General features: G+C 40.4%; 1 protein-coding gene and 1 long non-coding RNA gene across 5 annotated transcripts; one reads left to right on the plus strand and one right to left on the minus strand.

Moving 5' to 3' along the window:
* The first annotated feature begins 15,208 nt into the window (after positions 1-15,208).
* On the plus strand, positions 15,209-80,892 carry arhgef37 (Rho guanine nucleotide exchange factor (GEF) 37). Of its 4 annotated transcripts, none has more exons than XM_039773845.1 (15): positions 15,209-15,403; positions 17,014-17,130; positions 27,924-28,016; positions 46,776-46,972; positions 52,652-52,775; positions 53,654-53,801; positions 56,213-56,412; positions 56,590-56,720; positions 60,161-60,265; positions 65,013-65,126; positions 65,229-65,558; positions 65,681-65,809; positions 69,600-69,795; positions 73,199-73,374; positions 80,433-80,892. In XM_039773845.1, the coding sequence occupies exons 4-15, from the start codon at positions 46,787-46,789 to the stop codon at positions 80,640-80,642; spliced, it is 2,049 nt and encodes a 682-aa protein (XP_039629779.1). In that variant the 5' UTR covers positions 15,209-15,403; positions 17,014-17,130; positions 27,924-28,016; positions 46,776-46,786; the 3' UTR covers positions 80,643-80,892. The 4 variants fall into 4 exon arrangements, with proteins under 4 accessions (XP_039629779.1, XP_039629782.1, XP_039629780.1 ...); XM_039773848.1 differs by having other exon boundaries at positions 15,210-15,403; positions 73,199-73,356; XM_039773846.1 differs by lacking the exon at positions 15,209-15,403 and adding an exon at positions 15,962-15,978.
* LOC120541895 lies at positions 59,113-89,359 on the minus strand. The gene is made up of 3 exons (XR_005636110.1): positions 89,307-89,359; positions 78,345-78,521; positions 59,113-59,213 (listed from the first exon to the last, which is right to left on the minus strand). It is a non-coding gene; the product is annotated as an uncharacterized LOC120541895 (long non-coding RNA).
* Between the last annotated feature and the right edge of the window lie 54,820 nt (positions 89,360-144,179).

Here is a 144,179-nt window from a genome sequence, read left to right on the forward strand (position 1 = left end):
TAGACATTCCCATTGTAGTCTCTAGAATCCGCGCCATGATTTTGATGGTTTTGTGTTGTGATGGGCTTGCTTTGCTTTGTTAGTCACTCACTGTAGCTTGATTGCGTCTTTTGGCTGCTGGCCGGGTGATGTGTCTGGATCTGCTTCACTGAGTCCTATCATTCAGAGATAATATGGAAATGCACTGTGCCTCTTAAATTACCACCTCAGTGATGAGGTGCTATCCCTCGGTTAGGAGAGATGGGCGGTGTGAAATGGCAGTTAGGAAAGAGCATCCAAGCAAAACACAAAGAACCAAAAGGGAAATAAATGGCTTATTAATGGCCAGTCGTTATGATAATCAAAAGAGGCAGAAGACATGACAATGATGCAACACTAATAGGAGCATCAGCAGCGGCTCTGATTAAAGTGCGCTGTGTTAAAGTGAAGGCTGTTCAGCTTTAATTTAAATTCCGAGACTAAGGCGGGGAGCTTTCACACTGGCAAGAACATCATTTCAGAGTGTTATGATACTTTCTACCATGTCTGCCAGTTTCATTCAAACATGCTACTGTATTGTACTGAGTGTGTAAGCACTTTGAGCTACTTTTTGTATGAAAATGTGCTATATAAATAAATGTTGTTGTTGTTGTTTTCTATGACATTTGGGAGCTTATCTGATTTGTCTTACAGAGTGCAGCTTGTAATGGGCAGCATACTGGTGCAGTGATTAGACAGCGCTACACAGCCCATGAAAGAGGAAAGCAGGGGTGTCAAAATTATATTTCACAAAACTGTTAAAACACTAGGGCATCATTTATAAATGATTCAGCAAATCCCCAACATAACCAGAAGGAACGTGTTAGTGTTGTGCAGCATGATGTGATATTTCACTTTTATTTCCTTGTTTTATAATGCCTAATACCTGTCACATTGGAAAGGCACAATGGCACAGTGGTGAGTACTGCCGCTTCGTATCTCTAGAGTCCTGTGTTGAAATCAGTGCCCAGGCTGCAAGGTTTGATTTGACCCTGCTTCTATTGCCACCTGTGTTCCTTTTTCTGGCTTTGATTATTTTCAGTTTTCTTAGTTGTTAACCCTTAAACTGCCACATACTTGGGGGTTAATGCACCCCTGGACGCCAAATACTTTTTTGCTGCACATTTTAAGTAAACATCACAATTCACAAAGAAAATGTGAAATTTTAATGAAACACATTTTTTTTTTCATGCAAAGAGCATCACAATCACTGCAACACTGATCATCTTACGCACTGCCAATAAACTGTAAAAATTATTAAAAAAAGTACTGGAACAATCTATTATTATATGTACCTGTACAAGGTGCAACTGACTCCATTGATGAAATTCAGTTATTCACCGAGCCAACTGCGCTTGAACTGGCTGCATGCAAGCACACACAGGTAAACGCTGATGCTTGCAGGCCGGCCTAGTGCAGTAGCTGAATCCTAGGGACAGTGATGCTGCAGTTCTGCCGGGGCCAGCAGTGGTCATGAGCTGGCTGCTCAATGAATATACGGCACTGACTGATCAGCTCAGGCGGGCTGGAAAATTGCACTGGGAAGCGACTATAGCCGGTTCCGGCAGTTTAAGGGTTAATTTTTATCTCTGTTTCCATTTTTAGTTTAATCACTAAGGGGATGAGGTCTTTTGTTGGAAAAACATCGTAAAACATCAGGTGCTGTGGTATTCAGTCGCGCAGTCACTTGAGGGATATTCATGAGTTGCCTAGTTACACAGTTTTGTTTGGATATTCTGTATGGCTGAAGTTATAGGTTTATAGGCTGTGGCCACCAGGGGGCGAACTAGCTGCCCAAACCCGACACAAACAGATGCCAGGCACAAGTCCAGCACGCACAAATGCTTTATTCAGTCGAAAACGCTTCCAAAATCTTTTTCCCACTAATGCATAGTTCAAAAGCACCAATCAGCACAGATAATAAAGCACACAGCTCTTTTCTTCTTTCTCCTTCTGTTTCCACTCCTCCTCCAGCTGCCTTCGTCCTTCTTCCTCTTGACTCTGGCTTCCGGAGCAGTGGCAGCGGGTTCCTTTTATCCTGCGCCCAGGAATACTTCCAGTGACACGTTAGCATGGTCCGGAAGAACTTCTGGGTGAGGTAAAAGCCCAACAAAGTAGGTATCCGCAGTCCCTACAGCAGCACCTGGCAGTAGCAGGGACTGTGCTAAACTCCAACACCCATGGAGCCCTGTGGGTATCCAAGTCACTGCTGCAACTTAGGGAAGCTGCCATCTTGTGCTCCAGGGGAGGTAATGTTCCGTGCAAGTTCTTTCCCCAAGTCCTTCCAGCATATAGATGTCTCGGGCAAGTAAGAGTTCTGGTCATCCGCCACAAAGGTTACTAGATGTGCCTCCCATCTAAGGTGGGTTGAAATCTATGTAATCAATGTAGACCTCGGCATTAATGTTTGCAGTGCACCATATTTTGGAATGTATTTGGCAAAGCATGTAGCAATAAAATCGATCGCATTAGTTATTCTAACAGATGGTACATCACAAAAACTTGTAGTAATAAAATGCATTAATGCCACCAAAATAGATTTGAAATAAAGTAATCATTATGTGATCGAAGTGTAGACATTCAGCTTTAATTTAAGGGGTTTACCAAAAATATCGTATAAGACATTTAGGAATGATAGCAGTATGTTTTGGCTCATTGTCCATCTGTATTGTAAAGTGTTGTCCTACCTGTTTTGCTGCATTTGTCTGAATCTGAGCAGGTAGTGTAGCCCAGAACAGTTCAGAATTTAAACTGCTACCTCCACTAGCATTCAGATCATCAATAAACACCAGTGGCTGACTTCCATTCACAGCCACGTATGATCATGCCATAACACTGCAATCACCATGTTTCACAGATGATGTGGTATTCATCAGATCATGAGCTGTTTCCCCTCTTCTCCATACTCTTCTCTTTCCAACATTCTGGTATATATCAGTCTTAGTTTCCTTTTTCCAAAGAAAATTGTTCTAGAACTGGACAGGTTTGCAAAAAATGTTTTCTGGCATAGTCTAATCTGTCCTTCCTATGCTCGAGGTTACCAGTGGTTTGCACCTTGTGATAACTCCTCTGCCTTTACTTTCATGATGTCTTCTCTTGATTGCAGACTTTGGCAATAAAAGGTCTACCTCCTGGAGACTTTTCTTGGTTAGGCTAAATGTTGTGAAGATGTTCTTCTTCATCAAGGGCAGAATTCTGCAATCATCTAGCACAGTTGTCTTCTGTGGTTGTCCAGACCTTCTGCTGTTGCTGAGTTCACCAGTGTGTTCCTTCTCTTTAAGAATGTACCAAATGGTTGATTTGACCACTCCTGGTGTTTCTGCTCTTTCTCTGAAGGGTTTGTTTCTTTGCCTAATGATGGCCTGTTTTTATTTGAATGGACAGCTCTTTGGACCTTATTTTGAGAGTTCACAGCAACAGCTTCCAAATCCAAATTCCACTCTTGAAATCAACTCCATGTCTTAGATCTGGTTATTGGCACTGCTCTCTTTCTCTTGGGTGGGGGTTGAATTTTAATTTGTTAAGATTGACTTGATTGTATGGAATGTTATTTACTTCTAATTAAAATCAATACAAAGAGAAATCAGTTCCAGACCATCTACCTTCTTAATAGTTTACGAAACAATGAAGGATCTGCTCCCATCTGGCTATGGAAGAGCTTGTCAGTCAAATGTTCACATACTTTTGAGCCGCTGAAAATGGGGGGACCACATATAAAAATGGATGTCATTCCTAAATGGCTCAGACAATATTTCTGGATATTTTGAATTAATGCTGAAAAGTCTACACTTCCATCATGTGATTATTTCTTAATTTCAAATCCATTGTGGTGACGTAAAGAAAAAAATTTTGAAAATTGTGTCTCAGTCCAAATACTTAAAGACAGAATTGGAGATTTGGAGAAGACTATAAAATAATTTCTGCAGTACTGAAGGTTCTCAAGAGCACAGTAGGCCCCATAATTATTAGGTGGAAGAAGTGTGGAACAAACACAAGTCTTCGTAGACCTGGCCACCCAGCCAAACTGAGAAATCAAGGGAGAAGGGTCTTGGTGAGAGACATGTCCAAGAACCTGATGGTCACTCTGGCTCAGCTCCAGACAGCATGTGTGGAGATGAGAGAAACTGAGGGACAACCATCAGTGCAACACTACATCAATCTGGGCTTAATGACACAGTGGCCAAACTAAAAAAGGACTCTCAGACTATGAGAAACGAGATTCTCTGGTCTCGTTTCCGTTTCTTTTTGAGCCCCTTTCTTACTGCTCATGTTTATATATGCTTGCATATACTGTGATAGTTCCTCCTTGAGTTTTATAAATACAGGATACCTCGGGATAATAAAAATAAGAGAAAAATTAACGCCGCTGCTAACGGAGTTCTGCTTCAGACGTCCATCTCCCGCAACGGATGAGACCAAGTCTCTTGTCTGATGAAACCAAGGTTAGTGTCCTGTCTGATTCTCCAGTTTCAATCTCATATCCCAAAGACTTGCAGTTTAAGTTCATTTGGCCCGGTGTAGGTGTGCATGTTTATGCCCCAAGTGTATTGGCTGGCACCCTGTCCTGGTTTGGTTCTGACCTGGCACACAATGCTGCTGAGATGGGCATAATGACCTTGCAGCTTGAACTGAATTAAACTGGCTTCCTCTTTTTTTAAGTGAACTAAAGTAGATTTCTGGAGAGGACATTAATTTAGAATTAAAATTACAACTTTAGAGCATTTTGGATGAGAAAGGGCCATTCAGTCTAACAAAGCTCATCAACTTTAGTCCCCTAATTTCTCCAAAATGACGCCAAGTTGAGTTTTGAAGGTTCATAAATTCCTTCTTTATACACATAAGTTTGTCCTCTGTATTTATCAGAAGGGAATTACGTGTTGGTTTAAAGCCGTCCCCTTGAGCAGCGTAACTGCTGTTTCTGACACTATGCCAGAAAGCCCTGTCGGTTTAATCCCATGTTGTTGTTAATAAATGTTTAACAGTTCACAGACATGACACCTGACTCCCGTGCGGCAAGAGTAAAATTAGCTGACATCTGTTTTCACCTCACACTGACATCATGGCAGCACTTCAGCAGGGTGGTACTCTGTTGATATCCCATTGTTGTAAGACTGGCATGCAGCTATTGTAAATGAGAGTCAGCTCTCTACCTGCCACTGACCATGATATGTTTATCTAGCTTGGTGTACTGTGCTGCAGTGGGTGTCCACATTGCCATCTGTACTACCTTTAGATGATGTCACAATTGGCAACTTCTAGTTGGAGAGGATGTCAGACCTAATGACTGAGGTTGCTGATCTCACCCGTATATGACAATTTACACAACTAGTAAAATGCTTTCAAAGTACCCAACTGTGTGATGACTTTCCAGCACAGTTTAACACAGTTTCACACTTCCAAAGAATGGTGAGCTTGTTTTGCCCCTTTTTCATAATGGCTGACAGAAAGCTGCCTGATGGAGCTGTTGCTCTACGAAAGGTTTACAGATATTGTGAGTACAGCTGCAATCTCTACCCTTTTATTTGTTTTTCCATTCTGTTGTAATGTGTGAACTGCGGTGGGCTGGCGCCCTGCCCAGGGTTTGTTTCCTGTCTTGCGCCCTGTGTTGGCTGGGATTGGCTCCAGCAGACCCCCGTGACCCTGTAGTTAGGATATAGTGGGTTGGATAATGGATGGATGGATGTAATATTTGAAACACAAAATATCAGTCAGATGAGCCCCTCTTCTGTTTGTGAGGTCCAAAACACCCATGTTCCTTATTCTTCATCACAGCAGGTGAGCGCTCATTGGTTGTCAGCGCTCATGCACATAAGCCCATCACTATGACATAAGGCAAAATCAGACCTGATTAGTTGGTCAGGACAAGTCGCCAACTATAGTAAATAGCCTGAGTCTCTGGGGGTGTCAGACTACACGAATGGGGTCACAGGAGGACTTCCCCTGACTGGCTAAGATTATGCCAATGAAATGTAACAAGACTTTTAGCAGTATGGACAAAAATATGTATGTACACCTTTTAGAGAAAGAAAACATAGTTTTGGTAAATTTTGTCATGATTGCTCATTGGCTATTCTGCTTTTATTAATAATTAACATTTGGTTTTGTTTATGTCATTGCAGTGCCATTTTGCCTGTGGGAAAAGTCACTTTGTTATTGTTCTGTAATGGCTGTGGAAATTTTTTTGTTAGCAACAACATCAGGTTGCTACCACATAGTCTTTATATATACTCTAATATATATACAGTATATTCTGAGGGACAAATCTTTTGAGGGTTATTCATCCGCCCATGAGGCAGTGCCAGGTACTCCATGCCACCAAAGCAACTACAAGTTCACAGCCTTGCTATGTAACATGTCCGTTGGCCAATGGTTGATGCAGGAAGCACTTTAATCTGGCCACTGATCTTGGCCCTTTTTTTTCCCTTTCTTTCTCCTCCCCTTGAGGATGACCTGATCCCACAGCCTCGGGACTAACAGGACAAGGAGAACTATCTGTTCCTGAACTGAGGAAGGGAGCCATGACAGGACAACTGACAACAGCACTGCTTGTTTTGCTGTGTCTGTGTCTATTGAAGTGGTAGCTCCTGTTTCAATAAATACCCTGCGTGTTCCTGTTTAGAAAATAATAAAGCTGGTTTTCCCGAAACCCTTGGACTCAGGACTCTTTTTATTCCAGTTCATACAAAATACCACCTCTTCCTGTTCCCATCTTATAAATCTGCCACCATTTTGTCTTATCTCAATCCCGCACTGAACTCCTGTCTGTAAAGACTGTTTTCTTATTTTGCCTTAATTACAAGTATATTGGGCTGCTAATTCCCCAAACCTTTATGTTCATGACTTATTATGCTTGAGTCTTGTTACTATATATATATACTGCTTAATAAAATTAAAGGATTAAGAGAATAGCATATTGATCTGGTCTGTTAAGTAGCAGAGAGGCTTGTTAATCAGTTTCAGCTGCTGTGGTGTTAATGAATTTAACAACAGGTGCAATGGAGGGGCAACAATGAGATGACCCCTAAAACAGGAATGGTTTAACGGGTGGAGGCCACTGACATTTTTCCCTCCTCATTTGTTTTTTCACTAGTTTTGTATTTGGCGATGGTCAGTGTCACTACTGGTAGCATGAGGCGATACCTGGACCCTACAGATATTGCACAGGTAGTCCAACGTCTCCAGGATGGCACATCAATATTTGCCATTGCCAGAAGGTTTGCTGTTTCTTCCAGCACAGTCTCAAGGGCATGGACGAGATTCCAGGAGACAGGCAGTTACTCTAGAAGAGCTGGACAGGGCCCCTTGTAGAAGGTCCTTAACCCATCAGCAGGACCGGTATCTGCACCTTTGGGCAAGGACGAACAGGATGAGCACTGCCAGAGCCTTACAAAATGACCTCCAGCAGGCCACTGGTATGAATATCTCTGACCAAACAATCAGAAACAGACTTCATGAGGGTGGCCTGAGGGCTCGACATCCTCTAGTCGGCCCTGTGCTCACTGCCCGGCACCGATTGGCATTTGCCATAGAGAACCAGAATTGGCAGGTCCAGCACTGGCGCCCTGTGCTTTTCACAGATGAGAGCAGGTTCACCCTGAGCACATGTGACAGATGTGAAAGGGTCTGGAGAACCCGTGAAGAACGTTATGCTGCCTGTAACATCGTTCAACATGACCGGTTTGGTGGTGGGTCAGTGATGGTCTGGGGAAGCATATCCATGGAGGGACGCATGGACCTCTACAGGCTAGACAATGGCACCTTGACTGCCATTAGGTATAAGGATGAAATCCTTGGACTCATTGTCAGACCATATGCTGGTGCAGTGGGGCTTGGGTTCCTCCTGCAGCACGACAATGCCCGGCCTCATGTGGCAAGAGTATGCAGGCAGTTCCTGGAGGATGAAGGAATTTATACCATTGACTGGCCGCCCCCCATGCTCACCTGACCTAAGTCTAATAGAACACCTCTGGGACATTATGTTTCAGTCCATCTGACACATTTCAGACTGTCCAGGAGCTCAGTGATGGTCCAGATCAGGGAGGAGATCCCCCAGGGCACCATCCATTGTCTCATGAGGAGCCTGCCCCCCCCCCTCCGTGGGGGAGGGGCATACAAACTACTGAGTCCGATTTTGAGTTGCTGCAATGAAAGTTTGTTTAATTTTTTTGAGTAGTTTATATACAGTAAATATATATATATATATATATATATATATATAGTAATCCCTCCTTGATCCTCCTTGATCGCCGTGGTTGTGTTCCAGAACCCCCCGCGATAGATGAAAATCCGCGAAGTAGAAACCATATATTTGTATAGTTATTTTTATATATTTTAAGCCCTTATAAACTCTCCCACACTGTTAACATTATTAGAGCCCTCTAGAAATGAAATAACACCCTTTAGTCAAAAGTTTAAACTGTGCTCCATGACAAGACAGAGATGACAGTTCTTTCTCAAAATTAAAAGAATGCAAATATATTTTCTCTTCAAAGGAGTGTCTGCATCAGGAAAAGAGAATTTAAGAGAGAGAGAGAGAGAGCGCTCGCTAAGAAAAGCAAACAATCAAAAAATCAATACATGCTTTTGTGCTTTTAAGTATGCCGAAGCTCCGCAATAAAGCGGCATTTTGTAGAGGAGCGTTCGTATCCTCTAGGCAAACAGCCTCTGTGCAAACAGCCCCTCTGCTCACACCCCCTCTGTCAGGCAGAGAGAGTGAGAGAGACATAGAAAAGCAAACAATCAAGCACCGCGCGGGAAGCATATCGTATATCATTGAGGAGTTTTAGTTAATATGTAATACATGCTCTGATTGGGTAGCTTCTAAGCCATCCGCCAATAGCGTCCCTTGTATGAAATCAACTGGGCAAACAAACTGAGGAAGCATGTAGCATAAATTAAAAGACCCACTGTCTGCAGAAATCCGCGAACCAGCGAAAAATCCGTGATATATATTTAGATATGCTTACATTTAAAATCTGCGATGGAGTGAAGCCCCGAAAGTCGAAGCTCAATATAGCGAGGGATCACTATATATATATATATATATATATATATATATATATATATATATATATATATATATACTGTATATATATATGTATATATATATATATTTTTTTTTTTCATGGACAGGTGGAAGAATTGCTGAGTGAGTCCACAGAGGTATTGGAGTGCCACCCACTTTTCCCCTTTTATTTTTTTTAGGCAGGTTTAAACAAAACAAGGGTGTTTTTAGTTCTATTTATGGTGGGGCTCATACAACTATGGAGAAGGGTGGGTATTAAGGCCCACTCAGACCAGGATTAGTGGTCTTCTTCTCAGTCAGTGACATTGGAGCTGTGGAGACTGTAGACGGACACTTTTACAATGTCATGCTTACATTCTCAAACCTGCTTAATCCTATTCATGGTTGTGCGGAGGGATAAGCCTTATATAAATAATGTATGAATACAAATAAGATGGAACAATAATACCATGTAGAACAAAAATGAATATTTCAGAATCTACTGGGCTATATTTTTACATTAAATATTTTTTTTTCTTTTCACACAGGTAACATTTGCATCACAGAAATGGTATTTCCAGTTTATTTGTCCATCCTGGTTAACTGTGTTTAGGTATGTCGAGTTCTTGGCACACTGGTCAGTATCACTGAGGGGACACCAGAAGGCATGTGGATTCAGTCCTGTTACTTAGACTTTGAATCTGGTAGTCAGAGGTGATTTTAGCTCACATACTGTAAACTATAAAATGTCTACATATTGCTCTGATATACAGTATATCTATTTCAGTCACGGTTGCTGCAGGACCTTGAACTTAGAACTCAAGCCCACCAAATCATGAGACTCACTTTATATTCTTAGATACTAATATTTTAACACATACAGTGGATTCAGAAAGTATTCAGACCCCTTCATTTCCTGCGCACTTCATTACGTTGCTTTGATTTCATTTTAAATGTGTAGGTGTGTACAGGAGTGCACACTGCAATGGAAATATGTATGTGCCTCAAACGTCCCAAAAAGGCTTCACTTGGATTACGCAGGTTTATATATCTATCACCAAAATGATGCCTCCTGAGCAGCCAGGGTTCTTATGCTCAGGGATGTCTCTTGGTGCTGCATGGAGAGAAGGAGAAGACAGTGTTAGCAACTCTCTCATCCTGGCAGGTTATTAGATACTGCAGCAAAGCCTATAAGGATATATATATATATATATATATATATATAGTGTGTGTGTGGCTAGAGATCTACAAAGGGAGAAATTGATTCACGTATCTTAGAATAGTTTTTTTACTCCTAAGCGTTCAACAGGTGTCATAATCAGATGGAAATGATTAGACTTACAGGAATCAAAGGCAATATATAGCTGGTGAAGGGTGCCTTGGTCCCTCACCACACTTATCACACCTTCCCTTATCATTGTGGTGTGTCAGAAGGTACAGCATGCGTCCTGTCCAGATCTGGGATCGAGATAGCACACAAACTGGCAAACACTTTACTGACTGTCCTTTTCAATGCCAAAAGTAAAAGGTTGACCACAGAGACAAGAAAAGCAGTTTACAGCATTCAATGTCCACGCAGTGCATGCCCAGCGGTATTTGTGGGACAAACATCGAAAAGACTCGCAACATCGCAATGCTGTCAGAAGGAAAGACCCATGGTCTCTAATTTGCACACATACAAGTTCCACTGGACACATGTTTTATGTATATATATATATATATATATATATATACAGTATATATATATATATACTGTACACATATATATACACAAATATATGATACAGCACTTGCCAAATAGCACTGTATCACATATGTATGATCTGCTTCTTGCAACTGAGAAGACCAGGTGGATGTTTGCCGACTGGCTGACCAACAACAAGTGCTACCTGCTAGGTAACCTTCTAAATAATCAGATTGTGATTCAAAACTATGAATATATTTATCTATATACAGTATCTATATATATAGATATCCAGCATGATTTTTTCCCATTAAGATCTGATGTGTTTTCAAAGTGTGCCTTTAACTTTTTTGAACAGTTTATATATAGTAGCATGGCTGCCTCACAAACCCATGATTCTGAACTTGAATCCTGTACCTGCTGTCTGAACAGGTTTATCGCTACTTCTGGATGTGTGTGCGTGTGTGTGGACTTTGTGATAGCACTCCATCCATGGTTGGCTCCTGCCTTGCGCCCCGTGCTACTGGGATACGTTCCACTTTACGTTACTACAACCTTGAATTGGATTACAAGGGAGACAGTTAAACATTCACCTGGGCTTTTTTCCCAAACCCAGTTTTTCTTTTATCATATTGCACTGTAGCATATTCTGTGTTTTTATTTGAAGAAATATTTTAGCAAACTCATTGTTTCCTAAATGCTGCATTTGTAACTAGTAAATCAGTAAGCCATAAGATATAATAACATGAGATAACTCTAACACCCACTTTTAGAGAGCAAATAAAAAGAAAGACTTAATATGAAGTAATCATAAAAACAATGAATGTCTGAGAGGTTAGCAGTGGTTCAGCACATACAGTTAATTGAGGACATTAATAAATGGCATTGAGATCCTAAGAAAACCCTTGAAGTATTCCTTGTGAAGTGAAATTTTTTCCAGTTTTAAATAAAACAAGACACCCATTTCTCCACCGTTAATTGTAGGTGGATTTGGGTTCTCCATTTCAGCAAAACTAAACGGCGTCACCACAGAATGTTGACCATGCGACATGTTGTCCCATTTGGTGTTGTCCCAACAGCAGATTAAGGCTTATTGTAAACTCAAGGCTGTCTAATAAGCGAGCAAAGATTTTATTCCAATAATGTTTGAGTAGGAGACGTTACCAGAATGTGTATCCCAGAGATGTAGGCGCCTAATGACAAATGAGGTCTTGATTCAGGTACACCTTAGCAAGTGGAATTCTTGGCCTAACGTTTGCATCAATTGTGTTCTTTTGAAAACACTGGCATATTTTCTGGATAATAACCTCTATTTCCTCATCAGAGCAAATAAGTATAATTTAAGTATAAGGGGCAAGTCTGGGAAAGCTGTCCAAGTTTCTTATGACAAGGTTTGTATCTTGGTTGTTCTAAAAGCAATGTCTTGATAAAACGTTAGGTCTGAGGCATCTTTCTTAAAACATGCAAGCTTATTGTCTCTCAACATCAAAATACCAAGCATATTCTGCATATTGTAGTGCTAAACCAGTTCTCCATCTCTGGGTCGTTAGTTGGTTTTTTCCCACTGCTGACACCAATGTAATGACCTGGAGGAATAGATTCAGCCATCTTATGCCAGACTGCTGATGTGGCCCTAAGAAGAACCTTTGGCTTCTTCAGCGACGTCTCCATCACATCACTCAGGTCTACTGTAGAGTTATGCATTCTCAGCTGCCATGTTTGAGGCTTGCCGGTAGCCACGCTCACAGGCCGATGGGACTTAGCAGCAGGGAGATGCTGAATAAAGTGCTTATTCACAGCATCATGTCTGCCCCCCATTCATGCTGTTCATGGAGCTGCTTATATGGCCTGCCTCTCCAGGTATCCCCACCTCCTAAGACAGTCTGTGGCATCTGGAAGAGCATGTCCCTCTCAGGTCCTGACCCAAGGACACTACACTGCCCTTCCATCAGAATCCTAACCCTCCAGGGTAATCGCTAGGACACTTAAGGGGTATGTGGACCCTTAGCATGACCTGCAACTGTGGACTCCTAGTAGTTCATAAACTGAATGAAAACCAGTAGTGGGTGAGAGATGCCCACAGACACTTGAAAAAGAAGCAAACAATACTGTCATTATTACAATAAAGGTGCAAACAAAAAATCTAAAATGGGTGTCATGTGAGTTAATATTGCACAGTCCAGCAATGACGCACACAGCAAGTGAGAAAAAAACAATAATTAAATGTAAAAACAGGAGATGGAAAAACTAAGTACTATTTACAGGTACTGTATATACAAAATTCTGTACTGTCAAAAGGCTGCAGGTAAAATACTCCAAAAAAAAAAAAGAAAGAAGAAGCGGTTTGTTTTTAGAGCAAACAGTCATTCCAAGAAATTCCTTACATTGCAAAAGGAAAAAAAACACAAAAAAGAGAAAAATGACAAACTCACACATTTCCAGAACAAAATGATGTCTGAGAGTCCATCAGCTCACCACCATCCCTCCTCTCAGCAATTGCCTCCACTCTTTAATAAATCAGAGGTTCTCTGCAGCCAGCGCCTTCTCTCAATCTGTTGTGTACCTCAAATGCTCTACAGTTGGATCGGCCCTGAGAAGATGGCCCCTCGTGTCTATGTAGTCGTTTTATACCACTGCAGATTTTATCGAGTCAAATCCCCACTGGATACTTCAAAGGGTCCTCCAATCCCTATTCACGCAGTGGCGCTAGCCATGCTGTGCCCTGTTGCCCCAATAGGAACTTACTATGTATGACTCTCCGATTCAGAGTTAGGCCTACACATGCAAGGCTCCTGCAGCCCTGACCTGTGCCCTTGCAGCTGCAGTGGCTCTTTCTCTCTGGTGGGCTCTTTCCCGCTGTGTGTGTATAACAACCCCCATGCCGCAAGAAAAAAGTAAGTGCACCCTTTAACTACTTACACTGGAAAACGCTATAGACAGTTAACTACTACTAAACTGTGTGCAAAATTATCAATATAGCAACACGCCTCATTGTAGGGTGTGAGATGACCCGGTTTGCCTAGTCTGAAGAAAATCATTGTAAGTGAGGGGTCCTCCAGTGTTAGTGCTAAACCAGTTCTCAATCTTGACGTCATTAGTTGGTTCTATTCCACTTCTAACACCAAAGTACCCAAGGGTGAGAGAGACAGAGGAATAGATTCAGCCACCTTTCGCCAGACCACTGGTGTGTTCCTAAAAAGGACCTGTAGCTTTTTTAGTGACCACCTCCACCACAAGTCTTCTGTAGTGCCATTCTGTAGTGCTTCCCAGCTGCTTCATCCCCTCAGCATACACACACATGCCAGACACCTCTGCCTCACTCCATTCACCCTGGGAAACTCGACTGCCACACAACAACAACAACATTTACTTATATAGCACATTTTCATACAAATGGTGTAGCTCAAAGTGCTTTAAAGGATGAAGAAAGAGAAAAAAGACAAAATGTATTCAAAAACAAAATTAGGCAATATTAATTAACATAGAATAAAAGTAAGGCATAATGGCCAGGGAGGACAGAAAAAAACAAAAAACAAAATACAGACAGTAGGACAAAAAAATTAAAATCTGCAGGATTTCTGAGCCCACGAGACCACCCAGCCCCCTCTCGTCAGTCTACCTAACATAAATGACCTCAATCAGTCCTCATGGTATTCAGGGTTCACATGGAAGAACTTGATGATGATGGTCATGTGGCCTTCTGGCCAATTCCCAAGGCCGGGGTCCACATCCAAGGCTCACGGATGGACTTACTCACAGGCCAATGGGCCTCGGCAGAAGAGCGACTCGGGAAAGAATGCTTACTTACAGTGCCATGTCTGCACCTCCACTCACGCTTTTCAAGGCACTGCTTGTCTGTGGAGTTCTGCGACTCAATATGAGGTGCAATATGAGAGTACACATACACACACCAGCACCCACTCATAGCAGGACCATAAATGGAGGTGTAGCCAGGGTTTAATGAACATGAATCAGTACCATGTCTATGTTGGAACTGTCATAAAATATACAAAGGGACTGAAACCCAAAATCCCACCCAAAAACTTGCCGGTAAACTAACTCAATGCAGATCTGCAGCATGGTAGTGTATGAGCACATGGAAAAGACAGGACACACACAGAAGCTTCACACAGACAGTGTGAATCTAACAGGGGGTCCCGTAATGATGAAGCAGCACAGTGTAGTCCTGTCTCATAAGTGACACTTTTAAATCTGTACCGAGATTTGAGTGAATTAAAAATAAATAAATAAATATAATGATTTAAAAGATAACCAAGTGCGGTTAAGAGTAATGTGTATTGATATATTAATTTAGTAGATTACTGCATTCATAAAAAATGAATGGCGCTTATTATTTACTTAATTTTTTTCTTGAGTGGACTGCAAGGTATGTGGAAAATGCGGCCAATCCCGTCTCAAACTGGCGCAACAAGTGCATCAGCAGAAAGGCACGCGCACGGACAACGGGATCGCGCACGCGACAGGTAAGCTTATAGGATACGAAAGACTGGGCGGTCTCCTTCGTTTTATTTCTTTCGGTCTATATGGAGGACACATATCGAATTCACCACATAATGTCGCAGGCGACAACCAATAGAAGGAAGGCCTTCTAAACTTTGCTTTGCTGCGTGAAAGCAATCGGCGAAACCGGGTAGGGAGACGTAGGCAGATACCGAAGACGGCCAGCCCTAGTCGAGGTAAGCGTTTGTACCGTGTAGTAGTTCTGTATGTGGCTGTTACCGACGTCGCTGCCAGTCTCGCTCGACAACCCTGAAATGTAGGCTAGTCTACAAGGTTAAATACAAGCGCGTTATGAATGACAACAGAATGACATTTTCACGTGTTTAATACCCAGCAACACGCCCATATACAGTACGACCCCGAGAAGGCAGTGCAGCTGTTTTCTTGAAGCTCGGCTGCAATGGTTGACATGCGACTTGGCGTTTCAGATTTGGCTGCTGAGAATGGAGATGAGCAAAAGGTGTCTGCGGTTTTCATAATCCTTTAGAGTAGACAGTGGCGCCCCCGAGTTGTTTACAGACCAGAAGATCGTTGCAGAGCGTGGCGACCGTGGCCAACCGCAAAGAAAACAACGCCGATACGTCACCAGCAAACCCGCAAGCACCGCTTTTGCAAAAACTGTGAGAGGCAGATCAATACAGAAGCACGCGATCTCCCGAGGCAGCGACACATTTATCATCAGTCTGAGGAAGATATTAAGTAACCGTTAAGAACGTGAGGATTACGGCTACAATCGGAGTAGGTGCATCCCGTGAGTATACGACCTCGGTGGTACCTTTAGAATGCATCTGCTTGCTTCTCTCGACTTTGTAGATACAACGCAGTTCTTAAAAAAGCCAAAGGTTATGCTTGTTCAGGACAATAGATTGGCAAGTTTAAGGCACCCTAAATAGATCGACACTTTAAAGAACGCGCCAGTTAAAGCTGAGTTATTGTAATAGGATTTCTGCTTTGTGGTCCTAGTTGATCTTTCGTATATTCAGAAATAAAGGGCGCTGGGCTGACGTGGAAATGTGTTGGTCATAAAGTCAGCCGTGAACTTAGGCTCAGGCACACCGTGTGTAATGTTGATGTTTACTAATTCCTTCAAAAATTAATAAACATATCTTAACAGGTGCCACGTCAGAAAGAGAACAGGGCTAGCGAAACAGTTTCATTGCTTATTGGATGCTTGGTAGTTATAACTGAAAGCAGGTTTGGGAACTTATATTTGAGAATGAATATTTATTGTAAGGATTATTTATTTAATACTTTGTTCTTAGGATAGGTGTGTTTTAGCAAAAAAATAAGTGCTTAACACAAAGAAGTTACCCTGTCTTTAAAGGAGATACACTTGAATTGGGATGCTTCTGGCTGTTTCTTTGACCCCCAGTCTGCTATTGCTTTGGCTCTCTTGTACGTTTTTTGACATCAGTGTGGCATGGTGGTATTTTCGTTAGTTCCCAGGTTTGAATCTAATGCCCATTTGTTATCAGTGTGGGGGTCTGCATGTTATCCCCACATTCATGTGTTAATTTTTTTCCACAAGTTGTTCTGGTTTTCCTTACACATCACTAAAGATGTTCATGTTGGGCTAACTGGAGACTCTTAACTGGCCCACGGTGTGAGTGAGTGTGGGTGTGTGGGTATCTGGAGTTGCACCAGAACCGTTTCTTGCCATGCTCCTGATGTTACTGCAATAGACTCCAGTTCCCTGCCTGCCACTCTGAATTGGAGTAACCATGTGGAGAATATGTGTGTGAAGCTATTTAATGAAGACTGTATATTTATTTCTCTTTTACTGCAGATTATTTCCTAAGCTGTCAATCTCCTTGAGGGATGTTGCATGTTTGCAAAAGAAAGTATGCATTACAACTCCAAAATGTGTGCTCTGTGGAAAGCAATCTGGGAATGCGCTTTGCAGGTAATACCAGTTTCTCTTTTTTCAAACATGTTCTTGAGTTTCGACATGGCATGGATTTCTAGCATGATAACGCAAGGGCTGTTTTGTACCTCAAGCATATATTGTATGGCCTGAGTTATGCTAGCTCAGATCTTACATTGTAGATGAGGGTCAAAAACATAGCAATATCCACTCAATTTGCAGAAGTGACTGTTAGGGTTTGGATTTTGATTGTGTCTTCGCAGAAGGCTCCCAGCACTTGAAATAAAATTCTTCAGAGGACCCTGAGAGACTGAAACAAAATCCTGTAATTGTAGAACTGCTCACACTCCTTGAGCAGGCATAAACAGGTCATGGCACATTGGCAGCGTTGGCACATAGTATGACCACCACTGCACAGTGAAACTGGGAGATTCTGTGACTTGTCAGCCACCACCAAGTCATTGCGTTTCATTAGGTGAGACGTAAGTGGAAGGTATCTGATTCATTTACTGTAATACATTTTCAAAAGCAATTAAAATAAAATTTAAGAAGAGACAGGGCATGTACAGATTTAGATGGGAATAATATGGTTTGTCAGTCTTATAATGTAAAGCTGAAGTAAATACAAACGTCTATTGCATTTATGTCTCCATATATGTCCTGGTTATATATATATATATACATACAGTGCATCCGGAAAGTATTCACAGTGCATCACTTTTTCCACATTTTGTTATGTTACAGCCTTATTCCAAAATGGATTAAATTCATTTTTTTCCTCAGAATTCTACACACAACACCCCATAATGACAATGTGAAAAAGTTTACTTGAGGTTTTTGCAAATTTATTAAAAATAAAAAAACTGAGAAATCACATGTACATAAGTATTCACAGCCTTTGCCATGAAGCTCAAATTGAGCTCAGGTGCATCCTGTTTCCCCTGATCATCCTTGAGATGTTTCTGCAGCTTAATTGGAGTCCACCTGTGGTAAATTCAGTTGATTGGACATGATTTGGAAAGGCACACACCTGTCTATATAAGGTCCCACAGTTGACAGTTCATGTCAGAGCCAAGCATGAAGTCAAAGGAATTGTCTGTAGACCTCCGAGACAGGATTGTCTCGAGGCACAAATCTGGGGAAGGTTACAGAAAAATTTCTGCTGCTTTGAAGGTCCCAATGAGCACAGTGGCCTCCATCATCCATAAGTGGAAGAAGTTCGAAACCACCAGGACTCTTCCTAGAGCTGGCCGGCCATCTAAACTGAGCGATCAGGGAGAAGGGCCTTAGTCAGGAGGTGACCAAGAACCCGATGGTCACTCTGTCAGAGCTCCAGAGGTCCTCTGTGGAGAGAGGAGAACCTTCCAGAAGGACAACCATCTCTGCAGCAATCCACCAATCAGGCCTGTATGGTAGAGTGGCCAGACGGAAGCCACTCCTTAGTAAAAGGCACATGGCAGCCCGCCTGGAGTTTGCCAAAAGGCACCTGAAGGACTCTCAGACCATGAGAAACAAAATTCTCTGGTCTGATGAGACAAAGATTGAACTCTTTGGTGTGAATGCCAGGCGTCACGTTTGGAGGAAACCAGGCACCGCTCATCACCAGGCCAATACCATCCCTACAGTGAAGCATAGTGGTGGCAGCATCATGCTGTGAGGATGTTTTCAGCGGCAGGAACTGGGAGACTAGTCAGGATAAAGGGAAAGATGACTGCAGCAATGTACAGAGACATCCTGGATGAAAACCTGCTCCAGAGCGCTCTTGACCTCAGACTGGGGCGATGGTTCATCTTTCAGCAGGACAACGACCCTAAGCACACAGCCAAGATATCAAAGGAGTGGCTTCAGGACAACTCTGTGAATGTCCTTGAGTGGCCCAGCCAGAGCCCAGACTTGAATCTGATTGAACATCTCTGGAGAGATCTTAAAATGGCTGTGCACCGTCGCTTCCCATCCAACCTGATGGAGCTTGAGAGGTGCTGCAAAGAGGAATGGGCAAACCTGGCCAAGGATAAGTGTGCCAAGCTTGTGGCATCATATTCAAAAAGACTTGAGACTGTAATTGCTGCCAAAGGTGCATCGATAAAGTATTGAGCAAAGGCTGTGAATACTTATGTACATGTGATTTCTCAGTTTTTTTATTTTTAATAAATTTGCAAAAACCTCAAGTAAACTTTTTTCATGTTGTCATTAATGGGTGTTGTGTGTAGAATTCTGAGGAGAAAAATGAATTTAATCCATTTTGGAATAAGGCTGTAGCAAAACAAAATGTGGAAAAAGTGATGCGCTGTGAATACTTTCCGGATGCACTGTATATATGGTACATATGCATGATTTGGATTCCTAAATGATTTTTGCTCTGTAAAATAGTATGATTTGGTATGTTGCTTACTGTCTATCCAAGGGTGCACCAAAACACTTCTCATACAACAATTTTCTTCCCTGTAACTCCATATATCATAAAGAAACTAAATTGATATGTCTTAAAGCAACCTGGAAAATGCAGATGTTCTAAGTGGGAGATCATTCAACGCTACCCTCCACTGTGTGGGCCATGACCTTCACCACACAGCGTACAACATGCCGGTTTAGATACAGTTCTGAAGGCCGCAGAGCAGATCGAAAGTTGCACGGTTGACCTCAACAACTACAACTTATTTCATGTGTAGCCCAAAATCACACAAGGAGTGACTCAGTGGGCTTTTACCACAGCCTGTTTTTTTACAGCCCCCCAGCCTTGACTCCCCAAGTAGCCAAAAACAACAACAACAACATTTATTTATATAGCACATTTTCATACAAACAGTAGCTCAAAGTGCTTTACATATTAAAGAATAGAAAAATGAAAGACACAATTATAAAACAAAATAAATCAACATTAATTAACATCGAAAAAAAACTAACCCCCAAAAAAAAGACTTTGCAGAGAAAGAGAAATTGAAGAATTCTTGGAAAAGGCAAGAAGGACTGTTTCTGGGTAGATGTAATGGGTGCCAAAAAATGTGGTAAATACAACACAGAAAACAGAACACAAGTAATCCTCTTCACAGAGTTGGGTGGCCAGTCTATTATGGCCATCTCAGAAATACAATACAATGGTATAAAATACTATTCTTGCTTGGCGCTCCTCATCAAGTGCAGGCGCAGACTGCTGTGAGAACTTTCGTGGCAAAATGTAGGAATAGATTATACTGCTTACTAAATGCAGAACAATCACATTTGAGGATACAGATTTGTTCAAATACATTAAAAAGGAAGTAGAAACTAAATAACATAAATGAAAAACAACAGGCGGCGCAGTGGTAGCTGCTGCCTCGCGGTTAGGAGACATGGTTTTGCCTCCCGGGTCCTCCCTGCATGGAGTTTGCATGTTCTCCCCGTGTCTGCGTGGGTTTCCTCTGGGTGCTCCCGTTTCCACCTACAGTCCAAAGACATGCAGGTTAGGTGCATTGGCGATTCTAAATTGTCCCTAGTGTGTGCTTGGTGTGTGTGCCCTGCAGTGGGCTGGCGCCCAGCCCGGGGTTTTTTTCCTGCCTTGCATCCTGTGCTGGCTGGGATTGGCTCCAGCAGACCCAATGACCCTGTGTTAGGATATAGCAGGTTGGAAAATGACTGAATGACTGACTGAAAAACAACGTCAGCCAATCAGCTAATTGTAGAAAAGCAATCGGACACAGTCAGAGTCCTGCAGACCACCACCGACAAGCTGCCTACCCCATTGGCCATTCTACAGCTTAGTCAATGCTGGGCTGGCCAATCTGATGAAAGGACCCTTCTACTCGATGCTTCCAGGGCCCCATAGTCTGAGATGACTTTTTCACAGGCAGGCAAACAACACCTTTAACTTCTCCCCTTATGAATTTCATCAATCTGACAAGTCAGGTAGTGACTCCGATGGAATTGTACAGCTCTGCTTGCCATTTCACGTATCTCTGCTTTGTGTTTCTTCCTGTTTGGTATTACAACTGGGTTCTTCTTCTCCCCAGGAAGACTGGGAACCAAACTGTGATTTGTTTAATGTTTGATTTATGTTTTACATAATCTGCTATATGTTTAAGGAAACATCCCTTACCTCTGGCTTTGAATTGCCTTGTAATGCAAAACACAGTTTTTAACATTTAAAATGTAGGTCACACTAGCCATACCCTGCTTCATCTCTAGAGTAGGCTGATTTTTGTCTGGAGTTTGTGTATTCTGCCTGTGAGAAAGACTACGTCTTTGATTTAAATACCTTCTGTTTGATTGTCTCATGGTAGATTGTGAGAGACTGATTGTCTTTTTTGAGCCGGTGCCTACTTTACTCCCATTGTTCCCAGGTTTGGCTAATCCTTTCAGGACTCCTTGGATAGGCTTGATCAAATTCCATGTGTAACAGGATTTTGGGGGTAATGTAGTCTATCCCTGCAGCATCATGCACAAGGCAGGATCCAGCCATTGAAGAAGTGCCAAGCTGTAATGGGCACAGACACCAAAATGAAACCTTCATCTCTGTGATATCTGAGAAGAAGCCAAAGTACCCAGAGAAATTCCACATGGGCAACAGGAGACTGCAAAAACTTTCCACAGACACTTAGCAGTCAAATGGTCCCAGCAGTTAAAAGGCAGTCACCCTTATTACTGTCCCACTGCACTCTCCTTACCTGGTATAAGATAAAGTTATCACTTTGATTTAACACATAGAGCACATCTGACAAATTTCTCTCACTCATGTTTTCTTTTTTTAAATGCTCAGCTATAATATCCAGTGTTTGTAGTGTCCACACCAGTGCCATGATATCAAGGTTTCTTCTGTTTGTACAGTTACTTAATTGTACTGCACAGTATTCAGGGGTTGGCTAGTGGCGAAGCTGAAATGGGAACAAACATACATCAATGTCCCTGCAATGTAAACACGTGTTCAGTGAGAATCCCAGCATATCTCATTAGTAACCAAGAAGAAGAAACGGGGCTTGTAAAGAAGATTATGGTGAAAACTGTATAAAGTTCAGTATATTAGATAAAGATGTTAAACCTTTTATTTTTATTATTTCTTCTTGATTAGGTGTTTTTTAATTAAAATAAAATCTTATGACGGTGTAACACGACAGCAGGTGGTGAAATGTTTAGTGTTGCTCTCTCTTGGGCTCAGTGACTGTCTGTGTGGAAGTTTCCCATTTTCCCTGTGTGTGCGCACAAGGGTTTTTTTTTTAATCTTTAGGCTGGCAGCGGGCCGGTGGTTAAGGCTTTGGACTTCAAACCCTAAAATTATGGATTTGAATCCCACCACGGACATTGTGTGACCCTGAGCAAGTCACTTCACCTGCCTGTGCTCCTATTGGAAAAAAAAAAGAAAGAAATGTAACCAGTTGTATCTGAAATGCTGTAAGTCGCTTTAGATAAAATAAATGTAAATCTTTATACTCTAGTGTCCTCCCTCATTCAAAAGACACATTTCATGCTAATTGTTGACTGTAAATGAACCCTGATTCAGTAAATGTGGCTGTGTGTGTGTGTAAGTGTGTTTGTGGTTTACTAGCATCCCAGCCAGGATTGGTTCCTTCCTTACACTCGTTGCTGCATGAGGAGTCTTGTGTTGTTTTGTCATGGAATCGTGCGATGATCTGTCTTTATTTGGTAACTGCTGGTGGTCAGCTGCAAACCTGCAATGTCTGGATTACAAACGTCCCTCAGAAGCAGCCCTCTTGTCTACACCATGAGCAATAAGTGAAGTGTTATCCTCAGAAGCACAGCAACTGCCACTAAGCACTGCAAGCAGAGTGGCTCCTGGTGATGTCAGCTGAGCTCTCTCACTCGGACTCCATGTTTTTGTGCAGCATTGCCATTACACCCACTGTCCACAAGCCGGTATCGGTGTGAGCACATTCAAGACGTAGATGGATGTTGCTGTAACACCATTAGTGGTGCACTTTTGATTTTAATTTGGAATATCTGGAGGTATAGGGAATGTGAAGGAGCTAAGATGGAATTGGGTTGAAGCTGAGCCTTTGTTTGCCTCTGGGATCCTGAGACTGTCAATGCTTGGGATTTGAGTATTCTTTTTTATTATTTGACCAAGGCCCTGCACCACTATTATGACAAATTAGGCATTCACTTAGGTCATAGATCATTAGGAGGGGGGGCATCCAACAATTTAGGGTTAGCTACCGAACAGTTGGTTGGCACACTAATAAGTTCAGCCTAGGGCACAAAGTGACCTAGCACTGGCACTGTATTTGACATATCTGTATATATGGGTGGCATGGTGATTTAGCACTGTTCCCTCACAGATTCCATCTCCTGGTCTGTGGTCAGTGTCTTTGTGGAGCTGTACACTTTCTACCGATGTCTAAGTGAGTTCTCATCCAACATGAAAAAAGACATACCAGTACATTGTCAGATTGATGGGTGAATACAAATTGTCAGCCTAGGTTTGTGGGTGTATGCATGATTGCAACTTGCCAAAACGGTGCCCCATCCAGGTTTAGTTCCTGATTTGCTTGTTGTAACGCTGCACTAAACTACCATCTGCGGCTTTATCTTTAAGCAAAGCACATATTTATTTTTATAATTTGATAAATTGTTTCCTCTTTTTCATAAACAAGTCCACTTGGCTAGATCTGATTTTAATGGTATTTATTCCCAGGGATTCTATTTGCAAGAACACTTCTAGCCTTGAGGATACAGCCTTTCTCTTGAATGTCAATTATTTGTTTTAAATTTACTCTTAATTAGCTATCATTCTGTCTGCTATGTCACACTTGTAAAGCTTAACTCAAATGTAAAATCTAATACCAATTCAGATTACTCCTGGACCAATATGAAATCTTTCTTCCCATCACTTGCCGTCTGTTTGTTTAGTCTGAAATGAGTCTGTTCCTTCATAAGTTGTATTCCATACTTATGGCAGATGTTTAGTGTAATGTAAAGCAAATATATTAATAAATAAAGTGGTATTTACTCAAAATATGAAGAAGCAAACTGAGGACCTGTAAGGTCTTTGTTTCTCAATCACACTACACACTCTAATGTCCTTATTCTTTCACGCAGTTGTGCATCTGGGCCTTCCCCTTCTTTTTCAATCCTGGTTAGATCCATTTTGACTGGTTTTCTTGAGACAGTACTGGACACCTTTGAATGAAATCTTCAGTTTCTTGGCAATCTGTCACATGGAAAACACTTGTTAAGCAAAACAACAATAGACTGTCATGTTTCTTGAGAAAGCTGTTTCACTTTGGCTATTTTTGAACTCAAAACTGAACTTTAGGAATGCCAGTAATTTGAAACCCTAGTGAACAGAATACGGCCAGGTTTATGCTCCAGCGAATGCTCCTGATACGCAAGCATTTTACTGTTTACACTTGTGTGCGTACTTTACGTAAATTTGGAGGAATCCACCAGGTGGCAGAGCGAGATATCATCACGGTGAGAAAAGGTTCGGCTTCAATGTGTTGTGAATTGCCTGGAACATCCATTTAATTCCGAGGACGCCTTACCGCAGTATCTCTGAAAAGGATGTTTAATGGTTACATCCATCAATCCAGGAATGTGTCCATTCCGGCAAGCATTGGGCACGAGGCAGAAACAATCCCTAGACGGGGATTCAGCTCATCGCAAGGTGGATACAAGCACTCGCATACACTGACGTCATTTTAGTTTCACCAAATCTTCATATCTTTGGAAGGAAACCGGAGCACACTGTGGAAACCCAGCAGGAAAACATGCAAACTCCAGGCAGGGAACACCAGCGATGTGACTCTCTGTGAGACAGCAGCGCTACCGCTTCGCCACCGTGTCACCCCCATGTGTGTAATTATTAACAGTATTCATTATTTAAATAAAATTAATGATTTATCTGTAAAATGTAACATACATATTTTAATTCATTTCGTGATGAAAGTGATATCAAGTACAGTAATAAATCTAAGAGTTCTAAATGTGCAGAGAGTTAGATATCATACTGTAAATGTAATGTGCTCTGTGTTGTGATCTATTGCCGCTGCTGTCAGGTCAGGAGGAAGCCCCAGAAAAAAAAAGACAGCATAAAAGATGTGAGACTTTTAAAATGTATCGTGTCATTACGATCAGGAATATGCAATGCTTGAATATAAAAGCACCACGAATGTACTTGTATGTCGGCTTTTTCCTTCATCACATCGAACCATTCATCAAACATCAAAGCACGCACATCGATCCCGTAGGATCCGCAGAGAGACTTTCTGTCACATGTAGATAGTAAACAGAGACTCTGACGTCACATTCCAACTTTTATCACCTGGCCCCGACTTTTTGCTGGTACTGCAACTCGCGCACGCGTCGCATTCATTTCTGATGACCTGCTCAGAGGACGCGTCAAATGAACGCTGGGAACGCATGACAGCCATGACGCGGACGAGTTCTGAATGTGAATTATAAACAAGCCCAAACAGGTTTCAGTGGTGCTAATGCAAAGGTTTCTCTAATAACCTATTAGCATTTAAAATGACTATGGATAAGATAAGGGAGTTTATTATTAGGACACTAAAGGAATCGCTACTGAAAAAGGGGCTTTGCAGTCACATGTGAATAAAAAAATAAAATTCAGTTATTTCAAGCAGGAATAACCATTAGAAACACTAGGAATGTCTTGGCTGTATTTTTAAACTAATTTAATAGAATTTTGATTTAAGAATTTCTATCAAAAATATGAACATTTCTGGGTGTGTCCAGGCTTTGGACTGGTAAAAATAAGTGCAAGTCGAAGAGAATGCTGTCTTTAAACATGGCCTGCAGCAGTTTCTAATGAACTGAGGGATTATGGGCTTGTACTGGTCTAGTGTTATGAATCTGGGATGCAGGAATCCTTAAAGTAACTGATTAAAAGCAAGAACATTTTTTATGTGTAAGCCAATCTTTAACCTTTCTACACATTTATCATGAAGCACATTGCAAAATTTTTTTTTTTTGTAAAGTCAAAGTAGATAAAACCATTGCTATGATATTTTTTGCTTCCTGCTACAGTTACAGTTGATTAATCCAAGGCATCAATCTTACATGAAATGCAAAATAATTGAAATAATGAAACACCTGCTGTGATAACTGAACTACAGTTCACTGTCTTGTCAAGTCATACTCTAGATTGTAGACATGTCCAAAGACATTCACGTTTTGGAATAGCTTAGTTTTTCTCTTTGTATTCTTTTTTCACCCCACATCCCCAAAAATAGACTGGCACTCCAGGGTGCTTATAAGGATAGGCTGTTCCCTCCAGTGACCTAGATGGGATGCTGTTCTTTTCAGGGGTCTTAAGTGTTGTTTAATCCCAGATAGAAAAGAACCACGTCATTGATCTTCATTGCACGCCATTATCATGCTGTTATTTAGATAATATATCTTTGACACAGCTGGAGTAAAGTGGTGAAACGTTGCATGGTGGATAGAATTAATTAATAGAAAATAAAAAAATGTATTAAATTGTTAACTATGTAACTCAGTGAGTGATTTATAAGAAGCACTGCCAGATATACTGTATTTTCTTGAAATAAGAGGAGGAAGTGCATTTCAGTTATTATGAATTTGCATGCAAGACTGGGAATTGGAATGTCAGTTACTGCATCAGGTATTTCAGTTTTTCAAAGGGGTGCAAGATGGCATTTTTGGGGGTGTGACAAAGAGGAAGACTGCTTCATGATTTGCCAGAATTGAGTGAGGCGTGTCATTCGACTTTATGGTGGTCCAATCGGTGTTTTGCAATGTGCTGTCATTTGTAGTTCATTTATTAATTAGTGCTCCTGTTCTACGATACAAAAAGAGTCAAAACTCTTACAAAAATTAAGAGTGTAATTATCACCCGTGAATGAGACGCTGAAATGCACGTTCTCATGGGCTGCTTGCAGGTGGAGCCTTCATAATGGAGATGAACTTTTTTAAGAGAGTGGAATTTGGGCTTCACAATGATCTGCAGAGAGGGACGAGGTCTAGTTTTATTTTCTGTGCAAGCCCTGATTGTGAAAGGTCACTAATTTTAAGGTTTGTTTGACATTCTTTGCAAGGGAGGGACTGAATTGGATGCAACACCTGCTGCTTACACTCAGTCCATCTCCCCTGCTGGTGGTCCTCACAGTAGTGCAGCAATTTTAAGCGTGCGGTGCATCTCTTTTTGAACTGCGGTGCTGGTGTTACTGGGGGACAAAGCTCGTTGACTGTGTTTCATTGCTGGGCACTGTGCCAGCATCCATTGCTTCAGGGGGGCTTCCAAACTCCTCTAATGTTGATCATGGAGCTTGATGTTTTCCAGGACACCTCAATTCCCAAACCGTTAATCGATTGTATAAGCTTCTCGGGGGACACATTTACAAGACTATTAAGATTTATAAAGCTAAACTGCTAAATTTATATATAAGTTTATGCAGTGAGTTAAAAGCTTATTATTCTGAGTTCAATTTGCTCACCCACAGTAGTTTATGTTGTTCGTAATTTGTGGTTCAAAAATTAGAAATTTGACTTCTTCATGTGATATTGTTTTTAAAGGGGGTACAAGCATAACTCATACATTCACTAGGGGTGCGGTTGGGAACCGCTGCTGTAAGATTTAAAAGCAGACTGCCAGTACCAGAATAATGGGTCTGATTCATCTGCTGTAAGTGTAGCAGGATTTGTGTGTAAGGTGAACACCGTCTCTGTTCATCAATTTTTATTGCGTCTCATGACTTCATGATTTCTGTCACACAAAATGGGAAGGAAGAAGGAAGTACTGTGTATTTGGCAGGATTTAAGGTATCCTATCTTCATTTTTAGTGTTTGTGGGACATGTGTTGTAAATCCTTCTACGATTTTTATTATCTTGTAATTTAATTTATTTCTGTTTGGTTTTACAGGTTTGTTGCTGAAAAGAGTTCAACTTGTGCTGAACAGAATTTAACAAAACCAAGAATTCATATGAAGCGAGGATTGCTGTCTGTCAGTCGAAGGTAGGGGCTGATATTTACTGACACTGTTACGCTTTGCATAATGAGTAGAAATGTACATATATAAGGAGAAATGGAATATTTAGTAAAAATCCAACAGTACATTTATTATAATGTAGAAAATTAGATTGTAGGCAAATATTTTAAAGAATCTGCATGTATTAGACAGTAACTAGAGTAATAATGTTTATAGGCGACTGATAAGGATCATATTTTCATTTATAGTGCCATGTATACATTTTCAAATACTGGATTTCAAGTGATACAATCCATTCGAATTTCCTTTTTTAATGCAGACTCACACACTCCATAAAAAAGATTTACAACAATAATTTTCCAGTAAATATCTTAAGATCTTCATACCTGCTCATTAATATTTGGCCGAGTGTGGTGTTATGATCCTTACCTCAGACACTTCAGTAATATTTAGTGTTTTTAGTTATTTATTTTTTTTGTGGCTTGGTGGATAGCATCATTACTTTCCTGCTTCACAATAATGGGTTCTGATCAAAAGACTGGTCTCCACACAGACAGTACAGTAGAACCTCTGGTCACAAATGTTTCCAAACACGTACAAATCGGGTTACGATAAAAAAGTTTTCCAAAATTTTGCATCTGTTCATGACCACACACTCTGGTGGCGAACAAAAACACTGGCGGCCAGTTTCCCTACGCGCGTTTGTGTGTGCCAATGATCTCCCATTCTCCATTTTCTTTTGTTTGCGTATACAGGGCCTAACAAAGCAGCTGATGCTGCAAAACGAGTTACAATGTTAACCAAGCAAGGCCTCAAGTGCTGGAAGAGGTGGGAAAACTGTTGCTAATGTGGTTGAACGAGAAGCAACTTGCAGGGGATAGCGTAAGCGAGGCGATCGTATGCGTGAAAGCCAGGAAAATTCGTGGTGATTTGCTTTAAAAAAATCCTTCTTTGAGTGGTGAAGGTGAGACATTTAAAGCCAGTAGAGGATCGTTTCAAAAGTTTCACAAGAGAAGTGGCATTTAATTTTTTTTCCCTGTGCTTAAAACTCATAAAGTTTTTACAGCAAGCAGTTCGTACGCGTCTAGTGCAAACTCTTACAATGTTAGTTTTCTCTGTTGTTCAAGGGTTTCTCAGTGTTGTTCAATGTTTTTACATTTAGTTTACTATTACATTGTGCATTGTATGGTATAATTAACTATTTGTGCTTAAAAAACATATTTATATACAGTTTGTATTTACACACAGTCTTATGGGGAAAGTACGTTCGGGTCGTGTCCAGAGTTTTGGAACGAATTACGGTCGTGACCAGAGGGACCACTGTAGTTTGTATTTTTATCTCATGGTTTTCTGTAAATTCTTAAGGCCATAGTGCATGAAAATCCCAGGAAGGCACCTATTTCTGTGAGGCTAGAACCATAATGTCTGGCACCAGCACTCATATCATGGTCAAAGTCGCTTATATCACTGGTCTTGCACATTGTAATATTCCTCATGTTTTACAAGCGTATGGCTCAAAATATAACAATTCACAAAACAGGCGAAAATGCGGCCTCAGCCTGAGTTTCAGAAAAGGTCATCCACCTGAAGGTAAGTATATTCAGGCCTGGCCAGGACTTGGATGGGAGCCCAACTTGGAAAAGCTTGGGTTGCTTCTGGAAGAGGTGTTGGTGATGCCAGCGGGGGACGTTTATCCTGTGGTCTTTGTGTGTATTCCAGTGTCCTAGAGTAGTGATGGGGACACAGTGGTTTAAATATGGCACTGTCCATTAGATGTGACATTAAAATGAGGTCTTGACTCTCCAGAGCCATTAAAAGATCCCTGGGCATCTTTTGAAAAGAGTAGGATTTAACCCAATGTCCTGGCTAAATTGCCCATCCTGACCCCTAATCATCCTCTGTCTCTAATTGGCGATCTCTGCCACCTCTTCCCCATGTGGGGAAGCCCATAGTTCATGTGTGTTGAATGTACTGGTGCAATAATGGCTGCCATCACATCATCCATGTCCATCCATCCATTTTCCAACCTGCTGAATCCAGACACATGGGGATGGGGGTCTGCTGGAGCCAATCCCAGCCAACACAGGGCATAAGGCAGGAACCAATAACCCACCGCAGGACACACACAAACACACCCACACACCAAGCACACACTAGGGCCAATTTAGAATCGCCAATCCACCTAACCGGCATGTCTTTGGACTGTGGGAGGAAACCGGAGCACCCGGAGGAAACCCACACAGACACGGGGAGAACAAGCAAACTCCACGCAGGGAGAACCCAGGAAACGAACCCGGGTCTCCTAACTGCGAGGCAGCAGCGCTACCACTGCGCCACCGTGCCGCCCCAAATTGAGGTGGTTGAAGTGGTTCCCCACTGTCCATGTAAAGTGCTATGAGTTGTGATAAAAGTGCTATGTAAATGTAATTAATCATTATTATTATTATTATTATTATTTTACATCATAGTGATCACCTGCAATTCTATTTTAAGAGGACAGGGCACATAATTACACTAAATCGTAATACTTAAATAATAAACAAAACAATATTCAAAACATTATATACAAAAGGACAAAAAGCTAATCAATGACATAATATGCATAATATTTAAATAAACATAAAAAGATCACAGACAGGTTCAGACTCCAGCTAAAATATGACACTATGTCTGAGTGAATTTTTCTCCAGTTACTTCTGTTTTCCTCACACATCCCAAAGATGGTAAATTAGGAATTCTTAATAAGCCCTGTATGAATAAGTGTGGGCCTATGTACATTATAGCTGCTTGGCCGTGAGAATGGCATCCCATGCTGGCCGGTTCACAGGGATAGACACCGGCAACCCTGATCCTCACTTGGATAAGAGTGTTAGAAAACAGATGAATGGATAGATGGATCTTCTTTAAGTCTTCTGGTGTGAGGGTCTACAAGCCCGATCCTCTCGACACATTTGCTTCAACTCCAAGCACTGAATTGTTGCTTTTATAGAACTGACCAGTGATGTGTATTTCTTGAATGTGCTCCTCTCTGGTGTTCCTGCTGTGCTTGTTAGGTTACCTGATTGCTGTAAACTGACCCCGTGTGACTGTGGGTGTGCATTTGAATGGGACTGGCTCCCCCGTCCTGGACTGTTTCCTGTCTGTGCTAAGTGCTGCTTTCCATAACCCTTAATTGGATTAAGAGTTTCAGAATGATGTTTACAAATTGTTTGTTGGGTCTTTTCATTCCAATAAAGACTTGCGAGTTTAGAGCAGAGCAGAAAAAATTGTATATGGTGACTTTGTGCTGTACATTATTTTAAGAGGTACACAGCCTTTCAAAGGTGCTAAAATGTTTTGAATGACCTAATTTCTGAAAATGATAGCTGCTCTTGGCAAAAGTGTGTGTCACTAATGGTTGGCTTTCTGAATGTCGTCATCAAGAACTGTAAACAGTTGTGAAACTGTGACTATAAATCAATCTAGTTCAAAGGTGCTTTACTGGAAGGACACACTGTACACAACGGTTCTGAACTGATAGAAAGCAGAAAAGCACTGAGCAATAAATAACTACACACTCTATAAAGTTCTATTCTTTTTCTAAAAAAAAAAAATCCATAAAAATCTGCTTAGATATTGATGGTGGATAGAGATTGGTAACCTTTTTCTCATCAAAATTGTTGGTGTTTAAGGTTATTGTTATATATCCAGTCAACATGATGACCAAGTATTACTAGACAGATGTATACCTTAATTTGAAACCTCTGGATTCTTTTCTTTTTTTTTCTAAAGTGATTTGTTAAAGTAATTTGGAATTTTCTAAGATACTGGCAGATTAATATTAATTAATATTGTAATATCACAGGGTCGCCTCAATTACTTGAAATCCAAGACTTACATGTTATATCAGATAATATTCAAAGAGTAGGTTCAAACTTGCGTTTTAAAAAGCAGATATAGAAAATGAATAGATTGCTTTAGCAACCAATGTATTAAAATATTTTACTTAAAATAACTACTAGAACTGGAAGTATTGCACTTTTTAAAAAAAATTAAACCTAGTTTAGAACTGAACAGATGTTAACAATTTTTTTGGGCAAGCCTTAAGGGATTTCTACTGACAGAGAATAACGATCCTTCAGTTTTCATTTTATTTTTTGTGCTCTGCTGTTGTGATCAGTCTTAGACCATCAGTTTATATTTGGAATCAGAGATGCTTATTGTTCACTGGGCATTTTTTTTGCTGACGCTGCTTTAATGCTCAACACATTTTTCCCTTAGAACAGATTTTTTTTTGCTTTGGACATCTGCTCCACGCCTACTGAATATAATAGCACCCTCTTATCAGATATTTCTGCTATTGCAAAAAAAAGCAATTTTTTTGCAAGAACTTGATGCCAACAGTGATGATATCTGTTTTATACACTGTAGTATCTTTGATTGCTATTGGCCCTAACATTTTGTGTTGATTAGGTTTTCACATCTTAAAGGGGCCGAGGGCGCAGGTGCCCTGCAGATCCATAGCCCTGGGTACACATCCTAGTGTGGGTACTGCTTGTGTGGGTCTGGCAATGTCCCCCTAATATCTGTGTGGCATTTTCTCTGAGTACATCTGAAAGACGTGTATGAAAGTGCAAATTTGATCCATTTGTGGCAACGTGGACACGTACCTGGATAGATCGGACAGGTTTACTTCCTGTGTTATGTTCAAAATTGATAACATTGGACTGTATTAAACAGGCTTCATGATGGATGAATGGACGGATGTTTAATAAAATACACATTTTGAAAAAGTAAGGGGAAATGTGTCAAAGTGGTAAAGTACAGGATAAGAAAAACATTGTGTTAAAGTAGTCTTTTCTGGTATTTTTTTCTCCACCATTTTTATTATGAAAAGCAGCCTCAAACATGGCAAAATGGGGGTGAGGCTTCTAAAAGGGGCAACTGTATATAAGCAGGCCAGGACCTATAGTAGCCAGCTGAGAACAGGCTTGCCCAGTCTTGCTTATTCCCAACTACATAAGGAAAGCTCAAATCTTTAAGTTTAAATAGTGAGGTTTACCTTTTCAAACTTGCCTGTGATGACTGATAACCATATAGTTCTTCTAGTTCCAAAGCAAGATTTTTGGGGTCCTGGGAGCATAAAAAATAATAACAAGTATAATTTTATATAGTTGTAATCAGTTCCAGAAAAGCCTGTGTATTTTGCCAGTGGTTCTCAAGATCAGACGTGGGGTTGCCCTCTTGCTGCGAGTTTTTGTTTCAACCAGTTTCACAATCCACGAGTCCCTTTGTCTCAACTTCATCTAGTTGTGTAATTGAGTGGAGTTTCTTTTTCTTCTTCTGTTATTCTGAATTCGGACCAGTGTAGAAGTGTGATATTTTAATTTGTAAGAAATTTAGAAAAATGAGTATTTAAAGCTTAACTCTCTTTTGTCTTTTTCTTACTTAATCAACTTTTCGTCTGGCAAGTTTGCTCTCTTAAGCACATTATAGTAATGACAGTCAACAACATGCAGAGGAGATACCAGGGCAAATGATAATGACAACTGAGACTACTTGAGTGCCAGGCACACTTGTGTGCTTATTGGTAAATTGCAGCTTACATTATGAGAGCACAGGGAGAACTGGAAGGAAAGAAGTAATCAGAACAATCTTAAAAATCAAGATTAAAAACCAGTTAATTATCCCCATGTAACATGCATAAATGGCCTGCTACATTCCAATAAAATTTTTGCAAGCCCACTTTGTCATTTCTGAATGAACCGCAGACATAGTAATAACAACTTACTTAATTAAGATAAGAGTCGAATTAAAAGCAAACATTGGCTTTGATGAAAGCCCACAGCCATAGTGGGCCCCAGGACTGAATTTGTTTTATGCTGTGTGTTGTACTTACTTGGATTCTGAACCTGAAATAATACATTGTTTTTAAATAAAGTGTGAACACACTAGTTGATAATATTCTGGTTCTTTTTATCTATCACCACATTGCACTGTAATAGGTTATTTAGTTAAGTCAAGCTGAGCATGCCTTTTGAATCTGAATCTATCTTTCATTAAATGATTGAACTTTTTCAAACCTGCTTAATCCAGTTCAGGGCTGCAGAGGACCAGAACCTATGCTGGCAGCACAAAACGGCTTTAAGCAGGATACCAGTCCATCAAAGAGCCCACTCACACATGCACCTACACTCCCTCTGGGCCATTTTGGAAACATCTTGAGTAGTGATGAGCGAGCACCAAAGTGTTCGGGTGTTCGGTCCGAACACCTCGCGATGTTCATGTGCTCTACCGAGCACCCGAGTATAATGTAAGTTAATGGGAAACAACCAGGCATCCCCTGCTCTGAAGAGGGGAGGGTGCCTGGTCCATTGGAAAAGGTCAGGAAGTGACAGAAACACCACCCAAATGGACTGGGAACAGCATGGGGACGATGCTGCTGGGAACCAGTTTGTCTGAGTTGTATGCCACTTTTACAGACTGACAAAAACACGTTTAAAACCCCCCAAAAAAATCAATTTTACAGGAAAAATGACGCTCTAAAACATTATATGCCAGTGCCTGCAGGTGAGCTGACGCTCTAAAGCATTATATGCCAGTGCCTGCAGGTGAGCTGAGCATTATATGCCAGTGCCTGCAGGTGAGCTGACGCTCTAAAACATTATATGACAGTGTCTGCATATATAGCACCGGATGACGTGTTCCGGCCAGCCAATCACTGTAATGCCAGCACCTGACATGGCTACTGGCATTACAGTGAGGGCAGTACTTACCTGCCCCTTGATTGGCTGTCTCCAACCCACGAAAAGTGCAGGGCGGAGACTCGAGCATGGCGCATGAGCACATGTGGTGCTCTTTAGAGTAGCGCCATGCTCCAAGCATAGCGATGCTCGAGCCGAACACATGTTCGGCCGAGCATGCTCGCTCATCACTAATCTTTAGTAATGTGGGAGAAAGTGCACAGAAGAAAACTCACAAAGATATGGGGAGAACATGCAAACTTCACTTGAGCAATGGCCGGACATGTGCCACCAAACAATGCTCCATTTTCTGTTATGGTTCATTTCATTGGGAAGTTTGCAAGGTCTCTCCGTGTCATTTTGGGTCTTCCTCCTGTTTTTAATCCCACAGACATTCATGTTTGTTAATCAGTGACTCCAGTATTGGTGAGTTGCAGTGTGTGTACTGTGATGAAGTGATGATGGTTCATCTAAGATTAGTTGCAGTCTAGAGGCAGGGGATGAAAGATTATGATTTGGAAGAACAGAAGAAGAAACCGTGAATGCCTTAATAAAAACAAAAAACAGCAAAGCAGATGGGGCAGATGCGATAACAGCTGAAATCTTAAAATATGAGGGAACAACAGTAGGTAGATGGCTAAGGAAAATCTTCTGGCAGGCATGGAACATAGTGGGGAATAAAATAGGAATGGAAAAGAAACATAACTGTACCAATATATAAAATTGGAGACTCTACAGATTGTGATAATTACAGACTGGGCAGAAGTGGTGCATTATTAAAGGATAATAGAAAGAAGATTAAGAACAGCAATAGAGAATAAATTACATAAAGAACAAGCAGCATACAGGCCTGGAAGACTAACACAGGATCGCATATTCACCATAAAAACAATAATTGACAAAATAATAAATAAAAAAGTATACTTGGTGGTTTAAAAGCAGCATTTGGCACAGTACCATGGGAGACACTGGATGCAGTATAAGTGCCAGGGAAAAAAAAGATTACAAAAAGTGTTAAATCAAAATTGTATAGGAATGGTGAATGGGCAGACATCAGAGCAATGGGACATGCAAAGGGGCATTCAACAGGGAGATGGCGCAAGTCCATGGATTATACAGTGTGGCAGATAGGGGGCGCTATCGCTCCCTTAAACCCCTGTCCAAGACTCCAGACACCAGATAAAAGTCCAAAAATTTACTTTATTTATTATCCACAGTGCACAAAGCACCCTCTCCTCCAGTATATTCATAAACCAATCACAATACTCAATAATACAATCCTCCACTCCCAGACGCGTTGCCACCCTTCCACCCAGCTCAGCTCGTCATCTGGGAGCTGCCACAGTCCTTTTATATTCCCTGATTCTGAAGTGTTCCTAATCCTCAGTCCATGTGATTCTTTATCACTTCCAGGTCAGATACAAAGTCCTTTTCTTTACGCCGGAAACATGCCACTTCTGCAGTCGCTTTACCTGTGATGCAGTTCCGGGTTATAGGGCACATGTGACTCTCTGGGCCTCCCTGCAGCGTCCTCTGTTGGCCCCTGGGGTATCCAGCAGGTTTGTAAAGGAAAAATCCATAATCCATGATTCCCTGCTGGCATCCGGGGCACCTCTATGCTGCAGGAAGAGCTCCATCTGGTGACCTGGGGGTATTGGACGTGATGACAAGCCGGCCATAGACCACAACAGTAAAGTTAACATGGACAAGAAAGAAATTAGAAGTACTGGACTGGGATACTTTACATTAAAAACAGTTATTGACTCGGGATCTGATATGTGTGGATGACATAACATTAATTGCAACAAGAGAGGATCAGTGACAGAAGACATTAATAGCATGGAAGGGCAAACTAGAGGCAAATGAGATGGTAATAGAGGTAGAGACAAGTAAAGTAATGTAATTAACAAAGGAACACCAAGAAGAGAAATGGCAAATCTAGATACAGATTGGTGGAAAACAGCCACAAAATATACCAATATATAAATACCTGGAAGTAAATATTAGAGAAAATGGAAAAGAAACAATTAAGGGTACAGTAAAAGCGAACCTGTATCTTTATAAAACAATATACAGTATGTGCTAACAATAGTATACACCACAGAATCTTGGGCAATACTGGATCAACAAAGATCTACAATAACAGCAGTTGAAATGAAGTATTTAAGATGAGTGCCTGGTAGAACAAAAAGAGACAGGATAAGAAATGCAATAATCCATGAAGAACTGGAAATGCAACCACTCATGGAAATCCTAGAAATAAAACTGCTACAGTAGTATGGACATATAATAAAGACTGAAAGTATCACAAAAATGTGTTCAAAATGCAGTTTGAAGAACAAAAGACCCAGGGAAGCCCTAAAAGATTTTGGAAAGAAAACATCAAAGACGCAGTCAGAAAATGAGAGATGACCGTGGAACATATGAAGATCTTGTCAAAAGACAGAATAAATTATACTCTTTGACTAAAGACCCCAACCCCATTAAGTAAATTGGGAGAAGAGAAAGTAATTATTTGAGTAAAAACTGAGCTCCCTGCACAACTGAAATGCATAAGCCAGTGGAGAGGAGAATTGATTTTCTGAAATGTACCAGGAAGACTCTCCTAATTCATTTGGAAAACACTTGTTCGGTCTGAGAGAAGCTATGTTATGTACTTTGAACGTTCAGATATATTTAGGTGTGCTTGGGACATGTGCTATTGACAAGTGCTTGACAGTGTTCAGATGTTTAGCATTTTGATCCAATAAAACTTTGATTAAATGCAGTTTGTCATGTGCTAGTGAATACTTCAGAACGTTTACATCTGTGGTAGTCATTATTTACCTCTGATGTTGATATGGAATGATTAAACATGTACAAGATTAAATATATTTTAAAACTTTCATATCTAAAGTATTCATTTAAGGAAGTAGTAAAATATAAAAACACAAATGAAAAAATCAAAATACTAAATGACATTAAATACAGCTTTACACAAAAGAGCAAAAATTGAACAAAGATTAATATTTCAAAAGACAAACAAAACAATAACTAAATTAAGACAAAACTCAACTAATTCAAAATCTCTTATTCAAAACATCCAAGTTTTGGGGACAGTAACCCAGCTGTGTTGTCAAGGGGTCCCATACCCTTTGACTCAGTATACACCTTGGATGTTTTTACATTTTATTGTTATATAACATTGAATCATAGTGGATTGAATTTGGCTCCTTTGACCTTGATCAACAGGAAATGCCTATTTAATTTTAAAGTGAAAACCACAAATTAAGAATTAAAATAAATGTTCACCCCTTTAATATGAACAAATTACTTAATCACTGGTGCCACCATTTGGTTTTAGAAGTCACATAATTAGTTAAATGGACATCACCTATCTGGGGTTTCAGGTGATTGCAGTGGAAGATCAATATGGTGACCTAACCTCCATAATGAAGACAAAAGAACACCCGAATCAACTTAATGAAAAGGTGATTGGAAAGCACAAGTCACGGGATGGAGACAAGAAAATATCCAAGTCACTGAATATCCCTTGGAGTTCGATTACATGAATCATTAAGAGATACAAAGAGTATGTCAGAGCCGTGTTTCCCAGAGGGTGATCCGGTTTGTAGAATCCTCATTGTTGGGGACCCGAGTGACTGGACTAGGCCAAGGGGTCGCCCACGTAACACCTGGCTGCGGCAGATAGAGGATCATTTCCGAAGGGTGAGACTGGACTGCGTGTCTGCCTTGGGGGTTGCCAACAGGGATCCCGAGTTGTTTCATTGTCTGGTGGGTACCAGTGTATGCTCCCCAACTTGACTTGACTTGATGTCAGAGCTGTAAATATGCTTAGAGCAGGCCATTCACAACCCTGAATGATCATGCATGAAAAAGATGAGTGGAGAAGGCCACTAAAAGACCTATGGTAACTCTGAAGCAGTGACAAGCTACAGGGGCTGAGATTGGAGAAACTGTGCATAGAAATAAATGCTGTTCTTGTCATGCAGGCAACAACTGCTACCTGGGTGTTTCACCAGTCGCAGCTTTATGGGAGAGTGGCAAAGAGAAAGCCACTGTTGAAAAAACATTTACATCTCAGCTAGAGTTTGCCAGAAGGTACAATGGAGACTCTGATGTCAGCTAGAAGAACTTTCTATGAGACTAAAATTGAGCTTTCTGACCATAAGACTAAATGCCTTATACCAAACACTACACATTATCATAACCTTACCATCCCATTTGTGAAGCACGGTGGTGGCATCATCACGATGAGGCGATGCATCCCTATAGCAAGTCCTGAAACGTTTGAGGGTTGAGGAGAAAATGAATGTAGCAAAATAAAGGGACTTCCTGAAGGAAAACCTGAAGCAGTCTGTAAGCAACCTGCACCTTGGGAGATTTGTTCTCCAGCAAGGTAACGACCTCAAGCATAAAGACAAGCTACACAGGAATATTCAAGAGTGGCCTATTTAAAGTCCAGATCTTAATCTAATTGACAATGTGTGGCCGAACTTGAGAAAAGCTGAGCACTCAGGATCCCCATGCAACCTGATAGAGCTTGAGCAATTTTGAAAAGAAGGATGGAGACAAAGAGAAGTGTCTCCAGATGTGCAAAGCTGGCAGTGAGAGACCTGAGCACACAGACTCAAGGCTGTCATCTACTAAATACTGACTTGATTGGGGTGCATACTTATACAATCAATTAATTTGTGTTTTATATTTTAAATAATTTAGACTCCTTTGCAGGGATCTGTTTTCACTTTGACATTAAAGAGTCTTTTTCTGTTGATCAACATCAAAAATAAATTAAATACAGTGTGATACAATATTTTATATTAAAATGTGAAAACTTCCAAGTGTTAAAAGACTTTTTATAGGCACTGTGTAATTAGCTTATTACAATTAAAGTGAATAGGTCCTGCACCAAATTAACATCATTCTGGACCAAAATTTTTACTTACCTTTCAGACAGCCTTGGACTCACAATCCCTCCTAACCCATTAACAGCTGTGTTTGGGGTTCTTCCAGAGGGGCTTAAAGTGGAGAAGGACAAACAAATTGTGATTGCATTCACTACACTGTTGGCACGCAGACTTATTCTGATAAACTGGAAGAACCGGAACTCTCCTCTTTTAAGTCAGTGGGAAACCGATGTGTTATATTATTTGAAATTGGAAAAAATCAAATACTCAGTTAGAGGATCCGTACAGACTTTTTTCAAAACATGGCAGGAGCTAATCAGTAACATTTTAAAATAAGGTCATGAAGCACAGAGAATTTATTAATTTAGGTATGTTTACAAGCCTTAAATTTTATGCCGTTTGGCTTGCTCTCTCTCAGGGGTGGGGATCGATCTGTTCTTAACTCAATTTTTCTTTTTGTAAAATCTTGATTGCTTTGTATGGATTGCAATAAAATTAATAAAAAAAAAAACAATTAAAGTGAATAAATCAACAAAACTTACTCATAGAAAAATAAATTATATAAACAGAAAGAAAATATAAGCAGAATTTACAAAAGGTTTTCAAAGCAACAAAAAAAAGAGAAACTTGACCTAGGAATAAAGGTCTGGCCGTAGCATAACACTGAGCATTGTAAATGACTAGGCGTAGGGTAAAGGAGTGGTGATAAGGAGGTGAAACAACACCTCAGAAGAGGGAGCAGGAATACATTATAAAAAGGACAAAACAAATAACAGAGAAAGAGAATTACAATCTCAAGAGGAGGACTTGCACTGCGCTTGTTTCTCCATTTGTTTCCCCCTGGGCTCCCAGCTCAATCTCCACTTTGTTCAGGGCCGGCTTGTCTGCGGCTCTGCAGTGACATAAAGAACAGCTGACTGGCCTGTTCCTGTGTTGGCCTCCAGCCCTGTGCTGCCGGACAGGTTTGCACAACAGTGTGGGGCGGACAGCTTGCTTTTTGTGTTTCAGGGTTGATTGGAACTGATCTTGCAGCTTTGCACTGGAGCCGAAACGGTAACCGCTTAATTTAACTGCTTTATCTGTTCATTTTTATACTTCATTCTGCAGTAAGTGGGCTGTTGTGCAGCACCAGATAACTTGTGGGAGAGATTCCTTGGTGCTGTGGGTGTGAAAACAGAGCTGTAACCTGCTTTATTTTCAGAACATCTATTTATAAATAGGTTTTGGGAGGAGGAGGAGGAATAAAACTAGACTAATATTACTTATTAAAAAACGAGGTTGATGTCTGTCTGTGATTGCAAACATGGGGTACTGAAATGCCACCCAAAGTCATTTAAGTTGTATCTTGCACTCAGAGCTACTTAGCTTGTGTCGTTTGTATTGTCTGAAGATACAGAAGCACAAAAGTGATTTCTGTTTTTAAGGAAGCTGTTGCCATTTTCGTTTGAGATTGCCACTTTGAAACATATCAAAAAAGGCTTTAAACTTTTGAGTGCTTGCTGAAATGAACTTATTTATTTTTAATTTAATTATACTAATTTAATCTAATTTAATGTCTGGTCATTATGTTTGTGGACTTTTCATGTTCTCCCAATTCATTTATTTGTGTAAATGTCTAGGTCTTTATAGCTTGTATATTTGCCTCCCAGTAATAAACCTGAAAGTTAGGTATTGCCATGCCACCTTTTGGTTAAGGTCTTTGTAGAGTCATCTTTTGAATGCGTGGACATCTCGACTTCCAGATAAATGAGATTATAGTTGAGTTTCTTAAAGAACTATTTGTTAATGTAGATAGGGATGCTCTGAAATAGAAACAGAAACCTGGGAAGGATGTTCATCTTGACAGTACTGATTCTCCCTGCTAATGTGAGATGGAGGGTAGGCCATCTGTTCACAGCTTTTTTCATTTTTTTCCATGCTGATAGCAAAATTGTGTTGAGAAAGATCTTTATATTTACTTGTGATGTTTAACCCTAGATATTTAAACTGTTCTGATAAGACAATCATATAGATGTCCAGTCTAGTATGGTGTGTTAGAGAGTTCACTAGAAAAACCACACTGTTTAAATTGATTTTGAGTTCTGATATCTTTTGAAATTCTGCTAGTGCATTAAGGACTAATGTTAAAGATGTTTGTGAGTCTGATATATACAGTACCATATCATCTGCAGATAGAGATATTTTCTGTTTGAATCCTTCTCTGATAATCCCCTTTACCTCTCATGTGTTTTGAAAATGAATGTCCAGTGGTTCAATGGCAGTTGCAAAATGCAGTAGTGATAGAGGGCACCATTGTCAAGTACCTCATTCTGTTTTGAAGTAGTTTGAGATCACGTTTTAAATACAGATTGATGCTTCTGGACTGTTATAAAGTAATTTTACCAGTGCACATATATATGGGCCAAACCCAAATTTGTGAAATATGGTGAACAGACAGTCCCATTTGACTCTGTCAAAGGCTTTTCTCATCACAGGTTAAGGTTACAAAGAGAAGAACACACAGGGTAGGAATAAGGCCTAGGTAGCCCCTTACAACTAGAATACTTTTTTGGTGAACTCCCTAGTTATATGTGTCAAGGCCTGAGGAGAAATAGTTGTAGATTGGAACTCCAGGGCCCTAAATTGTTAATATAGGCAGTATGACATAGTGGGTGAAGAACTGGACTTTAAACTGAAAAGCTGCTGGTTCTGTCTCTGTCTTTGACTTACCTATGTAACTCTGGGCAAGTTCAATTAGCCTGCCTCCTTTCAGTCTCTATAAAGTACATACTGTAATGAAAACAGTTGTGCTGTGTATTTCCCATAGAACTGATTTACAGTATATAAAATTAAAGAATCATAAAATGAAAAGCCATTAAAAGAAAACCTTTGTGATTGAATACCTAAAGCGCTTTACTCAAATATGTGTGTATCAATCAAAAATAACTCTAGGTGTAATAACCTCTAAAAATGCAATTATAACCCTGTGTGCTGTAGAGTATTTAATTATCCATCACCATTTAAATTAGCTCTGATACTAATGAGCAAAGGTGTTGCGTTGGTTTGGAAAAGTTATTGCAAGATTGCGCTGGTTTGGGCAAGTGCAGAGGAGAGATGCTGGGTATATAAGGAAAGGGATGCTAAGGATAGAGCTGCCAGGGAAGAAGAAAAGAGGGAGGCCTAAGAGAAGGTTTATGGATGTGGTGAGGGAGGACATGCAGGTGATGGGTGTGACAGAGAAAGATGTAGAGGACACGAAGAGATGGAAAAAGATGATCTGCTGTGGCAACCCCTAACAGGAGCAGCCGAAAGAAGAAAAAGACTAATGAGCAAAGTTATACAGACACCAGCGCTCAGGGCTGAATGGCACTGCCTGGTATGAAAGCAAAGCATAGAATGGGAGGTCCAGTTTGAGTTTTTTTTTCCCCATTTGGCCCAGATGCAATAAAATTCTTATTTGTGCTGGCACTCATTTTTATAAAATAATGAAATAGTGATTGTTGATACGGTGAAGGAGTGGTAGTGCTGCTTCCTCACAACAAGAGCAACAAAAAACATTTATTTATATAGCACATTTTAATCCATTAAAGTATCTTACAGTGCTTTACAATATTAATAGCTAAAATAGTTACAAAAAGAAAGGAAGAACTAGAGAACAGTTATTTATAACAGTAGAGAATCTTAATGTAAAGCTTAATTACAGTCTATGGTCAGATGTCCAGGAAGTCTTTGGCATTCCCTTCATGGACTTTTCATGTTCTCCCCGTGCCACCCTGGGTTTCCGCTCATAGGCCAAAGGCATGCAGGTTAGGTGGACTGACGATGTTAAATTGGCCCCTGATGCAGAGGTGTGTGAGTGTGAGTGCATGTGTGTTCACCCTGTGATGGACTGGTATCCTGTCCAGGGATTGTTCCTGCTTTCTGGGATAGGCTCCAGCTTCTCTGCGACCTACCCTATGTATTGGAAAATGGACAGGTAGACAACATAGTGTCTTTACATAAAAGGATTCTGCAGTGGAAAAAGGGAAAAGGAAAAACAAAACGCAATGGCCACTATGACCTATACTCAGTTGAACCATTTCTCTGACCTGTTTGTCCATTCCTAGGTTAAAGGAATATGAAATGAAAGCTATTGAGATAAAACTTTTTTTAGTTATGTGCAAATATGAGTGTAGCATCCAAAAATAGTTCTGAGTGCCCACCTCCGAACAGGAATTAGATTCCTGAGTGCTGTAGAACACCAAGCCCTTGCCAGAGATCATTGTTGCCTTTTTACCTTGGACTTGGTAAGGGCATCCACTAATCCTAGAAGTGATTTTAGGGGTGGCCTGGAAGTGACCCCCAGCATACCAGGGATCACAGACCTTGGCCTGAAAGTAAAGATGTGGAAGGGAAACAAGGTGTGTATGTCGGTGGGGAGCAGACAAGCTGCCCCCACTGATGGAGAGGAGTTGTAATAGCAGTGTAAGATAGTCCGGCCTGGTGGGGCCCTGCTAGTATGTGTTTATTTTCATCATGCTTCCTCTCTTTGTTTAAGGTTTCCTTCATTTGTGTTAACAAAACCCCTTAGTTGCCTATTTAACATGGTCTGCAATTCATTTTACGTATTTCCTGATATAAATCAATCAAAATATAATAAATGTAAAAGCTTCTAGAAATTCCTTAACAACAACAGTGTAAGTACAGTACAATAATCTATAATGCGTAAGTTGTTCACCAGTCCTTAAGTATTAATTTAAATGTCCGTCAGTCAGTCAGTTATTGTCCAACCCGCTATATCCTAACACAGGGTCACAGGGGTCTGCTGGAGCCAATCTCAGCCAGCACAGGGTGCAAGGCAGGAAACAAACCCCAGGCAGGGTGCCAGCCCACCACAGGACATGCACGCACACACCCACACAGACCAAGCACACACTAGGGACAATTTAGGATTGCCAATACACCTAACCTGCATGTCTTTGGACTGTGGGAGGAAACCCACACAGACACGGGGAGAACATGCAAACTCCACGCTGGGAGGACCCGGAAAGCAAACCCAGGTCTCCTTACTGTGAGGCAGCAACGCTACCACTGCGCCACCATGCCACCCATTAATTTAAATGTTACTGTTTTATTCCAAATCATTATTTTTAAAAAAGTGATGCCCTTTTCATCCTATAAACTAGTTAATAATACTTCAAAATCCAGCTGTGTTGGAAGTTACATAATCTTTTTCACAGTTTGTCACGACTCGTGCACTTCAATTTTGGTTATGTTATTGGAGTAATGATCTATCAATGGAAAGCAAAAAATAAAGAATTTCTGCAGTCTAATCTAGATAAATGAGCGGCTGTTTACTTTTCCCCCATTTGGGCTGTATACCCTCATTTACTCTGTACTCCATATATTATAAGATGTTAGTAATGTGTTCCACCTTAGTATTCTTATTTACTTTATGAAACCCTTTAGTTTTCAGGTTGTGTTCAAGCAGTACTCATTTTACAACACTGAATTCAATATTGATTATAAATAAAATTGGACATCTGAAAACATTCCTGTAAAGTGGTCCTTGGCATTGAAGGATTTCACAGGTCTGGCTGTTCTTTGATATTTGTAATGAAGTAGAACCCTTTTTCCTTATAGATCTTATTACAACTTGCTTTTATGTTGGATTTAAAATGGGGCAGCTTTTGCAAATATTTCTTTCATAGAAACACAATTAACACATGCAAATGTGTTTTGGACCACCACTTTGAGCACTCAAAAGCAGAAATCATAACAATGTAGTCTTTTGCCTGCCACATTCTCTTCACTTGGTCACTCTGGTCACTGTCTACATGGCAAGAGTAGTTGCAGCAATGACAGTGAAGTGTTGTTTTCCTCTGTTTTGGTCAGACTGTCTGGCGTTTATCGTTAGACTCATCTGTCCTCCATTAAAACCACTGCTCAGTACTATCCATCCATTTCATGAACTAAACTTAAACTTGAGTACACAGTAGCTGAGAAGTGACAAGAATCCGCATGTCATGGGTTGGCAGTATTCATCACACAACTCATTCATATTCCTCATCTGAGCTTGAGCCAAACAGCAACACATACAAGGCAGGAAAAAGTCCTGCATCACATTGTGCACTCACTCATCTGGGGCAAGCTAACCAAAGTTACACTTCTTTGAGGGAAGATAGGAGGGGGAAACTGAAGTGCATGAAGGAAAACCCACTAGAAGATGGGGAGAACATGCAAACTCCACAGACATCACGGAGCTATAATTTGAACTTATTTGTTCTGGTGTTGTCAGGCAGCAGCCTCTTTGCCACCTGCTTTCTAAAAGATGTCACCATTTAATTCTATGTTGTACTTTTAAAAAAAGAGGACATCACACATTAGAATTTTTTATTTACAATATTTAGTACTTATGAAGAAGACGTGCTTTTTGTTTTTGCATAAAAGGCATCAAATGGATTGTTTGATTTGTTTGTTACATATCCCTTTTTAGTAGCTATCTGTATCCTCTTATTTTGGCTTTGCGCCCATTAACTCCTATGCCAGGTGAGCACTGAGGAGTGTGAGAAGTGAAGGAGACAATGGGCCCCATGTTCCAAGTGAGGTTGACAGAGAGGTCTAAGCTTAAAATCCATTAACTGTGTAGTTAAGAATAGTGATGAGGAAACTCCGCTAAATTCTCTTTGCCTCGAGTTTGGCGAATTCACGGAAAAGTTCAGGACAGACAGTAGGCTGGAAGCCGGACAACACAGAACTTCCAGCACATTCTGAATGAGCTTATTGCTTAAATCCAGCCTTGTGACCCAGAACTTCACGGGGTCATCAGTGGGTATAGACTCACATGTACCGATGCACCCCAGGTAGTCACTCACTGTACGCTCCAGCGGTGACCTTTACCACTGCCACCCTTTCTTTGTCTGACTGGGTTGTCAGATTGGCACCACCACAAGTGCTGCTACTGACAGCTATCTGATGAGCATGCTAAGAAGTTTTGGGGGGGGGGTGAGTGGGGGACACTGGGGGGAAAAAACACTTTGTCTAAGATGGCTGCACAGTGAATTTTTCAGGGAAGAATTTGACAATCACCAGTTAACCCAGCAAATTTTGCTGTGCAACACTAGTCAAAAACCGCGGGGCACAAGACCTTGTCAACAACTTGCTTTACTGTTACAGATGTCTTTTATTTCTCTATCAGGGTGAGCTGCAATGGAGCCCATCTACTGCACAGTGCTTCCAGGAAGTCCTGATGAACTGGGGGTGCCCCCTGAAGCAGACAAGACAAAGCACAAGCAGAGTCTGGCCATCGAGGAGTTGCTATCCACTGAAAGGGGTTATCTGAACATGATACAACTGTGTGCAGTGGACATCAGGAACCGCTTGAAGCAGAAACAAGTATGAAATAGCAAACTACATCTCAGCAGACAGGCAATTTTTATAAATGCAGCTGGTGGGGGAATTTGTTAAAATATTTTTTTTTTTAAGTTAGGAGGCCATTTACTAAAAAACAGAAATGTGGTACCATGAAACTCATCAAAGTAAACACAAAATATAAACAGTCTGAGTGAAGTTACATGGAATGTCTGCACCGTAACCGAAAGGCCTAATAAACAGCCAGTGCCCACAGAGAATGACTTCAGGATGGTGATTGAAATTCTAGCTTGGCCTATGGCTTTTCTTGGGTATACAAATGTTGTCACAGTGTCATCCTTTGGTGGCCCTGGCATTGAACAAATGAACAGTTCTACTTGAATTGATAATTCTGCTTTACTTAATTATCACTGGACAACTTATTCCAAAAGTTCTGCTTCTTGAAAATTTCTTGGCGATTATGATAGACAGCTTCAAGGTGAACACAGATATCATTTTAGATTGGCTGTGTCACGTAGGAATTTGGTTAAACATTAAATTAAGTTTTATTGAATTTAGCGTGTATAATCTCTTAATGATGCTGACACATTGCATTTGTTAAGTTGAGTTGTGTTCAAATTCCAGAACCGTGTTTCCCCCGAAAATAAGACAGGGTCTTATATTAATTTTTGCTCCAAAAGATGCACTAGGGCTTATTTTCAGGGGATATCTTATATATATATTTATTATATTTATTGATGTACAGCAACATACATTTATCCAAATACAGTCATGTCATCTTCTTCCTGAATATCGTCATAACTCTCGACATTCAAACCCTGAATTGCAGCCTGAATTTCTTGCTACACTTTTAGGATCCTCCAGGATCAAGGTGCGTGCTTTGATGTTTGATGAATGGTTCAATATGGTGAAGCAAAATACAGACATTCAAATGCATTCGTGGTGCTTTGATATTCAAGCGTCGCATATTCCCCAAAGTAATGACATGATACATTTTAAAAGTCTCAAATACCATCTTCTGTGCCGTCTTTTTTTTTTTTTTTTTGCACCTTCACAATACCTTCAGAATGTATGGAGGCGTATTTGAGACAGAGAAAAAAAAAATAAGGACATAATGAAAATGTCTATTTTGTGATTAAAGTGGAAATTTCAGCTTTAAACTCGAAATGTCCTATTTAATCCTGTAGTTTACTTTATCATTAAAGCAGACTGTCGTAAACATCATCTTAAAACTGACCCAGTTATTACATCGCTACGCGCTTCTGGGGCTTCCTTCTGACCTGACAGCAGCGGCAAGCAGCATCGCCACACAGAACACATTACATTTATGATATTCCAGTTCTCAGCACATTTAGAATTCTTAGATTTATATTTGATATCACTTTCATGATGAAATGCATTAAAATATGTATGTTACATTTTACAGATAAATCGTTACTTTGTATAGAATGAATACTGCTAATATACACATATGGGGTGGCATGGTGGCAAAGTGGTAGGGCTGCTGTCTCACAGGGAGTCGCGTCCCTTGTGATCCGTGCCTGGAGTTTGCATGTTTTCCTGGTGGGTTTCCACAGTGGGCTCAGTTTTCCATCCAAAGACATGAAGGTTTGGGTATTTGGTGAAGCTACAATGACGGCAGTGTATTTGTGTGCTTGTGTTCACCTTGCAATGACCTGATGTCCTGTCCAGGGATTTTGTTTCTTTCTTGCGCCGATGCTTGCTGGAATGGGCGCATCCCTGAATTGATGGATGTAATTATTAAACATCCTTTTCAGAAATATTGTGCCATTGTGTCCTCGCAATTTAATGGATGTTTTGGGCACACACGTCATATCGTGTGAAGTATAAACCCTGCCTTAGGTGCCTTACGTTTCAGTTGATGATCTTGACTAGGGCTTATTTTTGGGGTAGGGCTTATATTACAGAGCAGCCTGAAAATCATGCTAGGGCTTTTTTTCAGAGTAGGTCCTATTTTCGGGGAAACACGATAGTATTGACACTGTGTGACTATGAGCAAGTCACCTCACCTGCCTGTGTTCCAAATGGGAAAACAAACAAAATAAAAAGAAATGTAACCAATTATATTTCAATCTTTGTAAGTCACCTTTGATAAAGGAGTCAAAGACAAATAAGTTAGTGTAGTTCTTGGAGTATCAGCACAGTTGACACGGTGCTGCCTGACAGCGACAGGCATTTTGGTTTTAATCTCAGACACAGTCACTGTCTCTGTGGGGTCAGAATGTTCTTCCTGTGTCTGCACCCCAAAGATGTGTGTGTTACATTAAATGACAACTTTAAAAATGGGTGTGTGCATAGGTGTACCTAGAGATGGAATTCCGCCTTATCCAGATTTGGTTTCTTTCAGTCTTTTACCCAGTGCTGCCCATACAGGCAAATGGATAAGGGGATTCAGATGATGGGATGATTGTTGGATAGAGATATATAATAGCTGTATCTGTTTTCAAAGTTTTGCCTATTATATCCTTTTCTCCTAAATTTGAATATACAGTAATCCCTCCTCGATCGCGGGGGTTGCGTTCCAGAACCCCCCGCGATAAATGAAAATCTGCGAAGTAGAAAGCATATGTTTGTATAGTTATTTTTATATATTTTAAGCCCTTATAAACTCTCTCAAACTGTTAACATTATTAAAGCCCTCTAGACATGTAATAATACACCCTTTAGTCAAAAGTTTAAACTGTGCTCCATGACAAGACAGAGATGACAGTTCTTTCTCACAATTAAAAGAATGCAAACATATCTTCCTCTTCAAAGAATGTGTGTTAGGAGCAGAGAATGTCAGAGAGAGAGAGCGAGAGAAAAGCAAACAATCAAAAAATCAATACGTGCTTTAAAGTATTCCGAAACACCGCGATAAAGCAGCATTTTGTAGAGGAGCGTCCGTATCTTCTAGGCAAACAGCCTCTCTGCTCACACCTCCTCCGTCAGGTAGAGAGAGTGAGAGAGTCAGAGAAAAGCAAACAATCAAGCACCGCGCGGGAAGCATATCATATATCATTGAGGAGTTTTATTTAATACGTAATACATGCTCTGATTGGGTAGCTTCTAAGCCATCCGCCAATAGCGTCCCTTGTATGAAAGCAACTGGGCAAACAAACTGAGGAAGCATGTACCATAAATTAAAAGACACATTGTCCACAGAAATCCGCGAACCAGCGAAAAATCCGTGATATATATTTAGATATGCTTACATTTAAAATCCGTGATGGAGTGAAGCCGCGAAAGTCGAAGCGCGATATAGCGAGGGATCACTGTACATAATAAATGACTCCAAATTGTTTCTTATAGGCCTTACGAAGCCTGTTCTGATATGACCCAGAATTTGTAAGACTGTGTCGTCACAGCAATAGTCCTTGATGGCAAGTTTAGTCTTGGAAACAGCACAACTGTTTATTTTTTTATTTTTCCATTAAGCTAGACACCTCAGCCTAAATGGAAAGAGCAACAGAGAGCACTTCAATAAAACAATACAGTTACTGCCATATAGCTGTTTGCTTCCTGAGTTGCCTGTCAACCTAGAAAGTCCTAACGTCACCATGCAGTTTGAAGCTACTTATTGGCTCCAGAGTACATGGCATTATCTATACCATGGCCTCTAATTGAATATTTAAAATATCTTGAAAGGTTTGACCACAACAGGCCTTTCAGATTTGTTATTTACCTGCAAAATCTTTTCAATGAGACCTAGTGTCTGCTGGGTTACTATTACCACGCTGAAATTTTTGTTTTGTGTCAAAGGGTGCTCAATTTCCAAAACTGTAGTTTTGGACATGATTTATGAAGACATCAGAACCATTTTTTCCAATTGTGACCTGGATTCATGAACTCTGGTTTGGCTTGTACGGGCTTCCTTTAAACATCTACAGATCATTCCACCATTCCTTGTCCTAAAAAATAGAAAAGGAAGGTGAGGTTTGCTCCTACTAACTTCTCATGTCACTGGTCGTCTGTTAAGGGTTAATACTTTACATTGAATTGGAGTTAAATAATTTGTTATGAAACTCATTTCTGAGCATCCATCAAGGTGGATCACATGACCACATGACAATATTATTAACTTTGCTTCATCTAATCATCTTCCTTATCATTTTATCAGCTGTTATGAGTTTCTACTTTTCATGGACCAAGAGTTATATAGCTGTTGTGAAATTAATTTCTGAGCTTCTATCCAGGTGGATCCCATCACCACATGACAATATAATCAACTTCATATCATCTGACCATCTTTCTCATCATTTTATCAGGCTACTTTTCCATTGTAGGGTCACGGAGAGACAGAATGCTCAAACACTACTTCACTGCAGCAAATACAGTATGATATTCACACATCCTTAGACATGTGCTACATCAATTAGGAGATGTCAGTAACCACTGGTGGAAGGCAGGATCCAATCCCGAATGGGACATCAGTGATGTGATGTGGCTAAGCAACTGGACTCGAGAAAGCCCGGACACAACCACACAGACATCAACTCTTCATAATAACACTCGCTTTAATTTCTAATCTCTCCCAGACACCTGACCCGCACACAGCACAGTACTCCCGCACCACAACACCCTTCCTCGGGCCTTTCACTGTCCATGAGACGCCTTTCTTCTCTTCACGGGAGCTTCCACTCCCGACTCTAGCTCCCAGATTGTAGGAAGGCGGCTCCTTTTATGTTCACCCAGATGTGCTCCAGGTGCTTGATGACGCTCTTCCAGCAGCACTTCCTGATGTGGTGGAAGTGCTGCTTTTTCATCCAGAAGCACTCTGGGTCGTCCATGGAAGAATCTTCCTCCATCTTCCAGGTGGAGGAAGTAAATGTTTCCTGGGCTCCATGAGGCTCGGAGTGACCCCTGGCGGTGGCCACGGGCCCCAACAGGCTTGAGCCTCCTTGCTCCTCTCTCGATCCAGGGTGGTTGCCCCCTCGTGGCACGGAGGACGTATACGCCACCTCCTGGTCCTTCCAGGTGTCCAAGCTGGGTCTGTCCCCCAGCCTCCTGTGACACAGTATATAGTTCAATCAGTATTTGTTGTTTGCTTTTTAGAAGCTATTCCAGAGCCATATAGATCTTCATTATCAAATTTTACTTTTTTGGAGACCATTGTGTGGTTTTAGAGGTCCCATTCAAAGTGCTGCATCCTAGATAGCTTGCTGGAGATGGTTTCTCCCATGATATTCCTCTGCATCTTCCATTGTCTAGTCACCTGCTCTATACCTTATAATGTGTAATGTGAGCCTTTTAGTGTCAAAGACAGCAAATTTATCACTCCATCCATCCATTTTTTCAACCTCTGTAATTCACCTCAAGATTTTAGGCATATTTGGTATGAGGCAGTAAACATTCAATCTATTGGAGGACCCGCTAATGCGTATGTATCCTCCTATCACACACAACTATGAGGGAGTGGGAAGAAAGCTTGCTGAAGCATGGGAAGAACACATAAGTGCCAAATCGACCTATGCAGGACTATGTTGCCCAAGAACTGTGTTATTCTAATTCTGTTTCTGTTTCTAATTTGGTTTATAGTCACATTTGCTCACATCTTTCTAGTTTCGTTATGTTTTGCTTAGCCCTGCAAGAACTTAGAATGAAGTTTATGGTACATACAAAATGTTAACAGTGACATAAAAGCAGGACTTTTGGTCCCCCCAAACTCTGACAGACATTCTTTTTGCTCTTCTCATTATATAGCTCCCCGACTTTGATCTGGAGGGGTTGTTTGCAAACATTGATGATGTAATTGATGTTTCCAGCAAGCTGCTATATCAACTGGAGCTGATGGACACTGAAAATCCACAGTACCTGCAGGCCCTCAGTAAATATTTTCAGCCCTTTCTTATTTTGTTTTGTTTTCTTTCTTTGTGCTGCCCTCAGTTCTACCCTTCCAGTATCTGCTTAAGCTGCTTAGAAGCTTTTTAAAGTTCTTAATGACTTGGGTTTGGGAGGACATTGTTAACTCATGTGCTACTAAAACACAAAAGAAATACTCCACCTAAAAATAATGTTCGTTTTATAGGTTTCTTAACCCATGTAGTTTATAATGATGGCTGACAAAAATGTTTAATCTTGTGTTTTCATGGAAAAGGATTTATATTAGAATGGGTGTCTATGGAGACCAACTCTGGACCACAGCAAACAATATCAAAAACATCCATAAAAAATCTCACGTACCTTGTGTCACTTAATGTACAATAATCCTGAAATGAAGACAGGACACCTGACCAGTGAATGAGAGGAAGAGACAGGTCTTGCTTGTGCCTGTGTGAATGCTTTTTCTTTGCATGCACTGCTCTGATTTTCCAGGAGTATTTATATACCAGTATTTTAACAAAAAATGAATGTTTTTTTTGCCCATTGTGTGCATCCAGATGGACGATTTGACATTTACACTATGTGACACAAGGAACTGAGATTTTTTATCATGGACATTTTTGCTATTGTTCGCTGTGGTCCAGCATTGGTCTGTAGTGACTCCCATTCTATCAGAAAGTTTGTTATCTCAATTCTCCATTAAAACATGAGACTAAAAATTTTTTCCGGCCATCACTACAATCCATGTGGAGCAAGTAATGTATAAAAATATAATTTCTGGATTAAATTTTCCTTTACAATAGCATTTATCTTTTTCATTCTTGCAAGCTTCCATATCCACATTAATATATTCCATATGTTTTGTTTTGTTTTTTTGTTCAGGTGACACTTTTCTATCCATGAGGTCAGAACTGGAAAACACATACAAGGAGTATTGTGCCAGTTACAGTAACATACTTATCCTTGAGGCGAGATATCGAGAAAGAGAGGAGCTTGACAAGGCTATTCAGGAGACCATTACAAGTACAGCGTAGGTTATGCTTCAGTCTCTTGCCATTTTGGTCAAACTGGATTTATGGACTACTTACAAGTTGAGAATGATTTGTTTGTATGTGGGTGGTCATTGTGCACAAGAAGTTAGCAGTGTTTGGCATGCTTCTACAAATCTTTAGGAATTAGGTAATTGTGCAATTCTCACAGATGGTGGTGCTGCTGACTGGACCTTGCACTTGCAGTCAGTGTCTGAACTGTCCTCCATCCTACAGCTGAGATGGACATTAAACCTACTCGGCCAAAAGCTTGGGGGTCTGATGTATGCTACCACTCTAGCAATTTAGCTAGCCAGTAATCAGCTAGAATACCACTCTAGGTTTTGTGGTTGATGCATACTGGTGTCTGACACATGCAGCCATCACATTATAGCAACAGGTGTTCTAGAGGGTTTTGAAAAAGATTCCTGAGATTTTGAAATCCATTTTATGATTCTCAAGGCAGAACTGAGGAGATCAGAGCTATTTCTGACTGGGCACAATGCCATACTGTGTCACTGGGCACACTGAGTTGCCAGTTAGCCCAGTGGAGAAAGTCTTTATAGTTAGGAAGGAAGTACAGTGGCAAGAAAAAGTATGTGAATCCTTTGGAAATTATGGCATTTATTTATAAATTTGCATTAACATGTGGTCTGACCTTCATCTAAGTTATAATAGTGAACAAGCACAATCTTTTAACTAATTACACAAAACATATTGCATTGTTCTTGTAGATATTGAATACATCATTTAATCATTCACAGGTGTAGGTTGAAAAAAGTATGTGGATCCCTAGGCTAGTGAATTCAAGAAAAGCTAAACAGAGTCAGGAGTTAACCTAGGGATCTGTACTGGCAATTGGAAGGTTGCTGGTTCGAATCCTGTAAATGCCAAAAGGGACTCTGCTCTGTTGGGCCCTTGAGCAAGGCCCTTAACCTGCAATTGCTGAGTGCTATATAAATGCAAAGAATTAATTAACAAACCTGGTGTGCAATCAAAGAAATGGGAGTGGACGTGTGGCTTTGAGATACCTTAATATATGAAACAAGAGCCCAACATTTTGAGTTTGCTGTTCACAAGATGTATCTAGTAATGTGAAGTATGCCTTACAAAAAAGAGATCTCCGAAAATCTATAATCAAAAATGGCTGATTTGCATAAAGCTGGAAAGGGTTACAAAGTCATTTCAAAGAAGTTGTAGATATCATCAGTCTACGGTTAGCCAAACCGTGCATTAATTAAGACAATTTAATACTGTGGCTACTCTCTGCAGAAGTGGGCATCCGGCCAACATGGCTGCTGGGCTGCTTTGCTGACTTGGGACCTGGACAGCTTGCCATCATTGAGGGGGAGATTAATTCACAAATGACTGTCTAGTAGGTAAGGATGTTTAGGGATACTGACCTTAAACATCAAAATACATTTACTACAGAATGGTTTAAAAATAGTTTGCCTTTTGAAATATATCAGTCAGATCCCAGACCTTAATTCAGTAGACATGCTGTGGAAGGATGAATGGTCCAGAATTCCTCCTGAACATTGTGCAGGTCCCATCCACCGCTACTAGAAGCACTTGTTAGAGGTCACTGCTGCCAAAGAGGCTTCAACCAGTTATTAAATCTAAGGGTTCATTTAATTTCTTCCACAGCACACTGTGAATGTTAGATGGGTGTATTCAATAAAGACATAAAAGACTGTAATTGTTTGGCTTGTGTGTTATTACGTTAAGCAGATTGAGTCTGTCTATACTTGTGACTTAGGTGAAGATCCACTCCACTTAGTGGAGAAAACCAGGTCATTCCAATTGGTTCACAACTTTTTTTACCACTGTACCTGAAGAAATTTTTTCACATTTATGAGAATATTGTGGAGAATTTAACCTAACGTGGGTCCTCTTCAATATCTTAAGTAAAATGTATCAAATAAATACCTTCAGGCATCTAATAAAGTTGATCAGTAAACACTGAGACACTGGCCTGCACCAGGAAATGGAAGGATATCCAGAACGGTATAAGATGTGGTGGTGTGTACCCTACTGACAGGTAATTTGTTCATTGCAATGCAAATTGTAAATTCAGTTCCATATAACAATAGGAAGAGGAGATAAATACTTATTTAAATAAAAATACAATATTCTGTCTTTGTCAATTACATGTTAACAAATATGAAGCTGTGGTTTCAGCTGGTGCCCCTTTTTTTGTTAACTCTAATGTTCTAAGCTTGTAGTTCAATTACCAAAGCTAACAGTTTTGTCTCTCTTGTACGGGTTCAATGATAGACCTAACCCTATGTGTGTCCTAGCACAAGTGCCAAAGGGTAGCTTTTTATTTGGTTACAGTTACCATCTCAATAAGTGCAATTTAATCTTTATCACCATGGGATGCTCAAAGAATTCACGTTTCTTTTTTGCTCAGACCCCACACAAATGCCACAAATCTTTCCTTCTTCTTGGTAATGCCAGTTCAGAGAATTGCCCGGTATCAGCTTCTCCTGCAAACCATTCTGAAGAACACAGAACCTTCCCATCCTGCTTACCGGTCACTCCAGGCCACTGTGGATTCCACAGTAGCGTTGAACTCGAACATCAATGAATACAAGCGCCTCAAGGAAGTAGGTAAGGCTGCATGCGGAATGTCTGCTCTGATGTTCCACGTGCCTATGCGTAAAAAGCCTTCTTTAGTTTTTAATTTTTTTAGGTCACCCTGTACCTTTTGCTTCAGAGCAAATTTAGAAACCTTCTGTATGCCATTGGCTTGTTCCATTTTAATCAGTATTTCTTTTTTATTTGCAGCTGACAAATACAATAAGCCAGAGAACCTCACTTTAATGGACAAAATCTACAGAATCAACACACACAGTATTGCCAAAAAAACTGCTCGACTAAGCCAGATGTTAAAACACGAAGCTGGGTTTCTGCCAAAAGTAAGCTTACTCATCAAGACCTTCATCCTTCACACTACTCATCCACCTATTTTCTGAACACCTAAGTGCAAGTCATACTTTACTGAACTTTGGACAGACAGGGTGCAGTTTACATTCCTGATCTACCTGCTTGCTCAATCTATGATTTTATCAACTTTTATTGACCAAGTTAATTAACTGTCCTGAATGACACACCCTGTCAGCTTGTATACAAACACCACTTTTTCAGATGCAGGACATGTTTAGTAATTAAAGGGATCAAATTATAATGTTTAGCCTGAGGGGTCGACATACACAGGCCATTGCATGGATGAGCTTGAACTGAGTTATAGTAATTATTCTGTGACATTCACAAAGTAAGATTCATGTATTCATAGTGTATGAAGCTCACTAAGGTTCTTTTTAATAGTTTTAACCTAAACTAAAGGTGATGCTTTTTTCTCTCACAACACACACACCTGCACAGTTTCACGTTGGAGTAATTCAGAGACCCCAGTTGGTTTAAAATGTGTGTTTCTTAGTTCATCATTTTGTCAGTCTCTGGACCTCGTCTCTGTAGGCCGACTCATCTCATTCTAATATGATCCCTATTCTACAAATTTAATTTTAGTATTTATGGGATGGAGAGGGGACACCATCATATGTGTACAAAGAGTAAAGTAGTGGGTTGAACACACAGCCTTGTGGAAATCCTGTGCTAAACAAAAGGGAGGTTCCTTCTCATCAACATTTGATACAATTAAGTGAGCAAACTCTACAGAAAAAGGTAAATTAGAAAGAAAATGAAGCAAGAAATGCAGGCATCTGAAGCTATGGTACAATACATATGTTTATGAATTTCTTAGAAATATTTATAGGACCAATAACTAAACAATGAGATCTATTAAAAGAATGAAACACTTGAAAGCCTGTGAAATTTGTTAGAGTAAAAACCTGCATCCTTGGGGATCCACAGGGATGAACCTAAAACCCTTGGTCTATGGACATACTGAAGATTCTCGCAATGACGATCTCCACTCACAGCATTTCCTCCATCTGTTTTCTGCTGAGTCTTTGGCTTCTTCCTGTTGTTTCATGGTGCCATACATACTGTGGTTCATTCCCACAAAGCTTTTCCGCTGTTTTGCTGTCCTTACATCAGGGTTCGACAAACCAGAGAAAAGAGTTTGACAACTCACAATGACAATTTGGATGCTGAACTTTTTATGTATGTTTAGATTTAGAGTGACACTTTGCTACGGCATTGAAAAGCAGGCTGTAATCAAAAAGAAAACCTTTTAACATCCCATCTGCTAACAGTTCATTATTCCTTCCACTTAGCATCCAAAGCATTTCCACCTAAATGATCTTCATTACTTCTTTCCTGCATTGATGCCCAACTCCCACCAGTTTCAAAATCCCATTAGAAAGGATAATTGATTTCTCTACAATGTGCATTCTGTAAGCTTCTTGTTGTAGTAGTCTTGGTATTAAATTGATTCATGTAATATTTGGCAGGGTGGTGCAATGGTTAGTGCTGCTGCCTAACAGCTTCAGAATCCTGGGTTCAAAGATAGCCAGTCATGAAGACTGAGCTTGCAGTCGTTTTGGTCAACAGTCCAGCACTTTAGTGGACTTTTATTGGAATTAACAGGAGTTGGGGGGTTTGCATCAGTAGACAGTGTAAACTGTTTTGAGTGATTATTTATTCTAAGTTATGTTGTGTATTGGGGTTAGAAAATGAATCTCTTGGTAGTGGGTAGTAAAGAGAAAACAGGGCACAAAGTGACGTTTCACAAAATGAAGATGAGTCCTTTAAACCAAAAAATAAAGTGAAACATTTGGAAAACAGAAAATACCATAAACAGTATGTACATTAGCTGATATGAGACTGATTGTAAACAGATATACCAAAATAACGCGACATTCTCAAACCCAATTAGTCCAATTCAGGCAAACACGGTGGCAGTGGTGGTGGGAGGGCAGAGCCTGTCCTGGCAGCACCAGGAACAAAGCAGGAGACAACAATGGACAGGGTGTCAGTCCACCAGTGGGCTCACTCACATAGGTTACAGTTTAGGATCACCAATTTATCTAACGCACATACTCCTTAGGGGATTTGGGAAGAGAACATGCAAAGTCCTCACAGACAACAACTGGGCACAAGATTTGAACCCAGGTAACCAGAGCAAGGAGGCAGCAGCAATCACCATTGTGCCTTGTTTCACTGTGTTAAACTCTAACAATTAAATATCCCTCTCATTTTTGATTGATTCTTAGTGGTTTTTTTTTTGTTTGTTAGTTTTTAATTACTTTTTTAAAATTATTTTTGTAAGTTTGCATATTTGTTATGTATTCTGAAAGTACCATATGGAACCCACCAATCTGTGTTTTTTTAAGGCTGGTATGGTATGCTAAGCACAGGGGTTTGAATGCTTACCGTGTGGAGTTTTTATATTTTCTCCGAGATTGTGTGGGTTTTTCTCCATGTACTTTGGTTTTCCACCGACATACCTAAAAAAAAAACCTCCTGTTAAGATTAACAGGCCACTCTGAGTTGGCCCATATGGCTGACTTTTGGATGCGTGCTTTGCAATGCACAGATATTCCACCCAGGATTAGTTCCAGCATTTTTCTCAGTAAGCATGGCACTCTGTAAAATGCTGAATTGGTTTTGCAGAACAATAGATGGCTGTATAGATGCTGACGTAATCCTGAACCTATTGTTTTAAATTAAAAAGCAGGGCTGTCTAAACTGTCTAAACACAACTAACCAGTGATTTCACTTTCTTAATCTTAGCGAGTAGGAGGCTGCCACAGTGCACTCCTATGATAATGAAGTGTGACATCCCCATTGATTCAGTCCAACTTGTCAGCAACTCGCCCTGTCAAGGACAGACTCTTTGTGTAAGAGAGCTGAAGCCAGAAACACAGCACATATAATGTAGCGACAAGGAGTAAAGAACAAGGATGTTTGTGGCCGAACAAACAGAAGAGGCTCGTCTGTCCAATATCTTGTGTTTTATGTACCATGACAGAATGGTGCTGGCATCAGGTGGCAAGTTAATCAACTGCAGTCATCAATTTTGACATCTCCTCTTAAAGGCTTAAGAATCAATACTAGTGTGTGTCTATTGTACAACTGCTCTTATCAGAAGCTGCTCTGTTTTGACCTTATCAACTGCCACATAAATGTGCTTTTTTATGTTCCCAATTTATCATCTGTTCTTAAGATTAAGCTCTTTGTGGCCCTAAGATTGTCTTCTCTATTGTCGGTTCACTTTGAAATATTCTTGTGAATTACTCAAATGTGTTAAATGAATTATGAATTTTGTAAATCGCTGTGTGTAAAGGGATCTACTGAGTTAGGGAAAATAATGATATTTTATAAGCCTGTCTTTCTTTTGCAATTCTTCACCTAAGAGCCTTCTACAGTTTTTCCCTTTTGTTGTGTTCTTTAGACAGAAGACAAAGAATTTGATGCTTTAGAAGAATATTTCTTGGCTCTCGAAAGAGGTGTTGCTGATTTGCAGGACAATGTTTCCACCTTTGTGAAACACTTTGAGGTATGCCACATAAATCCCTTTAGATACCACATACTATTATTAAAAGCCATCAAATCCACTTAAAAACATTTTTAATAAACGCAGCATCCAAGTTTACTTACAGGTGCTTACTATACTTGGTAACCATTGATATAAACACAGCACTTATTCTTACCAAGCACAATCATTTTAAAGGAATACACCTAAAAGTGAGTTTTTTATTTACCACTTAGCCCATGTGTTTTTTTTAGTAATGGCCGAGAAAAATCTTTTAATGTCAGAATTTCTCATGGAATGGGTGTCAGTGGAGACCAATAATATAAAAATGTCCATGAAAAAATCTCAGATCACTCATGTCACAAAATCCACAGTTCAAGTCATGAAGTCATATGCGGACATCACAAATATATTATTTATTTACTTAGACATTGTTAAATAAACCATCTCCATAAAATGCTGTCATGAATAAAAATAAGACGCCACTGAGCTTTTGAACTGTAGATCCGGCTCCCGCCGTTACATTTATTTTCAAAGAGGTGAGCCACAGCTGGAGTACCTTGGGATTATTTAGTCACGGTCTGTGACACTGCAAGGCATCTTAGATATGCACAAGTATAAGACATATTCTCTTCTTGACAATGTTTTTAACTTTTAATCTTTAGTCTTACATGTCTCTTATGGCACACTGTTTTTTTTTTGTTGAAGCACAGTACTAGCCAATGAATATGCTGTTACAGGGCTGGACTCGTGAGCGGCGAATGAGGAAGGGAGATGAGTATACAATTCATATACCCTCGGCACGCCCAAGTGCTTTCCATTTTCATTCACCGGTGCATTTTCCAGAAGTGGTTTATTTAATAATATTGTTTGGAACATTGTTTGAATATGACTGGATGACATGATGTGAGGATTATGCAACTTGAGTAACATGATGTTCATTCATTGACTTTTTGATATTGTTTGCTGTTGTACAGCCTTGGTCACCAGAAATGCCTATTATATCAAAAGAGTATCATTATATCTCCATTCTGCATGAAAGTATGACATTAAAAATGTTCTCAGCCATCACTATAAACTACATATGGGCAAGTAAAGGCCATGTCACATTTGATGGGTTTTCCAGTGTTATTCAGTCATAGCCTTCATGTACATAATCTTAATGAGTTGGAGGCAGTTGACGGCATGCTCCCATGAAGGAGAGTTTGTAGTCTGACATACCCAGCGACTCACTCAAACAGAATTAAAAAGTTGTAGGGACAGGCTAGTGTGCATGAGAGCTGGCAACCAAGGAATGTTCATCTGAAAGTACAAATAATGCGGAAATCAAAAAATCAGGAAAATGGAAAAAAAGGAAGAGAAGCTCATCTGTGTGATGTTTTTGTATTTCCCATACCATGACAAAATTGTAAAAAGACAAAAAGGGGATGTGATTGCTGCTGAATTTCGTGTTAGCCCTTTGTATAGCACTGGCTATGTTGGGCAGCACACTATTGACTGTCAGAAAATGGGGCAAGCATGACTGTGCTAGAGCGTTAGCATGCATTCACTAAATTTGACATGCTCAGTGATTTCCAGTGTTGTATATTGATATAATCCAGCGATCAGAACAGCAAGTGCAGTCTTAACAACTAATGTAATGTGACACCAGCTTAACAAATAAAAAAGACTGTTCCTATAAGCCCTGTGACAGTAGGGGGAGCTGTCGCTCCTCCAAACCCGCAGACAACACGTCCAGATACCAGGTAAAAGTATAAGAAATACATTTCATTTCTTTAATACTGTGCACAAAGCACCTCCACCTCCACAATAGTCAATAATCAACACAATAATACTAATAAATCAACAATAATCAATCCTCCTCTCCACCCAGCAGCTCTGTCACACTCCCTCCCAACTCCGGCTCAGCCTGCTGGGTTTCCCACAGTCCTTTTTATAGTCCTTGACTCTTATTTTTCTTCAGCCCAGAAGTACTTCAGTTCTTCTGTCCCTGTGACTAGCGAGTACTTCCAGGCTATTGGGAAAATAGAAAACCACTTGTCTCCCTGCAGTGATCTCCAATGGCACCCACGGCACCAAGCAGGGCTGTGAAGTCGCACTCCATCTCCCATGATGCCCTGTGGGCATCCAGGGCACCTCCATGCTGCAGGCCTGGGGGCCTGCTGGTGTTGGCCGGGATAAACTGCCAGCCATCTCTCACAGCCCATACATAAATATGTCAGGTTTATTACATTTTTAAATGAATAATGAGGACCAAGGATGGACTAGCAATTGGGCCTACAAGGACATTTGTGTTATATATTAAAAAATAATTTAGACCACTTTGACATTAAAGGGTCTTTTTCTACTGATCAGTATTGAAAAAAACAAATTAAATCCAGTGTGATTCAATACTGTATAACAATAAAATGTGAACACCTCCAAGGAGGTGAGTTCTCTTTATAGGTACTGTACACATCTGCATAGTGAGTATTTTGCGAACTGTCGGGGAGGCAGGCTAACCATCCAAACAACACATTTTTTCAACAAAGTAATGTGAAATCATGGGTGCTTGTGCAGATTGTTTAATTATGGCACCTTCAACCAAGGATGGAGCAAATGAGCAGGTGCTCCACTATCAAACTCCAGTCGCTTTAAGAGCTTGTGGACAAAGTACGGCTGGAAAAATATCAAATGACTTTTTCCAGTTCTTGTGACAAATGCTTAACAGGGAAAATGTTGAAGTTTTGGTAGTGTGAGCTGGCTGTCTCGTGGATAAGCTACTATGGTTAAATTACTTGTACATTCCAATTTTATGTATATTATCCAGTAATTCAGAGGTTATAGTTGTAAGGTGAGTTGATGATAGTTTTTGTAAGTGCATGAACTGTAACAAGCACATATTGGTCATGGCAGAAATCAGGAGCATTTTCAGATATTACTTAAACTAAAATGACTACATAAATTACTCTGACCTCAAAAAGAAAAAATATGCAGTAAAGTTTTTAGAATGAGAATATTCACACTATTGTGCTGTTTTAAATATTGTAAGGAGTATAAATGGGGTAAAGAGTAATTTTTCAGCAAGTGATTTGATGATTGGCTACAGTTCAAACCTGTAACAAAAGTATTGGACTTTAAAGCACAAGGATGCAAGTTCAGGTCTTACCTAAGCCTCACTTTGTGGACCTGAGCAAGTCTCTGAAACCTACCTGTGTTCAGATATACAATACATATACACACTGTAGTATGAACTATAATGTATCCTGATCTTGGAGAAAGATGTCTGCCAAATAAATTTCAACACAAAAATCCAGATTTTTACCATGCTATAGAAAAATGACATTGTGGAAGTGAAGAGGTATACAAAATTTTTTAATCATCATAGTGGTTGCTAGCATCTACAGTATGTGGCAGCCAATAGCCCCTTTCATAGTGTCCAAGAAAAATTAAATAAACAATGGTATCATACCAGTGGTCGTAAGTGTGGACGTTTACGCAATTGAGAGCTTACAATCAATGAGCACTCTCTCAGATGTGCAATTGCTGTAACTGCAAAGCATAGGCATTAACTCCTTCAGGTAGCACATGTCAAAAGAACAACAAAAGAGCCACAAAAAGGTTTGGGGCAACCTCCCATGTACTTGAACCCGGCTGCAAAACTGGTACATAAATTGTACAGAAGTATACAGAGTGGAGTCCAAAACAGAACTGACTGGGTGAGGTAAAGATGGCGGTTTTAAAACAAGGCAGAGGAAGAGATGTCATCGGGATCGAGACTGGACCCGTTAGTAACGTCATCAGGATCGTGACCAGACGTGCTGTCCTTGGGACCAGAAGTGATGTCATCAGGGCCGGGTGGAATTTCCCGAAGCTGGTCTGCAGTGGGAAGAGGGAAGGGATTAACGCACTTCTGCACCCCCTGTTCTGGCGTGGAATTACCCTTATGTGAGCCCTTTAGCTGCCTCCCATGTACACGTGTGTGACACACATTATTGGCTGTCAGAAAAAAAGGACGAGCTTACAATACTTGGCAATGTGAAATGGTGCTGGAAAGTTACTAAATAGTGGTCTAATTTGACATACGCTGTGATTTCTAGTTCTGTGATATGACATGCTCGGGCGAGGAGAGGAGCAACTCCACTCATCAGTTTTGACATGCTTACTAAGTGAAAATTGTATAATGTGACATCAACGTTACCAAGTTAGTTATAGACTGTTTAATAATTGAGCGAAAGAATAAACTTAAACAACTTTTGGAGTCAGACAAAATGGCTTGGGGTATAGATAAACTCTTTAGACATCTGTGACCATAGACTTTCTACATAGCTTTCAGCATTCATCTCACTTTTGAATCCCTCCGAGTTTTTAATTATTTTGTTAATGCTATCAGTTCAGGGAGTTAATGGGCCATCTGTTTAAAAGAAAGTGAGTAAATCCCTCTAATTTGGTCAGATAGTTGAGTGGGTTTCTGTGTGTGCAAGTAGCTAATATCTGTTTGATAAAAGCTCAGCATAGAGCACTGGGGAAATCAAAAAGGAATGTTATCTATCTATCTATCTATCTAAAAGGAAGCATCACTTCATACAAAAGAGGATTTAAAATCTGCAATAAGCCCATCAGTCATGATGAAACAGAGAGACTGTAATCTTTTAATAAATAACAAAATAAGGTAGAAACTTGCCAATGAAATGAATGGGGTGGGCTGAACAATCACTCAATTTGTATAATCTTAAAATTCCAAGCCATTAAATTGGTGGTTATCATTTTGTTCCAATGTTTTCTTTTGCAGGAGTTCCTCAGTAGAAGACCACATGAATGTGAACTGGACATTGAAACTGAAGTGGCCTTCCGCAACTACAAGGAACTGTCTGCCATTTTGCACAAACACATTTATCCTAAATATGTGAGTGCTTGCTGTTGGAGGCTTCCCGTAGTAGCCACAGTTAACAGTATGACAAACACCACAGTGTCTTAGTCTCTTATCATTTTCCACTTTTCCTTGCAGATGCATAGGTTGAAGTCACTGGTTCTTCAGCCTCTGTGTTCTCTTCAGGAACTGTTTGCTTGTCCACAGAATATGATTCGGAAGCGGCTACACAAACTGCTGGACTTTGAGAAGATTGAGGAGAAACGTCGAGAAACTGGTTCCATTACGTATGAGGAGCAGGAAGCGGCAAACACCTACCAGGCCATTAATACCTTACTGCTAACAGAAATGCCAAAATTTAATGGCATGGCCACGCAGCTACTCATCCGTGCCATGGAAACCTTCATCTTTATTCAGAGAGACTTTGCAGCGGACGTGAATCACATTGCATCTGGTTACCTCCAGCATGTGAGTCGAGTCATTTTCTTGAAAATCAGTAGCCATCAAATCTTGGAGATTCTTAAACCTTGACAGCTGGTTGCAAGCACTTTGCATATTATTTGATATGTTCTGAATTGTATATTTGCCAGCTACCCCACAATAAACTGCCCGACTACACCTTCTGGTCTTGGGCAGAAGGAATGTTTCTGAAGGAGGCAAAGTCTCTGCAACAGATCAGCCAAACGTTTGAGGCGGAATTAAATCCTCACTTTATTCTGGTAAGTTGTTCCTTCAAGAACAAGATGCTAACAGCCAAATCAAGCTTATCGAGCTTCCGTTTGTTAGATTCAGCTGTAGTACTAGGGTGTTGTAACGTGTTAGCCATTGTGAATGTAGAGAAAACCAAGCAAAATGACACCTTTTATTAGCTAACTAAAAAGATTACAATATGAAGCTTTCGAGGCAACTCAGACCCCATCTTGCCTGAAGAAGGGGCCTGAGTTGCCTCGAAAGCTTGCATATTGTAATCTTTTTAGTTACGTAATAAAAGGTGTCATTTTGCTTGGCTTTTCTTTAGATTAAGCTGAAAAGAGAAGACAGGTTTTGGTCTATTCTTCATACGAGTTTTTTTGCAAGTCAACTTTGGACTCGTATATTGGACAGATGTTGGTGCAAATTATTTTAGATTCCAAACTGTCCTGCTATGCAAGACATGTCAATGGGTGAGCATGTAAGCATCTCTGATATTGATGTGTGAAGTATCACAGCACCATGAAAAAGTATATCTCCAGGTGCTTTTGCATCACATGGCAGAATCCTAAAGATGTATTTGAACTTGCATACTGACCTACAGTATACTGTATAGTACACATGGAGCACATTAGTACACTGCATTTGTTTCCATGTCTGCTACACACAATGCCATTCTCTACCAATTTAATTGATATTGCACCATACATAGTGTTTCATTGAGGATCAATACAGTAATCCCTCCTCGATCACGGGGGTTGTGTTCCAGAACCCCCTGCGATAGGTGAAAATCCGCGAAGTAGAAACCATATGTTTGTATGGTTATTTTTATATATTTTAAGCCCTTTTAAACTCTCCCACACTGTTTATAAATATTCCCCGCACAGTTATACAGCATAAACCCTTTATATTCTCTTAGTTATTAGGTAAGATTTGTTGAAATTATGTATGTAAACACACTCTTTATATACTACTCACAAACATACGTATCATATATCATTGAGGAGTTTTATTTAATACGTAATACAGTTTTAAACATATTGTAATTGATTAGGTAATATAAAAATATGTGAAAAATCTATAACATGTAAATGCTGTACATAAAACCAAAATGTTCTTTTAAAGATACTGTAGAGCGTCTCCAATATCACATACGTGACAGCCATTAAGATAGACAGGCCACCGGCAATAAATTCCTACAATGCAAGAAAAATTGTATAAATGTCTGTACAGTTACAATAAACGTACGTACAAGTACTAAGTACGTAGAAAATGAGTTATGGGTACTCGCCAACAATGACACGACGACTTGTCCGATAACGATGAGTTTAATTTTACTGCACAACAAAGGACAGCGTTACAGCTCTTCTAAACGAGCCTCTTCAGGCGACTGTGTAGCACCACCGTTGTTCTTCTTCTGGCAGTCTTCAATCCAAATCTCTAAAGCAGATTCCACCCGGACTACCGCCTTATTACATCCACTTACAACTCGTTTTGCGCCCTGGTTAAAGGACACTGCGGCCGTAGATCTTATATTCTTTTCCTCCTTTTTAAATAAAAAGAATCGTGGACTCATTGATGCCGTAATGGTGTCCTGCAGCGGTGTAGCTGTTCCCTTACTTCAACATATCCAAAACTTTTACCTTTTTGGGCATGGCTCCTGAATCAGTAGCAGGAGCAGATCGTTTTGGAGCCATAACAAAGGGCTTGACTATGCACAAAGATAAACACAACAGTTAACTCTTTACACAGCGAAACACATTGATGCTGAATGAGCGAGACAAGACTTCCTGGTTAACGCAGCGGAATCGAATTTGGCACTGCGTCGCTGAGCCAATCAGCACACAGGAACCTAACTGCGTGCTCTGATTGGGTAGCTTCTCAGCCATCTGCCAATAGCGTCCCTTGTATGAAATCAACTGGGCAAACCAACTGAGGAAGCATGTACCAGAAGTAAATTGACTGCAGAAACCTGCGAAGCAGCGAAAAATCCGCGTTATATATTTAGATATGCTTACATATAAAATCCGCGATAGAGTGAAGCCACGAAAATCGAAGCGCGATATAGCGAGGGATTACTATATTTCCATTTCATTAATTGCACTTGCATTACACTTCACATAAAAAAGTAAAAACTAAACCAAACACTACATCTATTGTAATGGCACAGTTAAATTTTCTATTTTCATAAAGTTATGCCCAAGTGAATCACCTAACTTTCAAATCAAAAGGCAATATACTACCCTTTAGTGTAACTCTGAATACCTACACATGGATAGACCTGCCTTTGCACAATTTGTGTAATTGTTTTCATATTATAATAAACATATATGAATAAAGTCTGAAATGAATTCAAAGTACAGTAATCCCTCCTCTATCGCGGGGGTTGCGTTCCAGACCCCCCAGCGATAGGTGAAAATCCGCGAAGTGGAAACCGTATGTTTGTATGGTTATTTTTATATATTTTAAGCCCTTATAAACTCTCCCACACTGTTTATAAATATTCCCTGCACAATTATACAGCATAATCCCTTTGTATTCTCTTAGATATTAGGTAAGATTCATTAAAATTATGCATGTAAACTCACTGTTTATATACAGTAAAACCTAAATAATATTATAAAGATATCGAGTGTCTCTGATATCACATATGTTACAGCCATTACGATAGACAGGCCACCAGCAATAAATACGTACAATGCAAGAAAATTCTATACAGTAAATGTGTGTACAGTGACACTAAATGTACGTACATGTACTAAGTACTGTAAGTAGAAAATTATTATTATTAACCATATTATTATGGTTACTCACCAACAATGACATGATGACTTGTCCGATAACAATGAGTTTAATTTTACTGCACAACAAAGGAGATCGTTACAGCCCTTCTAAAGGAGCCACTTCAGGCAACTGTGTAGCACCGCCGTTATTCTTCTTCAATCCAAATCCCTAAAGCAGATTCCATCCAGACTACTGCCTTATTACATCCACTTACAACTTGTTTTGCACCCTGGTTAAAAGGACACTGCGGCCGTAGATCTTATATTCCTTTCCTACTTTTTAAATAAAAAGAATCGTAGCCTCATTGATGCTGTAATGGTGTCCTACAGCAGTGTAGCTTTTCCCTTCCTTCAACAAATCCAAAACGTTTACCTTTTCGGCATTCGTTAACATCTTCCGTTGGCGCTTGGGCACAGACCCTGAAGCAGTAGCAGGAGCAGATCATTTTGGAGCCTTATTGAAGGGCTTGACTATGCACAAAGATAAACACAAAAGAGCACAAAAGTTAACTCTTTACTCAGCGAAACACGTTGATGCTGAATGAGCAAGACGAGACTTCCTGGTTAACACCGCATTCAGCACACAGGAACTTAACTGCGTGCTCTGATTGGTTAGCTTCTCAGCCATCCGCCAATAGCGTCCCATGTATGAAATCAACTGGGCAAACCAACTGAGGAAGCATGTACAGGAAGTAAAAAGACCCATTGTCCGCAGAACCCGCGAAGCAGCGAAAAATCTGCGTTATATATTTAGTTATGCTAACATATAAAATCCACGATAGAGTGAAGCTGCGAAAGTCGCGATATAGCGAGGGATTACTGTATTAAAATCAGTAGATATCTTCTGCCCATCTAATGGTATCAAAATGTACAATATATGGTACAGACAGTGGACTGACAACTGCTGACTGGGATTCATGATGTTCTTTGTTATTATTTTATTTTTGAATGGTGATATTAGTGAAAGAATTGCAAAGATGTCCAGGTCCTAAGTGTGGGCACCAAAGCTTCTTGTTGATTTTGTTTTTTTTTGCAGCCTCTGACACCATCTAGTCAGCGCCGTCTAAGTGAACTGACCAAGAGGTACAAATCGGAACAAATCTATCAAGCATCTTCAGACATCAAGGGTGGTCGAGACATGGATCTTTCCTTGTCAAGGGGCGAGCTGGTGGCAGTCATTCAAGAGATGGACACTAAGGGTGATAAAAGGAGGTGGTTGGTGGAGGCTGGAGGTATTGTACCTTTATTGCCATGGCAGTTTTTAGGATTACAATGTGCTATGTATTATACGTTTTTTTTTTTACTGGTAGGGTGGCACTGCGGTTAGTACTGAGTGTGAGCTTAAGTGTAAAATGAGTAAAAATGTATTTCTATACTGGGTCTCTGCAGCAAACACCATCACAAGTACAGAGCTGTGTTACAATTATTCATAGAGAGAGTACTTTTGATTGATGAAGAAGTTGTTCCAGCAACATGGATCATAGAACAATGCAAAAACCTAGACCAAGAATTATAATCACAATAGTATTGAAATAATGTTGTATATAGAAATATTGTCCCCATGATAATGTACCTAAGTCATACTTGGTAGGGTGAAGATCAGCACAATGGGAGAATGCTTTATATAGTGCATTAGCCTTAGTAACATCTCTTAGCTCACATTGGGCTAAAGCTGCTCCATAATAACACACAACTGGCAGCATTAGTCATTTTGCTATCTTCCTCTTTTCTGCCATTACCTCCAGGGAGTCAAAAGTCAGTCCTAAAACAGATCGTGCCTTTCTGGCCAGTTTACTTATGTCTTTGGCATCCCTTGTACTAATGTTACTCCCCCAACAAACTCCTGCATGGACCAGTACACTGGCAACTATGGGCTAGTAGAATACCCTCAGCAGCTTGTCACAAATACTTCAGAAGTGCCAGCTCAGGGCCATTTTATTCATCAGGTCTGTTTTTATCAGGCAAATCCAGTCTACCATTCAGATGGATGCTGATGTAGTTATAAGTTTATTTCTTTTAAATTGGAGTACAAGTGGTTTTAAGATTTGCTCAATGTATACAGTGCATACATATATAAAACTTGAAAAGGCATATTGTATACATTTGTTATAACTGGATCTATATGTCATATACTACTGTATTCTATTTTATTTTTGTAAACTATTCTGAGGAGACATACAAGTATGAATTTCATTGTATTATCTACACATGACAGTAAACTTGTTTTGATAGAATTACACAGTGCAACAGTGGCTGGGACTGACCTGGCTATCTTCTCAGTTACAGACCAACGTCTTTACAGTTAGGCTAGACTGCTTGCATAGGCTTTGTGATTAAATGACATCCTTTACATGGTTTGTTTCTACTTTGTGCTTATGCTGCTGTTGACTATGTGATGGGGAAAAAAGTGAGCAGGAGAAATGGATAGATGATTGTCGTCTTCTTTTTTTGGATGCTCCCGTTAGGGGTTTCCACAGCGGATCATCTTCTTCCATATCTTTCTGTCCTCTGCATCGTGTAATGGATAGTCTTTTTGTGTTTGTTAAATAATACAGAGGTCCTTATGGTTATACAGTATCTTCTGTTGTATTATTATCGTTGTGTTTGTTTATTGTTAAGTAATAATCCATCTATCAGTTTTCCTGCTTGATCTAATTCAGGGTGCGAGCAGCATCAGACACAAGGCAGACTCACACACATTGGGCCACTTTACAATGGTATTAAATGGACACTTGGCAAAAGTTACAGAAAAGGTCTCTAAAGAGTAAAAATTGTTAAATATAAGCAGAACTTTCAAAACTTGCAATCCAAGTTATTACTCTATACAATGTATTATGGACTGCGTTTTTGTTAAAACTAGCCATTTGTGAGCTAATAGAGAATTAGGATTACTCTTGTTTTATTTGTATGATCTTTACTAGTTCAGATTCCATGCCACTGATGTTGTAATGGTAATAGAATTTAAAAGGTGACAGAAAGAGAGAAGCAGGTCTTGAGCCCAAATCTAAACATGAGAAACAAAAATCTGGCAAATGAGATACCATCCAGTCCATCAAGCTCATTTGTTCAGGTAATCGCTAAACTGTCCCAATATCTCATCCGGATACTTCTTAAAGGCTGTCAAGGTTTACCCTTCAAATACATGGGCTTGGTAATTGGATGCAAACTCCCACAAACTCTTTTAGTAAAGACATACTCCCTGGTTTCAGTCCTAAATGCTATTCCCTTTCATTTTCACAGGGTTCCTCGAGTATGTGATTTACTATTGAGTTAAGAAACAATTCTGTTGAATATATTTGATGAATATTTTTGACACTTTTGAAGAGCTGGATTAGGTTCCTATGCAGTCTTCTCTTCTTGTGACTAGACAGGTTTAATTTTCCAAGTCTGTCTGAGTAGGACATGTCCTTAAGTCCCGGGATGTGCCTGGTTGCTCCCCTCTGCACAGGTTCAAGTGTTGCTGTGTCTTTCTTGTAGCATGGTGACTAGAACAGCACACGTTATTCCAGATGATGTCTCATTAGTGCATTAGACTAACCTTCTAAAATTCCTTGATTTATATTCGGCAGTTTTTATAATATAACCTAACATTTTACGTGCCTTATTAATCACTTTTGTGCATTACTTAGATGACTAAAATGTTGTGTCAACATAAACCCACAAAATCGTTTTCAGAGGTTGTTTCCTGTAGGACAGTGTCTCCCATCTTGTACTCCTAGTTGATGTTCCTTTTGTCCACGTGTGGCACTTTGCACTTTTCTACTTTAAACTGCATTTTCCAAGTTGTTTGGCCAGTCCAGAAGCTTTGCTAAGTGTTTTTGAATTATTTTTGCTGCCTCCTCAGTGTCTTACCATTATTCTAATCAATGAACTTCACAAGTTTACTAACTACAGTATATTGATATCAACGTTTGTAATATAAACTAGAAAAAGTTATGGTCCTAGAACAGACCCCTGAGGGATTCCACTAATGACTGTGTGCCACAAAGTGAATTCTCTTTTATCTACGCTCTTTGTCTCCTGCTGGTTAACCAACTTGAACATCCAGACAGACATAGCCTTCGAAAGAGACCTTGGAGGAGCAGAGCCCCAAAGCCGAATGATTGCAGCTTATTATGATATGTGTGAAAGCTTATTTTTCAAAATTAAGAGAGCAAACATTGGAATGTCTCTGGTTGTACCATAAAGAGATGTTCTCGAGTGCTGGAGTCAACAGCTGAGTTGACAAATGGACATTAAATATTTGATTGAAAAGAAAAAAGATTTTTGTAGCTTTGCCAATCTGAATTGAATTTTGCAAGTATCCAATACTGTATAATGAGTATTTAAGGTCGCTTGGCAATGAACACCACTTGATAGGCCCTTTCCATATACAATGTGATGTCTTTAAAACAGCTAGAGTGCTGACGAGTTAAGTCACCATTGAGCTTATAGATTTCAATTGAAGCTGAATCCTTTTGATTTACTGTCCATCCTTCTGGCCTCTAGAATGCTCTGCCAGCTTGCTAATGTAATGACTTTGTGGAAAAGTTAAAACTGATGTTTGCCATTTTTCAAATTAGATATATTTTTTAATCAAATGGAACTGCTAACTGTATGTTTAAACTGGTCACTGACTGAGGGTTTCTTTTACAGGCAATAGAGGTTATGTGCCAGCTTCAAGGATAAATCCTTATCATCCAACAGGACAGACTGCAAGCCCCTCTCCTGCCATTGTTGATGAAGCCAGCAAGAGGCATTCCGTTGTAGTTGTGAGTCCAGCCATCGAGTCACCAGTTTTACCGTCTTTACAGGTACAAGAAGATTATGAGGTGTGCCTACCTACCAAGTTTCTACACATATATGCATTATCAAATGTGCTTTACAGACACTAGAAACTTGTTAGCAATTTGATTTGGGGCCATGCATGCTAACATAAATTGACGTTCACATTTGACTTGTATGTGCTAGGATAAATTGGGTCCCTGTCCTAGCATGCCTAAAGTTGCAGGCATAGGCTCTGACACTGACCAGTAAGCAGGTTATGTCATGTTAGCCATACCACCTACACTTCAGAACAGGCAATCCAACTGAACCCAAGCATGTTTGGGCCCAGGCAGTACTTTGATAGGAAACCGTCTAGGAGAAGCTTGGTTTGGTGCTGGAGGAGGTATTGGTCAGGCCATCAGGGGGTGCTTGCCCTTGTGTTCTATGTGTGGATCCCAGTGCACAAAGTGCAGCGACAGGGGACATTGTACTGAAAAATGGTGCTATCTTTTGGATGAGACTTAAAACTGAGGTCCTGCCTCTTTGTGGTCATGACACACATCCATGGGCATCTTTTGAAAGGAGTAGTGTGTATCCTGATGTTGTGGCTAAATTGCCCACCATGGCCTTGTCCATTTTGCCCCCCTAATCATCCTCTGTCTCTAATTGGCTAACTATATCTCTCACCCCTTTGCTATCTAATAACTAACATATTGGCTAATATAGTGGGACAAGAATGGCTACCATCACCTCATCCAGGTGGATGCTGAATGTTGGTGGTGGTTGAAATGGCTCCTCACTGTCTGCATAGGTAGCTTTGAGTAGTTAGAAAAGCGCTATATGCAGTAAAGGTAATATGTTTTTAACATAAAAGAAAAAAAACCTATAACACTGATAATTTAAAACAAGCAGCAATTTACAATTTTGGGTTTTTAAGGCAAAAATGTTTTTCTCTTTTTGACTAATGTATTTGATTTATGTTGTGTCAATGTTTTCAGTTTTTACATAATATTAGTACCAAAAGTTTGATTGATAAAATGTAATTTGCCTAAAAAGGATTTGGTCAAGAAGACATGTTGAGTGATGGATGTAATGTGTGGGTGTACACACCTCAATGATATGCATGCTTCCTTTAAACATGCTAGCTCATAACGGGCCAATTTAGAGTGACTATTTAACCTAATTACATGTCTTTTGTGTATGGAAGGACAACTGGAATTAAATAGATTGAAAAATTATTTAGAACCCTCCACTTTGTACCACTTTAATTTTAAACAAATAAATTTGCAATTTTTTGCCCACGAATCCACACTCGATAATCATAATGACAAAGTGTGTTTTCAAAAGTTTTGCAAATTTATTAAAATTCATAAACTGAAATCTCTCACTCATAGAAATATTCAGACCTTTAATTCAGTACTTTGTAGAAGCACCTTTAGTGGCAATTTCCACTTTGAATCTTCTTAGTAAGTCTCCACAAGCTTTTCACCCTGGATTTAGGTAGTTTATTCCATTCTTCCTGGCAGATCTTCTCAAATTTGTTTAGACTGGATGGCAAGCCTCTGTAAACTGCTATCATCACACCTCTCCGCAGATGTTCTTCTGGGTTTAAGTCTAGGCTTTGGCTGAGCCACTCAATGACAATCTGAGACTTGTTCCGAAGCCACTTCAATTTTGACTTAGCTCTATGGTTTGCACTGTTGCCATTCTCAAAGGTGAACTATCACCCCAGTCTGAGGTTATGTGCACTCCTGAGCAGATTTCTTCAAGGATCTCTCTGTTTGGCTCCATTCATCATTCCCTCAATTTTGACAAGTCTCTCTGTTCCTGCCGCTGAGAAGCAATAGCAGCAAGCTATAGCATGATTCTTCCACCACCATGCTTCTCTGCAGGGATGGTATTTGACAGGAGATGAGCAGTACCTGACCTTAACTAGATATAGTGCTTGGAGTTCTGCCCATAGCGTTCAGTTTTTCACTCATCAGACCTGAGAGGGTTTTCCCTCCATGGTCTTAGAGTCATTTAACTGTCTTAGAACTTTTTACTGAAGACTGGCTTTCATGAATTGTGGTACCTTCCTTATATAGGCAAGTGCGTGCCTTTCTAAACAATGTCGTCAATTCAGTTTGCTACAGGTGAACTCCAATCAAGTTCTATGTACAGTTCAGGAAAATTAAAGCAAACAGGATATACCTGAATACTTACATAAATTAGAGATTTTAATTTTTGATTTTTAATAAATTTGCAAATGTTTTGAAAATGCTTATACTCTGTCATTATGTGTTACCGAGTGTAGACTGGTGGGCACAAACTGCAAATGTATCCATTTAAAATTAAATCTACAACAAAATAAAGAGTTCAGAAAGTGAAGGGGTCTAAATACTTTCTCAATCCACTTTACAAAGAAAAGCACACACCAAAAGAGGAAAACACACATCATCTACCATGCAGTGACTGGGCCTGGGTATGAACCCTAGGTGAACTGACCGCTGCACCACTGTCTCACCTTTGCATGGTTGGCACATTTAAATCCTATTTCCTTTTGTTAGGAAAACCACCTTTTAAAAAACTTCTGTTGAATGTTCATACAACTGCATATAGTGCCTTGTAACTAGTAGATTTTGTTTTTAATTTCAGAATAGACCATTGTTGTTGTAGATTGTAAAATGATGACAGGATCAAAATAAGATTTGGGGTCCTGGAGGATGACTGCTGTTTATTAATAGAATGCAAAGGGCTGAAGAAGTATAAATGTGCAAAAAGGGATATGACCACAACAGCTATGCTTAAAAAGAAGCCTTCTGGTGGTGGAGCTCCATTCTACACAGAAGCTCATTCAATAATGAGCACTGACTTCTAACTTCTAGTTGGACGAGGACTTAAACCTGGGGTCCTCAATCACAGTCCTGGGGGGGCCATAGTGGCTGCAGGTTTTTGTTTAAAACCCGGTTGTTTAATTAGAAAGCAATTTTTGCCAATAATTTAACTTCATGGCTTGTTAGTGCTTTAATTCTGCTATGTCAGGTAATTCTCATATCCTAGATTTTCTTCCCCTTTCTAAGGATATCAGCCAAATGATTTGAAGGCTAAAATGGAGGAGTAATTCTCAGTCCTTCGCTTTTTTCTCTTCACTTTCCTTCCAGGTATTTAATTAAACCAAATAGTGCATGATAAATACACACAGTAACAAGCTAAATGGAGAAATGCTGGTCTCTTTTGTCATTTGCATGTTTTTGCTAATTAGGAGCAATTAAAAACCAAGAATACAGCTGTTTAAGACTAAAATACGCAATAAGGGTTCAAAATCTCAACAAGCGAGATAACTAAAATGAAGCAGAAGTGTTACTTGAGCAGTAATTGCTTCTTATTAAGTAATTGGGTTGGAGCAAAAACCTGCAGCCACTGCAGCCCTCCAGGACTGTGATTGAGGACCCCTGACTTAAACACTGGCGTGATCAGAAGTGGGGGAGAGGCTTGAATCATAGTGGCGGCAGTGACTTCACGACTCATCCAGGGATTTCTACATTCTAAGGATGACAATGAAACATGTGCTGGTAATGGTGTCACACCTTCAGTCTTCCCAGTATTTCCTTTTCCCAAAACACACAAAACGCTCCCCATTCTTGCATGTCTGACAACACATTTTTTTCTAAACTTTTTGAAAATCTTTTGTATGTGTCTGTCGAGATGCAAAATGCTGCAAGTTCAAAAACTTGTATACCAAATTATTTTTTGGATGGTGTTTTTTCTGGAGAAGGTCACCAAAAGTGGGGAAGTGTGGTTACAAATGAGACTTGCCGATCTTGAAGACCTATTTATTTAAGTATAAATTGAACATACTTATAATTTCTAAACCAAAACCCGAGTTGTTGCTCTCCATGGTTACGTTACATAAAGACTAATCACTAAGTTATTCTATTTATTTGGAGGGACTTCCCAGCATGTCTGTAGATGGCGCCATCCGGCAGACAATGAAAGTCTGAATTCACACTTTTTCCTCACAGTTAGAGCTTTTGCAAAAGTAATTTGTTATGGAATCTAGACTTTAACATTATATTTCCATTTAGTTTTCAATTAAGCTTTTCACAGTGTCAATCGAATCATGTTAATGGTTAATTAATAATAAAATACAAAACTGTAGCTTCATGCAGCTTAGCAAACAAGTGTTCATTTCAATGAATGTTCTATGAAGTGATGACTAGAATTATTGAAATGCTTGTGCACAGTTTGACTACACTAAATTTGGGTTGCTATTCCAAGATAATGTGCTAAGTCAGCTTACGGCATGGAGCAGTGTTTAGACCCAAGTTTGATCAAGGGGTGCATGGAGTGTGCATATTGAGTCCCAAGTTTGCATGGGTTGTCCACTTATAGTTGAGACACATACTGCTTAGTCAGCTTATGTATCCATACTGCTCCAGAGTTTGTTTGGCTAAGGAAAACTGGGTCATGTTATCAATTTGTCCACCATAAACCCTACCAGTTCCAGTTGTTCTAAAATGTTTTGAATAGTTTAGATTAATCAAAAGATCATTGCTGTAATATGGTTTGTTAGTAGTCAAACACTCAAAATGAATTCCATGACTGGGAGGAATATGTTAAATATACTCTACGAATAGTTCAACACATGTGAATTGTAATAAACACACTTCAGGGAATATTGAGGATGTGATTAATCCAAAAAATGATCACAATTAACTCAAGTGACCAGAATATCCAACCACTTTCTAAACCCCACATATCTGGAGCAGGGCAACGGAGAAACCAGAGCCTGTCCCAGCATGCATTGGGTGCAAAGCAGAAACAATCCCTGGAAAGGGTGTCATCCTGTAAAAGGGTGAACACACACACACACACACACACACACACACAAACCAGGGTCCAGTTCAGCATCACCAGTCCATCTATCCAAACAGGCATAGGGAGAACATGCAGACTCCACGCAGAGAGCACCCGGGATTTGAATTTGGTTACAAGCTGGCAGGGTTACCACTATACCTACCACCCTGTGTCTAGTACATTTGTGAGTACTTACAAGGTAAATGAGTTGGGAAAGGCCATAGAAAGTACCAAGGGTGATGGCTGAAGTGGATTTCCAGTGGTTTACGGTTCATTTTCTTAGCCACTCTGTCATATTGATGTGCCTTGGCCACATGGAGGACTGCTGCTAGTTAGGCTCCAGTGTGCCACAACTGTGATCAGGAAAACAAGTCTAAAAATGAATGAATAATAAAGAGTTTAGAAAAGATTTAATGGTGAAAATTATTATTTAAAACAGTGTTTGTTACTAATAGTGATGAGCGAACTCTGCTGAATTTGCTTTGCCTCGAGTTCCAAGTGTTCCTGGAAAGGTTTGGGAATTTCGCAGAATTGACAGGATTATAAATAGTGTTATAATGGATAGGAAAGCATCTCCCATTTATGTTCGAATGATTATTGGAGCCAAAAGTGCGAACTGAGATGTGAGGCAGCAGTGCTAACCACTGTGACACTCTGAGGAAAATGTACTTGAATTAAATATCCGAAGAGTAAAATTTCATGCAGACAGTGGTAACCGGAGCAGGAAACTTGAATTCACTGAGGCTTGGCCCCGACAGTCCCAGTGGATATAATAGATAAAGCAAAGTGATGGGAGTGCAGAAGAGTGGGACAGCCAAGAAACTGTAGCAAAACACTTTTCTGTAACATTTGAGTGTGTTAAGCTTTTCAGTTCTGTTGCCTGTTGTCTAACCAAACTGCTCGAAGTAGGACGAGTTCATTCAAGTATACAGTCCCTTCAGCTAGCCACTGACCTTGGAATGAAGCATCATGTATCTCTCTCTCAATGTAACATAATACAGGATGATGTAATGTCCCATATATGGACCACTTTGTCATAAATGAACATATTATCAGCTATATCCTAAATATGCCTTTGTATACTGGACTCATACACTATAAAGCCTTTATCTAACAACGGACTGGCAAAACTCTTATGATTACAATTCAGAGAGCATGGGATGCGCCAAAAGATGCCTTTGTTAAATACATTTGTTATATATTACTGAAGCATGAAGACCTTTTTAATGAAGGTTAAACCGGGGTCAAGATTTTATTTTTCCCCATCAGGACTCATCATGTCCCTGGAATCAGGAGATCTGTGTTTAACTAGCCTTGTAACCCAGATGTTCTCCATGGTGTCACAAGTACATATAGACTTGCATGGTCCAATGCATCCCAGGTAAGTCACTCACCATGCAGTCTACCAGACGGTTGTGGCGAGTGCCCTCTTCTACGCGGTGGTGTGCTGGGGTGGCAGCATAAAGATGAAAGACACCTCACGCCTGGACAAACTTGTTAAGAAGGCAGGCTCTATTGTAGGCATGGAGCTGGACAGTTTGACATCTGTGGCAGAGCGACGGGCGCTGAGCAGACTCCTGTTAATCATGGAGAATCCACTGCATCCACTGAACAGTGTCATCTCCAGACAGAGGAGCAGCTTCAGCGACAGACTGCTGTCACTGTCCTGCTCCACTGACAGATTGAAGAGATCGTTCCTCCCCCACACTATGTGACTCTTCAATTCCACCCGGGGGAGTAAATGTTAACATTAATTTTATTTAAATTTTTTTCATTTTTATTACTATTTAATTTAATATTGTTTCTTTGTATCAGTATACTGCTGCTGGATTATGTGAATTTCCCCTTGGGATTAATAAAGTATCTATCTAGTCGTTGGCAATGACTGATGTGTCATTGATTATGGAAAAAGTCTCTCCACGCATCTGTCAGATTGCCATCAACATGGCTGCCACTGACATGTAGAGAGTTGGCAAAGAATGACAGGCCTCAGCCAGCTTGCTGAAGAATGGAGGAGGTCACAAACATCAAACATTTGCTGCTTTAGCTCTGTGATGTCACATTGGTCTCGCAAAGCATCATGGGGCACTGGGAAAAAAAAAAGTTTACTTGAACTGATCGTGCAGTCAGTTTTTAGGGAAACGGTCACCGGTAAACCTAACAAATTTGTTACAAAAACCTTATTTCTTGTATGTAGAATGTGGATGCTTGGACATGCACACTTCAGTCTGTGCATGGTGTTCCAGCAGTGTTTTAAGTGTTTTCCCTTGTGTTCTCCTCCTAGGTGTTTGCAGCCTATGACTTTTCAGCTCGGAGTATTCATGAAGTAAGTCTACGTGCAGGAGAGTTGGTAACCGTATTGGAGCATCATGACAGACAAGGAAATCCTCAATGGACTCTGGTGGAGGTTCAGGGTCAGAAGGGATATGTGCCTTCTAATTACCTCATGGTGGTCCCTGTTCCGGGTATCTCTGCATCAAGTAGGAAAACCTAACGTCCCATACAAGGAGAACAGCCAGTGCTAGGTGGCATCTGCATTGAAGGAGCAAAGAGAGGAAGCTTTAACAGAGTGGCACTCTCTGGCCCTCCATTAATGCTAAACACCAGAGTTATCACAAGATCCTTCACCATCAGATGGGATCATTTAACCAGGCTGGAGATAATAAATTACACCTCAATAACAACAATCAGAGCATGTTCGCTTCTTTGTAAATAATAATAAACATATGTGTGCAGTAAAGGCATTGTCATGAAGTGTCAATTCAGTGAGGATCTGGAAAATAAATGAAGCCTAATGAGGGAGAAAAGCACTGAGTGGGATTCCATGAGTGAAAATTAGGGGTTAAACAAATGAACAATATCAAAAGTTCAATGAAAACTCCATGCCCTGCTTCTGTTTGAAAGCACCCCATGTTCTACTTGAGTAGGTACGGACATTTTTCACATTTTGGGGTATCTGACATACCAATAATATTTAACTGCTGTCATACTAAATGAATCTCACAGAAAGACAATAGAGACATAAGAATGTAAATAAAAAAAGGCCAGAGAGGATTTACTGTACTTTGGCTGGGTTAGCAGGGCATTTTCAGGTAAAACTACAGGGGCAAGTTAACAAAAATGTCCTGCTGTTTTCTTAAATTTTAGGTTGTTCTTAAATCAAATCCCCAAGCAAATGTATCCAACCATTTCCAGAACAGGGACACGGGGAAGCTGAAACCTATCCCAGCAGACATCAGGTCACGGGACAGTTGTGGCACCAGTCAATCACAGGCAAACACTTGCAGACAGGAATGCTGTTGTGACATAAAGTAATCCACCAGTCCATGTTATATAGTGCCTTTCATTGAGCATGCTGTATATTTTTGCCTACTTGACAGACTGCCCATTTATTGTTGCCCTAATTATGTCTCTACAAAGCAAAACTGCTGCATTTTATATTGCCAGTCGCTGTTTAAGGCCGCTGTAGACAGCATGTCACGTTTTCTAGCGTTGAATGCTGGTCTAGTATATACTGGAAGCATCTTTAATTAGATAAGCTGAATCTGAGTAACGTGCCTATAATCAAATCCACAGGCAGAGGGCACACACAAGTCATTTTTGTAATGTGTTTTGTAGAAAGTGCATGTTCTACTGAAATGAATAGAACTTTTAGTTATTGAAAGAAAGGTTCTTTACTTGTTGTTTAGAGATTATAAAAGAGGAAACAGTACCTCACATTTTAGTAGCAAAGTACATTTAATTAGTACTTACAGCGCACACTACAAAATTACACCATCATAGGTGGTGCTGTGCCAAATTCAAGGAAACGTTTTTCAAGTTTTGGTGGCATCAAGATGCCTCCTGCCTTTAACTGAAACTCTTTTCAAACATGTAACATTTTCTGTTATTGAAATTTGAATTCATGGAAGTTAATCTTTTAACCAGTTTCTCTGAATTTCGACAAATAACGTCTCACCCGTGAAATGTGATCATGAGTTTCAGTTCATTTAATAGCAGCCTTCTAACGTGTAGAGAGAGGTGTGTGACCTTCAGTTGCTTCACTCACTACATTTTGAAAAATGGATTGTGAATCTTCTCTTTATTTTTTGCACAATATTATTATTATTATTATTATTATTATATAGACAGTGCCTATAAAAAGTATTTACCTCCTTGAGAGGTTTCACATTTTGATTTTATACAACACTGAATCACAGTGGAGTTAATTGTTTATTATTTTTCCACATTGATCAATAAATTGAGAACGCATCTCTGCAAAGTGGTCTAAATTTAATACAAATATAAAACACAACATAGCTGATCACATACAGGTAAGTATTCACCACTTTAATATGATACACCTAGATCATCAGTGGAGCAGCCAACTAGCTTTAGAAGTCATAGAATTAGTTAAGTATAGATCACCCGTCTGGGGTTTCAGTTGATCGTAGACTAAAGGGGTCATTCCATGTCAAATCAACCAAAGGCCCATGCACATCAAGCCAAGTCAAGTTGGGGAGCATGCACTGGTACAGCTCGTTGCTGCACCCACTACACGACGAAACAACTCGGCAACCCCCCAGGCAGACACGCGGTCCAGTCCCACCCTCCAGAAATGACCCTCTATCTGCTGCAGCCAGGTGTTACGTGGGCGACCCCTGGGCCTGGTCCAGCCACTCGTGTCCCCAAAAATGAGGATCTTATGAGCCTGATCACCGTCACCGTAGTGCCGTAAATGAGGCTCCCTCACAATGCAGGTAATGTGCCTCATTCGGGACTCCATGAGCAACACAAAGTCAAACCAACGGTACCCAAGGATTTTCTGGAGAGACACAGTACCAAATGAGTCCAGTCTTCATCTCAGGTCACTGGATAGCGTCCATGTCTCACAACCATATAGCAAGACAGGAAGCACCAGGACTGTAAAGACTTTTGCATAGATATCGGGAGCGCCACACACCCCTTTCCAGCAACCTCATGACCCCCCATGCTCTCCCAATCCGTCTACTGACTTCATAGGAAGAGTCACCAGAGACATGAATGTCACTGCCAAGGTAAGCTAACCTCTCAACAAGGTCGACACTCTCTCCGCAAAAAGACACACTGATGATGGCTGTGCCCAAGAGGTCATTAAAGGCCTGGATCTTGGTTTTTATCAGGACACTCGCAAGCCCAGACACTCAGATTCCTCACTCAGCGTCTTGAGCACCCCGATCAGAGCCTCCATTGACTCCGCAAAGATCACAGCATCATCAGCAAAGTCAAGATCCATGAATCTTTCTTCACCAACAGATGCCCCACAGCCGCTGGACCCTATGACCTTGCCCAACACCCAGTCCATACAAGCATTGAACAGAGTAGGAGCAGAAACCCACCCCTGATGAACCCCAGAATCAACTGAGAAAAACGCAGAGGTCCTGCCTCCACTCTACACAGCACTCACAGTACCAGTGTACAGGCCAACCATGATATCCAGCAACCTTGAGGGGATCCTGCAAACCCTAAAGATGTCCCACAGGGAAGCTCGATCAACTGAGTCGAGCGCTTTATGAAAATCGACAAAGGTTGCAAAAAAAACTCTGCCGATATTCATGTTTGTGCTCCATGAGAACCCTCAGTGCCAGGATGTGGTCGATGGCAGACTTCTTAGGTGTTAAACCAGACTGTTCCGGTCACTGGTAGGTGAGCAGGTGATCACGGATCCTATTGAGGACGATTCTAGCAAGGACCTTACCCAGCATCGAGAAAAGGTTATCCCCCCGTAGCTGCTGCAATCCAGGCGACCACCCTTCCCTTTCCAGATAGGGACGACAAGTCCCGTTTTCCAGTCCAGTCAAAAAATTACCAGGAGCACCCATGTTAGTCAGGAGACACCCTGTTAAAGTTTTTGGATGGAAGATCAATACAGCCAGTTTACGGAGGGGAGGGTGGGAGATGTCCATTTTATCCAGCCTCATTTTTTCATCAGATTTCACAAATTCAAAGCTCCAGAACTAAACCATCGAGCAGGCTCACACTTTGCATGCCGGTACGTTAATTGGTGTGACGAAATTAAAACATTTGGTCCAGATGACCATGCATGGTCAAAGCAGCCCCTTGAAATTGAGTTTTTGGCTTAGCTATGTTAAGGCCTCAGAAACGCACATTTGTAGCCAACACACACGTTTGATTTTTTTCTTTCTTATTCAGATAACTATATAGGCTTTCTGAAAAAGAAACAGAATAAACAGAAAAGTAACTGTATCTGGGTTTGAATAGCAGACCTCTCAAATCCAAAAAAACCTTTTGATTTCATTTTCATAACACCCTAACGGCATATGGGAATATGCAGATAATTTTGAACATATTTTTAATTTATTCTACATTGTCTCTTCTTTCTCAAAACACAAACTTTACTTTTCTTATGCAAATCTTTTAAGTTTATTTTCCATCCTAAACATAAGCTGAATGTTCCTTGTGTCAATAATGACAATCATTGAGTTTTCAATCAGTGATTTATCAAAAATGTCACTTTTTTTTCCATATCAAATGACAGTGTCCTATCTCATGTTGCTGAACAGAGAATGTGATTCTTCCCGGCCTAAAGAGTACCTGGTACTCGAGAAGACCACTGTGACAGAAGACTGCCGACTCAAAGCCACCTGGGGGTCTGGTGAAGACAGTCAATGGACTGTCAGAATATTCACCACCGAAGCAGCAGCTGAGATCCTGCCCTCTCACGACGCACTCCTGATGGATCAGATGTGTCCCTCGCATTAGACCAGTGACCTATTGGAGGCAATGGTGGGGGGCACATATGATGAAAAATATTGGATTGGTGGGATTTGTGGCAAGAGTGAAGTGAAATCAGACATCCTGACATGTTTCCTGCATCCAAACTCTCCTGCACATTGGCCACTTAAGAGACGATATGCGTTGGGTGCCATTACAGTGGGTCAATGCACTGCTTAGCGCACCTACAACAGTCAGTGGAGGCTACAGTGCTATCTTGATCTCAAAGACAAAGAAACGACATTTCATCATAACTAGTGTTGTATTTAATGATAAATCAAGCAGCCGTTGTTTATGTGTTGTGCTTAGTGTTCCTTTGGGGATTTTTTTCTTTCCTTTAATCCCATAGACAAGTTAGTGATGAAGAACTTAATGATTATCATTACTGGCAAATGCTGAATTTAACCAATGTTTAGAATGGAAAATGAAAATGAAAGATTCACATATGAAAAGTAAGACTTGTTTCTTTGAGAAAGAAGGGACCATGTAGGATTCAGGAGAAATTATTTTAAAAATGTCTGGACATTCTCATATCACCCAAGATAATGTTTTTCACATTTGAGAGGTCTGCTGGTCAAACCCTGATGCAGTGTCTTGTTTGTGTATAACCCTGTGTAGATATAAAAACATGGAAACGATTTCAGCAGGCTGTCCCAGTTAGAAGTATGCTTTCTGAAAGCCGAAACATGGCAAAGCCAAAGTCGCAAAATATATTGTATATCTATATCTTACTAAGTGCTGTCATTTGGACCAAATATTTTGATTTGATTTGGTTATGTGCAATACCTATAGGTGGCACGGTGGCGCAGTGGGTAGCACTGCTGCCTTGCAGTTAGAAGACCTGGGTTTGCTTCCTGACTCCTCCCTGTGTGGAGTTTGCATGTTCTCCCCGTGTCTGCGTGGGTTTCCTCCCACAGTCCAAGGACATGCAGGTTAGGTGCACTGGCGATCCTGAGATGGTCCCTACTGTGTGCTTGGTGTGCGAGTGCGCCCTGCGGTGGGCTGGCTGGCGCCCTGCCTGGGGTTTGTTTTCTGCCTTGTGTCCTGTGTTGGCTCCAGAAGACCCCCGTGACCCTGTAGTTTGGATATAGCGGGTTGGATAATGGATGGATGTTATTTGTTTCCCATTGTATCACCGTTTAAGAGGGGTTTCGGAGGAGCGACCACGTCTCATTGGGGTGTGTTCAGCCCCCCTCTTCAGAACGGCACGTAGTGCAGGTGGGAGTGCCCCCTAGTTATTAATATTCTAATCCCTACATAATCCTCAGTCAACCTCACTTCTTCCCTCTTGTAATTAACTAATGTTGCTTCTGCTCTAATGGCTAAATAATTATTTTGTGACAATTTGGGCTGTTTGAATTTCACAAAGCAAAGCAAATGTTGTCTTAAACCTCTTTTTATGATTTACTTAATTGTCCATCAATGTGTCCAGCAGGGGCCATAACTTTATTATTCTTTTATTAAACTACCAGCCTGGGCTTGTCAAAGAAGAGAACACCTAATGGGTTTTGATAGAGTGGTACTAATTCACACGGGGTCCTGGAAAATCTCCAGTTGCTTATTATTTAAGACTTTCACTTCGTGTTTGTTGCAGTCCCAGAGGCCACACTTCATAATTAAAATTTGCGCATTTTATTTCTTTCTTGCAGAAAAAACTGTCATCTGTTAGAGAAAATAATTGATCCAAAATCCAGTAAATCTCTTCCTGCTCTTTAAGTAGGCGATTGCTTGGCAAAGTTACTTACCAATGCGAATATAAACAAGTGGAAAATTATGCAGGGCACAGCATTCAGATGGGTCTGAGGACTGTGCAGGCACTGTAGCCCTCAAAGGACTGCATCCAGTAGGATGATTCTAGAACCTTCTCAATCCATTTCAGCGTTGCAGGGGCCAAAGGCTCTCTCATCTGGGCTGGGCAGGACTGTAGCCCACCACAAAGACCACTCTTACTCACACACACACATCCCACAGTCACACACAGTGACAATTTGCAATTAACATGACCTCATTTAAAATAAAAAGTAATTAATTCCTCTTTGTTTGAGCATGTCAGGCTGTGGTAATTTTCATGAAATGAGACTTGCAAAGCTATTCAGTTATGACAAATGTTAGGGAATAATAAAAGTGAAAGGCAAACTTTAGTAAACCAATGGCCATTATGGATATCAGGTGAATGTGGAAACTCTGATCGTAAATTATAGTGTCCGTGAAACAGTGAATTCATTATAACCTTTACGTTAAGGTTGCTGGGAGATTAGTTTAGTGCAGGGATCTCATACTCCAGTCCTGAAGGGGTGCAGTGGCCAGGGCCATCTTAACGCATGGGCACAGTTGCCCGGGGACCCCATGCTAATCTATGTATGTTGTGACTTGTTGATTAATCTTTGCTGTACAGCATGTTTACTTAATGTTGGAAGTACCAATACAATAAATTTATGTTTCATTTTATCGACCATTTACATTTTTATTCCTGTGAGTGGTTGTGGTTGTGACTGCTTTGCCCAGGGGCCTATAATGCTATTAAGATGACCCCGGAAGTGGCTGCAAGTTTTCACTCTAAGCCTTTTCTTAATTACTGACCTGTTTTTTGCTGTGGATTAACTTATTTTGAATCTATATATATATAACTCACTAAGTCGCCTGACCATGGGATACGCACGACAGAGCCACGCCTGCCAACTCACAGAGCCCTGCCCACCAACTCTAACTATCCTCCCTCCTCTCGAGGCATGCGTGGTGCCTGCTCATGTGCCCGCACGCAGCACCTCACAAACACAGCCCCAGTCGCTTTCGTCTCTGCTACAGTCCATATGCACCTCTGAGCCACGTTGACTTTTCATTGTTCTTTTTGGTTCTGGCTGCTTTTCTATATACTAAGTCGACCGTGGCACGCATGACAATCACCATAGGATAGAGATACACACGACAGAGCTCCGCCAGCCAACTCTAACCCTCCTCCCGCGTCATGGGATACGCACGACAGAGCCCCACCCGCCAACTCTAACCCTCCTCCAGCGTCATGGGATACGCACGACAGAGCCCCACCCGCCAACTCTAACCCTCCTTCAGCATCATGGGATACGCACGAAAGAGCCCCACCCTCCAACTCTAACCCTCCTCCCGCATCCAGCCTTGCAAACTGTTTTACCCATCCATTCACATCTACGACAAACATGCTTCTTCTTAGATGGTCCTGCAGGAACAGAGAAAACCTTTGTCTACAGAAGCCTGATTCATACCATACGAAGAGCATAGTGTTTTTGTTGGCTTGCCAGCCCGCCTGACTTTTACCAGCACTCACCGCAATGTACTGGAGTGTAAAACTATCGCAGCTCCTACCTCACAAACTGTCCTTATTCCCTGGATTTCCCTGATTCCATCAGATTCAAAGTTGCCTTTTACTTTTACACGCAGACAATTTCCTGTTAGATTAGCCTCTGCAATGACAATTAATAAGGCACAAGGCCAAACTTTCAAAAAGATATGCCTGTATCTGCCAAAACCAGTTTTCAGTCACGGACAATTGTATGTTCCTCTCTCCAGATTTCCATCTTTTCATTCACTGACAGTCGTATCCTTAAATCAACCCATTTGGACAACTGTGTCTTTCAGGAAGTGTTCACCCATCAATAAATAATTATGCTGCATATACACCGTGGGTTGGCTATTTAATTATAGTTGACTTGTTTTTTAAGATTTCTTCCCCGGAATTTCTTCATCGTTCCTCTGAATTGCTTCATTTCTTTCCTTAAACAGAAATGAAATGTGAAGTGAGTGAGCCAATAGATCACCAACTAAGTCAGGTCCTCAAACTCCAACCAGTTGCTTAATCAGGCACCAAGTTTTGTTGTTAATTAAACCCATTCTTTAATTCCATGGCTTGTTGCTGCTCTCATTGTGCAATAGCAGACATTTTTAAAATTGGTGATTTTTTTCTTTACTTTTCTAAGAGCTCTGTTAAAATGTTTTCTGGACCTGAGCAGATCAGCATTCCTGAGACCCTCACCTTTCTTTATTGTCAGATATTGTATGATGGGCACAGTTTGCTAGTCAGGTTTTGGTTCATTTTGTATCTCATTATTATTTTGCTGCTACATAAGGAAAAAGAAACAATTATTGGGTCTGATTCTTCAAGCGCAATTCAATAAAATTCATTCAAAATAAGTTAATTAGCAGCAAAAACATCACTAATTAAGAAAAGGACAAGAATGAAATCCTGCAGCCACTGCACTCCTCCAGGACTAGAGTTTGAGATCCCTGGTTTTGTCCGAGGTTAATCCTGAGTAAATGTTGATTTGTTTTGGGCGCAAAATGATTTACACGCCACGGGGTGCTTCATTTCTAAACATTTTGTTATCTTTGCTTACTTTTTATATTTTTTTACAGTTAAGATCATGTAACTTACCTGGCTGTTACGACTCTGTGCATTGTTTGAAATGGGATGTGTTGCACTGGCTGTCATCCGTTTGCACTCAAGCAGCCTGGCGCAGTTTATGAAGGAGAAATAAGTTGACGATGCTGACGTTTCCGCGCGCGTCGAGCTTGATTGGCAGAAGCGGGATTGCGCGTGCATGTGTGTGTGTGCACGCGCACGGAAACAATTCGTGACTTCAACTTCCTGCCCGCGCACGCAGTCAGCTGCAGTTTCATTAACTTGAGTTGGAAACCTGTTTGCCTTTAGTAGCGGCAATCGGAGCTGTAAAATATCCCAGCTGCTATAGCCGTTGTCAGAGTAAAACTGGAAAAGTTAACTAATTCGTGGTTGAAGTGGCAGAAAGTGTTCCTCTGTTTTTGTATATAGACTGGTTTGCAGAATCGCCAATGTTTTTCATTTGGAGATTTTGGATTGTCAGAACTTTGTAGTGCACCTGTTTGAGATACCTCAACAGATATTGAACTCACTTTAGAAATTTTTTTGAAGAACAAGTGGTCCACATTTCAATAAAATTGGTCCACTGCGGGCCATACAGACCGGCAGACATGGCTACCGCCATAGGTGGTTCTCGCATTATATGCGAAGGTATCTAGAAAACAGAGCTCAAACAACACAATATTTTATTCACAGAAAGATTTCTAAATCCGGTTTATTCAATGTAACAACAGGAAGACTTACTGTACACGAGGGGGCATGGTGGTGCAGTGGATCCAGTGTCTTTGGCTCAAGCCCCACACCTGAAAGTTGTCTGTGTGTACTTTACACATCTCCCTGTGCTTTCCTCCCACGGCCCCAGAGATGAGCTGGTTAAGCTGATGTCCCCTTATGTGACTTCTCATTAGAGGGGATTTAAAACTTGACAACAGCAGCCACTGGTCTCAATGCTGGAGGATGTCGGATTACAGGGCATGACACATTAGATGACTGCGTGAAGACTTTCCAGTTTCACAGCTTCACATTTCCAGAGTCTCGTGTGCTTATTCCTGAAGCCGGTGCCCATATACAGACTTTACAGGTATGGTGAGTTCACTCACAATCTCTACCCTTTTTTTCTTTTTTACATTCTGTTGTGGTATGTAAATCATGTTACATCAGAAAGACCAGTCTGACTTCTGTCTTATGGTCCAAAATACGACTTATTCCTTATAGCTGCATTGTATTTCTGGCTGTGATTGTCTCACACGCACACAAGCCTACAGTAATGATTTAAGACAGAAGCAGACTGGTCGGACCGAATGGCTGGGTATGTCAGACTGCAGGATGGCAGGTCATGGAGTGTGTGCTCAAACGGCCTTTAACTCACTAAGATTGTGTAAATGAAGTTTGGGGCTGAAATTTGCCAGAAAAGTTTTGCAGTTTGACATTTCCTGAAGATTGACTGGCAGTTCAAAATATCCCAGCGTGAGTGTGGATGCATTTATGAGTGGGCTTTTTGATGGACTTGCAGTTTCCTGCCTTTAGCTGGTGGTGCTAGGCCACGAGTGACCATGAATTGGATTCATTTATTATTTAGAGTTTTGTAGTATTTTCTTCATTTCTATTTCAGACTACAAGTGTGCCTTATCAGAGAGGTAGGCCAAAATTATTGAGAGCGTCGCTGAATGTGTAGGCTATTTAAACATGAAAAGTTTATTTAGCAGCAGAGCACTCTGCAGAGTGTGTTGTGTTCAAAGCCTTACTGTACTTACAACAGAGAGTGTTCAGATAATGAGCCGTGCTGTTGGGATTGTGTTTGAGGTCAAAGTCCCCAAGGTGAGCCTCCTGGGCAAAGTCTGAAAAAATCTTTGATGTGAAATATCATATTCAAAAGTAGTTATCTAATATTGTTATACATTCAGTTATTCCATTGAATTTTTAAATTCAATTCCACATTAATGTAGATATGGTGGAATGCGGTAGCTGCCCTCAGAAAGTTAATATGTTGGCTACATTTAGTACCAGAAAGTAAGCAACCCTGAATGGCGTCCCGGTCTGATACCCTCTCACTTTAGAGATCCTCATTAAAGTGATGTATGTGTTTAAATTGTGAGGAGCATCAGGGGAAAAGCCACAAAACACCGGGAGATCAAGCAGACAGTAGCAGGTAACAGATAATTCATTCAAAACTATAATGAAGTTGCAAGCTTCTGCAGTCCCACATTTACAAGCCTTCTATATTTCTAAAGTGCTGGTAGTGTTTCTTTTTTTGGTATATCATGGGTGATGATGGTGGCCCTCTGGCTTCACAGATCCAACATCTTGGGTTCAAATGCTGTGCCTGGTCATTTTCAGTGTGGTGTTTGCCTGTTCTTTCAGTGTAAGTGTGGGGTTCCTTCAGTTACTCAGGTTATTCTCGCACATCCAAAGCCATTTGGGTTTCTTTGTCTCCTCTAAATTGGCCCCGATATGTGTGTGAGTGTGATCTTGATACACTCTTAGTTGGATTAATTGTGTTTAATAACGTATGAGTGCACATTAAGTCCACCAGGTTGCCCAAATATTAACAGAAGTTTGTTTAACAATGTAGTAAACCTAATATAAGAAACCAGTAATGGTGCACTGCACGTTACACTTGACTTGAGCAGTCCTAGTTTTCATGCTCTTTCGTTGTACGTTTACCATTCGTTTGCTCAGAGGTTGATGCGCTTGCTGCTTCCTGAGCAGCTCTTCTTTTCTCCACCTTAGCGGCTCGCTTCTTCTTCTTTCGTCGGCATCTTTTCACGTTAAAACTGATTAAGTCAGTGTTTGTGTTGCAATTACTTAGTACGTTTTCTTTAATTTTTCACTTAAGCTGGCACTCGAGTCTTCAATCTGCCTCAAGAATGATTTAAGATATGAAGAGTTAGGGGAAGTGAATGCGAAGGTGGTAGGGCATGAGAACAGCGCCCATTCACATGCGTGGCATGACCACCCTGCTGCCCACTGCCGAGAGTTTAATCTACAATAAAGTAAAGTAAAAATAAAAAGAGGAGTAACCTTGGAGGTCAATCATCACCCTAAAAGCAGATAGCAGACGTCACGTAGTATTTGTGTACCAAATTTCAGGTCAATAGGTCACACGGTTTGCGAGCTACAGGTGATTTAAAATCCTGGACAGACAAATGTAGCGTATTATATAAGAAGATAGGCATAGCATTGGCACACTTCTGGTTAGCATGTCGGCCTCCAGCTCCAAGGATTTGGGTTCTGTTCCCACCTGGTCACCAGAGGTGGTTGTTGGAAGCCGGAGATTGTGCATCTGTTATTCTTACAATTACAATTTAAGTTTGGTGGCTTGTTGGTTAAGTGGCCTCATAGCTTTTCAGACTTCTGTTCAATTCCAGGCCCAGTGCATTTACATACACCTTAGTAACTTGGCTATTCACAGAAATAAAATGCTATGTAAACCTTTAATTCCAGTTAGAAAACCTGGGTTAACAGACGTAGATTTCTCAGGGGATGACCCAGTTATGTGGCCAAGTAAACCCTTAACCGAGTCACTGTTACGGATTTTGTAGTTTGCACATATCTGTTGAACTCTGTCAGCTTGTGCACGTATTTGTTTCGTACACACTTTCAACAGTCATGGAGAGATGCATCTGCAAAATCAATTTCCTGAGATAAATGCACCGGCACTTGGAGAAGGAATAATACGTTTTAGTGTTTCAGAAATTGTACCTTCCAGATTTTCCTCATCTTGCACCCTCATCCACGCTGGAAAAAATATTGCTCAGTCTCAAGGAATTAGACTCCATCTCTACAATATATAAAATCCTTTTACAATCCCTTCCTTTCAAAGATCCAAGAGGACACTGGGAAAAAGATCTCTCAATTAATATATCAGAAAAGGAGTGGAAAATAGCAATGCAGAGAATTCACTCAAGCTCCATATGCGCAAAGCATACAATTATACAACTTAAAATTATTTATCGAGCACATCTGTCTCGTCTAAAACTCTCCAAAATGTATCCAGGGCGAGAGCCAACCTGCGAACGCTGCAAATTAGTTCCAGCCTCACTGGGTCACATGTTCTGGTCCTGCACCAAATTAACATTATTCTGGACCAAAATTTTTACTTACCTGTCAGACAGCCTTGGACTCACAATCCCTCCTAACCCATTAACAGCTGTGTTTGGGGGTCTTCCAGAGGGGCTTAAAGTGGAGAAAGACAAACAAACTGTGATTGCATTCACTACACTGTTGGCACGCAGACTTATTCTGATAAACTGGAAGAACCCAAACTCTCCTCTTTTAAGTCAGTGGAAACTGATGTGTTATATTATTTGAAATTGGAAAAAATCAAATACTCAGTTAGAGGATCCGTACAGACTTTTTTCAAAACATGACAGGATCTAATCAGTAATATTTTAAAATAAGTTTATAAAGCACAGAGAATTTATTAATTTAGGTATTTTACAAGCCTTAAATTTTACACCGTTTGGCTTGCTCTCTCTCTCAGGGGTGGGGATCGATCTGTTCTTAACTCAATTCTTCTTTTTGTAAAAACTTGATTGCTTTGTATGGATTGTAATAAAATTAATTAAAAAAAAAAAAAAAGAAAGAAATTGTACCTTAATGTTGATGAGCTGTGCTAAACTCAGCAGCATAATATTGAGATTAGTAGTGTAACATGCTAAAAGTAATGTCTGTTACATTGTCCAATAACTTTATAAAGTAACAAGTTATCTAACACAATACAGTACTTATTTTATTGAAATAAAAATATGCGTTTTACTATAATTCCATCAGTACTGGGTGTAAGTTCAAGAAGCTGACGTACTGGTATGCTGGACTTTTACAGGGCTCATTTGCACAGCCAAGCAGAAAAGAGTGCGCTCTGCATAACTGGGTAACAGAAACCTAAAAGTAAAGCATTCATGGTAATATATATTGTGAACGGAACCGGGCACAGACAGGCAGACATGTTGTTTTCCACCACCACACGTTTATTTACAATATTTACAATGGTTGAAAGTGCACACAAACCCCCCAATGTCCTGGCCGCCTCCACACTCGCTTCTCCTGCTTCGTCCTCTCCTCACCCGACTCCAGCCTCGAATGAAGGGAGGCGGCCCCTTTTATCCATGACCGGATTTGCTCCAGGTGCTCCCCGGCAATCACCCGCCGACACGCCCCAGTGTGGGAAGCACTCCGGGTGTCCCTGCTTCTCTTCCCCCCCCCAGCACTTCCTGGTGTGGCAGAAGTGCTGAGGTCCAGGGCTCCAAAGGCATCGGGGCGCCCCCTGGCGGTGACCACGGGCCCCTACAGGGTTGGGCTTCCAAGCCCTCTACCCGTGGCCCCCAAAACAACCAGGGTGGCAGCCCACACGTGATCCCAGGTGGGCGCACGCCCTCTTCCGGTTCTTCACAGCATCCCGGCCGGATCGTCGCCCCTGGCATCCCTGACAATATATATAAAACGCAAGACAATGATCACACTTGTCGTGCTTATTTCTGGACTGACCGTGGCTGCTGCTGAGGCTTAATTGTTTTCTTTGCACAGTTTAATGATGTCGGTGCGTTTTGACAAAGGAGAACTCTTGAACATTACCTGCCCATATAAACGCGCATTGTTAAGAGGCCAGGATTCTGTCTTAACTTGGTTATGTGTGTATACTGTATGTAAACGCACTTACTGGTTTTAATGAAGTTGGCACATCTTCCCGGTATTTTTGCTTGGGTCTTCCCTGAGTAATGTTAATTGATGTCAATAAGCAGTACGTCTGTGCCCCGTGCTGGACTAGTGCCCTGTCCAAAGTTAGCTCTGGCTGGTGCCTGGTTACCTGTATTCTCTTTTCTTCATACGCATGATGGTGCCATCTGGATGTCATTTACATCTCTAGTGGTCCAAAAGGTGTTAAGGAAAACCTCACACAATCAGTCCGAAGTTGCTATAATATCCTACTGATTATCTAATTAATCCTACGACCTAAGGATGGCCATATGAAGTGGACAGGGAGTTTGCCTCAGGCCTTGATTGTGTTGATATCCCTGATCATGTGCAGTAAGTGAGTAATATTATAATAAAAGATAAGAGTGGCATCTGCTTAGGTGAATAACTAGAGTCACTCTTAATAAGCACATCGTCCTCAGGGGTCCAGGACAAAGTGATGTCAGTCCTTAAATTTTGTAAATGTCAGTTGTGAAAGCTCTACAACTATTGTATGTTTAAGTCCTATAGTGTATAATGTACGTAGTTCCAGAAATAATTGCGTTCTTTAATTTATTCTTGCATTCATATCCTGTACTTTTAATTATTTACCTCATAGCACTCATTTAAAATATTATTTTTATTATTTATAATTAGCTTGTGTGAACTTTTCACACGTTTGTTTGCCATTACTTTGGTCTATTGTATTAATTGAAGGCATCTGTACATCCATTGTTTATTTGAGGGTTTATTTTGGCATGGTGGTTTTTCTTTTGGGGGGTCACCAGTGGTGAATCTTGTCTAAGATACTACATGGGCTTTGACCAGCACTGGGGCTCCCCAAATGAAAAACCACCATGCCAAAATAAATCCTCAAATAAACAATGGATGTTGCGTGCTGCTCTGAATGTTCAAGGTTTGATACCATCTTTGCCTGAATACCACAGAGCAGGTTAACCAAAGCTGGCAGGACGAATTAGTGGTCAGTGCCCCTGCTCTACAGTTCTAGGATCCAAATCCCACCCTCATCCCTATCTGTATCGAAATTGCTTGCTTTCCCAGTGACTATATGGCTTTTCCTCCAGTCGTCGTCCTACACAAAGCCGGCAGACAGATTAAATTGACTTAATTCAGTCCACTGTGCTCGCCATGATGAACTGCCTGTCTGTCTGCACTCTTAGAAATATTGTTTCTTTAAAAGAGTACTTTACTGGGTTGTGTGGTTCCCCATAGAGCCATTGACTGACAGAGAACCATTTAATTTTTGCAGTTCCTCACAGAGACTGACATGTGCATTGTGCAGTTGGAGTCATGCAGTGTGGTTAGTCTGTCAGTACCATTATGGCTTGCACTTTTTCACCACAGAGCCATTTCAATTTAGCCAGGTCATATCTTAGAGATTTTCCCAGACAGTGGGTAGTGCCAAGGCTTTGTTTACTTAGAATTTTTTCTTGAGCTTTGCCAATTAGTCCACAATCAGTTTTAGACCCATGATGTCCAGGATAATGAGAAGATATGCAAGCAACACTTGTGAAAAGATGAGTGAATCACTGCATTTGAACACACAAGTGCACCTCACTGCAGCAGGTTGATCCACCCGGCCCCATGTGACAAGCTGCTAAGAGAACTGGGAGTGAACACATTAACTGTGGAAATAACTGAGAGTGGGACTGCACGTCACCAATGCCCATTCTGTGGACTGCAGTGAGGTGTTCTTGGCCAACACGTAGTCTAGCTGCAAACCTCCAAATCTCCGCAACATTGACGAGCCAATGAAAAAGCACATCGGATAGCATTTGACAGTCTTTACATACATGTCACCAATGTTATGTGACACATCTTTCTGACCATGTTCATTTTATTCTTTATTATAAAACATCCTTATAGTGAGTTTAAGTTTAGGTTTGCTTGACTCATCTGACTTTTGAGTGATTTTCTTTGCCAATATTGATAGTTTAAGCTCGGAAGAATTGTAAATGAAGTGATTCATGACTTAAGATTCAGGCGGTTCTTGCTTATGTGCTTTAAATTTCTACTAGTGTTTACGAAAATGAAAGACGGCGATGACGTCACACAGGACATGCATGCACTTTAGCACTCCCATCGAGTTTCCTTGAATTAATTCTGATGTGCCCGTGAATTGATTCGTGTGATTTACTTAAAACAATCATTAAAAAACAATGGCTCGCTTGTGAGTTGCCCATCATTAGGCGCCAGATGTTGTGTGAACACTGAAGAGGTAAGACATGCAAAGCACCAACTCTCATCTCTGTTTATATTTTTCATAGCTGGAAAATTATTTTAGTTTTTTTCTTGTAAATAAAAGACATGAGTGTTTAATATCTGTAGCGTTTTGTTTTAATGTTTGTGTAGTTATTTTATGTTTAAAGGTAATATTTGGAAGGTAAGCACACACGGCAGTTGCTCCACTGGGTCTCAGCATCTGTGGTGCATTGAAACGACACAGAACTCCGTTTTCATTTTAATATCATGTGTTATTTTTAATATTTCTATTGTATTTTTATTTCAGTAGGAGTTGGAGAGAGGAGTTGATTTCCTGTGTGATGCCCCCGATTCTTTTTTTTGCTTTACATCTATGTAAATAGATTTGTGTGTAAAGTGAATTGGTTTATTGAACACCCATGTAGATATTTATATTATAATATTCATGTTGTGAAGCGTAAGAAGTGGGGTGAAAGATGAAGGGAATTTAGAAAGAGGAGCTGATTCTAGTGCGACGTCCTGTTTCTTTTATTGCTTTATGTAAATTGAGAAAATAAATGTCGACTGCAAAAAAAATAACAAAAAGAAGTGTTGAAATAAAAAATAAATGTGAACATTTGATTCCTGGGCCTCAAAATCCCCCCAAAACGATTATGTCGTAAACCTCTGCTTTGTGTAGGGTTACTATCATGCCAGGCTGCACGGTGTCACCATACACTTTTCAGAGTTTCTACTGTGTAAATCATGTGACATCCGATATCATAATCGTGGAGTCCCATTGGCTGTTCAGCGGAGCTCCTGCTGACTGGCTAGGCTCTTACTTGGAATGACTGCAGAAATAACCGGCTTTCAGTGCCTGTGGTGCGTATTTGAAAATCGTCCCAAGATTCTTTGCATACGTGAAATTTCCTAAAGTGGGGAAGCCTGTATTTTAGTTTAGTGACTGAGTAAACTGTGTGCAAACTTGCTATCTGGTTTAATATTGTGGTAACAAATGTGTCCAGCACAATATATTGGAGCAAAAGTAGTCATTTGTGTTTGTGAAGTAAAATACAGGGAGTGCAGAATTATTAGGCAAGTTGTATTTTTGAGGATTAATTTTAATATGGAACAAACACAGTGCTATCAGTCAATCCAAAATGTTAATAAACCTGAAACCTGAATGTTTCACAACGGAAATGTGAGTGTGAACATCATCAGGGGAATACATATGTGCACAATTATTAGGCAACTATTAGTGTGCAGATTTATTATGCAACTAAAGGAAAAATGAAAATTTTCCCATCTCACTTGTTTATTTTCATCTGTTATAGTGAGAATAATAAACAAACACCTCAAAATTTACAAATAAACATCTCTGACATTTCAAAAAAAATCAATCAATCAATCAATGACCAATATAGCCACCCTTCTTTCCAATAACAGTCATAAGCCTTTCCATTCATGGAGTCTGTCAGTTTCTTGATCTGTTGACGATCAGCTTTTTGTGGAGCAGTGACTACAGCCTCCCAGACACTCTTCAGAGAGGTGTATTGTTTTTCTCCCCGTAAATCTAGCGTTTAAGAAGTGCCCACAAGTTCTCGATAGGGTTTAGGTCAGATGAGGAAGGGGCCATGTCATTATTCCTTCATCTTTAAGGCCTTTACTGGCTGGCCATGCAGTGGAGAACTTCGATGCAAGTGATGGAGCATTGGCCTGCATAAAAATCATGGTCTTTTTCCTGTATCACTGTTTGAAGAAAGTGTCTTCAAAAAACTGGCAGTAGGTTTGGGAGTTGATTTTGAGTTCATCTTCAATGCAAAAGGTCCAACTAGCTCATCTTTAAAAATACCAGCTCATACCAGTACCCCACCTCCACGTTGGAGTGGAGCTCTGTGCCCATTACTGATCCACAGGTCCATCCATCTGGTCCATCAAGAGTCACTCTCATCTCATCGGTCCATAAAACCTTTGAAAAAAATCTGTCTTCAGATATTTCTTGGCCCAGTTTTGACGTTTCAACTTATGTTTCTTGTTCAGTGGTGGTTGGGTTTCAGCCCTCCTTACCTTGGCCATGTCTTTGAGCACTGAACACCTTGTACTTCTGGGCACTCCAGGTAGGTTGCAGCTCTGGAATATGAAAGTACTGGAGGATAATGGGTTCCTGGTAGCTTCACGTTTGATTCTTCTTAAATCTTTGGCAGCTAATTTGCGTCTTTTGTTCTCAACACGTTTCTTGCGACCCTGTTGACTATTTGCAACAGAATGTTTGATGGTTCTGTGATCACACACCAATATCTTAGCAATTCCAAAAGTGCTGCATCCCTCTGAAAGACTTTTTACAATTTTTGACTTTTCAGAGTCAGTTAAATCTCTTTTTTGGCCCATTTTGCCTGAGGAAAACTAGCTGCCTAATAATTCTGCACACCTTGATATAGGGTGTTGATCTCCTTAGGCCACACCCTCCCTCATTACACAAATACACATCACCTGACGTGCTTAAATCCAATAAGCATTCAAGTTAATACAGCTTGGAGTTGGAATATACGCATTAAAAATGATGATATGGTCAAAATACTCACTTGCCTAATAATTGTGCACACAGTGTAGAAAGAAAATGTTATATTCTGGTAACGTAGAAATATTCTCAAAACATACTCAAGTACAGTAACAAAGTGTTTCTGCTTCATTACTATACATATACCCTGCAGCAGCACTGACATAAATTTTAGTTTAACTGTTATAGAAAAAAAATAAAAAGAGCAGAATGCACTCTTATCATCATCCTGGTGGGATGACTTGGGCAGACAGCCTATCCATTTGGCCCAAAGTACCAGTAGAGGAGAGCAGGCAGCAGGCGCCAATGTGTTTTGTAAATCTAGACTTGTGAAAAATATGATTTTCACTTCTTCTTTGTTATCTCCAGAGAGAAAGCACTCCCTCATCTTAGTCCCCGAGTGAATCATTTGTCAGATGTCTTGGAGTTGCAGTGATGAGTCAAACTGCTGAGGATTTGAGCAGATAATGATTTGACTTCTCTGTGCTGTTTGCCAGGAAAATAACAGAAATGTCTAAGAGTGAAGAATCCATGGTTCGTATACTAAGTAAAGTAAATTGAGATTTTCAAAGCAGATTTTTTTTGTAGCTGTGTGGCACTGATTCATACCACCACACAGGACATCACAAGAGTGTTGCTGCTGCCCACATACCACTGTGGTGGTGGTAGGGAGGGGTAATTGGGGTTTCAGGAGCTGAGTTTGGCACCAGCTACCTTCTGTCCCAGTGTTATGCTGTAAATGGCATCCTTAGCAACAATTTGAGGTTTGCTCATTGCATCATCTCAGGGCAAACTTCTATTACATTAAATGAGCTCCTGATGCTTCATGCGCACCTTTTAATTGCTGACTGCCCATATACATTTCAAGCTATCTTTTTCTTTTACCCTCCACCCATTTAATCTAATATGTAATTTTAGGGCAACAGGGAGACAAGGACTATCCCCAAGCAGAACTGGGAGCACAGCATGAACCAATCCTACACTCTTAAAACCAAAGGTGCCAAAGCCCTGTTTCAGATCTATGACACAGTGATACCATTTTTGGTTTTAAAAAGAACGATACACGTGAAGGGTGCAGATCAAACTTTTATTATTTATTTAGATTCATAACAAGTTCTGTAAATAGACATGAATAGATAACCGATTTGTAAAATACAATTTGGTTAATGCAAATGACTTTTGTTGCACGGGCAGCGCGGTGGCACAGTGGTAGCACTGCTGCCTCTCAATTAGGAGACCCGGGTTCACTTCCCAGGTCCTCCCTGCATGGAGTTTGCATGTTCTCCCCGTGTCTGTGTGGGTTTCCTCCCACAATCCAAAGACAGGTTAGGTGCATTGGTGATCCTAAATCGTCCCTAGTGTGTGTGTGTGTGTCCTGTGGTGGGCTGGCGCCCTGCCCGGGGTTTGTTCGTGCCTTGTGCTGGCTGGGATTGGCTCCCATGACCCTGCGTTAGGATGTAGCGGGTTGGACAATGACTGACTGACTGACTGACTTTTGTTGCTCATTCACCCAGGGTCCATTCAGGTTTTCTTGATCTGTCAGGATCTTGCTAGGGCGCCTAATATACACTAAGGGTTTCTATTTTGTCCACATATTATGAACTTTTACAAAGAATACAATTTCATATGCAAAGAACCCTTACATGACTAGGAAATGCTTAAACTGAAAGTGCAAAATGTGTGATTTAGAAATAAATAACACACAAACGGGAAGTTCTCTTTTTAATTTGGACAAAGACCTTCAAACCCCATTGCTGAACTGAAATGTTAACGTTGCATGTTCCACATGCGCATACACACTCAAGGGTTTAGAAAACACTGCAGGGCCAATTGGTCCTGCCAGAAGCAGTATTGCAGCGCCAGGCATGTAGTCTGGGAAACTGTCTCCAAGAAGTGATATTTTTCTAATTATATTGGACATACAGGGTATCAGAAAAATTGCTTGAGAAGACAACGCTGAGGATTGTTATAAACATTATAATTATAATTTAAATTACTGAAGAAAGCCTATTACTTATTTTGCAGAACACCTGGTGTTTGCTTGAGAAGCAAAAGCTCCCTTGTTGGAATAAGTTCTTTTCAACTGCGGCATTTTAAGTAACTGAAAATATAGAGATATGATATGAAAAGGCGATATCCCTCCCATAGTGATTACGGCGGTACCAAAAGAATCACATGAGGGAATTATACTTAGCTTTCTTTAATGACGATTTTACGCGGTATAACAGACGAAAGGAAGCCATAGCAAGACAATATCAAGGTATGATCTTGATCTATAGAGTCTGCCATTTTCGTCACTGCGCTGAAAGGTTTTTCTGGATGGATGACATCATCCATCCATAGGGTTCAAAGGGTTTGGTGTCTTCTGTCTTCTCCACGTGCTGGTCCTCTCTGGTCTCCAGACAAGCTCAAACCCCACCTCCAATAAGAATAGCACAATGCTCACACTGCAGTTTGTCCCATTCTCCAAACTGCTAGGCTAATGGTTTCTAAATGCAGCCCTGCCCCTGTGTACCATACTTGGTCTGCCTGTATGAATGAATCCATAACAGTGTGCACAGAGACAGTGACATTAAACTTCATATTATAACAAACTGATTATAACCCCTGGTTGGCCTTTAATGCACAAATGCCACTGCGTCTCAAAGCTCCAGAGTCTTTGATCTTTATCCCGTCTGTGCCACTGGCCGTGTGGAATTTGCATATTCTTCCCATATACAGTATATTTAGTTTTTTACACTCCTATACCAAAGGCATGTGTGTGTGTTAGTTAAATGAATAAGTAAGCTCAAAGGAATGACACCCAGCACCAGAGTTGTTGTCTACCTGGCACCCAGTGCTGCTAGAATAGACACTAATTCCTCATTGTTCTGAAGCAGATAAGCCTATTAGAAAATTTATGGATGAATGTATAATTTTTGTCATGGGGGTGTCACAGAGGGACCGCACTTCACCTGTAATGTCCTCAATTTAACCTCTGCCAGAATATCTGCTAGTCAGGTGTCAGGCTGCCATATCTTTCACTGACACAGATCTCAGACAGACCCAACCAGGATTTGCTACACGTGCCATTTGTCATTAACTTACTTAGAGACAATAAGCAGAGTGTGCAGAAGTGGGTGCAAATGTTTTATTCTCTCATTATAAGTCATAAGCATAACTGACATGAATTACTAAATGTACGTAAAGCTGGAGCAAAGCAATTCTGTATAGATGTGGCATTTGCCCCAAATTCAACCTGGATGGACAGCAGTGTTTTCAATTGAAGGCTAGACACCAAATGTGCCTGGTGCTCACGTGGCAGGTCTTCTTCCTTTAAACAGTGAGCTGGTCATCGTTTCTGGCATGTTCCTTTGGCTCCAGTGGCTGGACTGAAACCCAGACCCTCAATTTACCCGGGTATTTATGTTGTTTTCATGCTTCCCTACAGCGTTTTTGGGCCAACTGGGCATCCAAGAGTAGAGGCTGACAACCTTCTTATGGTGGCCTCTGGCCCCTCGACCAGTCCCTTCCAGGTCTAACCCCTCTTCTCAGTTTTTCCATTAGTCAGTGTTTTATCCATGAGAGCAATCCCACAGTTCCTGCTTTGTAATTTTTCCCACAATCGCCTCAGACACCTCTCATTACTGGTTCTAAACCAGTCATTCCCAAAACCAAGCAGCTCAGCACATCCTGTAACAGAGTAATTGCAATTAAACGTCATCGCGTCTGTTTTTCTAGCACATGCTGTCATCACTGTTGTATTAAGTTTCTAATCAATACACGCATCAGATACAGAAAACATACAGCACTTAATTATCATAGTCCTTTCACATATCAATGTTGTGACAGATGGCCGGGGTCCTTGCCCGGTCGGGATGTCCTTCTGAGGAGAGGACCAAGGGAGAGGACATGTCATCAGCAGTACCTCCCACCTTGGGCTGCATCAGGGCAATGGGCTTGGAGTTTAGAAGCTCAACCCTGCTGGAGCCCGTGGCCACTGACAGGGGGCGCCTGGACAGCACGCCACACCCGGAAGATCACTATGGAGCACCTGGAGCACATCTGGGGCATTATAAAGGGGGCCGCCTCACTTCAGTCACAGAGCTGGAGTTGGGAGGAAGAGGACGGAGCTTGCGAGGAGAGGGGTAGAGGCGGAAAAAGAGTTGAGAAGATTTGAAAGGAAAGAAGAGGACTATGAGCAACTGTGACTGTTTAAGGCAGCGTTTCTCAGCCTTTTAAGTATTTGCGACCCGAGTTTTCATAACCGTTTTAATCGCACCCCCCTAACATTTTTTTGAAATGTAGATGCATATTTTATTATACCTACTTAACTTTTATCGACATTTATCTAACTCTATATTTATTGTTCTAGCATCAGAATGTAGTTTAAGTTCATTTGTTTTGGTTTCAACAGATTTTTTTTCATATTTTTGATTCTTGTTTTCTTTTTTTCACATCTTCATGCCCCCATTTTTTTTTTTTACTTCGTGCCCCCCTAGGGTAGCCCACCCCACAGGTTGAGAACCACTGGTTTAAGGCAAGAGGAAAAATAAACGTGTGTGTTTTTGGACATTTGGTGTCTGTCTGGCTGAACTTCCACAATGTATAAAGTGTCTGTCTGAGTGCAGAAATGCATTTCTTAAATATGTGCCAAGTCTACAGTAAATGCAGCCAAAGCACAATAGATTTTAGGGAGTTAGTCAACTTTGGAGCAGGTGGTCAGATCTTCTTGCTGTTGGACTGATTTGATGATGTGCAGTAATGTGTATCACTACAAACATTTTTAATATTTTGAACAATTTGTCTGAATGCTCTCAGTGTTGCTGGAACAGGCTCAAGCTTTTATGAATTAATCAATGGCCATTATCCATTGAAGAAATGTCTGAATGTAAGTCTCCAGTAGACAGTTGTGGAGTGCTGGAGCCCATCCTAAATGGCCACAGTTGCCAAGAGCCCTGAGGTAATGATGGTTCACAGGGTCAGGCGTAAGTGGAATTTTAATGCTTTGTATTGTGCACTTGAATGCAGAAGGCAGGGCATGCTGGGGTTCTTTACTTATATCATATGGCCAAGGAAAAAAAGCAGAGATGACTTTCTGGAATTCCCTTTACTCCTTGTTCTTTAAGTGACACTACGAAGTGGGTCCCTCCTCACAGAGAGGATCTTCATGTTTCACTATTTATTTTCTAAATGTAAAACTTTGCCCCAGGTGGCACAGGTTAGCATTACCACCTCACAGGTCCAGATTACTGGGCTCAAGTTCTTGGTTTAGCCTGTGTGGAGTTTTCACATTTTCCCTTACATATCCCGAAGAAGCGAGGTTTGAATGGCAGTAGAGAACCAGATTGGAACGGAGAGAATCGCTGGGGTATTAATCCATCCATCCATCCATTATCCAACCCGCCATATCCTAACTACAAGGTTACAGGTGTCTGCTGGAAGCAAATCCCACCCAACACAGGGTGCAAGGCAGGAAACAAACTCCGGGCAGAGTGCCAGCTCACCGCAGGGTGCGCACACACACACACACACACACACCAAGCACAATTTAGAATCGCCAATGCAGCTAACCTGCATGTCTTTGGACTGTGGGAGTAAACCCACGCAGACACGGTGAGAACATGCAAACTCCATGCAGGGAGGACCTGGGAAGCAAAGCCGGGTCTCCTAACTGCGAGGCAGCAGCGATATCCACTGCGCCACCATGCCGCCCTATTAATCCAGTAATCCCCATTTAATTGTAACAAAGGGAAAGCAAAAAGGGGTTACAGCCGAACAATATAAAAGTGGTTGACCAGAAAATCAGCCAGAGCGCAGTTCTCTGCCTGCGTCGTATTTCTTAGAGTCTTGCTTTAGAGCTCGTTCAAACTTGAGTCCTGGTCGTCAGTGAGACACCACCACCCAGTGCTTTACAAAACTGTCCATCCCTCCATTTTAAGATAATGGAATCTGCAGTGGTCAGTTGATATACTCTATTAAATAAAATGGCGTTCTGAATTGAAATACATTCTTCTGTACCGTGACACCTGATAGTGATGACTTATTGCTGGTTTTAAGAATGTCAACGTATTCTGTGCACATGATAATACGACTACAATTCTAGCATCTTGAAAAGAAACCCACGTCACTGGATCTGTAGGCGGCAGTGCCAACCCTTACGTCACCTCCTGTAAGAATAACCTTCCATCCATAAGTCCAATTTTGAACTCTGTTTACTTCCTACAGACTCGAAGGGAGCAGAGGCTCACATGAGCAAATCCACACGTGGGCACCACGCCATCCCAAAGCATCCACCCATCCATTTTCAAGCTTGCTAAAGTCATTTCAGGTACAGACACAAGGGAGTGTTCAAGCAGTCCACTGCTGGCAATCACAATGCACCCTCAACACAAACATCTTCACTTGTCAGTTTAAAGTTACTGTTTAACTGAACTTGCTTGTCTTTAGGATTTACAATGAAACTGAAGTACCTGAAGAGAACCTGCATGGATGAGGAAAAAAAAACCTGCAAACTCCACACTGTTACGATGAAATTCTCAACTTTAATTTTTCTTTACGATTCCTGATGGCCTAAAAATAATGTATACATCATTTTGGGGGGGGATCTTGAGGCCCAGAAATCAAATGTTCACATTTATTTTTTATTTTTTTGCAATCGAGCTTTATTTTCTCACCTTACATAAAGCAAAAAAAGAAACAGGGCGTCACACTAGAAATCAACTCCTCTTTCTAAATCCCCTTCATCTTTCACCCCACTTCTTGTATTTCAAAATGAATATTATAATATAAATATCTACATGGGTGTTCAATAAACCAATTCACTTTACACACAAATCTATTTACATAAAAAAAAAGAATCGGGGGCATCACACAGAAAGTCAACTCCTCTCAACAACTCCTACTGAAATAAAAATACAATAGAAACATTTCACATTAAAAATAACACAAAACTGAGTTCTGTGCCGTTTCAATGCACCACAGATGCTGAGACCCAGTGGAGCAACAGCCGCTCGTGCTTACCTTCCAAATATCACCTTTAAACATAAAATAACTACACAAACATTAAAACAAAACGCTACAGATGTTAAACACTCATGTCTTTTATTTACAAGAAAAAAACTAAAATACTCCAGTTATGTGAAAACTATAAACAGTTAGAGATGAGAGTTGGTGCTTTGCATGTCTTACCCCTTCAGTGTTCACACAACATCTGGCGCCTAATGATGGGCAACTCGCAAGCGAGCCATTGTTTTTCAACGACTGTTTTGAGTAAATCACACGAATCAATTCACGAGCACATCAGAATTAATTCAAGGAAACTCGATGGGAGTGCTAAAGTGCATGCATGTCCTGTGTGACGTCATCGCCGTCTTTCATTTTTGCTAACAGTGGTAGAGATTTAAAGCACATATGCAAGAACCGCCTGAATCTTTAGTCATGAATCACTTCATTTACAATTCTTCTGAGTTCAAACTATCAATATTGGCAAAGAAAAACTCCTGTCACTGATGATTCTGTCATTCATCATACGAGTACAATACAGTAACAACACATTTATATTAGAATGTACTAATTCCTTTGTTTTATACCATTAATTATTGAAATTATATTCAACTGAATATATAAACTATACTGCAATTATTTGTTTATGTCCCTTTGTATATTCAACAAATTAGTCACACAGAACTGAACCTTGTAATAATAATATTCTGATTCTAACTTTTTAACACTTTATCGCACAGCTCATTGAGTGTAGTACACGTGCATCAATCTCTGATTCTTTTGAGTGTCATTACCCGAGAACTAGTTGTGTGATTCTTGTTCACTTGATTAAATTACTATTAAACTATTACATATTTCTGATGTGTTCAGAGGCCCCCCACCACCTGACTTTATGTACAGAATGTACTGCGTTTAAACCTAAAAATGAATCATAAGAATCAAATTAATCAAACAAATTGATTCGCTTAAATGGGTTGTTTGAAACAATCAATTCAGTGAAGTGAATCGCAATGCCCTTTACTACTGGCACCCTCAATGAAGGAGGCATTGTTGCTGGGGTTCAACACTAATTAATCCCCCATGACAACAAAGAAATGCACTTTATGAATTAACTTTATACATTCAAATGGCTGATTTTGGGAACGTTTACCCACTATATACATATTAAATCTAAATAAACACTTGGCTACACTATCTTGCAGCACTGTCTTGTTTTTTTTTCCATGGGCCTGCCTTTTTGGGACTTTTGATGGCTGCGGTTTAGTTGTAGGGGGTGACATCGGGGGTCACAGATGGTGTAAAATCATTGGTGAAAGATTTTTAACAAGGTCAGCCTATTGAACGCCTGGTTTGTCCAAGATTGTGGATTACACAGACAACTCTAGCCCAGTTATTGCTTGTTAAAAGGCCGTTTGGTTACAGATTAATTTTGGTTCTTACGATTTTTATCTTAGGTCTTGCCTCTGGTTACGTGAACTTTTAGTTACTGATCTTCTCGTGCTGCCTCTTGAATGATTTTTATTTCACATCCTGGACCTTATTAATTAGATTATTTGACTCATGGATACAAGCTTGGCTGTTTTTCTTTTCAGCCTCTTTCTGTTTTCAATTCTATTTCCTTAAATCAACTGTCATCTCATACAGTTCAAGTACACACACAGACAGCGCCCAGGATGGGACTCGAACCCTGGTCATTGCATCTGTGCTGTCAGTTCTTATCCTGGTGGTCGGACTGAGTCTTACAGTAGTATTCAATACGTGGGTATACTCATCTGAATGGGGCTGACATACTGCTGCAAGCAGTCTTCTGGAAATAAAATACTGACAGCCCCTAAACAACAAAGCCTGATGGGTGGCATGGCCACCTGTTGCTAATTTCTCATCATTTGTCCCAGGAGAGCCATCCTTCCAGCCTCATCTCCTCTCCACTGTGAGTAGAAGAGGGAGTTTTCAAGCTGGCACCTCTCTCCCAGTGGGAACTGATTCTGCAATATGTTGCTTCTGCTCATTTTATGTCTAATTAAATAGACTAATGATGGGGAATGAATGCCTGATTCCCTTATGCTTTTCAATTTCACCATCTGAGAAGACTCATAGATTTGATTAATGCTGTTGTCCAGATGGCAGGGAGTCTCCAGAACCAATACTCGGAACAGTGTGGCACCCATGGAATTTGAGTGAATGGCTACATGTGAGTGTAGGAAAAGGCCACCACTAGGGGGCAGTATGAATATTTACTTGCATATGTGTTGGCCTACGTGGAAGTGGTGATTGTCCAAGGCTGTCCTAAGTGGCCCAGTCACAGGGGACAACATGGGTGTGAAGTGGGTTGTTAAGAGACCAGAATGCCCCCCTGGATAATTGGGATCAAGTTGCTGTATTAACATTGGGGTCCAGGAAAGACTGTCAGATCCAGTTATCACATTCAAGCCGATTCAGTGCATGATGGTGGCCCCTAAAAGAAAAGATTAGGACTCTTAATTCTAGGTAGCCCTTAAACTGAGTGATGAGGCTCTTCGCAGGTTTTATTGGATTCAGGGACACTAAGGGTAACCCTGACCCCAGAAGTGTTTCCTTTGTTTGGCAGGAAAGAAGATGTAAAGCTGTAAGTGTGTAGCAAGTGTTTTATTCCTGGCTCAAGTGTGTTTTCTTTATATTTAATCTTTTTGTTGTCTTATAAATTAATTATGTTCTTGTTTTCATTATTTCAGCATTTTCGGAATATTGTGCTGTTTATTTTGTGTTTCTGTCGCATGTTATTAATATAAGTATTTGTTCACATTACAGGATGCCTATTGTGAGCTGTTGGAGCCAGGGCTGTGGAGTCGGTAGATAAATCCTTCGACTCTGACTCCTCTGTATTTAATATGCTAATGTATTTTCCATGTTGGTTAAAGAAAGGCAACCTACACGTCATTTAACCACAGAACTACTGGCTAGGAAGCTGACTCTCTACTGTATCGGCCAGTTTAAACAAAAGACAAGAACCCCTGAGCACACATCAGGCCATAGCACACACCTCCACCTACATCATTACACTTGTTTACACTCAGATGAACTTGTTAAACACATTATATCTGAAATAAAATGAAAACACTTTTTGTAATGTACCATAATCCAGATTACAATATGTGAATGTCAGGTTGTATGATAGCTCAGCTGAACTTCACACTAGTAGTAACACAACTATGCACTGGGCTTTATTCTTACATCAGATAAGTACTTATTTATGACTATTGTTTGTTTTGAAATGGGACTTAAACTTGCTTTATTTTTTTTTTCATTGCAATTTAAATTTATTAGGAGTCGGAGTCGGTACATTTTTGCCGACTCTGACTCCAGGTACCCAAAATTGTCTCCGACTCAGACCCTTCGACTTCACAGCCCTGGTTGGAGCACCTCAGAGTCGCAGACACAGCTATGCAGTCCCAAGTCCTGGGTTCAAGCTATGTTTATTTTATAGGGGATATCTTAAACAAACGTCTTACTCTTACACAATGTACAATTGCAATATGATTCTTTTTATCTTTTATTTCTTTTTTCCTCTACATGTATTTGCCTGGAAGACACTTTTATCCAAAGCAACTTACAAAAGAGGTAAACATAACAGAGTATTAGGCGAGGGCCTGTTTGTTCAGCAAGTGTAGTAGGACAGGTAACAAACGTTGATTGCCACAAGTGAAAAGATGTAATAACCTATGACTGTAAATTTATTAGTTACAATCAATAAATCAATTAAACGTAATTTAAAAACTAATTAACCAACAATATAAAATATCACAGATTAAAGTTTTTTTTCCAGTCAATTAGAAACACATTCACAGAACAGATGGGTTTTTAATTACTTCTTGAATACAACAAGGGATTCAGTAGTACAGACGGAGGTGAGTATCTTGTTCTACCAACTAGGAACTACACAGGAAAAGAGTCTGGATTGAGACTTGATACCACACAGAGGTGGCATCACCAGATGCTGTTCACTGGCAGACCTGAGTGGGCAAGAAGGAGTATAGGGCTTCACCAATGTGTCCAAAATCTCAGGTGCTGACCCATTGACTACCCTCTAGGCAAGCATCAGGGATTTGAACTTATTGTGTGAAGCTGCAGGAAGACAATGTAGCGACTTGAAGACAGGAGTGCCATGTGACTATCTTGGCTGGTTAAAAACAGGATGGTCCACTGCATTCTGGACCTTCTGCAGCGTCTTGATAGCACATATGGCAACTCCTTCCAGAAATGAGTTGCAGTAGTCCAGATGCGACCAAGACCAAAGCTTGGACCTCTACTCCTCCCTAGATGAGTATTGTCCTTCTCCTCTCCTGACTCCAACTCACCTGGGTGTGATGAAGCAGATTCCCTTATATTGCACCCAGGAAGCACTTGCGGATCATGCAGAACCTCCTTAAAACAAGGAATTATCCTCCCTGCAGCTCCCCAGAAACCAGGGCCAATTACTGTACTGGGACTATAATTCCCATGTAACCCTGTGGGTGTCTACATACAAGATCCACTAGAGGGATGCTGCCATCTTTTGTGTTAGGGGAACCCATACTACCAATCTCCATCCATCCTTATATCATAAAGAGTTCCCGGTTAGGTAAAGAACCATCCAGTCTGGTGTCCTTTATGACACTAGATAAAATGAAGATAAAGATTAATAGTAAATAAAGGTAAATAGTAGTAGATAAATATGAAGATACTGGAAAGAGTCCACGGATTTCCTGACATGAACTTGGACTTGAATGTAAACAGCAGTTGAGCGAAAGTAACATTTTACAGGTGGCACAGTTGAGTCAGCATCAGAAGAAGAGCCTTAAATGAATATAAAGTGCATATCAGAAATTGAAAAAAGAAAATGGCAGGACTACAGTCAAGGTTTGTACATTATGATTGATAGAGAGACCTGGGCAGAAACCACATGACAGGACATGTGTGTCAGGGATCTGAGGCGCTAGCAACAGTTTGACTGTCTGTCCAGTCTTGAAGTGGCCTTCAGCTCATAATGGATACCTGTTAAATCTTTACCTGGATTTTGTAATGCCTATCAGCAACACCAGAGGATGCTTTGCAGTTGTAGTTGCACTTCTGGGGGTATACAGACTGTTTCAGAGTTACTGAAGTCCTTTACAATGTGTTCACTTGGCTATAAATGTGAGAACATTTTCACAGGCATGGTTCTTGAAATATCAACATTATTTGCCTTTAAAGGAATACTCGACCCAAAAATATGTTTTTCTTATGTTACTTATCCCATGAAGTTGTAATGGTACCTGAGAAAAAAAATTGTAAATCTCATATTTTTGTGAAGAAAGTACATAACAAAACAGGACTGAATAGTGACCAACTTTGGGAAGCAGCCAATGATGTAATAAAATGTTCATGAGCGAGAAGAAAAAACCAACTCATGTAACTCATGTTGCATAATTCATACACCCATTATCCATTCGTATTATCACAACATGCGAAATACATGCATTTTTGGCTAAAATACTATTAATAGCTAGTTCCAAAAAACTCAGCATTAAAGATAAACAGGAAAGCTCCATTCCCATAATACAGTGATCCCTCGCTATATCGCGCTTCGACTTTTGCGGCTTCACTCCATAGCGGATTTTAAATGTAAGCATATCTAAATATATATATCACAGATTTTTCGCTGGTTCGCAGATTTCTGCGGACAATGGGTCTTTCAGTTTACGGTACATGCTTCCTCAGTTTGTTTGCCCAGTTGATTTCATACAAGGGATGCTATTGGCGGATGGCTGAGAAGCTACCCAATCAGAACATGTATTACGTATTAAATAAAACTCCTCAATGATATATGATTTGCTTCCGCGCGGTGCTTCGCACACATAAAAGCTCTAACAGCCCGTATTGATTTTTCATTGTTTGCTTTTCTCTGTCTCTCTCACTCTCTCTGACGTTCTCTGCTCCTGACAGAGGGGGTGTGAGCAGAGGGGCTGTTTGCACAGTGGCTGCGAAAATATTAGATTTCTAAATAAAGAATCGTACTTCGTTGAAATTCATTTATCTGTCTGGAGCGGATTAACCGTGATAAACGAGGGTTTACTTAATAACTGTGCGGAGAATATTTATAAACAGTTTGGGAGAGTTTCTAAGGGCTTAAAATATATAAAAATAACCATACAAACATATGGTTTCTACTTCACGGATTTTCACCTATCACGGGGGTTCAGGAACGCAACCCCCGCGATCAAGGAGGGATTACTGTACTGTACATCTCATTTATTGGTCAAGAACCGAATCTTCAGTTCAAATGCACAGTATTATGGGAATGGATGTGAACTAAATCTACATCAGTACAGCAATGGACACTAGACATACCTTCTCTACTGTATCTATGTTGAGATTTTGGTATTTACATGTTACTTGTACACGTAATAATGTTTTTGTTGTTGAAACAAATCAATGTATTTGGCTTATTGTTTCTGGAGTGAACATAATGCAAAAATAATTCAATATAAATTACATTTCTCATGGGAATAAAGAGCAAAAGAAATGTATTAAATGTACTATGCTTAATATGAATTCCTCTTGGTTTAAGTTGTTAGTTGCACATTAGATCGGAGCATTTATTATTTTGAGGTCTCTGCATCATTCAAATGAATGTGTCCATATAAATATGTGAAAGTTAAGCAGAAATCAAATGAGCTCATGATTTATCCATTATGCAGAGCTTAAGGCTTTTGAAATCTTTCAATATGCCTTAGGAAACCATAACCCTTGTCAGCAGCAAGCACTTGGCATTCAAAGAACCCTGGTGAATTCTGGGGGAGGAGATCCTTATCAGGGGGTCCCGGATTGCCTTTTCCTACTTATCATTATAAAATAGATGAATGCATTTAGCAGAATAAAGAAGACGGAAATCGGAAGCCAACCTAAAATGCTGCATCAGTGTAGGCTCATAAAAAATTCAATTGTATGGCTCGACCAAGCCGGTTTATTAGGTTTCTCTCTGCATTTCTAATGACCAGTTTGAGAACAAAGCTCCAAGACAGCAAGCACATTTACAGTTCTGTCATGGGGGTGGTGAGGGGTCTCTGAAATAAAAGAACAGTTGAGTTACTTTTTTAACAATGGGGTTCAAATGAAATTTGCCTGTAGGTGAGTTATCCTGTCTATGCATCCATCCATGTATTATCAAACCTGCTTAATCCAGTTTACGGTTGAAGAGGCTGGAGCTGATCTCGGGAGTTCTGAACACAAGGCTGGAACTGACCCTGAATGTGGCACCAGCTCATCACCCAGCAACATGGAGCACATTTAGAGATGCAAGGTAACCTAACATGCACAAATTAAGGATGTAATTAAGGGTGTAAAACTCACACAGATGGAGGATGCTGAGAATCAAGGGCCACTTGTATTGTAATCAATAAACAAGACTTAAGCCTTTAAGCACCTTAGAGAATGAAAACTGAAGCTGCCTCAGCTAGCTCCACATTCAGAAATGTAATGTCAAAGGAGGAGCAAAATCATACAAAACACATTGGCACTGGTTCCAGTAGTAGGTGTCCAAACTATGAAGGTGAAAACTGCAAAACTGAAACCTTTCTTCTTTAGAAATGAAAGTGCCCTCCACTGTAAATTACCCCATGACTACACCCAAATGAGGAGAGAACGGGGCTCGTGCATCAAGTCGCGGAGTACCAGTAGTTGTATTGTCACGTGTACACAGTGCGGTGAAATTCTAACTTACATGTCGGTCCAACAAGCCACATGTTACCACTCTCCAGTGCCATGATAAACAAGAATGCATTCAAATACAGAGCTTAGCTGCTAAACTCCAAGACTATGCATCAGAAGAAGAAGAAGAAGAAGAATATAACATGACAGTAAACAATAAATACACAACTGTATAAATATCAATAAGTGTTACATTGTACAATGGCAGCATAAATGAATAATTTAATATAAATTAACAATGGGGAACATGTAGCTCTAGACCAAGAGTTCCCAATTTTTTTTCGGCTGCCGACCCCTTTACCAAAAACTTTTAAAACCGTCGACCCCCTAGTCATTTACTTTACTTACTCAAATTAATAAATTTGCACAGGACTCGATATCAAATATTTCACTAGATATCAAACTTTTCATTTTAATCACTTGTAATTAATGATTGAAGAAGATAAAAGGACTACAGAATATGGCATTATCTTGTGCAACATTTAATATCGAAACCTGAACTAACGATAATTAAAGCAAAAAAATACGAGCAGAGTTTTTTTACATTTTTGACATTTATGAAATAAATATGTAAATTCAAAATAAGTACAAATAGTCCAAGCTGTACTGTCTGCGTTTCTTTTTTGTTCAGTTATATTATTATCTGAAGAAATACAAACTTTTATTAACAAGCAATTTCGACAGCCCCTGTGATAAAATAAAAACAGTAAAGTATGCACTTACTTGAAACAGAAGATTTTTGTTCAAATTCAAATAAATAAACTGTTTCCTCTGATTTTCTTTTTCGTAGTACTGCTCCTCAATAAATAATTATATTCAAAGTTCAAATCACAAATAAGTACATGTCACATCAAACAAACCAATTTATAGTGTTTTATGAAAGCATGACCGTACAAGACTGATAGATTCTGCTAATATCGAATATCCATTGTCTCGTCCCACCACAAGCAAGTGCGGACATGCAACGATTTTTCATGTCCGCACTTGCTTTGATACGTTCGATAAGACAATACACAGACATGTTTGTGCTACATGTATTTTCATGCATTCTTACATGTGACTCTTTTAATGACACATTTTACCTTTTCGTTCGCAAGTTTGGTATGTAATGTGTTTTTATCCAAAAAGTGTGTTTTTTTAATTATTTTACTTCTTAATCAGGTACCTATTGGAATCATAGATATTTTACAAATAGCAGTAGTAAGGGGGTCTATTTTTGCTGTTGTCGACCCCAGATTTTTTTATTGAAACTATCGACCCCTAGAAAGTTGAAATCGACCCCAGGGGGTCTATATCGACCACTTTGGGAACTCTTGCTGTAGACACTGTCCTCATTTAGGATGTGGATAGACTGATGATACCAGCTCCTCATCAGACTCTCTGAACCGTAGCATTTCCCTGACCGCAGAACAGAGTAGAGGCCATTGTTGGTATGGCTGGTATCTGTGATGATTTTCTTCGCCCTTGTTTGACATTGCTTATAGATGTACAGTAGATGTATAGAGGAACAGATGTCTTGCATTTAGACAGTGGACACCCGGTAATGTGTTTAGCTGACATCTCCACTTTCTACAGAGCCTTGTAGTTCTGCTGCTTGCTGTTTCCATACTAGGTGATAATATCTTTCAGGATACTTTTTGATGGTGAATATGTGGAAGTTGTTTAGCAACTATGAGTGAAGTCTAAAATCCCTTCGGCATCTAAAGTGGTAAGGGCATTGAAGTGCCTTCTTCACTAAGCTATGAGTGTGCGTGGACCAGGTCAGGATCCAGGACGTTGACACTGAGTGCCCATCTAAATGCTTTTAATTCCGATTGGGTAGTAGCGCCTCTGCTGTTTCCTCCCAAAGTCCACCATCAACTCCTTTGTCTTACTAGTGTGACAGATTCTTCACTTCATCTAGGTAAACCCGTTGATTGTTGCTAGAGATTTAGCCTACCACAACAGTGTCATCAGAAAACTTGACAATGATATTAGAGTCCTGTGCAGCCATGCAGTCAAACGTATAGAGGGAGTATAGCAGAGGGCTTGAGTACCTGTGTTGAGAGTGAGGGATGATGAAGTGTGGCTACCCACATGAACCACCTGGGGGTTTGCTAATTAAAAGTTGAAAATTCAGCTGCACACTGAAGTGTTTAGGCAACACGTCCCTGAGCCTGGCAATGAGCTTAGAGGGATTTACTGTATTAAATGCTGAATATTAGTGTATAATTAGCATTTGCACATAATTTCCTCTCTTGTTGTCTGGTTGAGCCAGTACTGTATGTAGAATCAAGGTGATGGCCTCATTCATGGATCTACTGGAGTGATATGCGAACTGTAATGGATCTAATTCTTTGGGCAGTGAAGAGTGTATGGAATTGTTGACTAGCCTCTCAAAACACTTCATTTTATGGATGTTAGTACAAGTGGATGGTAGTTGTTCTGGCGGGATGGATGTGATTTCTTAGGTACAATTTTGGATACAACAGGCAGTTCAGGAAATCAATAGGACAGCCTGTTTTTGTTTGGCTATTCACTTTATTTAATGCATCTATAATATATTTAGATGGTTTCTTCTACAGTACTGCTACTGATAACCTGGGTCACTTTCTCAGAGTCATAGTGGAATTTGAACCATCATCCTTACAAGTTACAGTACACTTATTCACCCACTGTGCTACAGTGTCAACACTATTTACCAGATGACCTAAAAAATAACAACCACATGAAGCTAAGTGCAATGGAAACCAAGTAAATGGCCTGTTATGAGTATAGTACTTTTAGAAATTGTTTTCATATAAGTCATACTGTAGTTTGAAATTTAAGAAAAGTAAAATACAGAAGTCAAGCAAAGCAAAAATTCACCCAAGAAAAAGTGGCAGTTCATTCATAAAAATGCATAACTGCAGAAGGAGGGAAGGAAGAAACAAAAGTCCCTCACCAGGAACTAACACATATGTAGACACCCAGTGTGACTTTGTTGTTGTCTTTGTATCATCTCATCCAGCAGAGGGCAGTGCAGACCCCAGACCTGATGTTTTATCTGAAAGTTTAGCATAAAAACAGGAAAAGAAAAGGAAAGGTAAGTTAACCTTCATAAGTCTCCAAGAATTAGTCAATAGCATTTTCTTAGAGTATGCCACTAAATTAGCATAAGACGTCAGGGAGGCACAGATTATCCATTTTAACAAATCAAAGTAACATAGCATCACATAACACTCTTAAAGCTGCTTAATCCAGTTCAGGGCAGCACTGGGTGCAGCTACAGTTGATGAGAGTATAAGTTACCCATTCATTACCAAACCTGTTCAACCCAGTTCAGGGTCATGAAGACCAGAATCTGTCCTTGGGCATCAGTCTGTCTGAGGGCATTCATTACAGTAAACTTGGGAACAAAACACTTCAACTGTATTAGTGTCATATTTGTGAGTCAATTATTAGTGATTCACTTTTTCTGTATTAATAGGCCCATATTGAAACCCAATAATGAATCACTCATTCATTCATCTGCTGAAACCACCCATTGAAAATCAGAGTTGCTGAGGGGCTACATAGAGGCATCAGGGCAGAATCGACCCTGGACAGCAAATGCCATATGCACTGTAGAAAGTGTCCTTCAGAAGTATGGCTGCATGTCTAAGCCATTAAGCCTGTAATAGCACTAACAAGTCTTCTTACATTTGAATTGTATGTGTAGAGTAGAGTGGGATGGTGCTTAACATGATTAACATGAACAGTGGAGTTTTTAGCATAAAAAGTCCAGTGAGGTCACACAGTCCTGGGATGGAGCCGCTGTTAGGAGGAGCAGAACCATCATGAGAGACTGTGCAGGCTGTGTGTGAGTGTACCAGGCCAAACTTACAATGATGACCAACTAACTGAGGGGTCTCAAACTCAGCTCCTGGCGGGGGCACTATTTTCGATCCAACCAGTTCCTTAATTAAAAGCCATTTCTCGCTGGTAATGAAACCTGCTATGTAATCGTATTATTTCTTAGTGGTCTCATCCTTCCATACGAGACATTTGCAAAACAGTTGATTTTCAGAGGGTGTCGTCCAAATGTTTTGTGGGCCAAAGCAGATCAATATTTCTTTGAATTTCACTTTGTTTTCTTTTGATGTGCAATTGCGGTCAACTTAGCTGGACATCTGTACTATCACTTTGCAACTCAGAGCTAAGGAAAACAAAACTACAGTTCTGAATCTTAAAAAGAAAGTCAATTAAAATGACAGCAAAGGAAGTCTGTTCCATTAGCAACACTTATTGCTGACAATTTAAAAAAGTGGCTGGAATGGAAAACAGCAGCCACTTTGGCCCTTCAGGATTAAGTTTGATACCCCTGTTTTAAGAAGTTAGAGGATTTATGTTTTTTTCTTCTGTTTAAGCTGATGTCACATTTCACAACTTGGGCATGTCAGATTTGCTATCAGTGTCTATAGTCTCATAGCTGAATCACATTACTTTAAATGTTTGAAAATCTCTCGGCATGCCAAATTTAATGACTATTTACTATCATTCCACCACAGCTGTGCTCACCTCTTTCGCTGACAACCATTAGCTTGTTGCCTGATGGAGTCGGTGCTGTATGAAGGGTTAACAGGTATGGTGCGTTCAGGCACAATATCTGCCTATTTTTCCACATTCAATTATGATATGTAAAACATGAGACATCAGACAGACAAGCCTCTCTTCTGTTTGTGAGGTCCAAAGCCCTCGTGTTCCTTATTTCACAACACTACATTATCTGCATTGTACTTCCAGATGAGCTTTCATTGGTTGTCAGCTCTCCTGCACATGAGCTCACCGCTACAACTAAAGATGAAATCATACCTGTTTGCTTTTATCTGAGTGAGCTGCGGACTATTTGGAGTGAGTTACTTGTTAGGTCAGACTTGCTGACAGGAGGTCAAGGTAGCATGCAGCCAACTGCCCCTGACTCCCTAAAATGATGTAAAAGAAGGCTACGACAGAAAATCAATGGAAAGGTCATCTAATGTGACATGACCTTAAGATGCTAATTTGTGTTTTGGCTACCTTTTTCCTTTGCTATCATTTATTTATCTGTTTAAGAAAATACCTATTTTAATATTCCTTGGCCTCCATGACATTATTCTTGGCATGAGCCACTACCATAACACCTTCTCCTGACGAGACAAAATCATTAGTTTTTGACTAAAGACATTTTGCTTGGAAGGCCTCAGTGTACTACTTTGTGCTGCAAGTGTGTGAAGCGCTTAAAGTATTTACATGTTTAAGTTGTAGATGCATCTGCCTGTGATTTAGTATTGTGGAGGACTGCTGGCTTCGTGTTCCGGTCCTCACCCCCAGGCCGCCAGGAGAAGCTCTCCCGACAGCATGATCGTGCCCCGAGGTCCAGCAGGGCCTCATGGACTATGTAGTGTTTATACACAGCCCTGCTGGATACCTTGGGGGCCACAGGGAGTCGCTGTAGGGGGGCTTGTGGGCTCTTATGTGCCCTATGACCCGGGAGTGCGTCACGGTCACGTGACAGGAAGAAACGACGTGCTCCCGGGTTGAAGAAAAGGACTGTTTACCCTGACCCGGAAGGAATAAGGGACTGTGGTCTGATTGGGCAGGAACACCTCCGGGTCAGGGGCTATAAAAGGACGATGGGCCAGTCCAGACACTGAGCTGAGCTGGGAGGTAGAGGGGCGAAGTGTCTGGGCAAGGAGGAGAGAATATTATTGTAGTGGTGTTTAATTTATGAGTAGTGTGGAGTGTGCTTTGTGCACAGTATTGTTAATTAATAAAAAGTCTGGGACTTTTACCTGGTGTCTAGCGTGGTACCTGAGGGTTGAAGGGAGCACTAGCGCCCCCTACAGCCACAGTATATAAGTAATGATTTCTAGTGAAACAATAACTCATTTTATGTTACATTCTGTAAAAGGCGCTATATAGCGCCCGACCCGGCACAGACCACGCAGAGGCTTTTACACACAGGCTTTTATTTTTCTTCAGCTGTGTGACACGTCTTCCCCGTGCCACACAGCCCAAACACAGTCTCAAAAGCACAAAGCCACAAACTCACTTCTCCACCTTCTCTTCCACCACTCCTCCGCAAGCTTAGTCCTCCTCCTCCTCCTCCTCCCAACCCTGGCTCGTTGAGTGGTGGTGGCTGGGGCCTTTTATAGCCCACCCGGAAGCATTCCAGGTGATTAACCACCTGGTCCTAATTGAACTTCCGGGTGGGGCTGAAAACTCGTCCAGCCAGGCTGTGGGAAGCAGGCAGCTCCCCCTAGCGGCCATGCTGGGCCCCACCCAAGCTGTGGAGGACTCCATCTCCCATGGAGCCCTGCGGGCGGTTGGGGAATCACCGTCGGCCAGGGAGGCTGCCACCAAGCGTCCCGGGGGAGGTATTGGACTGCCCATGGCGACTCCCCCGGAACAGAAGCAGCAGGGGCGTCCCTGCCGGGCATGGGACCCGGCTGTCCGTCACAATTCAAAAATTTTGTTCAGCCACTAGAAGGTTGTAGCATCATCAGCCTTGTCAATTAAAATTAAAATCTTTGTATTCACAATCCACAAAGTTCATCGGAAGCAGAAAAAGAACATGAAGCTCCAAAGTGCTTGAAGAGGAACAGGGGTGCAGGGCTGCGTAATGAGAGTTTCAGGGGAAAACATGCATCACATTTTTAATGAGTTTTGTGTTGTGTAATTGCAAAATCACCTGCAAAACAAATTTTAGTGTTATTTTTGTGAAACTGTATGTGAATCAGTACTTACCTGTTACACTGGGCCAAAAGGGGATTGGCTTCAAAAGTTAAAAAAAAATATATATATATTCTGTATATATATATAATGTCTCAAAATATACAGTAATTTAAATACCCTCACAAGAAAGATGATTACTGTAAACCCCTGACATATAGGGAGGTGGGTGACACAAGAATCTTTGTAATTGGAACTTTATTAACAAAAGTAGAAGAAAATGCTGAAAAGAATGAAAAAGAGGAAAAACAAGTTGTCAACAAGGCAATCCAAAAGCAAACAAGTTCCAGTACAAAATACCAAACTGAAATCCTTAAATAGAAGCAGAAAGACTTAAAAAAACAAAAAATCCAAAGACAGTAGTAGTGATAACTACTAAAACACCAACAATCCACCCAAGCCAATTCAATGAACCGCAAGGAGTTCCACTTCCTAGCCTGCCTTTATAGGCAAAGCAAGGCTTTGAACATAGAAACTACATAATTAATAGTAAGTAAGTAAAATTTATTTGTAAAGCGCTTTTCTCAGACAGGCGTCACATAGTTCTGTAATATAAAATAAAATAACAGAAGTTATAATAAAATAAAGTAAAAATATACTAACAAAAACTCCCCAAAAGCTTTAAAACTGGGCTTTAAACTGTTCAACCGATTGTGCCGATCTCAGTGCAGGAGGAAGACTGTTCGACAGTCCGGGAGCAACAGATTGAAATGCTCGATCCCCACATGTCTTCAGCCTGGAGTGGGGCACAGAAAGAAGGCCTTGCTGGCTGAATCTCAGGGATCGACTAGTGGTGTAATAGTGCAGGAGATCCACAATGCATTGGCTCTATAAGTGATTATGAGAATTTTATATTGCATCCTGAATTCTACTGGAAGCCAATGCAAAGAGAATAAGACAGAAGTAATTTGAGTCTACTTGTGAGAGTGTGTTAAAAGCCTGGCGTTTTGAATGGTCTGAAGACAAGTTAAACCAGATTTGCTTATACAGGTATAATGAGAGCTACCAAAATCAATGTGTGATGAGATAAAAGCATTTCCATCTCTGCCTTAGAAGCAGCAGTCCTTAATTTGAATACATTTCTCAAATGAAAAAAGCAGGAGTGACTAAGGGACCTTACATGGGCATCAAACTTCAGGGAAAACAAGACCTAAGTTGTGTAGAGTGACCTTAGAGAAGCTAGAAAGTGATGAAAGCTTTCGGCTAATTGCCATGTATTGGTCAGGAGGGGCAAAAATTAGAAGCTCTGTGTTCTGAGAGTTTAGCTTTAAGTTGTTGGCTAAGAGCCATTTATTAATCTCCGTCAGACAATCGACAAGAAATGTAGACTTGTATAGTGGTTTACTTGTAAAAGAACAATATAGCTGGATGTCGTCGCCATAGAAATGATAAGAAATATCTTTAAAAGAATTGATAATATGAGCTAACAGTAGTATATATAATAAAAAGAATAGGCCCAAGGACAGAACCCTGGGGCACCCACAAGACAACGAAGTACTGGCTGATGTGAACTCGCCAACATGAACTGAAAAACCCCTATCAGATAAATAGGTTGAAATCCAGGCTAAAGCTGAGCCAGTGATACCTACAGAGTGGGACAACCTTTCTAAAAAGATCTTATGGTCAACAGTATCAAAAGCTGAACTAAGATCAAGCAATACCAGAACCGAGGACTTGCCAGCATATGCTGTTAGTAAGTCAATTGAGACATTTGGTAGGGCTGTCTCTGTGGAATGATTCTTTTGAATTACGGAAAAAAGATTGAGCAAAAAAAACATAAAAAAGAGATTTAAATATAAGCCATGGAAGGAACCGTCATTAAAATATACCCTCTACCTAGACAATAAGCAGGCAGGCTATACATACAGCAGGAGAAAGGCCATGTGTTTTTGTGAATTGCAGATGGAGGTCATGTATTCTGAAATTTCTACCTCTTTTGCTGTACAAGGATGATAGCACGTGGCATAACTGCTGCTTGTTTCCTTTGTTTTCGGTCTAAACATTGAGTGAATGCGAATCCAGGGATGTTCCCTTGAGCTATTTGCCAACCCCTTTGTGGCTTTAATTTTGTAACTTTATATCTGGGTATTCCAGAAAAACTGGTAACTAATTTTGGATTAAGTTTCTGGTTAAAGATGCGACTAGTGACAACTAGTAGGCTGTCAGTGACTGACAGCCAACTATAGTTAATAGATTTCTTAGATGTAATTATTAGAAAATGATGAGGCTTTGCAGTTGGCTTTCAGTATTAGATGAAAAAATGGTGACTGGTAGCTGTAAATGACAAATGCAGTTCACAGCGCAAGCCAGCTGAGAGCAAAAAATGACCCCAGTTGTTTGTGGTCAGTGGTGGTCCTAGATCATTTGGTTCCTTAGGCGAGACCACACAAGGTGCAAGGCAAGTGCCTTTTATAGACACACAGTATTTTCGCTATTATGATTTGTCTCATAAACTGGCTAAAGTGGTGTGGGGCTTTCAAAAACAGCCATGGAAACAGGATGAATCCCAGCAGCCTGCCCAGAGGAGGTACACCAGAAAACAGTCTAGCTTCCACTAGAGTGGCTGGCTTTGGTCTACACCAGGCCAAAATGAGCTTCAATATCAACGTATATCAAAAAATACAGTAAGAAATGACCTGAAAAACACACAAAATGCCCCACAAAGAAGGGAATCACTTGTCAGCCCCTTGCATATACAAAGCAAGGGAACAGTGAAACTTCATAAAAGAAGGATGTTTTGAGGAACAGGAAACAAAATAGCTCACAAGAGCAAAAAATAATATATTGTCACGCACGAGGGCATGAGGAGCATTTTAAGACCCGAGACGCACCGCAACAAGTCGTGCCAGGGGACAATGGCAGCGTACTATCCTTTCTTTTCTTATTTTCTCAGCAAGAATGAGGAGCCGCCTGGACAATCCAAACAGCCTCAACACTTCCGGGTTCCTTTCTTCCCTCTGGTCCCTGTGTGATGATATCAACCACCCATCCAGCACCACGATTTTCCCAGCATCCCACTGTTTAATTTCTGGTCCATCTACAAAAATTGTCCATCCTCCCGTCCTTCTATGTCTTTTTTGAGTTTGTAAAAAAAGAACGAAATTGACCTGATATTTTTGTTACATTGTACGGGGCTAAAAACCCCAAACCTTCATGTTGTGTTTGTGTTTCTTCACAGATTGGCATAGTCGGCAGGATAATACCCGAAGATGTCGGAAGGGCAGGACTTGATCACAGTTCTAAACACTTTGGCGAATGAGCTCCAGGCGGTCAAGATGGATCAGGCCACCACTAAGACAGAGCTCACCAAAACTAAGAGGCAGCTGGCAGCCGCGGAGGCAGTGAAGCCAGAGCCCGCACGGCCACCACCACCCCCGATCGTCCCTCTCACAGAAGCAGACGATCTCGAGGCGTATCTAATCGTCTTTGAGAGGACGGCAATTTGTAAACAGTGGCCACAATCAGAGTGGGCATCCATCTTGGCTCTGTACCTGAAGGGCCCTGCACAGCAGGCCTGTCACGATCTTCCCAAGGAGGAAGCTGCCCAATATGACCTCCTGACGACCAAGCTCTATAAGCGCTATGGCGTAACATCCGCTAAACAGCATGGACAATCCAAAAAGCTGCAACAGTTCGGGGTTCCTTTCTTCCCTCTGGTCCCCGTGTGATGTTGTCAACCACCCATCCAGCACCACGATTTTCCCAGCATCCCTCTGATTAATTTCCGGTCCATCCACAAAATTTGTCCGTCCTCCCATCCTTCTATGTCTTTTTTGAGTTTACATTATACGGGGCTAAAAATCCCAAACCTTCAAGCTGTGTTTGTCTTTCTTCACAATATATCGTATATAAAAAATACTTTTTAAAAATCACGCTTATATTAAAAGTGTACTAAAAAGTAAAAAATAAGTCTCTCATCAACAACAAACAGGTGAAGTTAAAATAAGCGTGGTAAAAAAAAGAAAAAAGGACTCGGCTAACCCACAATTCAACGCAGACAAGCAGTAATTGAAAAAAACAGTAACAGTAAAATAGTTAGGAGCCAAAGATCAAATCAAAGAAACCGCAATGATTACAAATCCCCTCAAAATCCACCAAATTTAAAATTAAAATGAACTGCATCAGACTTCAATTTCCAGCCTGCCTTTAAAGGACTGGGGGCAGCCCCTTAATGATAATTGGGGGGGTAATTTGACATTTTCAGGATCCTCTCCCAAAGTACAAGAAACAGAAGAGAAACACAAAAACACAGATAGACACCACATAACAAAACAGAGAAAAAATTAACAGATAGATACAGAGTGGCGCAGGGAAACGGGAATTTTTGGAACTAGGTGTTGGCGACCCTGGGGAGGGCAGTTGTTTGGGACCAATGCGACCTCGTTTAGAACCCCTGTCGTTAGTTTTAATGGAGCAGTGGAGTCGTGCGTCGAGCAAAGCAGAATTTCCACAACAGGTTGTCAGAATGTGTATGGAGAAATGGACAACACCTTCATGATATTTTCTTCAAAACATAAAATGGATATTGAATGAATATTGATTACAATCATTAATTGCATATCCTGTACAATACATTTCTCCATTAAATGTATTTTGTAATGTGTCTATTCATGCATTGAACGTCAATTGCCAACTTGTACATAATTAGATTATTAATAAGTGGATAGAACAATATAATAAAATAATGTAAAATAGTGAACAACAATGAAAGATCTGCGGTGGGCTGAGATTTGTTCCTGCCTTGTGCCCTGTTTTGGCTGGGATTGGCTCCAGAAGACCCCCGTGACCCTGTAGCTAGGATATATCGGGTTGGACAATGGCTGACTGACTGACAATGAAAGATCAACAAAGAAGATAAAAAGAAGCAATTTAAGCACATGCCTGACCACAGCACTCAGGATTGTCAAAGCATTGGGTCATTCTTTCAAAACAACAACAAGTGCAAAGTTAGGTAATACGTTTGACCCTTTAGACAGCAGTCTCTATATTTAGTCCTAATACAGGTATAAATAAAAACAGTAACACTGAAATAGGAAAAAATATTGGACATACAAAACTTCAAAAGACAATAAATAAATATATTGAGTACAGTGCCACTGAAATTTGACACTCCCTTTTTTCTATGATGCAGAGCCTTTCATGACTTCATTATACAACATTTGTCTGACAACCTTATGGTTGATGCTAATGACAAGCAAGACCACTGAGGCGATTGTGTGTAATGGTGGACCCCAGGTATGTCTTAATGTGCTGGAGCTTAGAGAAGCTCCCCTCTGCTCTTCTCCTATCACTTGGTGTATCACAGCAAACCTGAAGGCAGTTTATAGGATTGGATATTTTTTCTTTAAGCTGCTTTTAACGTATGAATGTCAGCAGCTCAAGTGATTTCATATTCTTGGATGGCAAACCAGGCAAGTTCTTCAACTTTTGTGATAGTTGTCTGTTAAACTTTCTCGTGAATTACAAAACATTTGGCCCTCATCTTGAACTAAATCATATTTTAACTTTATGCCTGTAGACATTAAAATGAAAACTGAGGATTCCTTCTGCTGAATTGGTGTCATCAGCATGGAATCACAACCTTAATAGTTTAGCATTTTTGCTGCATGCTGCTGAAGGCATTTTAAGGTAAAGTTCAGCCAGCTGTATTATACAGGATAACATCTATAACATTTAATAATATTAATTAACTACTGGTCTAACTACCATTTAATAATCCTAAAGCCTAACATAACAATGATGCTGATGGGGTTGTGACTTGACTTGTCTTGTCTTTCTGTTTAGCTTTCTTCTTGAACAAAGTGCCAGATGGCTTTATCCTTTTCTAACTGATTATGACCACATGTACTACTCACTCAACTTTTTCCAGCAATTATAATGGTTATATCACCTAAGCTTTATCATTATGGCATTACCTGCAACCCCAATCAATCAAAGGTCATTTCTTGCTAAAACTGATATCATATTTCACAACTTCTAGCCAGTGGGGATGTCAAACCTGACAATTGCCACTGCTGGTCTTGTTGCCTGAGTATGTCAGATTGCATGACTAGAGTTGCAGGGGATGTCAAAGTAGATGATTGGGTAACAACTTTCTAGTACAGTTTCGCATGTACAAAGTATCGAGAGCTTGGCCCCCTTTCTCACTGCCAATAATGTTCATGACAGAGCTGGTGATTGTGTGAAGTCTTTACAGGTACAGCAAGTTTGGGTGCAATTTCTCTCCATTTTTTGTTTTCGTTTCTTCTTTCTATTGTGTAACGGTCCAAACCACCCAACTTTCTTATTCCTTGTCACTGCATTCTATGCATTTAACTTCAGTGTAAGTTCTCATTGGTTATCAGCTCTCGCATACACAGAGTCCGCCCCAATGACTTAAGACAAAAATGAAACTGGTTTGATTTTGTCAGGGTGAGTTGTAGCCTGGTTGGACTGAGTTTCAGATGATGTCAGGCTACATGAATGGAAATCATGGGAATACACAGCAGAACTTCTTGAGCATCACAGCTGAAGCTTCTGGTTACTCATCTTTACTGCAGCTCAGTTTCCACATCTGGTCAAACTACTCTTGAGCCCCAAATAGAAAAAAGTGAGGAACTGAGAGCAGAATGTGACTGCCTTCAACCCTTAAGACTATTAGTCACAGGTCTGTTCATATTAGAGCTCTCGTCTTGAAGAAATTCACCTTCCTGGATAGACTCTATTTAAAAATACGAAAATTCCCCCATTTCAATAAACAGAACAATGTTGCAAAATGTTATTGACAGGAGGTTGGGGTGTGACAGTTTTTGAGTGGCTGGTGGTCAGTTTTCTCCACTGTTGGAGTGAACAGTCATGTCTGCTTTGCTCTGTCAGTAGGTTACTAAGCTTTGCTCTCCTTCACATTTAGTATGGATATGCCAATTAATAACAGACTGCCCTGTCACAAGTGAATCCTGAGTCAGTTAATACTGTCCATCCATTTTATAAAGCTTTTTCATTATAGTTTTAGAGGGAACTGGTGGTTATACTGGACTGGGGGCCCTTCTGTTACAGGGCACACACCAACACCAGGCTGTCAATTACTGTAACCGAAGTCCTGTAGTGTACAAGGAAAACCTGAGAATACCCAAAAAAAGAGCATGCGGAACCATGGAAAATACAAACGCTCAACAAGATGCACCCATGCCTCTAAAACCGTGTAGCGATAACTCCAGCCACTCTGCAATTGAATGTATCACAAAACACAACATAAGTTCTAGTCTTTAAAGGATATGCTAAATGCATTGCTGTTGGAAAATCACATAAATAAGATGGTCTTAAAAGTATACACAATTAAACACCTGCCACAACAAAACTAAAAAATGGAGTATAAACCTCAAAAAACCATCAGAGATGAGATCATGAGATGCCCAGAGTTTCTTGAGCCTCCACACAATTACATCCTGGACATCTTGTAGTTTATGACAGAGACAATCATGGTGGTAGAGATTGACAGACATCGAAAGACATGAAAACTGTTTATTAGTGCAGTCCGTCATGGCAATGAATTCTCTGTAAAAACAGTTCAAGTGTAATGATACAATCATAAACGGGGCCATTTCTAGTTGTTTGGGGGACCTATGCAAGACATCTGTCTGGGGGCCCTATTTTATAAAACTGTGATGGGGGGAGTTCAAACCCTTTAAGATGACCCATGGCAACGTATGAATCTGTTACATTTTAAGAAGAAAACAGTCTAGATTATAAGTCTGAAATTCAAGTTAATGATCTCAAGTTGACCCAAGCAATTTAAACCTACAGAAAATGACAATAAAAGGTAAACAATGAGGGTCCTCTATATCCATAAATTCAACAGGTGCAGCATCTTCCTCAAACTTTCAATTATGTCACACCAATACAGAAATGTATTTCTTTAAATAAATAAAACTAAATATTATGATATACAGTGTCCTTCTAAAGCAAGCACCCAATTTCAAAGTTGTCACTGTCAGACTTCTGCGTTTATCTCTTTAAGGTAATACAAACGAGTAAATTAATGATATACTGTAGAATAATATAGAGGGATGGAATCAATATGATCATAGCGATCAGCAATCAGAGAGACAGACAGAGAGGGGTGAGTATTAAGGCATTGCACTCATTGCAGAGCTAGCAGAAGTACAGAAATGTGTTCATTAAGTATAAGTGCAAGTTCTCATCTATAAAAATACTCTGGTAAAAGTCAGAAGTCAAAGTATGTGTTAACCATATTTACTCAAGTAAAAGTATAAAAGTACCTGTTCTTAAATGTACTTTTGAGTATAAAAGTGAAAATTGCTCTGATTAAGAATCAGGTATAAGAATGATGTTTAATAAAGAATTATTCATTTCAAGTGGTAAAAGTAAAAAGACATAATGAGAAATACAATGAAAACAAACATGCATTAAGTGCTTCAGTTAAAAAAATCTGTCAAGAAATCTTATAAATCTGGTAACTAATCTTGAATGAATTAATAATAAGCTTCATTTTAATATTAACATTCATTGGGCTTGAATTTATCTTATTTCTTTGGCGTCCATTCCAGTTAATTACCTCCCCATATCTGTGCCTTCTGATATTATCATCAGCATTAGCCTATATATGAGGTGAGACACAAAAATAAGCGGACTGGGCTTGGGGCTTTCCTGGCAAACCGTCTGGAGGTCGGCCGAACGTGAATCCTAGAAGTATATCCCCTCCTACACGCCCTCTCAAACCGCCGTTGTTTTGCACAACAATTGCTACACGAGTTACTGTGACAATGTCAGGTGAAAAAAAGCAAACAACGAGACAAAACAAAACAAGACAAGACAATGCTCCTGCGCACAATGCTTTTCCCGTAAAGTAGCATTTGACTGACAAAAACATTCCTGTCCTCAATCATCCTCCCTATTCGCCCGATTTAGCTCCCTGGGATTTTTACTTGTTCTCGAAAATCAAAAGTGACCTGAAGGGAACACATTTTTCTTCAATGGATGAAGCGAAGACAGAAATGGCAAGCATGTTGAAGAACCTCAAGCAAGAAGACTTCCAGCACTGTTTCAATCAATGGAAGATACGTATGGAGCGGTGTAGAGATCGGGAGGGGGAGTATATAGAAGGTGACAATGTTTAGAATGCTGTTATTCATCAATAAATATACATTTTTTTTTTTACCAATCTCGTTCTCTTTGTGTCTCACCTCGTATGTGTGTGCAAAACATCTCTCATTCTGGCACTAGTCCGGTCCACCAATGTTACAGTATTTTTAATTTTGGTAAACTTGTTTGTTGTATCATCATTTTGAGAACAGTTTTTAGAAATTGACAGACTAGCACAGAAGAATATACAAAGAGGAAGAAAGATGTATGTTAACAATTACTGATAATAAAATGCATATACATTACATTTCGGTTTAATGGTATTAATACAATATTAATCAATAGTAGAAAGCTTTTAGAGTTGCTATTATTTGTTTGTTAATGAATGTTCATCAAAAATAAATACAGTATCACGCTGAACCAAGAAGCAGAATCCAGCAGCCATGAAGCAGGCTCAGCCTTTTACATTGATATTATTTTATTATTTTGTTATTTTTCCTTGTTTTTGACAAAAAGTTGTATGTTTCTTGTGAGTTACTTTCCTCCAGCTTTTGATATGGATTCGTATGTAACTGTATGTTTTTCATAGATGTATTGAAAGTCCGTTTTTATTCCATATTAAATTACACTGCTGTTTTTATGTGCAAACAGTTTTCTTATTTAGGGAGATGACAAAGAACCTAATACCTGTAGTACTCTAATAGAGCTTCACCCATCAATGGCCCATGTGTTAGGACCATTTCTGTTACCTCAGAGGTTCTGCTGCTCCTCTGGAGATTTCCTGCAGTGAAGAAATGGGAAGCACCCTCTTGCCAGATGAACACCCTTTAATAATAATATTAATAAGTAAGTAAATTTATGAAGTGCTTTTCTAACATATTGAGAGTGCTGTACACTGACAGTAGGGAGCCACTTCAACCACTACCACTGCACAGCATCTACCTGGAAGATGCAACAGCAGCCATTATTGTACCAGTACTCTCACCACATATTAACTATTTGGTGGTGAAAAGGTGACAGAGAGAGATAGATAGACACAGGGAATAAATAGGGGGCCAGAATCGACAAGGCTGTGGTGGGCAATTTAGCTGGGAATCGGGGTGCACTCTACTCTTTTTGAAAGATGATCAGAGATCTTTTATGTCAGCTGAGAATTAGGACCTTTTTTTACGTCTCATCCAAAGAATGATAGTGTCCCCGTCATGAGATCCAGATACAGACCACTGGGTAAGCACCCGGGATGCCCAAATCAACACCTTTTCCAGCAGCAACCCAAGCTCTTCCTAGACGGTCTCCCATCCAGGTAGTGGCTGGGTCCAAACATGCTTAGCTTCAGGTAGATTACCTGTTCTGAAGTGCAACAGATAAGGCTACCTTGCATATCGTGGCATAACACCAAGACAGTAGTCCATGATTATGCTTAAACAATACTGACAGAGATGGTATATGGTTTTACTGGTAACATTAGCCAGAACAGATGCAGTGCATGCTGGGTTGTAAAGTAAACCTGCTTCTGGAATAGCAGGTCTCCTTGTTGGATCCTGCACAGGTGTTGTGAGCACTTCATATCAGGATGCTGCTTAAGATGGCCTCCACCTTGTGTTGAGCATTAGGGGACTGAGTCACAGCATCCGTTATGGGTGACCTGCTGGGGCTACTAGCAACATTATTTTTTAATAAGAAACCTTTAAGTGAATTTGTTGTGTCCAGCAATTACTGAAAGTGGTTCTCTTTATAGAGTCTGTCATGTGTGAGACACTGTTTGCCAGGACAGACTGATGTATCTTGTTGCTGCCGCGTTGTGCATGCAGGATTCTGTTCACCTCTTCCTCATCAATTAATTCTATCAGCGTTTCATTCACTAGCCTAATTGCTCAAATCTGCCAATAACCAATAAGAAGGCACCGATGGAAAACAATAATGCATCCAATCGACAGGCAGCTAATTTATGAACTTCATGTGCGCACATTACAATGTCCATTTTGATTACATTCATTTTCATTACAATTTAATCCATTCCAGGGCAGTGGCTAGCTGAAGCGCATCCTGCTACCTCTTGTCATAAAGTAAGAACTAATCCTGGATGGAGCACAAACAACATTCATGTACACATTCTCAGAGTTTGAAATGGTTAAATATTTATTTATTTATTTATTTTTATCGCTTGGCCTAGTAAATTGTGTAGCTTTCTGAAGTGCTGGGCTCACAGTACATTTCACTGTACTGTATGGTATACTAAAAATAAAGAAACTGAACTGAAGTCATTCACATGGTATCAGTTTAGAGACACCAAGAAACTGAGGTGTATGCCTTTGGAAAGTGGGTGGGAAAACTGGAGAAAGTTTTATTTAGACAAAAGGAGAACATGCAGACCTTACAGAGACAGTGATCTGAACCCATAGCCTGAGAATTGTGCGTGAGCAATGCTAACCAATGTGCCACCCTTATTATAATTTGACACAGCACCATCAAACCCCTTTTATCCAACTCAGACCCACTGGAGGCTAGAGTCTATCTTCATAGCATCAGGAACAAGACTTGAAACCAAAATATCCATCACAGGGCCCACTCACAAACCAACTCACCCTAACTCCTAAATTCAGAATTGCCTTACTTGCTGTTTTTTTTTTGGATGTGAGAGGTAAGATGGAGAAACCCACACAGACTTTGTCAGCGTATGCAAGCTTAACCCAGTACTCCTGTGAGGCAGCAATACTGTGTCATCATGAAATGCTTATTAAGATGCAATTGACTAAATTCAAAACAAGCGACAGAGTGAGGCTTTGACCACCAGCTTTACAAACGAGTGCCTCTGTTTGTGGTGACGATCATCAGACTTGCTTTTACTTTGTAAAAGACAGAGGAAGCAAGCGGATACCACACTCAGCACTTTACTGTATAAATCTCTACACTGAATTCACACCAAGTTCATAAGCAGTGCGGTAGAAGAGAACTGGATGTGATATGTTTGGTTGATGTAATTTACTTTCTTAAAATGTCTGAATTATTTTGATGAGGCTTTTTCCTGCATTTCCGTCCAATGATTTTCCTCAGAGATTTCTCCACAAGGTTTCTTGAACGAGGAGCACACAGTGGATTCCGAAAGTATTCAGACCCCTGCACTCTCTGCACATTTTATTGTGTTGTAGATTTAATCTTAAATGGATAAACTCGGGGGGCAGCACGGTGGCGCAGTGGATATCGATGCTGCCTCGCAGTTAGGAGAACTGGGTTCGCTTCCCGGGTCCTCCCTGCATGGAGTTTGCATGTTCTCCCCTTGTCTGTGTGGGTTTCCTCTGGGTGTTCTGGTTTCCTCCCACAGTCCAAAGACATGCAGCTTAGGTGCGTTGCCGATCCTAAATTGTCCCTAGTGTGTGCTTGGTTTGTGTGCCCTGCAGTGGGCTGGCACCCTTACTGGGGTTTGTTTCCTGCCTTGCGCCCTATGTTGGCTGGGATTGGCTCTGGCAGATCCCCGTGACCCTGTAATTAGGATATAGTGGGTTGGATAATGGATGGATAAACTTGGCAGTTTTGCCCATCAATCTCCACTCAATCACCCTTAATGACAAAGTGAAAACATGGTTTCAGGTTTGAAAAATGATTATAAATCAGAAACTGAAATCTCATGTTCATATAAGTATTCAGACCATTTACTGCTGCACTCCACACTGTGGTCAGATGCCTCCCATGTGCTAAAAGTCAAGGGGTCTGAATACTTTCAGAATTTACTGTAACTAACCTGAGGTATGCTGTTCTGTACTCTCTATCTGGAGAGCGGTGACATGTTGTGGGTTGAATCTAAAACTATAAAGATGACTGTACTCTCTACACGTGACAGTATAAGTACCACTACTCCATTCTTACTCCAGTCTTACAAAATAAACATCTGTTGCGCCAGTACGTTTTTTTTGCTTTCAGGCTCTCCTTTTCAAATATTCCTGTACTCTAACAGAGTCTTTGGTTAGTGTATAAATTCAGAAGCATCTTCTGGAAGTGTCTACCTAGCACTGCGCAGCTCTCAGAGCCGAACTGCTGCATTCCACTTCATTTACCCCCACCATGAAATCAGCCCACCTCTTCTCTCTTTGTTTTACAGCACAATCATTCAAAGTCTCCTTAATGCTAACCATAGTGTTTCCTGCTGCATGTTTCACAATCTTTCACAAAATGTTGTGGCTTTACTTTGTCCATGTGTCATGAGTCCTGTCACGTAAGCAAAGCTATCTCAAAAATCCCCACAACTTGTTCAGTTTCAGACTGCACCAGCCTAAGCGCAAGTGCGGTGAACACTCAATGGTGCAGATTAAAACATACTGCTAGTCTGTTGCTTCTTATTTTTCAAATTATGTGAGATGACACTATATGTAAGAAAAAAAAAAAACATTAACAAAACAGCTGTACTGCATCCCCCAGCTGCAGCGGGAGCAAGTTAGAATGGGAGAGCAGACACTGCTAAACAAACTGTATTTTATATAATGCCATCCTTACACACTTTACTTAGATAATGGCACAAATGGTCACGTAAAAAGTTACAACACATTTACTATTGGAGCACAGGCTGACTATGTGACCTTCACCAGGTCATGCAGACTCAATGGTGGGGAATTAAACTGCTAGTTTAAGATTTCATAAGATTTAATGGAAATGTTTGGCGTTTCTCCAGTAGATATTATTTTGTACAATCATAATATACATTAATTTGCCACAGGAAATTATATTCATTAAAGGCTACTCCACTCAATATTTTATATGTTAATTACCCCATGCAATTTGTAATAATGGTTGAAAAAAAAATTTATGGAGAATGATGATAATAAAATTTCTGATAGAAAAGGCATCTAAGGAGACCAACAACATCAAAAATGCACGTGTTGCATAATTTACATGAGAAGGCATCCATCTCAAAAATCTTGTTAAATAAATACTTTTGGATAATTAGAGAAGACAGGTGTCACAGACGGCTGGGGTTCTTACCCAGCCGGGACGCCTAGAAGGTCCGGAAGGTGGCAGTAAAAGCTTCCGGGTCAGGAGGACACAACCGTCCTGGAGCAGGAGAGGACCATGGGAGAGGAGGAGAGACTTTCCTACTCTGGGACCCGTGGCCACCGCCAGGGGACGCTTTAAGCTTCCTGGGACCCGGGAGAACATTACTTCCGCCACACTTGGCAAGATGGCGGAGGAACCTGCCAGGGACGCCCGGAGTGCTTCTAGGGCAAAGGGCAGCACTTCCGCCACACCAGGAAGTGCTGCCGGAAGTTCGTTCCCAGCCACCTGGAATGCATCCGGGCGGGAATAAAAGGGCCCGCCTCCTAACAGTCAGGGAGCTAGAGTCGGGAGAGGGAGCAGGACGAAGCTCCCAGGAGGAGATTGGCAGCCAAGGACTGAGAGAAAGAAAGTTCATTTTGGGTGATTATTGCTTTGTGCATTGTGTGCTGTTTGGGACTGTGTTTATTAATGGAAAATAAACGTGTGATTTTTATAAAGATGTGGTCTCCGACTGGTGGTGTCCGGGCAAGTCTCACACAGGGCACTTGACCAATGAATGTGGGAGGGAGGAAGATCTGCAGTTCAACAGCTTGATCCCATGTACAGGTATTTATTTAACACGATTGTAGGTGACAAGCAAGCATTGTTAGTAATTGTTTGCACTTTCCTTTGATTAATGAAAGATATTTTTCTAGGGAGAGAAGGTTAGTATTTTCTTTTTAACAATTTTTTTGACCATTGTTTGTTCTGACTTTGGAGCAGTCTGTTCCTCTTCATTTGGCTGTTCATCGTTTTGCCCTCCATTGCTTTGACCTATGATCAATCAAGAGTACTGTTCTAATCTTTGTGCTGAAGTACCTCTGCATCACTCGTGTCCTTGCATCTTTTCCAGGTTCCCAGAATTGAGGAGTTACAGAGTTGGCAAGGTAGGATCTAGCATGAGTCAAACATGTATTAAAATAAATGTATTAGTCCAATGAAGTTTGTTTTAAAAAGGTTTAGTGAAAATTTAAAAAAGGAACAAGTCACAAAAAATCAGAAAAACGTTATTACACATGCAGGAAAAATGGGAAAAAGGGTTCTTCTCTGTTTCATTACAATCTTTGCTTTCTTGTGTTAAACTTCAGTTACTTTTTATACTTAAAGGTTGTGTTATTTCTCAATGGCAAACTTTCTTAGGCTTCTCAAGTACATACAGTTTGAAAATGTTTGCCCACCATGCCTTACCAATTGCAAGGCAGATCATAAACTGAAACTAGTCTGTAGTCAGAGGGACAAAAATAATTAGAATGTTCCATTTATGATTTACTTTGTGGGCGTTATAATAGAACCTCCCATTGACTATGCACTAATATATAGGCAAACATTTTAACATAACCTAACTAACTAACAAATGGGTCTTAAAACGCAGTTCTTTCTGATCTGACATGCGTGGAGAGATCAAACTGGTTGCAACAAGGTTCAATGATTAAGAAAACAGGCCACAATGGCTACCCAAATATCATTTCTCCTCCTTTGGAACTTAAGATGATACCAGGAGAATGTGGGAATGTGTCATAAACATGCTAAAGACAGTGGGCAGGGAACTGAAGGAACATCCAAGTGCTATGAGGTGGTAACTCTTCCTGTTGGATTAGCATGCTGAGTGAAGCTTGAATGTCATTATTAATAGTATTTGTGAATTAAACTGCTTTTATCTCCAGAGACTAAATAATAAAAATGTAGCACGTGGTGTGAATATAAAAATATGAAATTCACTGTACTCTCTTTTGCCATTGTTAGTGTCTTCTATTCCATTATGCAAGTCTTTTGACGTGCTTTAGCAGTGAGCTTTTAATTGCACCAGACCCACAGTAGAATTTGCAACTCCGGATCACCCAAGATCTGAGCTTTTAGACAAGCATTTCCATATTCAACCAGGGGCTTGGTGAGGAAGCAGCTTCAGGTGGTTGCAAGTAAGCCACAATAAACAGGCAGGGTAAGTGGACTGATGTGTCAGCATGCACTGCTGTAGGTGCTGTAAGCTGGAGAGATGTGAAGTGCGGCCCCAGAGGCCAGCTCCACTTCTCTGTTTCTTACCTTCTTAATGAAGATATCTGGACTGGCATTTGCTGCTGACATTGTCTTGCTGTTCACTACGTTCTCCACACCTCGTGGTTCACAAAATTGCCAGTGCAATATTCATAATTGTTTGGCTTGAGATTAGAGTCAGGGCCTTATTTATTGCCGTGGCTTTTGTTGTGTGAAGTACTCTGCTATAGACATCTGGTCACAGATGAAGTAACTAGCAGATTACCAAAATGATATTTATTACCTTCCATCCATGACACCATATTTCAGTTTTTTAGTACAATCATTTATGTGGGTATGGGTGTAAATTTGTGGTTTTGTATCCAAAACTGCCCCAGTAGTGTTAACAACAGCCTTCTGTCCTCTAATGCAAGAAAATGTATAGTCATTAAATTTTAAGATTTACTGTAGTGTTAGAAAGCTTGAGAACCCTTTAGAATGGTCTCAGTTTCTGCATAAATCTGACCTAAAATATGATTAAATTGTTTTATTTAACCCAATTAAACAAATGACTTTATTGAAAACTGTGATCTAATTTTACATACGTGTGTGAACCTCTTATTATTAGTTCATTAGAAGGGGATATTGAAGTTGGGTTTTTCAATCAGTGGGATGATAGTCAGGTGTGAGTGCGAGAGTCCTTGTCCTATTTAAACAACATACATCTGGGTTTTCATAAAGTTTGATTTATACCACACAGATTTGTTGGAAGTGTGTCATGCATCGATCGAAGGAGATTTTTTAAAGAATGTAGACTCATTGTCAGGCAGTGACACCGTTGCTACTGTCCTCAAGAGTGATTAGCTAACAAAGATCATTCTAAGAGCAAAGTGGGTAATATTCCAGAACACCACAGAGAATCCCAGCGTAACATCTAACTATATAAAGGCCTCTCTTGCATTGGCTAATGTCACTGTTCACGAGGAGAGGAGAACACAGAAATAAACATGCAATCAATTACAGTGATAATGAATTAAATTGACATAATTGGAAGAAAAAAAGAATATAATGAAATGATGGAAATACAGGAAAATTGTTACCAAAACCAAAAAAAAAAAAAACATAAAATCAAAAATACCAGCATAAGCTGAGGCCAGAGAAAACTTTTACAAAAAGATTTCATTTGAAACAATAACAGTTAATAAAAATTGTTTTGGAATTTGCCAACTTGGATAGGAAGTGTACTTTGAAAATCATTACGTCATTGACAAAGGTTATGACCTCTGAGGACACACCCCTAACAACGAGAGCACAAATAGTGATGATCATGAAACAACAAAAATGGCAGTGAAAATAGCAAAAATAAGGTTACAGAATTGAAACCAAGCTGCTAATACACAAACTGATGGTAAAATCAAATTTTAGGTATAAATAATTCCCAAAATGAGTTCAAGAAACTCACAGAAACATGACCGATTTCATACAAAAAATTAAAGAAAACTGAAAATTGTAACACACATAAAATCATTTACAGTAAACAATGCAAATAAAGTAAATTAAAGCCGGGATGAAGCCCTTGCTGTTCTGCCACCCAGAGGGAAAGCAGATATATTTTTTGAATGAAAAATTGGGAGATAAATCATAGTCAAAAAGCCAAGCCAACTTCGGTACAAAAAAAAAAACAAAAAAACAGTAAACCAAATTTTTTAGTCAATAAAACACATGCAGAGAATAATTAACCAGAAAATCAAGAAAAGGAAAACTGTGCTAGCAAGTCATTGTAAATGGCATCAGCAGTCTCAATCAGAAAATGTACATGTCATGAGGATAATATTAAGATAAAAGAATTCAATTAAAAAAATACTCTAGAAACCGGTTGTTGTATTTCCTACAGGTCAGAACTAGAATAGATGAGATCTCAGGAAAAACCTGTTAAAAACCATAAAGAAAATAATAGCAATAATGACAACTGGCAAGGTCTGGCCAGCTGACCTGAGGGAATACAGGTGGCTGAGATGTCAAGCCAGGAACTGAATTTGGGCTGAGTCATGTCTAATTGGTCCAGGAGGTACATCAAGGAAGCCAGACTAGTATAAACTAAGACTAACAAAGCAGCAAAATGTCTCTCTCCTGCTGTCTTCAGGCAGAGGGCCATGCTGCTCTCTCTGCCATTCTGTCCAAGGGCCATGCTGGGCCTCAGACCAGAGCTCAGTCAACATAATAAGATAGAGAGCCACCTGGTAAACTACTCAAAATGAACTAATTATTATCCAGGTTATAGTGACATCATCACACTAATTTGTACTTTGCTTGTATTTGGGGCACAATTGGAAGCTTAAGTTAATCCATATTTGAATATAAAATGTAACTTTTGCTTGTGTGTTCTCTATCTAAATGCCTGGGATCATACATGTAAAAGAAAAGGGGGAACCATTGAACTACTGCAGCAGCCAATCCTGATAGTGACCACCTTGGTAAGAACAAACATACAAAGACTATAGGTGGGTTTTAGGGCATTCTGTTTAGGTCTACGCAGTAAAGACTCTAAAAGAAAAGAGAGGGCTACCATAGGGCCCTACAATGGCCAAACAGTATGACACTGACTTTTATACCTTTGACCATGTGATGTCACATGCTGCACTCTTCCAGTTGACCTTGCATAACAACAACATATCAATTATCAACAGGAATTCCTGAAAATGGCAAAGCCCATGGAAAAACAAATGGCGTCATGGGAGAACTCAAAAAAATGTTTAACATTATGACAGTTAATATGGAACACAAAACAAATATCAGAAATAGAATCAGTTGGCTTCAAAATGCTGTTCTGTTTGTGAACCTTTAGGCAAAAAGCCAAGGAAAGCTTAAAAGAAAAAAATGAAATAAGCCATAACATGGACAAGACAAAAGTTCAAGCTCATCCCTGGTACGGCAGCAGCATCTTAATTAACAAAATTTCATTTATTGTAATTTGGAGCAATCAAGAATGCCTTGGATTAATTGCACAGTATTTATTGAAATATTAAGTAAAGTTTTCCGTTAAATGAGATAAATGGAATTTAACAAAACAAGTGGTTAGCAAAACAAAACACTTTACTAAAGAGATAAATAGAACTAAATATTCAAGCTTAATAATTAGAACATAATCAAATAAACCTAACATGTCAATTAGCATTATATTCTAAACTAGCAAAATACCCGCGCTATGCAGCGGAGAAGTAGTATGTTAAAGAAGTAATGAAAAAGAAAAGGAAACATTTTAATAATAACGTAACATGATTGACAATGTAATTGTTTTGTCATTGTCATGAGTGTTGCTGGTTGCTGTCATATATATATATATATATATATATATATATATATATATATATATTGTGGTCCCGGCCGGGACACCCAGGAGGACCGGAGGAGGGCTTGTGCCTCCTCCAGACCGAGAGGGGGCATCCGTCCTGGTTATGTTGGGGGCCTCGGGTTAAGGGCTTGGAAGCCCAGCCCTGTAGGGACTCATGGCCGCCGCCAGGCAGCGCCCCGGTGCCTGGATATCCCGAGAGCCCAGCACTTCCGCCACACCAGGAAGTGCTGGGGGAAGACTTTGGAGGACACCCGGAGAGCTGCCGGGAGGACAGCCGGCACTTCCGCCTTGCTGGGGCGTGGCCAAGGGAATAATGCTGGGAACACCTGGTGCTCGTCCGGGAATCATATACAAAGGGCCGCCTCCCTTCAGTGAGCAGTGGATGTCGGGTGGAAGTGGACAGAGCTGGAGAGAGGACTGGAGGCGGCCAGGAAAGAAAGGCACAGAGACTGTGAGCCCTGGACTTTGGGGAATCGGTGCAAGAGGCACTGGGGTTTTGTGAGCACGGTAATATTGTAAATAGTAGTGTAAATAAACAGTGTGTGGTGATGAACAACATGTCTGTCTGTCTGTGTCCGGGCCAGCATTCATTATATATATATATATATATATATATATATCAAAATATTCGCGCTTTGCAGCTGAGAAGTAGTGTGTTATAGAAGTAATGAAAAAGAAAAGGAAACATTTTGAAAATAACGTAACATGATTGTCAATTTAATTGTTTTGTCACTGTTATGAGTGTTGCTGTCATATATATATCTATACTAATAAAAGGCAAAGCCCTCACTCACTCACTCACTCACTCACTCACTCACTGACTCATCACTAATTCTCCAACTTCCCGTGTGGGTGGAAGGCTGAAATTTGGCAGGTTCATTCCTTACAGCTTCCTTACAAAAGTTGGGCAGGTTTTATATCGAAATTCTACGCGTAATGGTCATAACTGGAAGCAGTTTTTCTCCATTTACTGTAATGGAGATGAGCTTCAACGCCGTGGGGGAGTTTCATGTGACATCATCACGCCTCCCACGTAATCACGCAGTACATAGAAAACCAGGAAGACCTCAAAAAAGCGCTGAAGAAAACATGCATTATATAATTAAGAAGGCAGCGAAACAATAAGAAGCGAGCGAGTGACATATACAACCATATTCGTGAGTTCTGCTACTTCGGAAACAAAGCACGATGTAAACCTACACTTTAAATTAAGTTCATAGACAGGCTGCCGCTGGCGTTTGTAATTTAGTGCCTGCCCATATAAGGCCGTCCGTCAGCGGCAATCCAATAGCAAACTGCCACGGGTAAATATTCACGGGTGAAGGACTGTGCTTATGGAGAGGAAGATGAGATGGTCAGGGTGGTGTTTGACACAAACTCAGCGAAACTGCGAGAGAAAGTTTTAAGTGCCAGGACTAAGGTAACATTAAATAAAGCTATGGACATAGCACGAGATGGCACCAGCACAGCTGGGAACCTTCGATGCAAGTACACTGAGCGGCTCACGTGAACTGACGCAGTGCACAGATAAAAAGCAACAGTTCCAAAGAGCTGAACAAAACCGAATTACACAATTGAAAAGGCAGCAAAAATATGAAGCGTCTGATAAGCATATTCATAAATGCAGCTACTGTGGAAACAAAGCACACGGTGGAAAAAGTCAATGTCCCGCTAAAGGAAGACAGTGTAAAAAAATCCCGTGCATGCAGTGTGTCAGGTCTCAGATAAAGAAGAAGACGAGCTGTTTATTGATGCAGTAAGAAACGAATCGATGAAAGAAACCTGTTATCTTTACAACAATTGATAAACACGGAATGTAACTTGAACACAACACATCCTACAAATACGAACCTGATTGAAAGAAATAATGATAATCAAATCCTTGATGACAGCAACACTCAGTAACGCTCACAAAACAAATACTGTATATTGACAGTCATGTTACGTTATTTTTAAAATGTTCCCTTTTCTTTTTCTAGCTTTTTTAACACACTACTTCTCCGCTGCGATACGCGGGTATATATATATGTGTATATATATATACCGATCTACATACTCGAATAATGGATACTTTATTCGGCATCAATGATTGTTTTGGTAAAGCCATACTCAGTGTATTCCTTAGATGAACGGTAAAAAAGTCAACTCTATCTGAATTGCGCGATCACATTTGAAAAAATATATCTTTTAAAGTTCTATTTAGTCCATATGTGTCAAACTCAAGGGCCGCGGGCCACATCCGGCTCGGCGTAATTATATCCGGCCCGCGAGATCATTTTATATACTGTATTATTGTTATTAAAGCCCGGGTATATGAAGCGCTGGTAACACAATAAACTACAGATCCCATAATGCAGCGCTTCAGCTGCCTTGCCGAACACTTACCGCGTTAATCAAGTCTACCTTATGATGCTGCAAGTTATTGCGAAGCTAGAGTTATTGCGCACTGAGTTTGCACGGCGCTTTGGTGACTTTGAAGAACAAAAAAAGTCCGTCTACATGCGGCTCGAACCTTGTGCATGTTTGGTAGCACATATCTGTGTGAGAAGCTCTTCTCAGTGATAAAGACTAACAAAACAGCACACAGGAGTCGCCTCACTGATGAGCACCTGCAATCCATCCTGAGAATCTCCACAACGCAGAAGCTCACAGCAAACAGAAACGAACTTGTGGCCAAAAAAAGATGCCAGGCATCCAGCTCTAAAATGACATATGAGCAAAGACAACTGAATGATTTGATTTGTTATTACACGTAAGAGCGGGAGTCAACCGTTTTAACAAACAGCGTATTGCACTGATACGAAATAGCTGTGTGTGTATATATGTAGATATGTATGTAGTGTATATGTATATATATGTTTATATATGTGTGTGTGTATGTATGTATATATATATGTATTTGTGTGTATATATGTGTATGTATGTATATATGTGTATATGTATAGATATGTATATATATATATGTTTATGTGTGTGTGTGTATATATATATATATATATATATATATATATATATATATATATATATGACAACAACACTCATCACTCACAACAGTGACAAAACAATTACATTGACAATCAGGTTACGTTATTTTCAAAATGTTTCTTTTTCATTGCTTCTTTAACACACTACTTTTATATATATACAGTCATGTGAAAACATTAGGACACCCTTTGAAAGCATGTGGTTTTTTGTAACATTTTTAATAAATGGTTATTTCATCTCCGTTTCAACAATACAGAGAGATTAAAGTAATCCAACTAAACAAAGAAAACTGAAGAAAAGTCTTTTCAAGATCTTCTGTAAATGTCATTCTACAAAATGCCTATTCTAACTGAGGAAAAGATAGGACACCCTCACATGTATTCCCTCTTAAATTGGCTCAGATCTCACACAGGTATATCACACCAGGTGCACATAATTAGTAGATCGTTACTCTGCATGTTGAATGAGGCTTGCCCTATTTAAACCTCAGACATTTAGTTTGGTGTGCTCCTGACTGTTGAAGTGAGAGTGAGCACCATGGTGAGAACAAAAGAGCTGTCAGAGGACTTCAGAAAAAAGATTGTAGCAGCCTATGAGTCTGGGAAGGATTTAAAAGATCTCAAAAGATTTTGAAATCAGCCATTCCACTGTCCGGAAGATAGTC

This window comes from Polypterus senegalus, chromosome 13 (assembly GCF_016835505.1).
Source record: "Polypterus senegalus isolate Bchr_013 chromosome 13, ASM1683550v1, whole genome shotgun sequence".
Lineage (NCBI taxonomy): Eukaryota > Metazoa > Chordata > Cladistia > Polypteriformes > Polypteridae > Polypterus > Polypterus senegalus.

Coding starts and splice junctions, on each gene's coding strand:
- arhgef37 (XM_039773845.1), top strand. CDS start 46,787: ATGGAGCCCATCTACTGCACAGTGCTTCCAGGAAGTCCTGATGAACTG. Junction 65,559..65,680: donor CATCTGGTTACCTCCAGCAT/GTGAGTCGAGTC, acceptor TATATTTGCCAG/CTACCCCACAATAAACTGCC. Junction 73,375..80,432: donor AGGTACAAGAAGATTATGAG/GTGTGCCTACCT, acceptor TTCTCCTCCTAG/GTGTTTGCAGCCTATGACTT.